This window comes from Nyctibius grandis, chromosome 11 (genome assembly GCF_013368605.1).
Source record: "Nyctibius grandis isolate bNycGra1 chromosome 11, bNycGra1.pri, whole genome shotgun sequence".
NCBI classification, from domain to species: domain Eukaryota; kingdom Metazoa; phylum Chordata; class Aves; order Nyctibiiformes; family Nyctibiidae; genus Nyctibius; species Nyctibius grandis.
Window position 1 is genome coordinate 15,386,749 of NC_090668.1, and position 121,896 is coordinate 15,508,644.

Here is a 121,896-nt window from a genome sequence, read left to right on the forward strand (position 1 = left end):
GACAACTACAAACAACCTCTCTCAAAATTAGATCTATCTTTTATTTCTGGATTTCAATACAAATAAAAATTACACTGTTTTCTATCCCTGTGACTGATATGGGTTTCACATGGGCCCAATGCTCTACAAGACATGACAAAGTGGGAAATATCTGTATCGCTTTAGGAATATTTTGCATAGCTCCGCTTGACTGTTTGAGACAGATAGCTTGCTGTAGGTAAGATCAAAGAGGGGTGTAGGAGGAATCTGACAGGAAAGAAAAACTATGACCTAGATAAGGAGCATCCCAACAAACATTCAAACTATAACAGACAGGCTATTAGTTGTGAAGAAACAACCTGCCTGCAGCCAGCAGTTACATGGCTGCATTTCCAAAGCAAAAGAAAAAGATACAAGATAAATAAACAAACAAACATAACAAAACATTGGTCTGTTAAAGGAAGGGATGAGCAAGGCCAGTAGACTGACACTTTCAGAGGATGCAGCAGTCAACGACCAATCCAACCTCCAAGAACCGGAGTCAGCTGGCATGCAAACACCACAAAGAAAGGTCAAAGATGCGGTAAATGGAGAGAGGCGCTTCCTTTGGTTACTTTTTACTATTAGGTGAAGAAATAAATCAATCTTTTAGGCTTTGCATGGATAAAACATTTCGCTTGCCCTAATGGGAACAACGTCTCTAGCAACAGAAGGCAACACACATAGGCAGATGAGAAAGGTAGTCTTTGATACAATGCAAGAGCATATAAGCACTGCAGACAGCATCAAAACAGAATATTAGCAACTAGGCTTGAGACCCAGAGGCAGTCCAGCCATACAGGGCAGAGCTCAGCCACAGCCAGCTAATGGGAAATCCTGCCCTCATGCACACCAAGGCTAGAGTGTGCATGCCAGTCTAACCAACAGCATGTCCCATGAGCCCGTCAGGAACCAAACCATGGTTGCAGACACCCAGTTGAGTCCTTGTAACTGTCTCCATATGAGCTGTCACAGAAAGGGGAGAGCAACATTAATCTCATTTCTTACCCATTTCCAAGGAGATGCAAGAAGCATACAGGTCTTAACTGCTCTCTTCCCTCCCTGCTTGCCTTCTGCAATGAAAAACACTTTATGCAATGACCACTTCATGCCTCCCTTGGCACAGAAGCAACATGATGACCAACAGGGTCAGTCAAACACATCCTAGAAACCTCTAGAGTACTTCTCAATGCAGTACAGATTGATGCTGCCCAGGACAGTCAAATGTTCAGCAGTTTTATCTGTATGCAAGCTTGCATAATACAAATTCTATAAAACAAAGTGTTCTTTTTCTCCAGAAATACATATATGAAGTTCTGTTGGAATGTGCTTCCTTGTCATGTACCTCCCTTACCATGCTCTTTGCTGCTGGGCCCAGGGCCAGAATAGTTCTGCTTTCCAGATTCCAATCTTGTTTTTCTCTGGATGGATATCAGAGTGAGCAGATTGACAAAGGACAACACAGTGAAACCCTCTTTAGGAGGAATGAAGGTCAAAGTGTTGCATGGCAGCAAGTTTTCTACTCCGCCAGCAGTAGTAGAAACACTATGACATGTTCTGCATAGATAATGATTGCAGTTTATATTCACGTACTCACATTTGCAAACACTGTCCTGGTAATATGATGAACAACACATGCGGCTCCTCTCAATGAACTATGCTTTGAAAGTTGTCTTCTCTGAACAGCTGGAGGAATGCTGGTCTCCCAGTCCTCAGGCAGGCCATAAAACATAAGACTTACTGACAGCCTAAAAAAAGCTCTGTTGCGGTACTACACAACAGAGCCAGCTTCTTACAAGCCATTGCCAGCCCCATATTGCAGGGAGATTTTTATGCTCTCAACTTAATAATGCAATAAAAGGCAAAGGAGAGCTTTAGTTATAAGTATCAAAATATAAAATTCTACCACAGATAGCGTGGGGAAGATAAAGTCTATTCTCACAGACTAGAAGTGACAGCTTTGCATTAGAAAGCGGCAGTAGATACTCAAAAGCTCCAGGAAAACCTGTAGTAAAGGCACCAAAAATCAAAGTGCAGCTGCTCTTTTTACTGTTTAAATCATTATATATTAGCAACATATCTTGTTGTTGGCCAACACTCAGGAATGGCATATGGCCAATAAAAGGTTCAGTGGAGTTTTCCATCTGTCACTGAAATCAGCTATGGCTCCAGCTCATACATAGTAAGTTTAGTGTCATAATTATTTGTGTACTAGACGTAAACCACTCAGTCTAACATAATCATTTGACTACACAATTTGCTAAATATACTGCCCAAGCAAAGCACTACATAACCACATAACTGAAATGCATGAGATGTTATAGTATATAACACTAGCACTAACAGGAGGGAAGCATGCGAACAGAGTAGTGCTGCCTTGCACAGTAGGTTATGCAAATAGAAACACACGAATGTATCCTCTTGATATATAACAAAGACAATAAGAAGTAATCATGCTCTTATTAAAATCAAAGTCAAATGCATGCAAGATAGCAAGTCAGTGAGTGGTCACCACATCTTTTTTTGTACCCCTCCTTGTTCATTACATAAGCATATGGATTTACTTTGCTGTCTTCACTGTCCTGCCAGCACAAGAAGGCTGACAGACTAAGCTTTAAACTATTTTGTTTCACTATAGATTCAGGAAATACCTTAGTAAGAGCATTGTCTGAGACTTTTAAAAAATGCTTTCTACATTTTCCATCAGTTTTTAGCAACTACGGAAACGACGATATTTTTTCTCCCTCCCCCCCGCCCCAGGACTCTGGTGCTATGAATTCTGCACTGATTGGCCTTTAGGGCTGTATTTAGATCTGGATTTTCCAGACACTGGGATTTATATTTCAATCAGCCAAGAGTCACAGTCTGCTTGGCCCCAGATTTGGGTGCAGACACAAGCATATTTCTGTTTTCTAGTTCAGTCAGAAAAATGTGTAACATTCCCAAATGCAGAACTTTAACAAAGGGAGGGGGGAAAAAAGTGTTCTAAACTGTGCTGGAAGTCAAAAGCAAGAACATTTTTGTTTGTGCAAGTTTGCAATAGTGCTTTCTCTTCTCTAAGCCTCACTGCTCTGCCTCTGCTCCAAGAGAACCGCTGAAGTTATCTAGAGCTACTGGATCCGACCTGCGTCTGGCTTTTAATGTTTAGAACCTGGGAGCACAGTAAAGAGGGATGCAGGAATTCACTGGAACTTTTTATAATATTTAATAATCCCTTTGTGGTTTGGTCAGAGCTGGCACAACTTCACAGCAATAAGCTGATTTGCACAGAAATGAGCTCATGGCTCCAGCAGATGACAGCAGTTCACAAGAACAATTTTTTGCTGCAAACAAGGTCCTATCCATAGTGCTCCTCTGCTCATCAGAACGGGGAGGAGAATAAAAATAATTACCTTTTAAAAAAACAACAAAAAACACCTCAAATAATGACAATAACTTAAGTGCTCAACTCAGATGCCTAAACTTTAAGTATCTTGATTAGCAGAGGATCCTTAGAGCACCCAAGACACTCATGTGAGTCTAGCAGACATAGCAGGACCTATTTCAAGGCAGCAGATGGAAAGCAGGTAGGATACCCTCAAGTATCCAAAGGTCAAACACCCACAGTTATGAAACTGGACTGGAGTCTATAACACATTCAATTTTTTGGACAGCAGGTATCCCATTAAGCAGATCCAGTACTCAGTATCTCAAGGACAATTAAACTGAACATTTTTAAAGCCTGATTAAATTTGCATAATTTTCTTTATTGCTTCTGTAAAATTGAAAGAAATATTTAAATCAGAAAGCATACGAAAAAAGCATTTCCAAGCAGGGCTTTTAAAAGCCTTGAGTCTTGCATTGTCAATTGTTTGTCCTGTCTTGAAGGTTAGACATTGTGCAAGATATCTTACCAAGAGCATCAACTCATTAGACAGGTAGGAGATTAAACTAGAAAAAAAGTTCAAGGAAGTCCCTCAGGAGGAGACAGCTTTAAACAGATCCCAGAAGGGAACCAAAGAATACATAGTTCATGCTGTAAGGACAGTGTCCCTCACCTTGAATTAGAAGGGTCTCCAAAACTAGGAACTGTTAAACTGAGTAGAAGAATCAGAGTGGGCACACTCAATGGTCACTTCAAGAGAAAAGGTGGCGGTGAAGGGGAAGGCCACACTCTTTATTTACATAAAGCATACATAAATATACCACTCCTCCCCAGAATCGAAATAAGCATAGTAGGGAATTAAAAAAAAAAAGGCAAAACAAAACAACAAAACAAAAAAGTAGCAGTTTCCACTGCCTGGAAAATGACCAGTTCTGGGACAGCTGAATATTGCCAAATACTCTTCTACACTTCATTCATTAGGAGAATTCAGGTCCGTGTCCCTAAATTCCAAGGGAGCGCATAGGTACACATTCAGCTCTTCTCTAGGAGACACTGCTTCCTCCTTCACACTGACCAGAGGATTGTATTTGATCTCTCAAAGTTTTCACAGGAAAACACAAGAACCCACCTAAAGCTACTCCTTGATTCCAAGTGACATTGCCTTGGCTTCAGTGGGCGTAAACACCAGACAAGCACAATGAGAGGCTCCACACAGTCTTGGCCCAGCCCAGCCCAAGCTCTTCAAACACTAACAAATAAAAGTGTATTTCCAGATAAAGGAAATTATATAGTTGGGGAAAGTGTGGAGATAGTTCTCAAAGCTGAAGCTGTCACCACTGCTTCTCCTCAAACAGATGGGAAAATAGGGTGAAAAAAACCTGTCCATTTAACTACAAATTTCTCAGTGTGGCAAATGAAATTCAGCAGCAACAGACTTGAGAAAGGAAAATACTAGCTTTACATTTATAATGACCTCTGAACCAGCTATTCTCATTCAAGTTGAGAGTGCAGAGAGTCAGGGGTGGACATAATAGATTAGAGACAAAGCATCTGAAAGCATATCCACTGGATTCACCAGTTGTCATCAACAGAGTATCTATTCCATTTCTAGCTGACCTGCTTCCTTATTTCCCCACCATTTTTTAATCCCTGCTGGTGGCTTCCAGCCTGTTATGCTGAATCAGCTATTCATTCAGTTAAGCTCTAGCTGAGAAATCTTTGGCAGTGGATGGGAACATCTAAAAATGATCCAGGAAAAGGTAAGCCAGGAATTGTTTATCAGTAAAACAGTCAGTACTGAAACAGCTTTCTTGGAAAGCAGGAACAGGACAGCAGCTGGAGACCTGGCTGCCATTTCCATCCCCTGCTTGCAAGGAGAATGGTCCATGGAAGAAATTCGTGTAAACTTGCATATACTGTGCACATTGTCTCCAGGGCTGCTGGTTATGTTTATTAGTGACAACTGACCACAATGAAATGATGCTTCTAGTGGCAAGGGAACAGATGCATAAGCTAGAATCTTTTAAAATGGATGAGAAAACCTTAAGAGAGTTCATGATATGTGAGACTATGAGAAACAAGTTTTAGTGACATAAGGATATAATAATTGTTTTATCCTGAGGGGAAAAAGTTTCAGTTCTATCACATCGGTTCCTGTCAGCACAACATGCTTCTTGTGAAAGATACAGTATTATCTTTATATTCTGTGCTAGCAATTAAGACATCAATATGTTTATTTTTTAAGGTCTGAGAAAAACTTAAAAGTTGCCTTAGAATATTAAAAATGTTATGTTCCAACATATACAGCAATGACAGAATTACTATTTGATATGTGAGGTTTTAAATATTCTCCATTTCACAGTGGAGCTTTTTAAAGTTAGCGTTGTGAAGGAATAATCAGTAGTAACTCACCAGCACTTTATGCAAGCCTGGGAGAAGCTAAGTCCTCTGACAAAACACCAGCTGCATTTCTGGTGATGAGATATCTCATGAGGAAGCAGTGGGGGACTGCACCAAAGCTCTCTAAAGAGACACATTCTCAGAGTCTGCAGGAATTTTATGCTTCAGTTGTCTGCACTGCTCAGTTTGAGCAGTAATAGTTCTGTCATCTCCTCAACAGAAGCACAGAATTTATTTTCTTCCTTCATCCTCATGTAAAGCTTACAGTGTTTCCAGAGGAAAGGCAGGATTCTGCACACATGTATAACTTGCATATTAGTCTGGATATAATTTACATGGACTCTACCCAAAGTATAAACTGGGAGAACCAATTTGTCAAGCAGTTCCAGTTGAATTCAGCCAGTTTTCATGAACTCCATGTTCACAGAGCTAGCCATCTAGACCATCTTTTTGGCATGCAGCCATCCAGCTATGTTTTACCGGAAGTTTCTGCTTTTCAATTTGTTGTGGCCCCCCTTTGTTGCAGAAGACACAACAGGCTCACGCTTCACTGTCTAGCCAGGCTGCCACAAAGGCCCCCGCTCCATCTGCTGAGAAAACTGTTCTCCACTCCCCACTTTTCCACTCAGCAAAAGCACAGCCAAAAAGCAACTAATCTGTTTTTTCTCCCTGCTGGCCTCACCCTTAAGGCTGCACAGGAGTAAGGGGATGAAGCGAGAATTTCCAGGAGCGTATCACAACATGCACAAAGTAACAAAAGGTTAGCATCACAGATACTGCACCAAAACCTGAAGGTACTTTAAAATGCAAGGAGTCTCCTCTAGACTGATGCACAGTAACATAACCCAACATACACAAGTAGTATTTTGCAACACACTGCCTTTTAACAATCAATTTCTGAAACAGAGAAACATCCTCAAATCAACAACACCTATTACACTGTAAATAACATTAGTACATGCTGATGTTATCTAGTGAAACAACTTGGTAGCCTCTAAGATAGAATTAAATGTGTCTCTTCTCTAGTATGTCAATAATAATTATTTTTCTAATGCTTGTTCAGTTATAGGAATACATGAAAAGAAGCAATTGCACAGGAGAAAACATGATTTGATGTTGTTTATATACAGACATTTATGTACTGAGAGTTTGCTTTATCTCCTGAGATATCACTGAGGTTACAGAACTTGCAGGCAATAACCATGAGTAATATTATAATCATAAGAATAATAATTTCCATTTTATTTATGTAGAATGTAAAATCCTAAGTACTTGCAAACTCAAGGTCAGCTGAAAGTTGCCAGTGCGGCTAGACTGTTTCAATAGCATCACAATGAAAAACAACAGCAAAACTTTAACAAACCCAGCAGACTCACTGAAACCACAGAGACTGTGACACACAGCCTCCAACACACATCTTGATCTCCAAAACGTTCAAGATAAGTACACGAAAAGGATGGCAGGCAGCGGATGAAGCCAAACCTCAAGACAGCCAGAGTGAGAGCTAAAGTAAAAAAGTCATAGAAAACACAGACTTGAAAGAGCAAGAAAAACAAGCGTGTAAACAGTGTAAGAACAAGCACAAGTGTTTGTTGAAGTGTCTGTGTCAACAGGAAGAGGAAAGAAAACAAGTGGAGGCAAAAGTCATTGAGAGGGACCAGAACTCCTTGATGCACGAAACTGGCAGGAAAAGACAAGCTTCGAAACTGCAGGCAAGGAAGCAGTTTTGTGCTCTTTGGTTCTCCTTTGTCCACAGAAACAAGACCTTGCATAGTTGAGAGGGGGAAAAAAAACAACAAAAAAACCCCAAGCTTTTATCAAATAAATATGTGACTCACTCACTGCCAGTATGAAGTCTCCCGTATGTTTTGCAGTATATTTACCTGCCCCACTGACATAATAGTGTATTAGAAATAGAAGAGATGGTTGTGTATTTGGTCTATACACAAAGTGCTGGAGGGATGGAACAGAACAACCTCAAGGGATCATGGTGCAATGTTACTATTATCCATAGGACTCCCCTCACAAACCTCAACATTTTGCTCCATTCTTTGACCATCCTGCACACAAACACCTGACTTACGTGCTTGAAGCATGCTGGCTCTATTTGCAGAGCATCCACGATTTTCTATCCTTTTCAGACTATGTGAAGCCTTCTGAGTTTCATAGCCTTAAGATGTATCTAAAGGTGCTGGGTACATCAAGATACCAAATAAGAACTATACAAAGAAGCTTCTCTACAGCATTATTACTGGCTAGCAACAGCCCTGCTCTCCTGGTATATATAGGTATATTTATATAGAAACAGTATAGATAGGTGTATCTAGCCTTTGCAGCAAGATTTTCTGATGTGATCAGTCTAGATAGTAAACCACCATCAGACATTCAGTTTTGTGATACCACAAGCACTGACATTTATGATACATTCCAATTATCTTAATGAGGATTTTTAACCAAAGGAAAGCAGTTAACATGGAGGAGCATTCAAATGCTACTGGAGAAGTTCTTACTGACTTAAAACTTAAAAACATTTAATCTGTGACATGTTTCATTTTCAGCTTGAGAGATTCCTTTGATGTCCTGAACAGATGATTAAACCACCCAGTGAACAAGCTGAGACCATGAAAACTACTGCAGAGCTTCACCAAAGAGAGAGTAGATGAAGTGAGAGGTCTTTGGGCCTGGAGATGGGAGGCACAAATTTGTACACTTGAATTACTGGGAAAATAGAAATCCCCAGGCACCAAAATGAACAGACTCAATCTTCCCCAACTAACAATAGCACACTCTCCTTTCAGCAGGCATTCACTTGAGAACAAGCAAGGAAAAAATCCTGCCAAGGAGTTTCTAGCTTTTTTGACCTTGTGGGTAGCCTTAAGTCAAGCTATGCCTTCATCAGGCTACGATCCACGCTATCACAGGGAGTGACTTTACTCCACAGCTTACATGAAAAATATTCCACAACTGCAATCCCTACAGAAGAGAGCAGCCTCAAACAACTCCTCAAACAACACCCTCACCTACCTCCCCTTGACTATGTAACCTGAATGCTTTCATGGTCTGCCTGCCAAAAATAACCTCGGCACTCACTCTTAGTGACTGAAATACAGCTGGAGGCAGCCAGACAGCACAACTGAAAAGCTGGAAGCTTCCTGCATTTAGCTCACAGATGCATTAACACTGAAGTGTAATTATGGACCACCTAAAATCATACACTGTTCACAACTTCACAGCTTAGAGTCAATAAAAACCATTCACCACACATGCAAGGTCAGAAGAGAAAGGCCAAGAGTCCTGGAATAAATTTGACTCACACAGGCTTGTGCTGGCTACCACACACCATTCCTTCACAGATCAGCAGCTTTCCTGGTTGTCACCAGGAATTGCAGTGGAGTTGTATCTTCCAGTGGTCTTCAGCAGTATTCACAGCAAGAGCATTTGGCAGAAATAAAATCCTTCCCCTTGACATCATTCTAAAACCATGAATTAACCTATCGCCCCTTCCTTAAGTCATGAGATTAGCTAGAAAATAATATTGTCATGTGTTTATTTGCCTCCAGCTTTAGATGTTGAGATTCCCATTTTCAAGCTTTCTCTACAACTATTCATTTGAAAGAAAGAGAAAGCAAGCTAGGATTCTTGTGTGGCTAATGTACATCAAACTGATGCTTTAAGAAAAACAGCAGCCATCATGAGAGTTGGCAACACTCAAATCGCTGGTTATGGAGGAAAGAATATTAAACAGCTACCATCAATCTATCTAGATCCAGGAAGTAAGCCATGAAATGCTGACAAAGGGGAATATCTGGTCTGACAATGACAGTGTATTTATCTTTTAAATGAAGAATAATGGAGTTACACTGAAGAGACTCATTTAACTTTGCAACAATAAAGTATCTATCTCACCACCTTGGGGTGATATCTGAGCACCTCGGGGTAAGAGAATTTATTCTACCAGCTCCTTTAGAGACCACCATTTTACACAGATAGTTACTCTAGCCTCCAAAGAAGCTATACGAGCAGCATGAACAAAAGAAAAGGAGTGTGGAAACCGACCTTCTGAACAGTGCTAGCACAGCCTCCCGGCACAGCAATAGGCCAGGTAGTCAGTTCCCTTTTCATCCTCAGCTTCTTTTCTGCCAAATAGCAATAACACTAGATTATCACAAGAATGTTGGGGTTTGGGGGTTTGTTTTGGGTTTTTTCTGAGGATGAAAACGTCTTCACTTATTTTGTTTCCCAGCACATTAGGCCTTATGACTGGGAGCATAAATGGAACATCACAGGAGAAAAGCACAGCTGTACACAGGGTCATGTACTGGGACAGGAGCCATAACATTAGGGTACAGCTAACACCAAGCTGCACTCCTGTCAGCCCTGGGGCTATCCGAGCACACTCATCCAAACCCAGACTGGGCTCATTTTCTATAGACCACTGCCAAAAAAAAAACCAAACCCAACCAACCAACTAAAACCCCCCAAAACCACTAGGAAAGGATCACACAGACACTGAACTTTGAAACAGTAGGTTGCAGCTTGAGCTAGAAGAAAAATTGCAAGTGCATTTATAGTTAAGGAAGCCAGAGAAACTCAGCATTCCTGTACAGGTACATACGATCACCTCTACCTAAACTAGCTGCAGATCCCTTACTAGGATCTCTACCTCCTTTTTCTTCCCCCAGCAAGGCTGGAGCCCAGCCCGCACAAAAAAATTTTGTTGTTTTAAGCTAGTCATGGATTCATCATGCCATCCCCATATCTTTTCTATCTGAGGACTGGATCCTACCATCAAGGACTCACGCTCCCCTTAAGTTCTGATAAACTCACCTGCTTTTTTCCTCACTATCCGTGTCCTGTCTGCTGGCATTAGGAAAAAAAGTGGGAGAGAAAAACCTCAAACAATACTAAACAAATTCAGTGCTTACAGAAAAGCTCCTTCTTGGACTTGTACAGAAGTACTGAAGTCTTACCCTACTCACAAGAAAATGAGTACCTGCTGTGTGGAGACACAACAGCTGGTCCCAGTGTTTTCTCCCACCTCACCCCTAAATAGCACACAGCTGGAGTCTGACCTCTAGACAGCCCAACCTCCTTTTGCTTTAAGGGGCAGCAAAATTAACTCCTTATCCTCAACTGAATGGGGCATTCAGATGTATAGTAGCCAGTTCACACCAAAATAGGGCCACTGGCAAAAGAGCTACAGCTGCTGCAGTTTGATGCTACCTCACCCTTTAAGAGGTTTGTGCTTGGGCAGCCATAGGAGCCTTCCAGCACATCCCCGTGGGTGGCAAAGCATTACTGTTAGCAACCTGACTAGCAAACAGCTGCCCTTCTCTCTCCTTCAGAAGCTTTGAAAACTGTATCTATTATTCTTACTACTAAGGAGAGGAAGGCTTTATCTTAACAGCAGCCAAAAAATGTAGCAGCACGCGTTAAATCTGCACTATTAGTTGTCCCACCTCAGCTTTGCAGAATGCTCTCTTAGACTGAAATAGCCCAGCCCAGACCTCAGCCATGCTGAGGCCAAAACACACTCTGGTTGTCAGTATTTTTGCACTGGGTCAGGCACGCCAATACGTAGCGCGTGGTTCCTCATGCTGGGAGACTATGGGGGTTTTTTTTCTGTTTGTTTCTCTCTCCAGGGACGTGTTTGGCAGGGAGGGAGTGAGCAGAGCAACCTCACTCACAACTTCTCAGCAAACTCAGTGGGCTTCAGCCTCACTAAAATCAAAGCTCTGGCTTTGCTTCAGCTATGCATGGAGAGGAGGTGCCTATGTAAAGGAATTAGAGCTTGAACACAGAGCAAAACCAGAGCATAGCGAAACCTCCAAATCCTGAAATCACATGCCTGAGCTTTCCTAACTACACAGCAAGCACGTTGCTGTAGCAGAGAACTGATTCCCATCAGAATGGCAGGCTCGTAAGTAATTTAAAGTAATAAAAAAAGAGCACACCATCAAAAAATATCTAAATTGAAATGAAGCAGCTGATACGAGAAAACTGTGCTGAGGTTTTTTGAGTAGGCAAATGATAAGCTGTAAGGAAAAGAGGCAGTGGCAAGGATGCCGTTTACCTTGATAACGAATCCCTTTCTGTTGACCTAGGTAAGGAAAGAGCCACCATTTTAGACAGGAAAATTCATACTGTTCTACTTGGGTGGAAAGCGTGATTCAGAAGAAAATCCTTAAATCTTTCAAGACCAGAACGATTTATTTTCTCCTGTAAAGCAGGAGAAGCAGCAGCTGCCATAACTCTGCTGCAGTCTGCTTTTCAGAGAGCATAGAGAAGTCATTTCTGAAAGTTAGTTGTCACCCCTAAAAATCTTGACCATTAAAATCATTCTTGCTCTGGTAAAAAGCACTCTGGGCCACGGAGGGCTCAGAAATAGGCAGCAGCAATTGCTGCAGAATTTGTTCTTGCAGAAAATTTTTCTCTGAGAGCCAGTGTTCATGTTCTAATGGTAGCTATATGATTCTGATTCAATCCAGAAGAAAAATATCCACTTTTTCCCCTTATCTCACCTCCTGTATCCTAGAGAGAGACTGATCACGTATTAGCCAAACACTACGGATGCAGGGAACAAGAAGAGTTTAGAGGGATTAGATGCAACGAAGCAAAACAGTATTTTCCAGTTTGCACTTCATATTCACCGATGTAAGCATCAGCCCTGTACCTAACAAATGATTAGTGATAACACGGGCACCTCAAAATGCCCTGTCTATAAGTGATTCGACGGAAACACAACTCTGAGAAACCAGTGACTGGGGAGAAGCGGGGGGAACGACTTTACAAAGCCATCTTGCTAAAAGACTGCATTTTACTATTTAATCCTCAATTATACACATGACTTCATTGTGAAAAGGTCACCAGACAAAGAAGTTCAGTGAACTGAGGCTGAGAGGGGGGATTGTGTGGTAGGTCTCAGCCTTGCTCTCGCTGAACCGTTCACCTAAACGGCCTGAACATCTCCTGGCCCAGCAAAGGTCGAGCCAGGTGCTCGCACAGCCCCGCACGGGAACGCTGGTACATCAGTGGGAATAAACAGAAATTGTCACAGCAGAAAACAGAGAGGACTAAGATCAAATTCACCTTCTACCTCTCCCAACGCTCGCACAGCGTGTGGGGAGCGCGGTGAGGAGCTTGCACCACAAGCACACTCGTGATGGCCAAAGCCTTGTGTTCTCCCCACAAACACGAAGCGGGAGATGGCGGCAGCCGCAGCGCGTCACCCCACCTGGCTCCTCGGAGACGGGCCAGCCACGGGAGGTGCTGCCCGCGGCCCCCACAAGCCTGAGGGAGGGGAACCCCCCTCCCTCCCGCTGCCCGCCGGAGCTGAGCTCGGCGGCTGGGCTGGCGGGACCCCGGGGACGGGGCCCGCAGAGCTGACGGCCCCCGCGGACACCCCTGAGGGGGAGCAGCAGGGCCCGCCGCGGGAGGGCGACCGGTGCCCACGAGGCGGGGGCGGGGGGGGGACGGCCGCCGCCCCCACGTGACCCTCCCGGCCCTAGCGCCGGCCGCCGCCCGCTCGCGCTCAGAGCCGCGCGGCGACGGCGAGATGCGGGCGGGCGCGCGGCGGCGCGCGGGGCGGGCCGTGCTGCTGCTGCTGCTGCTGTCGCTGGCGGCCCGGCTGCCGCGGGGAGCGCGGGCCCAGCGCCCGGCCGCGCACGCAGGTAGGGATCGGCGGGACTGGGGGGCCGCGGCGGGGCTGCCCGGCTCTGCTCCGCACCTCCCGCCAGCTGTCCTCCCCCCCTCCCCAGGTGTGCACCGTTTGGATGACAGGCTGCAGCTTTGGCGGTGTTGCTGCAGCTGTCCTCGTCCCTAAATGAAAAATAGATCTCTTCGAAAGGAGAAATTCACCGAAGCCATCCTCCAGTTATAGTTCTAATCCTCAGAACTCCTACACTCTGAAAAATGGAAAGGTATTAGGATGTGTAACACCTTTGTGCTCAATTTTCAGAAAACAGGACAGCTTGTGTGCTTCCTTCTTCATCGGAGTTTCCTGAAGGATTTTTTACACCGCGGGAGAGAAAGGATGGAGGAATTGTTATCTATTTCATAATTATACTTTACATGATTTTGGCCGTGTCCATTGTGTGCGATGATTACTTCCTGCCTTCTCTAGAGATCATCAGTGAATGTAAGTGAACATCTTAATCTTTTTCCTGTAAAACTAAGCAGCTTGGTGTAGAACATTCTCTTTAAAAAAGCTTCAAAGTTGAGAGTGCTCGGGAGACAAAACTAAAGAAATTTCAGAGTCTCCGTGCCTAGTTAAGACTTATCAATACAATAATTAATATGATACAATGTATCAGTATTATATTGAAAAAACATACTCTGATCACACTCTGCACAGGCATTCATTTAAAGTTCGCTTTCCTTGTGCCTGGAGGAAAATCTTAAAACTTCTTCAGTATTAACTAAACTGACAATATAACTTTGCGTGAGCAGCATAAGTCCAGGTTACTAGTAAAAGTAAAAAAAAAAAAAAAAGGCGGCGTGGGGGAACCAAACCAAGAAACCAAAACTCTCCCTATATTGAAACATGGGAATTAAGTACCTTGCTGAAGTTTCTGTATTTCTCTCAAAGTAGTGAACAAGTATCAGGATGAGCTACTGTTTACGTACTAAAGGTATGACAGAGGAGGGAAAGGAATACCAGTTACAACAGTTCTATGAAATCTAATCAACCTATAATAATTCCCCTGGCTTCAGCAGATCACTGAATTAAAGCAATGGTCTTGGCTGAGTTCAGCTTTTCATTGCCAAGTATTAAAAAAATTCCCCAGGGAACCTCATCCCTGAACACTGGAAAACATTCTCCAGACCAGAACACTAGCAGAAAATGTAAGCTTAAACATTGCTGTAGAGCTGATAATTTTTTTATTTATGATAAATAAGCATGTCAGAATTTTTCCATAGTTAGCCATACGTCCCTGTTCTTAGTGTGCAGAACTTGATCCACAGAGTGAGTTACATTTCAGCAACAGTAAACTTACCAGAACAAAAATCTCATTTCATTCAAGCAAGACATAGGCTCTTACACTGTCCATACGAAGTGAAAATTTGATTTTAAGATCGCAGCACTGGTTTGAATTCAACTAGTTATTTCTGGTATGTGAAGACACAGTAGCATGGATTTCCCTGGAAGATAGATAGACTTGACATGCATCATGAAGCAATATCACACTAGAGTCCAAGGAATTTCCCCACAATGATTACCCATATGAAACAGAGCTAAAGCCCGCATACATACGTCTGTTTTACATTTTAAGATCATGCCCAACTCTCTTGTATTATCAGTACTTTTCTTGTATTTAATTTCTGTAATAAAGTTAGAAATAAACTAGCCCAATAAATGAGGCTGTTTTCAATATATTATTTTACCAATTCAAATAAATGCATTAACTACATGAAAGTAAGCAAAGTTCATTCTATTAAACTGTAGTAGTTTCTAACATTATATACTAATGCAAGTAATGGGTACACACTACTGAAGTATTTCTTTCTTTTTAAGCAATTCTTTTGCTCTATCCTCAGGCCTTGGCCTCTCTCAGGATGTTGCTGGAGCAACTTTTATGGCTGCTGGAAGCTCTGCTCCAGAGCTTGTCACTGCTTTTCTAGGTAAGAGACATACGTTTTGACTCCTCAATCTAGAATTCTTTTCCTTGCATGCCAAACTGAAACGTACCAGAGAGTCATTTCCCTTGTAGGAGTCTTCGTGACAAAGGGAGATATCGGTGTCAGCACCATCCTTGGATCAGCAGTCTATAATCTTCTTGGTATTTCTGCAGCTTGTGGGCTGTTTTCCAGCGTGGTATGTATCAACCTTGGTAGTTCTGCTCCTAAGAGCCAAATGGTTATCCTTTCTGATTTGCCAACAAAAGCCAAGAGAGACTTACTATGACAACTGTCAACTTTATTATTTAGTAGCAAAACCAGCATGTAATCAGTTTTAAGATAACTTGCTATGAAAGTTTTTAAAAACACTAACTTGTTAAATATCATACTTAAGTCATTCCTAAGAATCTTGAATTTTTACATAATATAGAAACAACATATTGATGCAGCATTTACAGCACTTAGTGAAAGTATTACAGACAAGTTTAAGAAAAGTAAATGAATCTGTGATCTGCAGGTTTCGAGGCTATCCTGTTGGCCGCTGTTTAGAGACTGTCTGGCATATACAATTAGTGTAGCGGCGGTCGTTGCGATGATATCTGACAACAGAATTTACTGGTAAGAGCACAAGTAGTGCTGAATTCACGTTGACTGGAGATTAGCGCGAGACAGTGTTTTGAAAAACAAACAAACAAATAAAACACAAACCCCAAACTTCAAGTAGCCTGAACTGCCATTCACTAACATAAATAAACATCGTGTTGGCTTTAAAAAAAACACAGAAAGTCACAATGCTTGTAAAGAATATTACCTAAATGTTCAAACCCTGCATATTTATAAAGTTTGATCTGCATAGGTTTGTCTGAACAGACTTCACAATTTCTATCATAACTGTTTTGGCAGAACAATTAGTCTTCATAGTTTACTCCTTTTGAGCCCTTCCTTTAATAGCATCACTGTTAAGAAAAACATTTGTCTGCTTTAACTCTCTTCCATCAACAGTGAAACTCCTGTTGCCTCAACAAGTCAGTCAGGTCCAGCACTAAGTCTCTGAAGTTTCTAACTCAAAATAGCACATACTATCCCTCTCTTTAACCATCACATGAAGACTCATTTCACAAACATCAGGAAGATGTTCATCAGTAAGATCCCCTGGAAAACATGCAGCTATACAGTACACAAACAAAATTCTGCAGGGGAGGGGAATTAATCAAACTGCTGAAAGACACAGAGACACTCATGAACTTCCATGAACAGCCATACAACTGCGGATAGATGCTTTTGTGTGTTTTCCTTTTCCTACTCATGCAAATTTTCTCTCTCTCTCTCTCCTTATGCCAACCATTCTAACAAGTTAAAGAGTTGGGGTTCTTTATATTACATGTTTTGTAAAACTCTATTTTTCATTCTAGGTATGAAAGTGCATCCTTACTATTGATATACGGGTGTTACATTCTGGTACTATGTTTTGACATTAAAATCAACCAATACCTCATGAAAAAGTTCAGTCCCTGCTGTACATGTTTTACAAAAGCCATGGAAGAGAATGCTGAGCAGCAGCCGCTGGTTGGATGGAGGGAAGAGAGCGGACCTCTAATTCGTCAACAGTCAAGAACAGATAGCGGAATTTTTCAAGAGCTGGACTACTCTCAACTTTCAACAAGCTTGCAAGGGCTTGATGAAATCTCTGAAGGTATAAGTATTATTACAGTTGTCTCTAGCACTCCGCATGCCTGTCTGCATCAGTTCTAATAAAGAGTAGATTCTGAGATATTATTAAGAGTTTGTTCACAAAAGAACTCCAGTATAATATTTAGGTAAATCGTTATTCTTCCCTGGAATATAACATTGAGCAAAATCAGAGTGATGGTATTTCTATGAAGTTAGTTGCTAGAGGAACGCTAGGATAGTTGCTCATTTGTGTCATTAGAAGAGCAGACTTCCAGCGGTCTTTGCTGTGCACATTAGAAACTTCCCATCAAAACTGCTTGTAAAATGCAGTATCGGCTGAAAAGACACACTGGTACTGTACTAATATGTACTGTTTTCACAGAATCACAGAATCAACCAGGTTGGAAGAGACCTCAGGGATCATCGAGTCCAACCGTTGCCCTGACACCACCCTGTCAACTAGACCATGGCACTAAGTGCCATGTCCAGTCTTTTCTTAAACACATCCAGAGATGGTGACTCCACCACCTCCCTGGGCAGCCCATTCCAATGTCTAATGACCCTTTCTGTAAAGAAATTCTTCCTGATGTCCAACCTGAACCTCCCCTGGCGAAGCTTGAGGCTGTGCCCTCTTGTCCTATCGCTAGTTGCCCGGGAGAAGAGGCCAACTCCCACTTCACTACAACCTCCCTTCAGGTAGTTGTAGACTGCAATAAGGTCACCTCGGAGCCTCCTCTTCTCCAGGCTAAACAACCCCAGCTCCCTCAGCCGTTCCTCGTAGGTCAGACCCTCCAGACCCTTCACCAGCTTGGTCGCCCTCCTCTGGACTCGCTCCAACACCTCAACATCTTTCTTGAAGTGCGGGGCCCAGAACTGAACACAGTACTCAAGATGCGGCCTCACCAGTGCCGAGTAGAGAGGGACAATCACTTCCCTAGACCGGCTGGCTACACTATTCCTAATAGAGGCCAGGATGCCATTGGCCTTCTTGGCCACCTGGGCACACTGCTGGCTCATGTTTAGCCGGCTGTTTTCTTATGACAATGGCAGGTCCATAGCCCAAAATATGCATTATGTCAGAAGTAAAGGAATATCTACAATGTGGCCACAGATCATCAGTTTCCTCTTCACTTAGGCAAAAACCAGCAGTTAGTACTTATTATTGTTAAACATTTTGTGTAAATCTTTATAGAAAAGTTCATTTTTCATCCACCTTAGTTCTCTCCTAGAGACATGGTAATAAAAAACATTTGATTTCAGAGTTATTTCCAGTGTGATGTAGGTACTGGGTAACACTACATCTAGAACTTGAGGAAGTATTTTTTACCTTTTTGTCAGTATTCTCACAAGCAGAGGCCAGTAATAGGACTGTATGCTATGGATTCAAACTTAATGCTACAATTTAAAATAGTTTATTTTTCTTCAACAGATCATCCAAGTGTCTTCACCATGCCTGAAGCAGATATGAAGAGAATTTTGTGGGTGTTATCCCTTCCTATTATTACGCTACTCTATTTGACTATACCAGATTGCAGAAGACAGTTTTGGAGGAACTGGTTCATGGTGACATTTTTAATTTCAGCAGCATGGATTTCTGCAATAACTTACATTCTTGTATGGATGGTAACAATAGCAGGTAGGTAGCTAAAGTGCTGCTGTTATACAGAATTAACCAATTTCATCGATTCTCGAATCGATAAAAAAAACAGTTTTCTCCCTGTGAAGAGTTCTCCTTTCCACAATTAACAGCCAGTTTAGCAACACATTCTGCTGTAAAAAAAAAAAAAAAAACACACAAAAAAACCCACAAAAAAAACCCAAAAACAAAAAAAAAGAAAACAAAACCAACAAAAACTTATGTTTGACTGCTTAGTTTGCCACCTTCTTCCATCTAATGAAAACCACTTCAGAGTTTAGCTGCTTCAGACTGCTTACCATCACATGAATGAGAATTTCTTTACATAGCTACAAAAACCAGCCTATATTTAAAAACAGGTAGTTTCATTAAACTGCTTCATGAAGTGAAACAGTTACACAGCAATAAACTTGTCAAGCTGAAGTCTGACAAACATGGAGTCCACCAAGACTGGAATTAAAGGTTCAGGGTTCTGTAAAAGATCCATTATTTCTATATCTATACTTTTCTTGAACACTATAGTAAGAGATTTGGCATTAAATTAACTGCCAAAAAAACTCCCAGATTTTTGTACTATCTTATTTCAACTATAGTGTCATGTGTTTCATTAAATGTTCTTGGTGTGTGTATGTATACCTCTTACAAATCTGCATCACAAAGTGAAGCAGTAGAAGAATTGCATTTAAGTGACAGAAGGGATATGAACTTCTGTGTAAAGATATTACCTTAAAAGTATCTTAAGGTATTAAAGGTCATCTCATTGCACTGTTTCTCCAGTCAGCTTGAGAAAAATCCAGTTTTTAATTTTAAGAACAAGCAGAAAAATCTCTAAAACAAGAAATAAATGTTACAAAGCTTGCCATTTCTACATTATAGCTCATTAATCTTACTCAAGTATTCTGCTAGTTCAGCATCCTAAACTTGTTTTCAACTTAGTTCATTGCAGAAACAGACCTACACATTTAGCAAACCTTTGAGAAATTACTACTGGATCGCTGGATGTAACATCCACCAGGTTCACTCCTTGGTCAAATAATTTTCCACTTGTATCTAAAGAGCACGGGTTTACTGTCTGAATGCTAGAAGCCTTTGACATGGGATTAAAATGAAAGTTATTGCTGTTCTATAAAAGCAGGTACACTGGAGAGTCCAACAGTGTATTAGTGTTAGTCCACTCTGAAGAGTCATCACAAGCAGTATTGGGGTCTTTGACCCACTACTTCTAGGTCAAGTGTGTTCTACTGACACATTAAAAACACTAAAAAATTACACACGCATTATATTCAAGTCTGGGTTCTTCCATGAAGGGTGATTCAAAGATTCTATCATTGCATAAACAGCCTATCAGAATGTCACAAAGGTATCATAGCTAGGTACTAAATTTTGATGGTCAAGAACAAACCTAACTTAGTACACCTCTGTTGCTAGCGAAGAAAAATTGACTACTTCTAGCAAGATATTGCTACTGATACACAAAATTAACTAAAGGCTAGAAAAATAATACCATTCTCTCTTTATGGTCAGTTGCCAGAAAAAAAAAACTCTACACATTAAATAGAAGAAAAATCTGTCTAATAAAAAGAAAAATTAGATTCACCTGAGTTTAGATTCTATCTTATAAATTTATGAGAGCTAGAAACTACTGTTGGGTACATAAGGCTGGTTCATTCATATTTCACCTTGGTTTGCTTGGCATGAACCATTATTTTCCAGCCTGGATGGTTTATAAAAGCTGATCGTGTTGGTCCCTCATCCTACAAATCTCTTACATTAGGAGTGATGGAAGAATAAATACCAGTACAAATTTTGTAACAGGATCATGTTAGTCCCTCTGTACCAACAAATAGTTTCAAACATAAACTTACTGGGCTGATCTAGAGTAAGCTGGTATGTACTAGGCAAGCATTGCTGACCTAGCTTACATAGTACTGCCTCTTATTTTAAGAAAACTGTGTCCAAATATTGCAAGTAAGAATTCAGATTTCAACAAAAAAATATTAAGATACTTTATAGTAAACAAAAAAGTCTGAGAAAAGCTAATTACTTAATAGTTTGAATATAGGTATCAAATATATACTTCAGCATATTGATCCTTGTGAATGGTACAACTGCGGAAACAGTTTTGAAGATCTGAATCCCTGTATTTTAAGTGAGAAAATTAATATGCTTATAGGACATGGGTGGCTGAAAAAAAAAGAGGGGGAAACAAGCTGCTGTTTTAGTAACAATTTAAAACTTTTCTTAATTTAAACCAGTATTTACCTAAAGAAACTAACACTTCTAAAGGATTACTTGCACTTACAAGTCAGAAAAATTCTGCGTTTTGATTCTTCTGAATCCAACAAAAGAACTTTCTAATTAGAGTGAAATGGTAAAGCCATGTAGTCAGCAGTATTGTAGTAATGATCTTAACGACCCTCCTCCCCATGGAAATTCATGTGCTTTTTTCCTCCCCCTTTAAAGAGGGTGATTGTAAGAGTTATTGCTTCACGAGGCTTTTGAGCACTAATGATGAGATGCTCAAAAACATAGAAGACTATTACATTTTGTAGAACTTGAGGAAAAAAAAAAAGGAGTGAATTGTTACATATTTAAACTTTTACTGTATCTGAAAGAAAAAATTCATAATTGGTATTGTCTTGACCACTGGAGACATTCCACTCAGGTCTTTCTCTGAGAAACTTATTAAGTAAAATGGCTACTATACTACAATTCCTTTTTTATTTGGTTGACAAACAAGGACAGGATATTTCTTTGTTGTTGTTCTTAACTACTTCATGGCTTAGTCACTTAATATTTAGTCAAGTTACCTGACAGATTCCTTTTGAAATCACTGTATGATTACTAATCCTTTCTCCAGCAAAGTAAGTCCAAAGCAATTTATTTGGATGAAACTTAAACTAAGAACATACTTGCATTTTCTACTGTTATTTATCAACTGCAGGTGAAACAATGGGAATTCCAGAGTCAGTAATGGGTCTCACATTGCTAGCAGCAGGAACAAGTGTACCAGATACAGTTGCAAGTGTGCTGGTGGCTCAAAAAGGTAAAGATTTTAGTATTCAGGTTCATTCCAATGGATATGTTTAAAAGGTACTACGAAAAAAAGAATTCTAGTCAACATTTCCAGAAATTCAAGGAGTAACTTCAAAATTTTTCCTCCAGATTCTAGAGCTTAAGTTTACTAATAATAAATAAATAGCTTACCTGAAGCAGCTGTGGCTCATATATTTAAAAACCTCTCAGAGTTTCTCAGAGAAATATTCTAGATTGGTTTGATTTGTTGTTGATCAAGTGTTACAGTTTTACTGCAAAACACAACTGTAGGTCTTGGTATTTTAAACATGACTGCATTTTCTAATAGCCTGTCTAGCTTATTTTAAGTGCAGCTGTGCAGATGCTGGTGATTTAGGGAGAGGGGTCTTTTTATGCTTGTGGTACCCAAAACCATGTTCTATAGAATCATGACTATTGTTCTTTCAACAAAAAGTCTGAAAAGGCTGCTCTGTGAGAAACTGAGGGCTGACAGTCTGTTCCTCCAAAACAGTTTGGCAATTTCATACAATACAATTAAGCAGGCTTGTTTGTATTTCTTCTTTTACAGGAAATGGAGATATGGCTATGTCTAACATTGTAGGATCCAACGTATTCGATATGCTCTGTTTGGGAATACCCTGGTTTATAAAAACTGCCTTCATAAATACATCAGGACCCATAGAAGTGAACAGCAGTGGTTTGACATACACAGCCATTTCTCTTATCTGTGCTGTTGTTTTTATTTTTATGGCAGTTCACCTGAATGGCTGGAAAATAGATAAAAAATTGGGAGCAATTTGTCTTGTACTGTACTCAGTATTTACTATATTATCAATTTTATATGAACTTGGCATCATAGGGAACAATCCTACAAGGGTCTGTGGTAACTAGTTTTAATCAGTTATACTGATGAAAAAAAAAGCAAGAGAGAAAGATCAGTTTCTTCATTACTCAAAATAAAAAAAAAATTCAAAACTCCCATAGGGCTCTAAATCTTATTTACAGAACTAAGCCATGTCATTAAAGTAACTTTAAGTAGAACGAAAACATCACAGCCTAAGTGGAGCCCTTTCTTTTAGAGTCAAGAATTACAGTATGACTACAACGCACATATAAAACCAAAATTCTGAAAAAAAGACATCTAGTTTTTACATTACAATGTTGATACACATTGGGGGAAAAAATAAAAATCAGAAAACACTAAACAAATTCCACTATGCAATCTTGAGATTAACAGAGAAAATGGCTTATTTTATTAAAAACAGTATAACCATTCATTTAAACTGAATGACTAGAGACACTTGGCCTAGTTTTCCAAAGGCGCTGAGCATCCAAAGCTTCCACGGCCTACAGGGACCTGCAGGTGCTCAGTGCCTCTAAAAAAAACAACAACAATCAGGCAAATTGTCTTTAAAAACCAAACATAGTAAGATTCAGTTAACAAGTATCACAGTATATTAAACACTATACTGTTAAAGGCTGGTGGGATTTAAAAGTTCCTTTTTACAGCTTTTGTAAGCATACAATGTTACTGAAAATGACTTACTAGAATAGAGAAGCTAAACAGACATAGGAATGTTCCTGAACACACAGTTTTAAATTATGCATTGCGATCCAAGCGTACATCAATTTCTCTGCCACTGATTTTTATGCCGTTCATTATCCTACAGGCCTTTTCAGCAGATTCTGGTGAGTCAAATCTGACTGTTCCACAGCCCTTTGATTTTCCATTCTCCATTTTTATTTCTGCAAACATTACATGACCTGAATAAATAAGTTAAACAGCAGTTATTTCAAGTCTTCAGTGCACTAACAACTTAAAGAACTCATCAGAAGTGATAAAAAAGTATTTTTATATATAATTTACGGGGACATACAAAATTAGCACTTTCAGACTGATGGTATATTCACTCGTTCAGGGAAGGTGACAGAGGTCAAAATAGCAGTGAAGAATCCAAATTAAGATCCACCGTTTCAATCTTTCCTTCACACTAGCACACCTGTATTGGACCTCAAGTTTGAAACAAAGTGCTCTATAAGGCTAAGGGAAAGTTCTGTGTTTCATTTACTGACACTGACGAAGTGTGACTACTGACAGGCATTAACTGAGCTATAGTTCAATCCAGTCCAGCATGTTCATCACAGCAACATATCAAGCAATCACAACAATCAAGCAATTTTGTAAAGAAGCTGCAGAGCAAAATTAGAGCCTTTAAAACAGTAAAGTTACCAGGTTAAGAGTGGTGGAAAAGTAGCATGCACTATTCAATTGCTGCAGTGTTTTCTTGAGGTTGGACACTCAACTGATGAGGCAACATTTTTATGTAGGTGTCTTGGTACCTCAGAGAACGTTCAATGCCTGGAGCTAATGAGTTTTTGCTTATGTTGTAACACACCACTCCTGAGCCCCCAAATGCCACTAGAAACAAGAAACTTTTCCCTAAAATATATAGCTTTATATTTTTAAATATCACATAATAGAAAACTAGCCTTTCACTGAAAGAAATTGAACATACGGAGACATGGTCTTTGTATTTCCTTACAATACTGGTATGAATACAAGCTGTTCCTTATATTGGTGCTTATAATTCTTAAAAACAATTCAACATAATTATTACATCTGTTAGTTGCCAAGGAGAGAATGAAAAAAAATAATTCTGATCTGAAAGTTGCCCAGGCAGTTAAGACTTTAAAAAAAAAAAAAAAGAGAACCTGTTTCACTGTATCCTCCAGCTACAAAAAAAAAAAAAAAATGCGAACACCTGAAAATTTTTCATAGTTGAACTGTGAGTTCTAATTTATATCAAATCTGCAAAACAGCTGTGTGAAGACTGTCTTAGGTATCAGTAGTATGTTTTAAATTATGTGTCTTTTCTGTCTCTCCAAAATAAGAAAAGCCATCCTGTAATTCAGTTAAAGCTTTCCATTCTGAAATTGTGTTTTCGAAACAAAACATATTTCTACACCCAAGCTTCATTTTTCATTCACTTCTGTGAAAAGACAACTTTTCTGAATTAGATAAAAAGAATTACTGGATATTTGTAGCAATCTTTTATCTTACATAAAAAAGGGCCTTTATTTCTCAACATAAAAGGGAAGCATTACAGCCTGCAAATATGCTAATCAGGATCATCTATTTGCATAAAAAACAATCTGCCACTTTGGCAAAATTACTAACTCTGATTTGATGCAACACCATTTCTGAAAGTAATGCATAACCTGGAGAGGCCCAAGCCCCTGCATGCATTTGTCTCAAAATAAATGCGACATTATATGCTCTGTCTTGGCCAGAGGATACATAATACCTGCTTTAAGAAAGAAAAAGCTCAAAGAGTAATGAAATGGGTTAAAGTTTATAGCAGATAAGCACTCAGAGCCAACATAGCCTATACTGTACCTTGGTCTCATGTGTTATGTCATGCCTAAAAATTATTTATATAACTCAGGAAAGCTGGGGGAAGTAAGAAAGATTAGGCTAGCCAGACTCTTCTTCAGCATAAGGCAACAAGTTGTCTTCCTGTCCTTATCTAATGAACACCGCATAAAACATGAAGTCGATGGAGCTGAGGAGGGACGAGAGTCATGTACATACCACATTGACTGAATTTCTCCTTTAGCTTCTGCCAGGTCAAGTCAAAAGGAAGCTAGAATAAAAAAGCATTATTAATAACAAAATATTACTAAGACAAGAAGAGCATGTAATCAAACACGCACACAAAGTAAGCTCATGGTTTCCATGTGTTCAAATGCTTACATTTCTCACAAATATCTGGTTGCCTTTAGAGCCTAATCTTTCTCTCATGCCACTTCCCATTGGGCCAGGCACAAATCCTCGATCGATATCGATGTTTCTGTCCAGGCCTCCACCCATAGCTGGTCCCATCCGATCAAAACCAGAACTCATCCGATCCATCCCCATTCCCATTCCTCCAGCCATACTGTTCATACCACCCATTCCACCGCCTACACAAAGAAAGAAAAGGAGGATAAAATAAAAATCTCTTTTTAGTAATAAATACACAAGTATTTTGAAAAAAAAGTCTTTTGTGTTAGGAGAAAAATAATAAAACTGTGTAATATAAAATGTAACTTCATGCATGCACAGTGATTTATCTACTAGCATGGCTAATGTTTTAAGGCAAAGTATTAGAAGATACAAAGCATCAACTCTAAAGTAAAAAACTGCATCAAGCTATTAGTCACACCATCTAATGTAGTAAAATGTTGAACACAAGAACTAAGAGGTAAAGGCTGTCCAGTTTAATTAATAAAAATCTGATACCCTGTACCAAAAAGAGAACAAGTAAGTAACTGTTGCAATGTTAAGATACAGATAATTTGACCATGTAACACTATTGTTTATTTTGCTTCCTGCATTCACATTCAGCTTTACTTAATGCAGCTGTACCCATACTTAATGATACCATCTTCTAGAGAAAGCGTATTTTGCAGAGAACGGTTGTTACTGCAAGTACTGTGAAGAGCACAGACTTTCCTATTATACATGCAATGGAATATATTAATGTATATTATATGAAGAACTAAGATCAATGGCATTCAAATATCCTATTATAGTCTTTCTGGATTCATAATTGAAAAGTAATGTAAAGCAAAACTATCAAGATCATTCAGGAGGGACCTTCTCTTTAAGCCTTATGCCTCTCAAGATTGCCACTAGCAAGATTTTAGTTTCTCATCTGCTCTAGCCTGAGGAACTCAGACATTTGCTGTAATACAAACTCAGTATTGGAGCTTTGCACAAAATTAACCTGAGTGACAATCTGAAATTCAAGGCTGATTTTTTATTTCAATGATGAGAGATTACAGAAGTTCAGCTTCATGAAGTTCACACAAATAACTGTGCCTGTCTGTCCTTTTTTCTGGAACACAAGTTTACTTGAATCACTTCTCCCTCCAAACCAGAAGTTAAAACCATTTCAAAACTAAGATTAAGGGAAAGACTGTGTTAGCAAGTTTTCCTCTGAATTTTTACCTCAACAAAAAAGCTTTAAAAACTATTAGACTTGCAGTCACATGCAACAGAATTCTACTTCTTCCAACACTGGCAAGACACTACACTACAACAAAATCCTCTGATACAATTCCATGTACACCATATCATTACATTGCCTATGGCATTTACATTCTAGTGAAACAAGTTAACCTACTTATTCCAGATCTTACTGGGCCCATGCTAGGTGCTCCCATTCCTCCTGCAAAAACACCAATCATTGCACCACCTAAACGGAAAAAAATAATGAAGTGACATACACTGAAACCACCAGTTAGTGACAAAAACAAAGCACACACTGATGAAGTGCACTGATCTCTTGAAGAGAAGCATGCAAGAGTTACCCTTCGTTAGAACTTGCCCAAATTAAAAAAAAAAAAGGAAAGAAAAAAAATTCAACTTTTAGACCAGGTGAACCTTATGCTCTTAGCAGCTTTTCTCTTTCACTTTCCCTTAAGGGAGGGGGGAAAGGGAGAAAAACAAGGAAGAAGGGGAAGAAAACCTGTCTCCCATAATGCATTCATCCAGGTAACAGTGTAGTAACAAAGTACAAGAAGGCTCTACTGTTAAGCACTTCCAGGCCTCGTAAGACAGAAAATTATCTCATCTGAGGGAACCCAAAAGTAACAAAATGAACTCTGTCAACAAGACACCATCCATAAACAAAACAAAGCTGGCTCAGTTACACACGAGGCAAATAAATCCCATTCCAAGCTGCCTGAGCTCAGAAAGCAGGAAGAAAAGAGAGGGCACCAAAATTCACCGTTCCTATCCAATGCTACCTAAGTTGCAGTTAAAACAATTTTCCAGCGTGCATTTGCAAAAGCAGGCTCCTGGAAGTTACAAAGGTGGAACATGGGCTGCTTGTTCAGGATTACCAGAAGCATACAATACCCAAAAGACTTAATACCTCACAAAGTTAACAGTATGAAGCTAAATGCTTTCCTCAAATTGGTATTTTTATATTTTACAGACGGAAAAAAACCCCCACACTTTAACCTCCGTCCTAAGCGATGGCTATAATAAACACTCAAATTACAACCTTATGGTAATGACTGGGGGAGCGGGAACAGAGGAAGATGACCAAATGAAGCCAGGCATCATCTTCTTCTAGTAAAACTCTTCCAATACTATGTTGTAATTTGCAATAGGAAATTTAATAGTTACCATACCCATCCTTCCAAAAGACTCTCCAAAACCACGGTTCAATGCCATGTCACTGCGACCAAACTCTCTGTCCATGTTTCCTCCCATTCCACCACGGAACATTTCTTTAGAGAACAAAGCAAAAAACAGAAATATTATGTTATATATATCTAAACTGATGTTCATACAACACTTGTTTCACAGCTGCTTGTTTAAATCGAAGGGGGTTTAATGCATAAGTCAGAGGCACCTATTAAATACTTAACTCCCAGGTCAGTTCCTATGCCTTCACTCACGCCACTATTTCCTTTGAACTCATCTACATTACCCATCCCTAAATGAAAAGCTTTTAATAAATAAATATTAGCAAACTTAATAGGTGAACAGGAACAGTGTTCACCTACCTCCCATTCGGTTGACTCCAAATCCTCCCATATTAGGCATTCCTTCCACTCCACGAAATCCAGCAAGTCCTGTCAAATAAGGGAAAGTGTTTTCTATACAATATTAAAAAAATACTTAATGCAAAGAACTTCACTGCATGTACCGCCTCCCATTCCATTCATTCCACCAAATCCTGGGCCGTCTATTCCCATACCTTTAAACCAAAAAGACAAACACCATTTAGAAGACAGGTAAGATTCTAATGAATTTTAAAAAATGCGGAGACAGTTAACATCTCAAAAGCCCACTATACAAGGCGTGCTTTATCAAGAGTATGTCGTTCTTCCAAATATGGAAATGACGATTTTAAACTTAAAGCTCTGTAAAACTTAAAAATGAAGAACACAGATTTACCTCCTGGACCCATGCTCCCCATTCCACCACCCATGCTCAACTGTGTTGCACTGATGGGCTGTCCACCTGGTCCAAGCCCCATACCAATGCCACCAAGACCACCTTGAAAACAAAAATAAGTATCACCAGAAGAAAGATTTCTTTCTTCTCTTTCTAAAGAGACCACAGTAAGCAAAAGTACTACTAAACTGTTTCAAGACTCTGTATCAACATGTATTAAGTGCAAGGAGTAGAAAACAAAAGTGTGCACTCACGAGGTAATTGTGAAGTTTTGCTGTCCGCAACACGAAAATCTTCATGAGGAACTGATTTGTCATCCTGATAAAAAACAAGGATGTTATGCTATGATCCCTTCAATGTTTTGGCAGAGACATGTGAGGTAGAAAGAAATGTAAGCAACTCACCATTTTTACATGCATGGGTCTATCGAACAGGAATTGTCCATTGAACATAGCTGAAGAAATGCAAGTCAAGGAATCTAACTACAGGAGACAATTTAACTATTTCAGAAGAATCACTGTTATAACTTACTTTATTTCTGTGCCATTTTTAGGAGTCTTATCTTTCCTTACCTAAACTTCAGAATGCCAATTCAAAGGCTAGAAGAGACTATACGAGCTGTTAGGTATATAAAATTTAGTTTCACACATGTCACATTCCCACACATTTTAAGCTTGTTCAACATTATCAGGAACACCTTTTTAGACTCTAGCAGTAAACTCAGTCACTATTAAAAATGTAATCTGCACAGTATTACACACTAGTCCCTATATACTAGCTACAAGGCAAATAAGCACCATTTGCAAAACTACACTATCAGAAGCCATTAAAGACTAACCTATATTTGAACAATTATTTTTCAAAACCAAGGATACATATTGCTTGAACAGCTTCAATTGCTTGTTCAAAGGTAACTGTTCCCATTCCTCGACTCTTGCCATCTTTATCTTCCTTGATGTCTGCACGCTTTACAGTTCCAGCAATGCTGAATACCTCCTTCAGTTTCTTCCAACCAACTTTAAAGTCAAGCTTACACACAGAAATACATTAGTGATTTCAGTGCACATTTCTGTTCTGCCATTACATTCGGAAGAGATTTTCTGCAAAAATGTCAACTGAAAGCAACAATTTAGACTACATACACGTATTTTACTTTAATTAACATACTATCATTGAGAAATTGATGGGTTCTTGTCAAGAGCAGCTATAACAGCCACAAGTCCCCTTGCAGACATAATAGTCTTGTGCAAATAAAGAACTTATGAAGGAAGCACCTCCAATAAATATAACAGTTTAAGTTAGTCTAAAGTAACTAGCTAGATAAACTGAAGTGTATATTTAATTAAAAAAAAAGAAATGCAATTGTAAATAGCAAAAAAACATGTATAAAATATTTTTGTGAATCAACAGATGACTGTGCAATAATTAAAAGATCATGTCAGCCTCAAGAGTTTAATGTATCTTTCACGTCCAAAATCTGAATACGTAGCCAGCATTTTCAGTTGAATATACTAATTGTGAACTAACATTTCCAACTTCCTCTTTTATTAAAAGTGAATTATGCAGGAATATAAGATGTTTTACAAAGATCAAATATTACAGTTATAAAATACAGTTTTAAACTTACATTAGCAACAAAAATAGTGGACCCAAGCCTGCCTGCCTGCAAGTTACTGATAACCTCAGGAGGAATGTTTGGATTATTGAGAATAGAAGGTGGTAAATTCATTATTCCAGGTGCCACATCCGGTCCATGTCCTCCTGGAAACTGTCCTCCTACACGATGTAATGCCCTACGAGCATGTTCACCTTCAGGATCCTGAAACACGGGCAAAAATAAAGCCAACTTAATCATCAACAAGAGGACTGGCAACAAACAAAAAGGTACTATTTGAAATCTACATAAACCCATCAAAATTATCAACTAATATCCTTGTCCATGTCAGAGGGATCAAGAACTGAATTATCATGGAGACCTAATTCCCTCACCTCTAGAGGTGGGTCCTTTCAGATGAGGGTAGAGGCATATTGGCAAAGCACTTGTTGAGGAAGTGTGCACTGCCACTTCACATGCTGTACCTAGCCTATGGACAAGTAGAAAAGATTTCAATCTAAGTGACTGTCAGTCTAGCACCTTCTTCCAAGAACTGAATTAATTTCATTAGGCTTTTTTTTTTATTTATTAATACCATTATTAAAGTTGTAACAGGACTAAAAGAACTGCATCAGACACTGTCATATACTACAACACTACAATACAAATGTTGACATTAATTTCACTTTCCAGTCAGCACAAGTTCTCTACTTCCAGCCCCATTTTTGCACATACATAGTAGTCTGATACTCAGCTTGTTCTGTGTCATATTTTGAAGCATGTAATCAATGTAAACATAGAATCATTTAGGTTGGAAAAGACCTGATGACACTAAGGTAAGAATATGAAGTTAAAGATACAGTTGTTTTAAAGAAAAACAGTATTAGATTATTCTGACTTTAGGACACACCTTTTGTCAGTTCAGCTGGCACAGTATCAAGACCACCTGCAAGTCAACAGGCACTTTAGCCCATTAAGAAAATTTCATAAAAAATTAAACTGGAAATTACACAGCTAAGATGCCCAAAACACTGTATTGTCATCTCTGTAGTTATAGTGTCTTCACTAGTTCAAATTAAAAACAGCAGCAATAACCATACCTCTTTAATATTCAGGGGTCTTCCACTAAGATCATATTTGTTCATAGTTTCTAATGCTTTCTTAACAAATTCTTCATCTTTGAATTCAACAACACTTAGAGGGAACAAAACATTTAGAGTATTAAAATAAAGTTTAAAATGTTAAAATTAAGAGAATGTTTGGATAGTAGTGTGTTTCTACACACATAGAAAAAGAAACTTACCCACAACCCTACATCCATGATGATTTGTCATCATATGTAAAGAGAAAAAAAAAAAAAAAGTCAGTCAGCGCATATGGTAGAGCATTTAAGATGCCAGTTAAAGATCCCAGCTCACTGTTAAATAACTATTCAAGTTATTTTCAGCTTCAAAATCCATAATACATGCTCTTTACTGGTAATCAAAGCTGAATTTCTCCTACTTTCTCAACATACATACCTTTCAAATGTAAGAGAATACATTATCTTTTATTCTCTTTGAGCCAAACCAGAATTGGAAAAATGCCACACAGATCCATGTAAGGACAACAGGGGAGAGGAGGTGGAGGGAAAACGGTGGAAAGAAAAAAACCCCAAAACATAACCAAAAACCAATCAAGACACTCATCGTGTGATTAAAAGCTGCCCACTGACTACAAAATTCAAATCTACCTACATCAAGTATACCAGTATGATGAACAAGGAGTCTGCATACCTCTTCAGTATTACTAGAATAACTGAGAAATTACTTTGTAAGAAAATAACCTTATTGACTGCACCAGAATCCTTCTAATAAAGCAAAGAGTTGAGGACTGCTTTAAGTAAAGCAAAGCTGACAGCATGTTTTAGTTTTAACAAGCGTTAAAGAAAGTCATTTACAACAATTGATAACAGCCTCAGTTAAGACTCAAACCTGCATTTCTCAGGTTCTCACTGCAGGTTTGGAGCTACTATTGGCCAAACTTTTGACTATTTTTAAGAAGACAAAGGAGCTTTAACAATCTTCACTCTTGGCACCTCATTGCTGGCACTCTGTTCGCTACCAACCATGTCCATCCATTTAGTTTTAAGAAAACAAATACATTAATCCAGTGTTTAGAGTACCAACCCTGCAAAGCTGTCAAATCAAGCACTTTGAACAGTATATTCTTAGCTAACATTTTGTACTCATTGGCCCCAAGAGGAGAATACTACGCTAACAAAATTTAAATAAAATCAGTGGTTTATCGAACATCCTTTATATGAAACAGATTTGTACCAAAACAAAGATGTTGGCTAAAAAGAAGAATTAAGTAAATGCCATTTGTTAATATTCACAGAAGTATTTTGTCCTTTACAGCCAGCTAATTTGAGTTTCATGAAAGTGTCAGACTACTTCTAATACAAAATCCTCAAGGCTATCTTAATGAAACTCAGTGTAAAAATGAAACTTACTTTCCAACAACTGGTACAGGTATTATACAAAAATAAAACTGCTGAGGAACTTTTAAACCTCTAGCAGATTGTTGCCCACGGCACTTACCCTTGATTTTCCTTCAGCATCCTTAAACAGCTCCACGTATGTAACCTCACCAACTACATAAGACATACAAAGGGAAAATACCAAGAGACAATGCATTTAAACACCAGTATCTTTCTTTACTGTGCCCCTGTGCACAACTCTACAGAGAAGCACCTCTTATTCACCAACAATCAAAACCAGACCAACGTACCTCCTGTCAATGGCTATATAATTTAGCTAATTTTCAGAAATATGCAGCAGCCACATTCTCAAAAGCTAAAAACAAACAACTATATTTAACCTAATTCATACTACAGATCATATTTTGGCCAGTATGATATAGTTGGTGAACAAATTCAGATATACACAGTCCCTTAACCTAACAGCAGATCGAGGGAGGTCCTCCTCCCCCTCTACTCTACCCTGGTGAGACCTCACCTGGAGTACTGCGTTCAGTTCTGGGCTCGCCAGTTCAAGAAGGACAGAGATCTACTGGAGAGAGTCCAATGGAGGGCTACGAGGATGATTAAGGGACAGGAACACCTGCCTTATGAGGAAAGGTTGAGAGACCTGGGGCTTTTTAATCTGGAGAAGAGAAGACTGAGAAGGGATCTGATTAATGTGTATAAATATATGAGGGCTGGGTGTCAAGAGGAAAGGGGCAACCTCTTTTCACTTGTGCCCTGCGATAGGACAAGGGGCAATAGATGCAAGCTAGAGCACAGGAAGTTCAACCTCAACATGAGGAAGAACTTCTTTACTGTAAGGGTTACAGAGCACTGGAACAGGCTCCCCAGAGAGGTTGTGGAGTCTCCTTCTCTGGAGACTTTCAAGACCCATCTGGATGCGTTCCTGTGTAACCTGCCCTAGATTGGTCCTGCTCTGGCAGGGGGGCTGGACTCGATGATCTCCAGAGGTCCCTTCCAACCCCTAACATTCTATGATTCATTCTATGATTCTAACAAATGAAACATCAACGTTCACTAGGAAGTGTTACATTTATCATCCTACTCACAACACCTGTTTTAAGGTGACTTTCTACCTGAATGTCTTCAATCATAAGTTTGCCTTCAATAATAACCAAATTTACACATCAAATATTTCACAGCAAGCCACTCACTTTCTAAGGTAGGAAGTTTCAGTAAATAAACCAATCAAATAGTCACGTCACCTTACAACAGATAAACCAGCAGTTACAGAAGGAGGGTATTGGCATTTTTCACAGCCTAAAAGCCAAGTGTGCTTTGCATTACTTTTGAAGAATCAATTTTTTCAAGGAAAACACAGAACTAACTTTTTACAGAATTCATATATTAGCATTATTTTACCCCAAACTTAAAATAAAACGTTTGGGGTAGTAAGATTACTCTATCAGAACTGCAACAATAGCAACAAGCTTTTAATACAAATCTCCAGACAAACAGTCATGGCAGTAGTGACAATGCAGACAAAGTTAATTCCACAGCCAGATTCCACCAAAGAAATACAAAACAACTTTTGAAAGATATCCTTCATTATTCATGTCAACACACTAAATGTGTTGCTTAAATACAATAGCCCTTAAAAAAAAAAAAATCTACAAAGACTACAACTAGATGAAACACAATCTCTTTAAGAAGTCATGACGTCATGCATATACTCTCTACTGTCACACTAGAATGGCAGAAGATTGTAAGCACTGTTTACCCATCCTACCCTGCAATGCAATTGTCTCAGATGAAAGAGGGGGAAGGGAGATAGATGTATCAAGTAAAGGCCAAAAAAAAAAAAAAAAGAATAGTCAAATCAAATCTGTGTGGCTCAAAGGACATATACATTGTATTTAATTTCTACCCCTTTCTGTGTAAAGTGTATTATAAGGAATAAGTTACCTTTCTCTCTCATAAGATCTTTAATAGCTTGCCACTTCATGTCATACGGGATGTTGCTAATAAAAACTCTGTTTCGATTAACAGTCTTCTTATCTCTAGCGCCTGCATTCTTGTCCTTTGAATAGGGGTTGAATCTATTCTTGTTTCCAAGAGAAGGGATTGCCTTCGGTTTTGCAACGTACTTCTCTTTCACAGGTACCTTCTCTTCTTTTACTGTCTGATTATCTCTACATTCAAAAAAAAAACCAAACAAAAAGTATTAGTCTTGTGTTGGATCATTAGACTATAATACCTCCTATATATATAGCTGTATACCTCCGGTGCTATTAGAACTCCCAGAATGTCAAATGCTGCTTTTCAAATTAGGAAAATTAAATTCATGTTACCAGTCTAATTTATTCAGTATTGTAAGTAAAGAAAGCACACCCTGCTACTTCAATTACATTCCATTTCCATTATGTCTGTCAAGATTCAGCAAGAAGGTACTATGAAACTACTACAAATATCAAAAAATGATGACTCAGCTGAAAAACAAGCTGCAGCATCCATGCTTTGGTGCTTCAATAATTTTTCTATCAGCCTTGGCTAAGTTACACGATATTCACCAGAGAAGTGAGAGCTGAAATGGTCTAACTTACGGAACAGCTTGGTATACTTCATTCAATGTAATAACTACATAAAAATAAACTCTGCTAAGTTGTAAATCAAATTACATTTTATTTACCACATAAATAATTTTCATGCACAATTTGTGCCAGACTGCTTTTAAACAGAAATTAAAATTCGATTAAGAACAACAAATGCTCTTTCACTTTCATTGCTTAAAACTAATAGAATTTGAAAACTTGCTAAATGCATAGAAAATAAGTGTATTAATACATGCTCTGCAGCTAAGAGTAATTAAGTCACCAGGTATTATCCACTAGAAATAAAAAAAACAGACTTCTAGCCCTTGGCCTTCCAAAAATTTAGCGCAGCTGTTCTCCTTTTAAAATCTTTTTATTTTTAGATGAAAGTACAGGAAAATTTGCTTCCTCTCTTTTAAAGCAACCCAAATTGCAACTCTGATAAAACTATACACTTTGAACAGAACTAGATGAAATATCCAAACCTCTTTAGCACTCTTGATAGTGTTACTATCACAAGGTGATTTAGCATGCTAACAGAGGAAATTGTGCCCAAATTGTTACTTTAAAAAAGGTGAACTGCTGAACTGAAAGAATCTTCTTAAGTTACATCACTATCTTTACAATTTTCCCCACATTTCAGAAGGGTTAGTTTTTATGTCATTTTGACACTTTGGAAGGTTTCTGGTGTAAAACTAGCCAAAGCAGGCATTTAAATTTTACAACCACAACATATGGCAAGATCACTGCTTTTGATTAATTGAAATGAGTTTGTTCAGCTCTCTGCATAGTTATTAACAAAACAGTGAGTAAGTGGCAGTCTTGCACTCAATAGCACATGCAAGTTGCCTTTCATGAAGCTAAACATATTATCTACTCAAGCTTGGGCACTTTTCAGGGAGAAATAAATTCAAATACACCCATATTCCTCCCATGACTTTTTCCCAAACTCTGAAGTACTCCTATGATATGAACTTCACAGTCTGTGTTTACAAGTGGATTAAAAGAGGATTAACAACTGAGAAATAAGTGGACACTCCTCTGGGTTAAGTATTCATAAAATTTAAAACACTCAAAGTCAACAACAGGTTATCTGCTTCAAGCATCCTCCAGCTTCCCTCTGCATCATCCCTCCTCCACACCATCCTCTGTTGCGGCAATATAATTCTTGTGTGCCTGTATAATGAAGTGAAATGGGAGAACAACGTAGGGAACTGGAGGGAGACGAAGGGAGAGGGGAGGGAAAGAGCAGAGTATCAGGTTTTCCAGTCAGATCAGTTCCTCCAGTCCCATTTGCAAACGCAAAACTTCTGCCAATGAGACCTCTAGTAAAATCTGAGTTCTTCCTTAAGTTTTACGATTAAAGCAATGGATTCTCTTTAGCCTTTTAAACTCTTTCCTGCTTAACGGATTATGAAACAGCCCCTGGGTGCTCAATGTAGTACACAGGAAGAGCCAAGTCTCCAAATATGGAATCCACAGGCTCTACAAGACCTGGCTGTACAACCAGTAGAGAGAACAGAGGATACCAGCCTGGCATGAACTCTCAAATCTGGGAAACAAGAAGATACTTCATGTAGTCTGGGGATCATAGCCAGTCTCCTGAAAACAGAGGATTAATTAAATAAACAATCCTTCTTGCAAAACTCATCTGTCCAAACCAATGCGCCAGTGAACAAGCTGGAGGCAGAGATCCTTTTGTGGATGTAGCTCTTACCCTCCTCCCTGAATATTAAAAATAATTTCAATCAAGTAATACATTCAAAGCAATGTCACGTTAGTCACCTATAGAGCACAGAAGAGACAGTCTCGGAAACTACAAATTGACATTTTCTTGAGGGAAAAGCAATTGTAATTTCTACTCTTTATCTTTTGTATGAACTAATTATTTTATACATTTAATTAATATTTGTCTGTGAAATCACTAGATTTCGAGAGTTGAAAAAGAGATGCCTACATTAATTTCTTTTACAAAAGCATATCCTCATTGATTAAAAAGAGCAATTTTTACCTTTTGAAAAGGCCTCTGAACAACTGTAAAGTTTTGGAAACAAAAGCCAAAGTTTCTATATATAAATACAAAACTAGAAGCCTAAAAAATAAGCACAAGATAAATCAACATGAAAGCCCTAAAAGCTGATTTTTTTAAAACAAACTTCTACTCTGCTGCTCACAAGTGTCCATACAAATAATCAGATCAGCAGACAGAAATGCAGGAAGTCCACAACATGCAATTCTAAAGCACATACATCAGTTTAGCTTTTTTGCGCTGAACAGTTCCACTGCTCAATACAATAAATTTAGTAAGCGTGCAAGTTGAGACCATGATTCCTCTCAAATGTAACCTGAGCGCTAAGCAAACCTGGTTACTAAAATACTTTTTTTAAGTAGTACATTTCACCTGCACACTGACAACTTAATCCTTTGTACAGGTGTTTTGGGGAAGACTGGAAACTATGTGAAAGAATAAGATTCGAAAGTCTGTTACCAACAACTTTGCATTACTTTCAAATGCAAAGTTGTGATTTCTACCATACAAAATGACTGGGATTTTTCATTTGCTTGTGATTAGTTTTGGAGGGAAAAGAAGAAAATTGCTGACAGAAGGAGGGATACAGAGAAATTAAGTCCTTATTTTAACAGCAGCAACACCAAAAGGCAATAAAATGTTATATGCCTCAAAGGTGCAAAAAGGTCACAACCTTCCTGTGAAAATTCAATCATAATTTGTGTAGTTTGGAAGCTGAAGGCCAGGCTCAGGAAAAAAATATAAACTGCTGGTTTATGGTAATGTGAAATTTAGAACTTGTAAACTATTTGAATTTCACAGGGAGTCAAGTAAAGGCATGAAGTATGCCTTTACTCCTCCAGCTTTATATTGAATGTGATCCCATGTGCATTTTCTAAACACAACATTATCAGACCTAGGCTGCTTAGAACATGTCAAAACTTCACAGATCTCAAAAGCTTTGATGTACTGCAACAGTAGGTCTATTATAAATGTATTTTCCTTCCAAGATGTGAATGAGATTAGAAGAGATATTTAAATTCCAATGATATGAGGCCAAAATCTAGGTCATGTAAAGAATGACGACCCTCAAAGCCTGACATCAAGAACAACCAAACCCATAAAAGGTATTCGTGGTATTGAATAACCCTCTAGAGAGCTGGTACTTCTGGCTCCCTTACTCTATGTGCCTCTTATACCTGCTATATAAGGCACAGTTTACATGTTCCGTATATGATAACATTACTATTTACAAGAAAAGTTTGTGCATGTATGTGAGCTTTTCTGTGTGTTTTTAAAAAGCAAATCACTATAGGGCTATCTTACCATTCTCAAGTAAACAAAGATAACACAAAACACACCACCACGGTAAGAAGCGGAAACGTAAACAAAACCAGAAACGATCCAGAACACTTGTAGAACCGGATCCTGTGAGAACTGGCCTGAGCAGAGCCCGTTACAGCAGCCCGGAGGCTCACACCGGCCAAGCGCCTAGAGCGCGGCCTCCCGCCCGCCGCGGCGGCTTCACACCAACACCTGCCGCTCCTCGAGCATACGCCCAGCCCACAGCCAGTTCACCGAGAAACTTCGCCTTCCCCCACAGCCAGGCCACGGCCTCCTCCGTGCGCCCTGCAGGACCTTCCCGGGGCGGGAGACGCCTCCCTTGCTATCCCACCACCGCACACCGGCGGCTCCGCGCTCGGGCCGCGTAGCGCCGCAGCGACTCCGGCCCCCAGCGAGGGAGGAGCCCGACGGGGCGTGGGGGAGGAGGCAGCCGGCCGCCTTCCCCCCGCCGCGGCCTAGGCGGGCCCGCCGCACCCCTGCGCTGCTGCGGCCGCGCTGCCCCCCCCTTCCGCCCGCCCCGGCCCAGTCCCGCACACACATTTTGACGCCATTAGCGCTACCCCCGCCGCTCTCGGCTGCTGCCGCTGCCGTTGTCGCTGTCGCCACCTCCCCATCCTGCGACGGCTGTTGCTGCGGCTGTTGTGGCGGCAGCTGGCTGGCGGCAGCCTCCTCGGCTCCGCGCTGCGGCGCAGCGGCCACAGCCTCCGGCTTGTCGTTCTCCGCCATTTTGTAGCCGGCCCGCGGCCCCGCTACCGCTAGGTTTGAAAAGGGCCCGGAGCGCCTCGGCCTCGCCGCGCCGGGCCGGCCAAGTCTCGCGAGAAAGGGTCTTGCGGCGGGGGGGAGGGGCCGCGCCAGACGGTTTTACGGGTTGCCATGGCGACGCCGCTGGCTGCCGGCCCCGCGACCGCCATGGCCGCTTCCGCCGCAGCAGCCGCAGAGCGCGGCCGCGTCCCGCCGGACCCGCCGCTCGGGTGTGTGACCCAGCGGCCCCCCCGCCCCGAGCGGTGACCAAGCCTCAAGCGCTGCTGCCCACCGCTGCCAGCTCTGCCCGAAGCGCGGGCCCGCTCCCGAGCGTTCTGCCGCTCCCGCCCCAGACAGGCTCTCCCTCTCCCTCAGCCGCGCTACCTGCCCGGTGCAATTCCCCGAGTCTGAAACCAACCAGCTCCCGCGGTGGGCACTGACCCCCGCCCAGAATCACTGCAGGCTAACGGAGCCCCACGGTGAGCGGCTGGCGGGAGCACTGGCACCTCACAAAAGCCGCCTTCATAAAGCTTAAGAATATCTGCACAGCTGTAGGGTGCTAACAGTAAATAAGCTGCTGCACATCTTCAGCTCTTCACCTTTACGTTTCTGCTAACACCGTCTACCCCAGCAAATGGCTGCTTGACCCTTAATTTAATTGAGGAGCATCGCGCCTGTTCTTTGGGGACCATTTGCGTTCCAAAGCAAGTCACCACGGTCACTGCTTTCTCTCTACTTCAGAAAATAGACTGTAACTTATTATTCAAATTTTATGCTAGGAATACTCAATGAATTGAAGTCATGATCTCTTAAAACAAAATTTGCCTTGCATTTTTCCTACATTTATAGTCCCCTTGTTCCTTCAAAAATCAGTGTAGTCACAAGTAAAGTACTCCTCCTGCCTATAAGATGCTGTATGGTCTTTCTCCAAACATTTCAGTACCTCCAGCATTAAGAAGATCCCCACATTCATGAGGAAATGAAGGCTACACAATTCTGTGGACCCAAATCACCCCTTAACCTGTGTTGAGGCAGCTCAGAGACCAAATATCGGGACAACCCTTATACCTAGCCTGCTTAGGGGTTCTGGGACACTCTTCTACTATTGGCCTAAAAGCTATCAGCTTGCACTTAAATTCTCCTCCAACTGCAGATGTCTGATTATTTGTAAACATATAAAGCTACTGGGCAGATTAAGCTGCAAGTTCAAGTATAGTTAGAGCACTGAAAGCTTCTAGATGGGCATTTGTTTCAGTCTTAAATATAAATAACAATTAAATATGAATAGTTGTAATTCTGCAATAAAATTTCAAAATTACATATGTCCATGCCACACATACACTACTAAAAATTTTGCATATTCTATCACTCATCCTGGAAGATGTTAACCTACAGATGAGGTAGAATCTGCAACATATTCTTCTCAGCTTCCCTTGGCTTCTTCAATCCCAATTTATCACTTGTGGGGAAAAATAGGTTTTAAGCAATATTTTTAAAAGAAAAAAAAAAGAATTTCTATCATTTGAACAAAGGTTAATCATTTCACTAACCACAAATATTTCTAAACGTGTCACCAAATGGTATATCAACATCTATAATCTAAGGAAAACCATTCAGTCCTCTGCAGTGAATTTACATCAGTGGCTTCTGGCTGCTGACCCACATGCACTTCTGTTAAGAAAACCATAAATGAAGGTTAAGAAAAGCTGAGCAGTACAGAGACACCACATCTCTATTGGAGTGTGTTTCTGGCAAGAGACAGGTAAGAATCACTGACCTGCACAAATGTGGGTTTTGGAAGTAAACTCCTTATGAGCTGCTAGGACTCTCCTTTGTCCCTCTGTCCTCATGACTGTCATACCAGGTGTTGGTAACACCTGAGATTTTGGAGAAAGCTCAAAGAACATATGTATAATATGAAACACCATAATAACCTAATAACTTACATCCCAGATGAAGGTAGAAAGGCATGTCTAGAAGTCTGTTAAGAGGTGTCATAATTTCTGTTCACACATTAACCATAATTAGATAAATAACTTGGTATTTGCAATAATAATCTTAACTGAAATAGTTAATGTTTACTGGAAATTGCTGTCATTACCTTTTACAGCTCTCACTTCTACATCATGAAAGGAAGTAATTCTCACGTTCAGGTTACTAAACCCTGTTACCAGACCTCTGTTTGATTCTGCTTTGCACAGAGCATCTCAAGTGTTGGAATCCAATACTCCCTAACTCAGTACGATGGCACCCAGCAGCTGACGCTGAATTCCTATGCCCACAGGCCCGTGAATGCTAGCAGCAGGAAGAATTATTGACTTTCTTACACACATTTTGCCTACTTGTTCCAAATAATCTATGGGCTATTTCAACTGCTACCTTCTCAAGTTTGTATGCCTTTTTGGCCCAGCATACACACAGTGTTGCACCAGTAAAATCAGTTGTCACTCAATGTGTTTTGTAAGAAATACTGATAACTGTACAATCCACTCATCTATAAACATAGAGGTGTTTTGTACTAGAGTTGCATAGGGGCATTGCTTATCTTAAAGCCTGAAGGAGTGCTACTAGCTTTGCCCTGTCCCCCTCACACTACAACTCCTATTCATAGTATTCTCTTTACCTCGGTTGCCTGTTTCAGGATTTTTATGGGAGTCTTGCACCCTTTTCTAGAAGTCTCACATATAATCACTCAGTATTTCTGTACTCGGTATTTCTGTCTTCAAAGAAAAATAATAAAAATGGAAGAATAAGAGCTGTTAGGGAGCTGACGGCGTGAATTGTGAATAAAGTGATTCTTTGGTCTACAAAACTGTGTTGAAAAAAGTTCAAGCTTTTCCCTAAGAAGATTTCTGAGTATAAAATGATTTAAATAAAAATTTAAAAATTTACTTGGCACAATAAGTGAAAAATGGAAAACCAGTATCTTTCTATGCTTCTATTTGTGCTGAGAAAGTCTCCTTTGTTACACACTACTGATCCCTCCTGAGAATAATTTAAAATTATCTTTTGATACACAGGCTTCCAACATCTCCTCTGCCTCTGTTTCTGTCCTTACAGGAGACAAGACGTGGTCTCTGAAGAATGTTCGTGTTACAAGGGGATCCTTCATTTAATACAAAACTGTTAAAAGTGTTCTTGATCTGCTGTCCTAACAAATTCCTCTCGTCATCCCCTAATGTAAATAGTGTTTCTCAGTTATGGGTAGGGTGTATGGTATTATGGCTGTATATTCTTGGCAAGCAGAGAGCTGACAGTGCTAATTTACACAGGGAGATGAGGATAATGGAATATTATTAGTGTTCTTGCAGATATATGTAAATATAAGCAACTGTAAAGGAACTACTCTTGGAAGTCTCTTTTACAAGTAGTAGTTAAGAAGTTAAAATAATTACACATGTTCTAAGTCTCAGCATTCTTTTCAATACAGTAACTCTCCAGTAAACTCAAGTCTCAAGTCCTCACTGACAAGTCATTGCTCTCAACTTGCTAATGACCAAATATGTATCGCCATCCTTTTGGAAAGTATAATTTTACTTGGTCTTTGGTTTATCTCAGTATAGTTTTTAATTTTGTTTCCAATTAAGTCATGATGAAAAGCAGTCCATCAACACTTTCATCAGGTGGCACTTGTGAAAAAGTTCCATCTTCCTGAAAGTCAGTTTGTATGGAACTTGAGGGAATGGGACTTCTAAGCCTCATACATTTCAAATCTGTTGACTTTTTTTTTGTAAATGACTGTTTTCAGTCAGTCATTGTTCTCATCTATATGATGCCTGCATGGTGAATGTGTTGCACATATTTTATTCGTGTTTTGTTTGCTATGGCACCTAAACGTGCTTAGCATTTTCTAGACCCTTTCCTTCTCCAGAAAGCCCTGGGTACAGCTGGAGAAGGGTTGCTTTAACAATAGATTTGCTTTGTAAATAATTTTACTTTAGCAGCTCATTTAAAGATTCCTTTTTGCACAGCCACAAGTATTTCCAAACCAGTCTGCCTTGCCTAAGGCTGCACCCAACCTACACTGCTTTACTTCGTGCTAAAAAAAAATTAACCCTACTCTGCAACTGACACCCTCTTTTGCATAGCTGTAATGGACCTGAAGTAAAGCAAATATTATCTCCCCCAAATGACCTCTTTGCAATTAAATGTTATCTTTCCAGTCTGAGAAAAGTGTTGTTGTTTTTTTAACTTTGGAAAACAAAACATTTTACACTTCAAAAGGGCAAACTGTCAAATGCAACAGCATGTCTGCCGGCTGGCATCTTCCAGACTCCCTGCAGCAGAGAGCAGCCATTTCGCATCTAGAGCCCACCTGCACAGACCTTCACACCTGCAGCTGCAGTGCTGATTGCTTCTGCCACTCACTCCCATGTCCTTTCCACACCTTTCCAGTTTGCCTTCTCTGCCTATCTTGTTCTCCTTCCTCCATTTTGAATAAGTCTTCAACAGCACTAACTGGCTCAGACCCTCCCCCAGATAAGAGATTGTACAGATGCCTGCTACAGCAATAAAACTGTGTGTTGAGGCTTTTGTTCAGCACATTGTACGTTTATAACCAGAGAAACTGCAGCGTTCTATGCCCGTGATGTGGGATCAGTCACACAGGAGACTGCTCTACTTGATCTGCAGGGATCTAACCTCCTTTTCCCCCACTGAACACTTAAATCTCCCTAATACTCATAAAAATATTTTTTTTGGTGTTATGCAACCCTTGACCACAGCTTAAGAGCCTAAAACTTAATCACGTATGTTTTACCTCTAAAAGGCTGCATAACACCAGACTTTTGGTAGCACTTTTACTCGTCCTGTATTGAAACAAATCAGATTACCCTCTCTTCCTCCAAATCATTACTCTAGCTGCTGAAGTTACAAAAGAAAAAAACAAGCAACTTGCTTGCATTTTAGTCCTTCCTTCCACAATATGTGTGGTTCCTCATGACAGGCTGAGTGCCCCTAACATAGCCACCACCTCCCCTTTTCACAGTGAGGCAGCAAATACCTACCTCCTGGAGGTCTAAAGAGAACACATCCCGCCTAAGGCCTCAGCAGCCCTTTGCCCTCTCCCTGTTAGCCAGGGGCTTGCCCCAACCCCGAGGTGGAGGAGCTGGGGACACACCTGGGGGACATTTGCCCTCATGGACCAACTCTCCTGTCCCACTCACACCAGGTGGCACTGTTGGTTTTCACAGTATGCATGCGCTCTTCCACCTTCCCCACGACTAACACTGATGTGTGTTGGACTTAAAAGCCATGATTTTCAAACTTCTTCAGATTCTGAATCCCCAAACTTTTCCTATTTGAAGAGTGGGCCTATTCAGATATTTAACATGGGGAGACTGCTTTGTAGAGCTTGTTTTTCTGCCTCATTCCTGGCAGTCACCAGAGGAGTGCACTATGGACCCCCAGGACTGTAGACCACACGTTCAACCCACTGGTGAAGTCAGTACCTAGTAAAAGCATGGCCTTTAGACAAGCACAAAGAGGGATTCAGATCTTTTCAGACTACAGAAAAAACATAGTAGAACAGTGTTGTTTATCCCTTTTAAATCCCTGAATTAAATTACATAATTCCCACTTGCAACTCTGATCAATACATAAATTAATACATAATCCTTCTTTCACTGTGCCCTGCTATTACTGTTTTTATCTCCCCCATATACTATTGCCTTCTGATGATGCATGTTCTCATAAACTTGTTTAGACTTGCTTAAATTTGCTTAGGAACGGAGTTTCAACTTGATCTGTTTCTTCTGTGCATAATATTCTTCATTGAGTCTACCCTCATCAGCCCATTTTAAATTTCTAGCAACTAAAGGGAAATTTTTTGTGTTTGTGAAGGAACACTCAAAGAGCTGTTTAAAGCTAAACTGAAAAGCAAGTTACAATGGAGTTAGTTATCCCTCAAAATTTCCTTGACACTTACTCCACTCATATGATCCTTAAACATCAAAAAGTATTAACCAGCTTACAGCTCTAACAGTTCCTTATTGCCTCTCACTCATTGGCACCCACTTGGCTGTAAGTGTCCTGCCCAACCTTAAATTAGGCCAGTTGAATTTGCAAGGTCAACGTACCAAATTACTAGACGATTATAAAACCTCTATTTCTGTTCAAGGGCTCTCCATTAACCACACACTTAAATAAGGATCGAATCAACAGCAAATATGATTGAAGTCAGATGGAAGTAATAGTTATTGTTCTGTTGAATACAAAGAAGACAGAGCCTGATAAAGAAATGGAAACTGAAGAGTAGTGAACTCTCCATTTGTCCATGTATCCAGAACAGCCACACATACACTGCTATCCCATTTGCTTTACAAAAAATCAGTGTTCCTGAGCAAAAGAAAAACTAGTGACTTTCAAGTGAAAAAGCAACAAAATACAGGAAAAGATTGTCATTCCGTCGCTTTTCCATTTTAAAATACAATATCTTGAACAGAAACAGTGTTACTTGTCTGCTGATAACCCATAGCTAAAGAAGGAGACTCATTCCCTGTTGCTGGCTGCCAGTTTCTTTTCCAGTTTCATTTCCACGAAAAGTGGATCTCCAACACATAAAAACACAAGTAAAGTCTTTAAAATTGAACGTAAGTGTCAGATTCCTAGAAATAACCACATTATTTCAGTAACCTCTGCTACGACATAGTACAAGAGGGGCAAGTATTTAACTGTTAAAAAAAGTCTCTTAACATTCACTCCTACAAGAATAATGAGAGGAAGGGATAATATCATATCTATAGGGAGGAAGATCCCACAAGTAAACCTTTTAGAGGAAAAATGGTAGTGAAAGACCCAGCATCCATGTCCAAAATCTGACAGAAGCAGCAAGACGCACCCACTCAGAGGTTATGTATTTCTGCTGACAATATTGTCCCCCATTCCCAGCCAGAGCAGACATGGTGGTCCTGGCTACACCCAAGACCTACTTACAGTAAGGTTCTCCAAGCATAGCAATGCTCAACAATTATCGGAAAAGCCTGAATTTATGTCACTCTCCCAAAACAGTTGTGCTAGGCTAGGGGGGCACCATGAAATTCTGAGCCTTTGTGTGTTTGCTAATCCCCAAATCCCCACAGCAGTTTCCCTCTAGCGAGAGACCTTCATGGGGCTCCAAGTAAATCAGGGACAGGGCTAAAAAAGAAAACTAGAACTCCTCCGGCACAGAAGAGGCTCCTTATATACATATTCTGAAAGCACAATCTTATACTATTTAAAACAATCTATTTATAAACTTTTCATGGATCTTTAAATATGAGAGGCACTTCAAAAATGAGCTTGACTTGTAATTTCAGCAACAGACATTGTTTACCACATGACTGATGCTGCAACATTAGAAGATCAAACTAATAACGTTAGTGAGAGCATAGTTAACCATTAGTTCTACTAGCAGGAGAAAGCTTTTTTTTGAGACTACCTAGTGCTTAAGAAGCCCACTGCAGACACAGCAGAAGAATCAGGCATTAAAATGGCAGGCCATACAAAAACATTTTCCCAGCTTGTATTAGGAAAAAAAAGGTTTAACCTATCCTAGTGTTACTGCATGTAGCAAGAAACATGTGGAGTTTTAAAATTATTTGCTACAGAAGAAATTCTGCTAATAGCTCTACAGTAGCCTTCAAAAATCTCACCATGCGTGGTACTATGATACAGTCCTGTTCCACTGACCCACGTGCATCCCTGCAGGGGTGTATCCACCAGGGTGGCATACAAATATGGAATCACTATCATTTAAAACAGATTTGCTGTTTATTAGTGCAATATACAGATCCCGCTTTGGGAAAAGAAATCCTCTTTCCTTATCCACCTTAAACACCTGCTGTTGTGGCAAATAGAAGCCTCCCTAATATACAACCAGCATCAGCTAAACACAGCTAATGAGAGGATACAAAGCGTCCACGCCTACAGCTGCTCCCAGCCGTATGTCACCACATCTTCTATGCTTTAACCGTCATCACCGGTAAAGCTACTGGGAGGACCCCAGCCCACACTGCAGGTGCAGCCTCAGAGGCTTTTCGCGCAGCACGCACAGCAACTCAGCATCAGCATGTGAAACCCTGCTCGCTGATGGCACGGTGCCTGTTTTCCGCCGAGCAGAACGGCCCCGCTGCACCCAGTGCGGCTCTACAGGTCCTGCTCCGCACCGGTGGCGGGGCTGCGCTGCTCACCGCCGGCCGGTACCGGGGCCCGCAGACCGTCAGCCGCGCTCCTGCGGGTACCGCAGCCCGGTCCTCCATCGCTGCAGGGACCACCCGGCCTGCGAGGCCCCGCCACCCGGCCTGAGCGGCGGGAGAGCGGAGAGGGGCGCCGCTCCCGCACCGCTCCGCAGCGGCCCGGGGCCGGGCCCTTACCGATGCGCCGCACGTAGTGTTTTGCAGGAAGTTTCCACGCTCCTCAGATTAATCCGTGCAAAGGGGGGCTGGAGAGGAGCACGGCTGAATAGCGATGGAAGGGGGCGGGCGGAGAGGAGGAGGAGGCGGTAGCAGCAGCGGCCGTGTTTAATTTTTTAATTAAGGTGGTTTGAGCATCTCCCGGCGGGGCGGTGCGGCGAGGGGAGCCCGGGCGAGCCGCCCCCGCCGCCCGGGACCCCCCCTCCCGCGTCTCCCGGGGCTGGAGCCGTGCGAGCCGTCGGGGCTCCAGCCTGGGCTTTTGACAGCTGGCGAGCCGGGCCCGGAGCCGCGGAAAGCTCCGCGATCCGCCACCATGGGCAGCGCGGGCGCGGAGGAGAAGGGTTCGTAGCGCGGGGGGCGCGGCGGGCGGGAGGCGCGGCGGGGCTGACCTTGCGGCACCGCCCGGCCCGGCCCGCACCCCCGCGGGCGAGAGGCACCCCTTGGGGGTGGGGGTGGGGCCGGGGGGCAGAGGGGGGGTGAACGCGTAAAGCTGCCCTCCCGGGGAAGCGGGGCCGGTGCTGCAATCCTACAGCAACAACTGCTTTGCAGGTGCGCGGTCTCTCACAGCCTCCATCCCCGGGGAAGCAGGCAACACTTTTCCACGTTCGCAAGTTAAGGATGATGCTAGTGAACGTTTTATTTTCTTGCCTCTCTCTGTTATCCAAATCTAGATATATGAATTCACAGCACAGGAGCTGTTGTCCAATGGAGACTCCAGGCTTGCGTATTTACTACGGATAAAATCTCATTTCTGCAATTCATTCCTTGTCTGGAGGCTGGAAATGTCACTGGCTGCTGCTTCCTTGCAGGGGAATGCTGTTTATGTGAAAAAGTGTTGCCTGCACCCTGAGTTACCGTGCTGCAAAAAGACCATGTTTCTGTGGGGCTTCGCTATCCTTGCAGAACAGTTAGCCTTGCCTTCATTTGCTGGGCATCCATGCCCTGGCCTTCCCACCTTACACCTCCCTGTATGTTGTCTTAGAAACCTTACCCTGAAGACTCTTCTCCCCAGCAGTTTAGAGAATACAGGCATGCAGTGGGCCCGTGAGCATGACAGGTTGGCTGCGTGGTCACTGAGCTGGTTTTGCAGCATTTCTGGCCATGTGTTGTTAACTCAGCTCAGACCCTTTGGAGAATTCCAAATTCGTGCTGATTTCTATTTCATTAGGTCTTCTCCATTGCTAAATCTTTCACGCTACCACCTCCTATGCCCAATTCCTGTAATAGCATTCCTGGAATACAGTTCAGTTTCCTTGACCAGATAGTTAAGTGCAAATGAGATGCTTCTCTAACTCCCAGAGGATGCCAGTTTATGTCCCTAACCACACCAACACCTTTTCAAGTCAGGTTTGCTGTCACTTAAACACAAGCCCGGGACTGAAGCTATTTGAAGTACCTTCAGAATGACCAGATCCATGAACCAGCAGCTGCGCTGCAGACATCCAAGGGGAGAACAGATGGCAACTGATTTAGTCCATTTTGTTACACACTATCGTTTATGAAGTGAGTTTTCAGGCACCTGAGGCTTAATCATGCCAAGAGGATGAATGCTCCCAGCTTGAGCAGACGTTAAAGGTACTCATTTCCAGTACTGAGCCATTACAAAAAAAAAACCAACCTATAGGAGATTCTGTGAGGCAAGGACTGAAACCCAAAATACAAGGAAGATTATTGAGCAAGTCTTATTTAACACTTGCTGGCTACTTTCTTAATCTGCTCAGTATCTCTGAAAGCATGAGGATGAAGGCTAGGTCTGAAAAAAGTGACACCCAAACCACCGAAGAGCTGGGGCTGGGATCTTCGATCCACAGCAAACATTAGCAGAGTTGGGCTGGTGATGCTGCTAGAATGTTAAGAATTTCAACATCTTTCTTCCAGCTGCCTCACAATACTTAGCGCCCATGTTGTTCCCCTTCACCCTGCGCAGTTGCAGCCAGCTCATACCTCCGTTCTCCTTACCTCAGTGGTCTATGTGCTAGGCTATTTTCCTCATTCCTATTTTCTCTAGGACTCGGATTGTTTCTTCTGGCCTCACAAGGTCCTCCAACGGCCTTTTATTTCACAGCAGGATGTTTAGGAGCCTTTCTTTCTGGTAGTGTTTTTATACAGGCAATGAATAAAGGATGAGTAGAGTCTTGACCTATAAAAAAAAGTCAAAAGAGATCAGTTTGAGGCCAGCCCCTACAAAATGACTCTGCAGATTCTAACTGATCTAATGCCTGTCCCCATCACACTGCCCTAAACGTTATCTTCAAGGATTTTTGGATCCAGGCCATGTTAGTTAGTGTTCACAGTGTTCTGACTCACTTGACACATACACTGCAACAAATGAAAGGATATCTGACTAACTGGGAGAGGACATCTAACCTGTATGCAGCACTAAAATGTGAAAACAATAAAAAGGCACTCAGCATCAGTCTTGGTACCACAGTTTTGGGGATACATAATTAGAGCAAAATGTTCTGTGAACTTTAAGGCTTCAATTACAATTCCTGAAATTCAGGACAAGGAAGAGAAGAACACGAAGCTGCATATTAGAGTTTCCCAGAACCAAATCCCCCCCAAGCAAAATGCCCACTGTTTTCTCATGCAGCTGTTTCAGCCAAACTCTTGCCAAATAAGACGAAGATGTCCATTTCTTACCACTCCATGTTTCAGCATCAGTCAAGCTTTGCACTGAGATCTGTCCCATAACATCTCCTGACAAGCACATAATATACAAACAAATCCCTCTAATTCCAGTGTGTAACCTGCAAAATTAGTAAGACTGGAAGTCATATTCTTGGAATATGACTCTCTATAGTGAAGAAATGTCACCTCAAACACATATGTATTTCTCTGGACTCATCTCAAATGCAGGGTTCTCCATGGCCAGCCCATCCCTAAGATTTCTCTCCATGTCTTTCAAGATAGCAATCTGGGTTTTTGTGTCTGGCTTTCCCAGGTAGTGTCTACATACCATTTTTCTGTATAGGCCTTTAATTTAATTTTTATAACTCAGTGTCCTAGGACTTTTGGAAGGTAATTTTTTTCCGTGACTGACTGTTGTTCAAATCAACTGATGTGTCATACTGAACTGTCTATGATTTTTTTTTCCTACATAAGGTCAAACTTAATAGAAAAATTGGAAGTATGCCCAATGAAAATCTGTACAGCAGGTGGACTTTAGCTACAATATGTTTTCAGAAAATAAATATTGATTGCTGTTGACATTACTTTTAATTCCCATAGGCTATATCTGGATCTTTTCTCCAACTTAACAGGAATTAAAACAGTATGACCCAAAGAGCTGAATATCATTCAAATCAAGGAAGGATCTCATACACATCTCTATAGAATAAATAGAATGTTGGTTGTTATGCTCTGGCAAATGTGTAAAGACTGTAACAGGAAACCATATTGTTTAATACCTACTGTATTGAAGGTTATTGCAAAAAGAAAGAGACTTGTGCCTTGCCCTTTTAATCCTTGCTTTAAAATTTTCATTCTTTAGGATAATATTCAAAAATCCCACAAATTCTGAAGTGAGAAAGGAGACACCAAGCAAGATAAAAGTTCTGTCCATTTCTGTCTTCTCAGGAATACCACATCTTATTTTTACTTTTTCTGTTGTTATTAATTGTAGGCTGACTCAGGATATGGCTACTTTTGGCCATGACTGCAGTACAGAGTAGAGATACTGGAGCTCCCTTTAAAGTGGCTAGCAGCGCAGGTACCTGAAGCAGTGTAGCCATGGCAGCGCACAGCTCTGAGTGGCCTAATTACTCTGCCAAAGAAATAAATGGATACTGGGAATTCCCTGGGGCGAAAGACGGTTGAATTGTTAACAAAAAGCATTTTCCCCTGAGGCGCGTTAGTTAAATAGGTGTTAACAAGAGCCAAAAAACCTCAAGCTCCAACCTTAGAATAAAAATGCCTTTGTCCTTTGGCACTTCTGATGTCTCAGTCCTTCCAATTCTCCTGCTGTCTGTAGAGACAAAAGAAAGATAAGATTTCAATATCTCATGGAAAACCTAAAATAAAGCAAAACGATACCCACCCCAGACTGAAATCTATACATAAGATTTCCTTAAAAAGACAAAAAGAAGAGTCTCTCCTGTCTGGAAACACACAGAGCTCTCCTGGTGGCAGTGGTGGGGTGGAGATGCTCGAGCATCCTGCATCCATAGGACACAAATCAGGGTCAGTCCCCTGAGCTCCATGAGGAACATGTTCAGACCTACTGTTTACTATGCCTGTAAAAATGGCAGGATATGTATGTATTTAATGAGGAAGACCAAGGAGAAGAAATAAATGAGAGCAAGGCTTAGGGGAAGGGAATTTACTTCTGTTATCTCTTCACTCACCAATTTTCCCTCATACACAAGAGCAGACATGTAGAGAGGAAGGTGAAGGGGCAATTTTACCAATATGCTCACTTTCTGACAAGCTCAAAATGCACACAGCATTTTTCTGAAAATGGAGCCCAAGACTTCGCTAAAATTGCACACACAATGTTTTATTTTACAAGTTGGATCTATTTATTTAGATTTATAAGCTAAATTACAGGAGCAAAATTCACATTATTTCACTGAAATTCCCTCTCAGGTCAATGTGAGTTTAACTAGTTTAAGGATCGAGGTGTAAAGCCATTTCAGAATATAAACTGTTTTCTCCAGGTGGAGACCTTGGTGAGTATTGCCTAATCAGAATCTGTAGGCTTGTACCCAGTCTGACAAAACACTGTTTGCAACAGGCATGTGCTGAAATTGCTCTGTTTTGAGGAGACAGAAAGCCAGAAAATTGTGAGTTTGCTGTCTCATAACAGAGGCCAGTAAGTGGATGGTATGTAGAGGCTAAAAGTTGCAATTTTAGCCCATTCATTTAAATGTGAAAAAACAACAGGACACTACTGAAATCCAAGCTGGTTTTCATTTCCAAATGTTCATATGCTACAGCTCCAATATACACACTTCCATTTAGACCTAACCAAACTGATTCTACTTTTCTATGCAGGCAAAGAAGCAACCGAGGTGAAAATCCCACAGAGTCACCAAGATGTGATGCCAAATGATGAGCAGTAATTACTGCAGCAACACTTCAGCCAGCATGAGTGTCAATGAAATGTCTGCCTTCCCTCTGACTTTAGAGCAAAAAACTGGCTTTGCCTTTGTGGGGATTTTGTGTGTTTTCTTGGGACTTCTAATTATCAGATGCTTCAAAATCTTGCTAGACCCCTACAGTAGTATGCCTTCTTCTACTTGGGAAGATGAAGTTGAGGGGTTGGATAAAGGAACATTTGAATATGCTCTTGCATGAAAATTCACAGAATAACCTGCCTTAAATTTGATGTTGATTTCATTTTGGAAACCAACTGTTGTTACATTTGTTATACATAACCTGCATTCTAGAGATATGTTGGTGGCATCCATTTTGTTAAATAAATATTTGTTGCAAACTCAAAAGGCACTTTATGTTGCTTTTATTTGAGGAATAGTGGAATGGTAGATAAGAAATGTTTAACAGCAAAGAAATACCACAATAAACAATTCACTAGGAAGTTATCATGGCCAAAAAGTATTTTAAGAATCAGATGATACCTGCCTTTTCAGAGGAGGATCTCTTTTCTCCTGTGTAGAAATGGACAAAAGACAGGCTCATGAATGGCTAATGCTTAAGTGGTAACTCCCTCCCCTCCTCATCTGACACAATTTTCTGAAGCTCAGAGACTGTGCTTGTATACTGAGAATACAAAAGTGGAGGACAACAAACGGTTGTGGCTCAGAGGAGGTGCTTGCAAGCTGTGTGTGTCCACATTGCTAAGATGAGAGGAACAAGAGTTGGTCCACACACTACCAATAATAAGGAACTAACAGGAAACATAAAGATCACATCAATTGTTAACTCACCTCTCACCTTCCCAGAAGAGCAGGTACTGTACTGTTGATTGTTTATAAGGAAAGTGTACGTTGCGTCTCCTGTGTGAAACTTGATGTGTTCCTTTGTGTTCCTTTGCAAACAGTGCGTAGTTCTATTCCTTCCTGCTTATATGAGAGTATTTTTTGATAGGTCTCCCTTCTCCTACTCTACAGCAACAGAAAGTCAAGTAGAATTAGTGGAAGGGAAACAAACATCATTAAGGAAATTTTTGATTCTACAAACATTCAGCAATACAAAATATATTACCTGCTCAGAACTCCAGTCTGAACCAACACCACCACAGTCCCAGTCCACCAATATCTCCTATATTGTTAACAGTTTTAGGTGAAAGAGAAAAAGTAGATGTTAAGTAACCAGTCTTACAGTCTAGCTGAATTGGTCAAGGCATGCCAATTTTTTACTCCACTTGGTTACGGAAGATGATTCAGTTTAAACCGGAACTTAAACAGTCTGGTTAACAGCTCCCAGCAGTAATTACACCAGCTTGGCAAGGCCAAAGAAGAGACAGTCATACTGCATACCCATTTGTACCCAGCCCTCGAAAGGGACGGGGGTCCAGAGCTGACTGGAGATCTCTATACTCTCCAGCCCCTCTTCACAGCTGGTTCTTCTGTTTGTACTCCTACAACTGTGCACAGTGTATGCTCTGGACTGTCAAACTGAAGAATTGGTCATAGGAAATCGTAGCAAGGCAGAAGAACTAACAGTGAAAGCAGAGACTCAAATCTGGGTATTCACGGTCACCCTCATATAGACAGCTGTTTAGCAAGCGTGACAGTACTTGACAGAAATTCAATTCAGTTTTTAAGAAGGTTGGCATCCAAATATTAAGCAATGTCGCTTTTGCTAAACAGCTCTGTTTGCAACGAGGAGCAAAGACAAGGAGATCAGTTACAGCAGTTAGTTTCTTTTGCATGTATTCTGAAAAATACATATTGTCCCTTTTGCCCTACATACTAAGCAGAGGCAGCCAGTGGAAGAGCAGACCTCAAGTGCCATTTGGAACATTAAATACTTGATTGTTCAGGGAAGGACATGAATCTCCTGTCTGAAGAATGTAACAGAGGAACAGCCAACACTAATCTACACTGGTCCATTTGAATTATAAAACATAAACAATTTTGTGACTGTAAGAGCTTTTAAACTGCTTCAGATTCTGCATAAGAAAAAATGTCAGACCCTCAGAGATTCAGTATCTTGCATTTATCCTAGTTAATTTAACCGCAGAATCAAAGGTAGATATCAGTACACTGATTCATGTGATCTGTTATTGCTGGATAGGATCGTCCACTGCAGAGACCTGACACTGCCATTCTTCTTACGTACACCTAATCAGCACAGCTGAGCTCCGTGCTCTCAGGTTAGAGTGCTGAAGGTACTTCAGTTAATCTGGGTTAAATATAGTTCAGCTATCTCTAAACTATACAGCAAACACAGTAAACATACCCAAAGAACCCCAATACTGTCTTACTACTTTGGTTGTTGACCCAATCTATTGATGGAAGCAATTATCAAATTCCCTTATGATTACAAAGCTTCATCATTTCCTGCCCGTCCATCTCTGCACCCCCAAAAGACAAGGGGGTCAGCCTTCCCAGAAAGAATACACAGAACATAATTTTTCAAAGGTTTTCTTTAAATATACAGAGTAAAACTTTGAACTGGGTTAGGAGCAAATGGCTCAAAAATGCATATAGGACAAGGGGACTCACCAATGACTGATCCCACTGACTTCACTGGAATCTCTTCTGCATAAAATGCGCAGAGCAGAAGCCTGAACTCTTGTTATCTCTATTTCTATATATGCAGAACTGAAAAATAGAGAGATCACGCTCTGTGCACAGAATCAGGCATAGCTGGGAGGGAAATAGAGATAACAAAAGTATTTTCAGGCCCCCTTAGAAATTTTGCAATACCATAAACCCAGTGATTGTAATGGATAGGTACATTTGCAGGTTAATAGTTAACAAGCTAGAATGCCTCTCTAAATCACCATCTAGAAATGTTTTGAAAGAGAAGGATTGGATGGTCTATTCAGTATATTAAGCAGGAGAAAAATCTGGCCAATAAGGTAGAGCCTGTAATGCCTCAAAGAGAGGGACACGCTACATGCATGAATAAAGGAGGCAGACTGTTCTTCCCTAAAAACACAGGATCGAATGGTAAGTTAAACTATCCCGAATAAGGTAAACTTGATTATTTATGCACAATGCTAGAATACTAAACACAAAATTAATGGTAAGTAAGAGTCAAGAGACCTCTGGAAATACACTGTGAAAATCAAAGTAGTATTTTCAAGAACAGCAGAAAGGTAAGAAACTTTTCTTTTCCTAGTAAAATAGTAATATTATGGAAATAAGACAGTGAAATTACAGAATCATTTTACTTGGTAGCAAAAGTCTCATTGTCATCGAAGAATCAAGATTTGATTCAGTCATGGAGATGGAAACAAACCTAGTTTCACTGACCTTAATGACAAAAGATTTGTTTTTGCTCCTCCATGCCTGAAGATGAAACACTTCCTTACAACTTTAAAAGGCTGAAGGAAGCAGACTACTATCTATGAACAGAAATGTGTAGTAGTCATAATAATAATATTGATCATCCTACTGAATTATACAGGTCTATACAATCATACTCCCTTATCTCCCTAGAAATATGTTTCAAGACATATGGATTGCCATTGTTTCAGTAGCTCATTTCAGGGCCATCTACGCCATCCTGCAAGTTGCTGCAAAGGTACTTAACCCACTGAAGTATAAGTACCTCTTTTGTTCTTGGGGTTTTTGTTTGCTTGTTTGTTTTTTTTGAGGGGGTCTGTGTGGGAAAGTGGAGGTGGGAAGCAGGTTGTACAGCTATCATATGTTCACCTCTGTATGGGCTGCCACTCAGAGGGACTTAGGCTAGAGGAACGGGCCAACAGGAATCTCATGACATTCAACAAGGACAAATGCAAATCCTGTACCTCAGACAGACTAAACCCCTGCACCACACAGGCTGGGGTGTCACTGGCAGGGAGCAACTCTCCTGGAAGGGACGTGGTGAGCAGCAGGCTACAGAGGAGTCAGCACCATGCCCTGGGAGCAATGAAGGTGAACAGTGTCCTGGGCTGTGTTAACCATACCCAGTAGATCAAGCAAAGTGATCATTCCCCTCTATTCAACACACATCAGACTGCACCTGGAACCCAGCTTCTACCTACCTACCCCCCCCACCTGCCCATGTAAGAAAGATATTGATAAACTTGTGTGTGTCTGATGGAGGGCCACCAAGATGGTCGGGGTAGGAGCATTTGCCCTATGAGGAAACGGGGCTTGTTTAACCAGAAGAAGAAAAGGCATTAGGGAAACCTAAGCAGCCCCCCCCAATACTTACAAGGAGGTTACTGACAATACAGAGCCATGCTCTTTACTGAGGTGCACAGCAGGAGAGTGAAAGATGATGGTCATAGAGTGACACACTCGGAAGGTTCCAACTGGATATACAGAGAAAAAAAAAAACCAACACTATAAGGACAATTAAGTATTAGAATAGGCTGACAAGGCAGGTTGTGGAATTTGTCCTTGGAGGATGTCAAGACCTGACCGGTGAAACCCCTAAGTAACCTGATTTACATTCAATGTTCCCTCTGCTTTGAGTGGGAGGTTGGACTAGATAAGCTCCCAAGGTCCCTTCTAACCTGTGTGATTTTATAACTTGCTACAAATTATTTCAAATCATCTTAAAGGGTGTTTTGAGTGTACAAATGTAAAATTGAGTGTAAAATTCTAGGAACCTTCCAATGCCTAGGACTATTGTTAATATTTCTCAATGACTACTACTTTATCATAGTTATTTATTTCCTCCATTATAATTTAGAAAACCCAATGCTATTTTTGGATCCGTTTCAGTTGTCTATTTATTCCTTCATATTACATTAATTTTATTTACATAAAAAATGAACAATTTGCTATATCTTAATTGCCTGCTCATAAATTGTCACCGTCCTGGAACTACTGAAAAGTTAAAGCCTAGCTTTTGTAGTTCATTTTAGAAGATGTATTTGATTCAAGCTTTTCATGCAAATTTAATTCTAGCCTATAAGAGAAATACACATGGAACATAAATAGTAAATGGACTTCATGGAATCTTGTGTCACATCCCCTGTACTGCCTACACTTTTACAGGCTTCAATTAAACATTGCATTATTAAAAGAAATACTGTATTTGAAAATCAGTTTTAGGTACTTAGAATCTGATACAAAGCCCATTTTTTATAGATGGTGTCACAAATCCTGATTTAGGATCCTGCTGACTATGCCAATTTGTTGTGAATGGGTGATTTAGATCGCTTAAAGAATCACTGTCAAAGATGTTAGCAAAGGTGGTTTTAATATGATGTTGTAAAAGCGTGACTTAAAGTTCGATGGCAAGGTTCACTCTATTACTGTATGGCACAATCATCTGAACAATGATTCAAAACTACCAAGGCACATATCAAAGTTGCTCACTGTGTCACTCTGCTCCTTTGTGGGTTTTCAGAGAACAGATTGAAACTAGAGGAGTTCTTGGCCTGTTTACAGCTTAGGCCTTTACCTCCTTTGGAGCCTGAACCAAACTACTGCTAGTTTGGTTAAGGGGTCAAGTGCATCCATCACCGATGGAAACAAGCCCACAGACTCAGTCTTTGACTCAACTATTTTTTTACTCAACAAGTCACAGGATGAGAGCCTCATGAATATTTGGTGAGGCAGGGGAGAGCTTATGGTAGAAAATGTATCTAACTGTGCAAGTTAATAGAAATGTTTTATTTATATCTTTTTATGGCAGAAACACAACGGACAACATTAGGAAGACTGCTTAGAGATTTCAAGAAAAATTTCTCAGAACTTCATTACTCTATGAGCAAAGATTTCATATGCAACAGCACTAAACCCTTTGCTGTAGCTGCTACTAACTAGCTGCAGCCACAGAAGAGTAAACGGATCAGTGACCTAAGTCTGTAGCATCCCTGAAGATGTCAATGAATAATGCGCCAAATGTATTCTTGGATCCAAATGCAAATCGTTTTCAAGTTAACATAATTAATGAAAGCCATGACAATAGTGAAGCATCCCAAGAGGATGTGGGCTCTGACCCACCACATTATGAAGAAACATCTTTTACTGATGAAGCACATAACAGACTGAGAATCAGTTACCAACCAGGAAAAAGAGAATTATATGACAATTTCCTCCAAAATGGGGAGAAAACAGAAGCTAGTTTACATCCCTATGATACTCACACTAAAATGTATTATCTACAAACTTTCGGCCATAACACAATGGACCCAGTTCCAAAAATTGATTATTATAGAAACACTGGCAGCGTCAGTGGGAATAAGCTCAGCAGACCAAGCTTATTAGAAATTCATGAACAACTGGCAAAGGTAAGTGGAAAGATACAAATTTTCTCTATTCCATTTCCAGGCTGTTAATTCTGTTTATTAATATGAGAAAGTCCTTAAATTCATGGACCTTGCCCAAGTGAGAAAGTACAAGTAATCACTTACCATATTTCCTTTGGTAGATGCACTATGTTTTCTGCCCTGTACTCTCCTCAAAGCAAAGATTTTTATTAAAAGGTGATAGTAATATACTTGATTAGCTGAAAAACATTGCTTAATCTTCTCTAAGAGTACAAAACTACTGAATCTGTTCTGTTTCACTTAAGAGTTAGGACAGCAGATGATGAATATCAATTCATAATTTAACCAAGCTACAAAATTTACACTTACTCTAAACTTGAATTTAACATCAATGCATAACTAAGCTTCACAAATTCCTCTGTTGTCTTTATTAATATACATCTATAAGTATTATAAAAAATGTCATGTGCAATAAATGCAATTTCAAGTAATCAGAAATCCAAAGCACTACCTGTTTATTGCTGTAACAAACCATTCAAACAGCAAGAAAGAATCCAGAACAAGGGTGTTGAGATTGAAAGTGTTTCCTCAGAAGAGGGAAGGAAGACAACAGTTTTCAGGTACTGATTCAGTGAATAAATTTAGGCCTTCATGCTCATTATACCAATGAATTTGGAGAGAAAAGAAAGCATTTATGGAGGAATAATTTGGCTAAATTCCTCCTAATCTATCACATAGAAGAGCTGTTTAGACTTTGCTCATGTAATAGATGGGACTATATCCATGTAAAATACACTTGCAGAGAGAACTACTGAACAGGATACAACTGGCTAACCTGCCCTTGAAAGATTTTCTAGGGCTGTTTCTCCTCTCCCCTTCTGAGCGGACCTACTTTTGGTTAACACAATGTAGGAGTTTACTATTGATACATATGACCAATGGATTTTATGGAAAAAACTTCCCCTCTGTTTTTTTTTTTTTTTTCAAACAGGCACTACAGTAAATGAATAATGAAATACTAAAACATGCCTGTTATCATGATAATCCTCATTTTTGTCACCCTCTACAGCTACTTGTCAGAAGAATATACATTGGTCAGGTATAATCTTTTGGGGTTTGCACATTCAAAACTTCCACAGGAAAGAATTTGAGAAGTTGCTAATATTAAGTCTCAAATACCAGGTTTTCAATAACTTCTGTGTTACTGCCTCAGACAGGTAGATCGGTGAATTTTGCTGTCTATTCACCTATCTAGATCTGTTAAGGCTTGCTTTCCCTATGTGGAAGAATCACCTCCATGCAAAATAAATAGCTTGGAAAGCTGTAATGAGAACTTCCAGAGACAAGAACAAATAGATTAAGCACTTTGAAATAGTTAAACTATTAAAAAGCCTACTACAAAACAGTGAAATAATATGATACTCTACTGACTTTGGTAAAATGAGACTCTTCTCTTTTAAGCAACAATATCAAGTTCTCTGTAAAAAGCAGAGGAGAGATATAGGATACACCTATTTACAGAATTAAAACCAAACCTTTTCTGAAGTTCTTAATTGTGCACTTCTCAGGGCAGGGCTGAAAAGAGAGAGATCAGCTCTATAGTCAAACTCAGACTAAAAATGTCAATATGCAGAAAAAAACCCTATTTTTTTCTGTGTTGGGCAATAGTGAAATGAGAAATCTCCAGAGAAAACATGTTCTTATCACCATTCCACTCAGTTTTACATACTTCTGACGTCTAAATAATTTGGACAAGCATCTGATTTTTGGATGCTGGTCCAGATCTTCTCCAAACTCCAGTTCTCTGGAGATTCTCCTGTCCTAGGGAGGATTAATATAAAGTAACGAAATCAAGCAAAAAAATAGTCATTAGGAAATTAGGACCTGAATCTTTAGGTTCTTATTAGGACAGCTTCCTAGTTTTGCCTTGACTTATTTAAATTAAGGTCTCCACAGACCTGCATAAAATGGATGACATAGAAAGGAGAAACAGGTTACCTGGGTCATCGTTTATTTCCAAAAATGAATGCAAAGTAGATGTGAAAAGGTAAGAATATGAATTTGGTATTCTTACTCATTTGCAGATGTGTAAGCTGCTACTCAAGGGACTAAACACATTTCCATGCCCGGAAGAAACTTCCTCTTGTAGAAAAAAATTTACTTCGGTAGTGGCCAGAAAGGAGAAAAATAGTGTATTGACTTCGAACATAATGCTGAATGAACATGTGATGAACATTAGCATATTAAGGGATTTTCAGTTTTGATAATTACCAGAAAATTCAGGGTTTTTTGCTGTTGCATCTCTCAATGGTTTATTTTAAACAAAATTAGATAAATTTGTTTTGTTTTTTTTAATGCTTTCACTTAGAGAATATTAAAAAGAAGGCAGATTCCATGCCAGAATAAAATGAAGGAAAAATTGCTTCACAGGTTGGGACTGCTAGGGAAAAGAAAAGAGCATCATCTAGCTTTGTCGTTCCCAGACTTTTCCCAGTACCCAGCTTACAGAAGGATAATTTTATGCCTCTCAAAACAGGAAGGTGAATGTCAGAGGTAATGTGATTTTTGTTACACTGGCAACCCGCTGTGCCCTTATGTGAGTAGTGGCCCTGGTCTGGGAGCCACTAACCACAGCACTGGAACAAACGACCCACCATTACCATGGCTGGAGTCTATTCCTGGCTGTCCCATGGACTCACTTTGTGACCTTGGACAAATCACTTCAGTCTACAGAGCTTATTCTGAAGAATAAACAAACACGAGGTCACCAAATAGTAATTAGTAGGGAAGGGAATTAAGATGGTATGAAAAGGCTGAGCTCCTATCAGGAGGCAAAAACAGTATGAGCAGCTGGATGGGGTGCCTATCCACCAGCACCAGCATGCAGCAGGCTCTCTAGCTATCACTAAGGAGGGGATGAAGTGCCGCATTGAGTGTGTACAGGAGTTAGACTAATAGCCCTAGATGCAGTTCTGGAGAAGATGTTTTATTCCTTTTTTCTTTAACACTAAAATCTGGGTTTACCGCACCATACCCCAAGGCAATCCCACCCCCCTCACCCCCAGCTTTTTTGAAACTCAAATTGTTGAAGGCAACTGTCCTGTCAGAGCCCATTGCCAGATTCTGATAAGAAGTGACATATGTTTGACTTCAGATTTCTAAACATCACATAAGCATTCCCACTGTGCTTTGATGCTGGGCTTAACATCAGAATATAAATATTAATATTTAATACACTTTTTTAATATGTAATTTTTCAAATGTCAGAATGTAAGGCAGGCTGAAAGGAGCTTCAAATATCTAGTTCCCACACTGCTGGAGTCAAACGTGTGTCATCTTTTAGCAAGATGTGTCAATTTTTGCACACATTAAGCCACAAAACACCAATTAAATCCCTAAAAAATAGTCTAAGTGCTATTTCACAGCTGATGGCTGGTGATAATTACTTGAGCTTAATATTTACCCTACATAAGAAATCATCTAACCTTTCTTCATCTTGGCTATCCTCCACACTTGTTATGGAGACTTGATGAGCTCATCGTCTTTATCCCCAGGGGATGAAGGCTAAGCTGTTCTGAAATTAGAAAAGGAAAAACGTTTGGGTTTGTTTTAAAAGCAGTTAACTTTTTATTTTGGTAGCTTCTCAAAATGTTCTGTCACTTTTATTCCCCATCCTTAATGCATGAGTAGCACAGGTACAGCTGCTTGGTAAATAACCAATCATTCACTAAAGCACATCAATTTAAAATGCATTTATGGAAGGTTTAAGGCCATAATTTATGATAATGGCATAGAGAGCACAAATTAATTCAAAGTACATAGGAAACAACTTGTTTCAAGTACAAAGACTGAACCGTTTTGGTTTTTTTTGTCTTTGAAATTCTAACCACTGTAGCAAAAAAACTTATTCTGCTAATCTTCTTTAACTCACTTTAATCACTTACTGTATTTTGAGCAAACACATCCGTTATTATTTTAGGGTAAGAATTATCAAAATTATTGAAGTACCTCAGGAGCTCAAAGTCATAGGTTTTCAATAGATCTTGTATTCCCATTTCACTTAGGGCCAAAAGCGCCATAGGCACCAAGTTTAATCTATGTCGAAATGTGTTATCCAGTCACTTATTTCTCATTTGTGAGCACAATCCTGGATTTATTGTGTCAAAGGCATTCTACAACCTTGCATCATAGTGGCTGGAGCCCCCATCCATGAGGGGGGAGTCCCAACATTAGCATAAGCATCATATACAGTTGGTCTTTGTTTTGGTTTTGTTTGTTGGGTTTTTTTGAGTCCATGGACAAAATACAGAAAGAGCCTCGAAGCTTAAGTAAGATGAAAAAACTTAATATGTTTCACAGAATCACAGATGTTTCTCCTCCTTGACCTGTTTAGTTAATCTGGAAATATCTTCATCCCCCTCCAAACCCTAAAAGCATCTTGATTCCTCTCCAGAAGTGACACACACTCCTGACCCTCTGCCAGGCTATGGTACTTCCTGAAGGTCTTTGCAGAGGACCCAGACAATACCTGGCAGTAGTTAATCTAATGCCAACTCCTCACAAAACCAGTCAGAACTTTGTATTAAAAAAAAAAAATAAAAGAAACAAAGCAGCAATGACAACGAGTACAAACCTCAGTACAATGACTAATTCCTATTCAAGCTACAAGAAACATATCATGATGCTAAATTGCCTCAAAGATTCTGGGGCAGAAAAGCTGAAGAGATAAAAATACAGATTTATACCTGTAACAGGATGTGAACAATCTAAAATTCTCGGCTATTTATTCTGGTTACATCACAAATATGGCAATTCCTAATCCTATCTACTATGGTTATACCACAGGTGGCTAAACCACAGAAAGGATTATTCACTTACTGCTTTATTTACTACATTTCGCTGGTATTTCTCTAACTGTTTTCAAGAACATGTTACCCATTTGCTGCTGCAATTATATTTATACTTTATCTAACAGAAAACATCAGAATTCATCACATAACTTTGCATGCAGCACTCAGCTAGGTTTCTTTTCACTAGTGAGCAATTATCCCTGTTTCTACACTTAACATCATTCCTAAATTGTTGCAGCAGCATGTAGAGGCCAACCACAAGACCCTCATTGTTAGATGCTCTACTAACATATCAACACATGTATGCTGAATACAGTTTACAATAAAAACAATTTAGTATCAGATAATAATGTATTTACTCTGATTAAGTGATTCCTTCATCTTTTCTCACTGTTAGTAAGCCCACCTGCTGATGCCTGGTGTGAGCAGAATATTGCACTCTACTCCAGAGACAGTAAAACCTGATCTTCTTTGGAATTCCTTTATTCCATGTCTCTCTTATGCAGCCAGGTGTCCTCTGCTTGGCACAAAAATGTATTTGTTTTCTGTGTGATCCTTCAGAACATAGCCGTGAGCACCGGCTCAGCCGAGAGAGTGGCTAATGGAGAAAGCACCGCTGGAGATGAGACAGCAGTCAGCAAGGAAGAAGAAAACAAAACAGGATTTGTCAAGTTTGGATGGGTGAAGGGTGTGCTGGTGAGAAACTTATCTGCATTTCTAAAAAACTTAAAAGAAAACAAACTTAAAAGACCTTAGTGTTGCAGAACTAATCTTAAAGAAGTAAGAGAGGGAGGCAGACTTGAGGGATATTTGGGGTGCTTTTTAAAAGCCTGCAATGCACATTATCACCCTTCTGGTTGTTAACACTACTTTCAACATTGCACTAATGCAGTATTTTTTGTTTAAAACCTAGGTAAGATGCATGCTTAATATTTGGGGTGTGATGCTTTTTATTCGACTTTCCTGGATTGTAGGTCAAGCAGGAATTGGTATGTATCTTATTTAATATCATTTTCAACAGTGAAAGGGATAAAAAGGATAAACTATACATGATCATGATTAATATATAATCTGAGATGTGCATTTGCATGCTGAACTAAATAATGTTTTCAAATGCTTGCCAGGGTAAAAGATGTTAATCCTCCAAACTATTGGAATTTTCCAGACTCGCAGCCAAATTACTGCTTAGAGGCATAGATCTGTTAACTATGCATATGATCATCACATTTGAATATTTCTAAGCTTTGGTGAAATTTGTATTTAGATCCTGTAACAGATGTAAACTTTGTGACTTGGGCCAATTTCTAATATGTGCATACAGAGTTAACCTTTAAGAGTTCACACTTTGCTTATCTGTGAATCCCAAACCTTGTCATCTACATATTAAAAACAACACTTCTTCACACTTCTCTGCAAAGATGAAAACAGAACTGGAAGGAGGTCTCATCTCATCAGGATTTTGTTGTTTTGTTTGGTTTTTTTTTTAACTATAGCACAGCACTACATACTAGTGTACTATGAAACACTAAGTTTTTAAAACTCTGCTACAGCTTTCATATAATTTAACTAAGTACACTTCATTGTGTGCTGTATCTTTGCTTCTTCATTGTGCAATTTAATTAATCTAAATCCTAGATCCCAGTCCCTGGGAGACTGAGCCCCGAGGCCTCCATCCAGCATGTTGTTGAGTGTTCAGTGAAACCAGCGAGAGAGAAAAGGGCTCACAACACTGCAAGAATCTCCAGCAACTAGAAGCAGCTCAGTAAGGTGCAACATATCAGTAGTTGTTGTGTGGTACAACATCCTTTTGAGAGCTGCTGCTCTGGGGAAGCACAGAAATGTGAACTGCGATGCCAGTGTCACTTTGTGTTACATGATCTAGTCTAGAATAATGGGGCCCTAATCTTTGGCACCCAGATGTCATAAAAAACAGCATGCCACTAAAGGGTGGATGGCAAGTATTCCAGTTTGGATTCTCACAGAATGGAAATACTAAGTAGACACGAGTCCAAACTCTGGACTTGAGGTGTCAGCTCTCCTGGTTTTGGATAAAATTCAGTGCTCAAATTCAGATTGAATATAAATATCATTAACTGCCTTATTAATGGAAGTTAAATGAAACACTGAATAGAAACATCTCAAAAATTTTGCATGGTTGAAGTCTCATTTGCAACAAAATACAGTAACTTCACAGAAGTTTCACTTGAGCAAGACTGAGCTTTTTAAAAAAAGAGAAACAAATGAAATGCCTATTAAGAAAAAAATCCAGCCACAAAAGCCACAAACTTACAGAGACACAAGTGGGGGGAACAACCAATAAAAGTTCCAGAACTAAGCGGAAGAACTTTACCTACTTTTGCAGTGCTCCGTGCGTGGCTCTAGCGCTGTGCCTGACAAAGGGGTGCTTGCTGATTTTATGATGCATACCAAATGAGAGCGTACAGCCCAGGGCACTCATAAGTTTATGCCTTGCCATGAAAATTCTGCATCTTAATATTGCCAAGACTTTGCTCTGGGGTTTCATGCAAAATTAGTTTTTAAGGGCAGTTTAGTAACTTATTGAGATCATCAAGAAGTATTACTTTATTTTGAGGTGTGAGAATAGCCATAGGCAAGAGTAATTCATTTTAGAACAACTTACTTAGCAGCCATATGCCTGCTTTTCAATCTAAACTTTAATCAGATTTTAACATTAATTTGCACCAACATCAGTTACAGCCTTTCTGCTTTCATATTTAATTTTAACATTTTAATTCATTGATAAGCAGACTCTTCTTTCTTATGGTTTATTGCTCTGCTGTTGCTTTTTAAAATTGCATGCCTTATGTAAGGAGGCTAGTTCTACTTCTGAAAATGAGACATCAAATTCCATTTGAATAATTTCTCAATGCATTTTCTGAATGTCTTATAAGCAATGAGCTTTAAGTCCCTAGCCAAGCTGCTTAAGGAGAACAGTGATGGAAGCTCATCATCACCAAGGCTCAGGGATTTCACTGGGTACTGCTACTAACATGTAAATTAAATGAGTCAGTTAAACCACCATCTGGGCACCATTTATATCCCCATCATTAGAGGGCCAAAGAGAGAAAACCCAATTATTTCCATATCCTGTTAGGCTGTCTAGGGCAAAAGCTCTTATAGGGGAAAAAAATAACATTCCAACAAGGTTCTCTGTTTATTATCAGCTGGTAAAAAAGAGACAGTATGGTTCTGACAAGGTTCCAGGTCCAAAACTAGTCTGGTATTTCCACCTAACATCTGGGGACTCTCCAAAGTCGGTATTTGTACCTACACATGGAATAGTTAGCCAAAGGCAGGGAAAACCACCAAATTGATGTTAACTGAAAATCTGGCCCCAGATATTGCAATTATGTTACATTACATTACATTATATTACAATGATGTTTGGTTGAGTCACTTTATTTTATGCACTTTTCTTCTTAAATGTTAAAATATTTTTTTAAATTAACATTAAAGCCTTCCCAAGTAGATATTACTCATCAAATTAGCAAAATATCTGACCCTATTTATCATATATATGTTAACAACATGAATTGTGAAATGCAATAGAAAATCCTGGAAAAATACTCTGTAGGGTGCACATGCACTTACCAAATAATTTTAAAACTACTTTAAGAATAATGTGTCTAATTTATTCAATTTAAGAATTAACAGCTAATTAAAAGTCATATTCAGCCACTTCTCAGGCACACAATTTGCATGGTTTAACAATATCCTTCTATGTAATGGTAGCTGACCAAAAAGAATGACCATTTGGAATTTTTTTATACAGACCTGCATAAAAAATAGGTGCATGACTAGCTATAGTAAAAGTTCAGAAATCAATAGGATAAACAAGATGTATTAGAGGCTCAAATCACTTTAAATATCCTACGCTATGTTATATATAATTTATATCTCACACATTACATTGCTCTATCTTAAAGGATTGTGATAACATGGCTATAATTTAAGCAGCAAAGAACATTCATTCAGGGATTGGATGTCTATAACCATCCAGTATGAACTGAAGTCAGGAATCTGATCTGGAAGCCAGAAGGTAGAAATACAGCAGATAAATCAATATGTTTGTAGTACTTCTAGCTGGATGTCAGTTGTAGGATCCAAGTTTCAATTTGGACGAGCCCTGGTCATTACATGTTGCTATAAGCAATGTATAATCTTCAGTTCCACACTGAAGACCTAGGTACCTTACGGAAACAAGAGAGCTATTGCGTAAGCATTACCAAATTCAGATAAAACTAAGAACTGATTCCATGTTTGGCACCAAACTGTAATTGTTGGGTTTTTTTCATTTTTTTTTTTCCTCTCCTCTCATAGGTAGAAACAGGAACAGAGGAATAAAGTTGAGAGAAAAATGTCATATGATTTCTTCACCTAACTTGAAACAAGTATTCTGGAACTACAGAGCCAAATTCTTCTTGGTAGTGCCAGAAAATATAACAAAAGCAATGGCCACAATTATAGCTTGGGAGGACCCATTTGTACACAAAGAAAAACTTTTTCACTGGGCAGGTAGTCTAGCCCTGGAACATGTAACCCAAAGAAGCTGTGGGATCTTTGTCCATGGAGGTTTCCAAGACCAAGCTAGCCAAAGCCATCACTGATTTAATCCTGTATTGGCAATAGTTCTGCTATGTCTGGAAGGCTGAGCTACAGACCTTCAGAAGTCACTTCCAACCAATGTTTCTATGATTCTAAATCATACTGTGCACCTCCTACTCATATAGTTTCTAGTTTCTAGCACAGTTCACGAAGTTAACAGAAACCTGACAATGTAGCCAAAGACTGGAAACATACTCAGATTTCAGAGTCTTACTCAAACTGAAACCCAGTTCACTTACAACTAATCACCTATCACTGATCTTCAGATGTTTGATTATTTCTGTTCAATTATACAGTTTTGTGATATCAGCTAAAAAAAAAAAAAGACTGTAAGTTCTCTAAGATTAGACATTACAGGTCACCTGTTAAAGTAAATGGCATCTGAAAATCAGTATTTCCATTTTCAAATGTTTGTCTTGTGTTAGAGTAAAACTACTTTTTGCAGGGAAAGAGGGAGATGAGAAGAGAGTGGGGAAGCGCAGCACTTGATAGCTTGGCAAGTAAGGATATAGAAGGCTCGCACTCAGGTCTTGTCTCTCTACCTTATAGACTCTGTCCTAGTGCACTATGAAACTATACAGTCAGTCTTTCTCTGATTCAGTATCTAATTAACTGCTGAAAGACAGCAGCAGTCTTACAAGAGCTCTGGTTAACGTGTCAATCTCTTCACTTAAACAGCCAGGATGTATATTAAAGGCAGATATAAGGATCTGTGTCAGGGGACATTTGTTTGCTCATTTCCTCCAGCCTTTGAAAATCATGAGAACTTCTGGCTAGGGTACTTCTATCAGAAAGAATCACTGCTTGAAGACAGATGAGAATAATTTACTACTGTGACATAGACTCCTTGGAAATGTTCTGCAAACTGCAAGTGGTCAACAAACCATCTTTTCAGTTTATTGCTCTGATTCTGGCCTGAAAATTCCATTTACAGAGAGAATGATTTGTAGGAATCAGGGAACATGAGTAAAATATTTTATCTTCTTATTACTGACAGGTCTTGGAGTAATCATAATTCTTCTCGCCACGATGGTAACCTCCATTACTGGGTTGTCAACTTCTGCAATAGCAACTAATGGGTTTGTCCGTGGAGGTAAAAATCTTAGGGTTACTAATGCTTTCAAGCCCCAAAAGGTCTTTATGTATTATTTTCATATGAGGCAAACCAGAGGGATGAGAAACCAAACGGTACACCTAAAGGAACTGGAAGGTAATTCTAGCCACCTCCAATCACAATTTATGGCATGTTTGAATTGTCACTTTTAATAAACCCCAGATTTCAGTTCAGTCTGTGAAGTACATTTCAGATGTTCCTGCCTACTGCTGAGCCAGGGATGGCTTCTGGCTTTTCATGGAGTTCTTCTGTTACCTTTCAGCAGGTCTTTCTTATTCAGAGCATTCCAGGTTGGACATCCTTGGACAAACTGAGCATGAGGCATCTCTTCCTCTCGTTTTAAAGACTGATGCAGATCCGTGGATACCTTCAATTTAATACCTTCTTAATAAAACTCCTTACATTTCAGCCACTCCTTGGAAGATGAGTAAATAATTTTGCTGGAAAAGTGCATGTCAGGTATTTTATGAAACAAAGTTTTAGTGCATTTCAGAGCCTTAAAGTTATAACTGGTCTGCTCTAACCTCTGTGGAAAATGGCAAGTTCTTACTACATCATTTAAGCAGAACAGGTATTTGAATACACTTTCTTTTTCGGATCTTTCAGGTCTTGGAATCATAGTTATTGGTCTGAGTGTAGTAGTAACAACATTAACAGGTATCTCCATGTCTGCCATTTGCACTAATGGAGTAGTAAGAGGAGGTAAGTGAATATAATCTCATGAAAAATACAAAAATCTGCAGAACTGGATTAGAAAAAAACAGAATTGAGAAGCTGTGTTATAAGCAAAACAATAATAAATATATTTGGAGTGATCTCTCAATGGATCAACAGTAAATTAAAATGTATATAATCTTAAACACTTCCTGACAATAAATATTAAGTGCCAGTGAGATGAGATGAAATAATTAACTGTCAAAGCAATATGCTCCATTTATGGTGATACACAAAAAAGATTAAAGATTCACTGCATCACTATGCAGGAACTTAAACAACATACCACAGAACATGATCTTTCATGCTAACATTCGGATAGATCCAAGTAAGTTAGAACCTGTCTGGAAGTGAGGTTCTCTCTGCTCTGTGTTACTATATTATGTATCATGAAAAATTATTTGAAGGTCCAGTTTTGCATGCTAATATGCTCTAAAAGGATTTCTGCAATAGAAAGGCATACCGAAAAGTCTGAAGGCATAATCAGTACAAAGCACATTGCTTTTTTAATCAGTGTCCTCTATTAATATAGGGCAAATATTGATTATGTTTGTTACACTAAAAGCAGAGATTCCTGCAGTATTATTTATGTGAGAAAAATGAGCAAAACCTGAGCATTTAGTTGTGCTGAAATAACAATAATTTCTGTCTGCAGGTGGAGCATACTATCTTATCTCAAGAAGTCTAGGCCCAGAGTTTGGTGGATCTATAGGACTTATCTTTGCTTTTGCGAATGCGGTGGCAGTTGCTATGTATGTAGTTGGATTTGCCGAAACAGTGGTAGAACTTCTTAAGGTAAATGTAGATATTTCATATGTATGATTAAATTGCTCTGGTTTTATGTTTTGTTTTGTGGGGCATTTTTTTGGTGTTGGTCTGGGGTTTTTTTGTTTGTTTGTTTTATATACTATATTTGTTTATGTGGTGCTACTTTTTAGATGAGGCTTGAGGGACATCTTTAGCAGGGAAGAAGCTGGTCTGTCTAAACATGCCATAGAGTTCTTCTCCAGTATTTCTACCTTATTAAGATATTAAATACATTTCTCAACAAGAATCTCAAAATCAGAAAAGGAACAGACATCTAATTAGACAGCCAAATAACCCCAACTGCAAAGAACCAGCTGGAATATGAAATACGAACACTTGGTCTCACAAATCTCTGAAACTTTGACAGCTCACTGCTTTCTATTTCACCTTGTTACCTGATCCCACCAGTTGGGCAGAGAAAGACTGGTTCTAATAACATTTCTTACTGCTTTCAGGAGAGTGATACACTGATGGTAGATGAGTCCAATGACATCAGAATAATAGGTACCATAACTGTTGTATGTCTTCTCGGCATCTCTGTTGCTGGCATGGAATGGGAAGCAAAGGTAAACCTTTAAAAGAACATAAAAGCAAACAGTATATTAGACTACTGTACAGCATTTGTGTGTGAGGAATGCTAGACAACAGGTGGAATTTCCAAAAGCACTCAAGTTTCAGTTTATGCTTAATCTTTCTAAAAGCAATAGCAGTTTAATCATTACTTTCAATGAAAGCACAATTACTCCATACTCTTCCTTGAACATACATTTAAAAGGGAAGAGGAAGTCTGTGTTCTGTAGACAGCTTGATTATATTGATTTTTATAACTCATGGCATCATTTATAGCCTCAGGTAAGTGCCCCTTTTGCCCTTATTTTTGATACAGCTTGACAGAAAAAAAGGTAGTAAAAAAAAAATATACGGTTTTATCACTGTACTCTCTCAAGCCCTACTCAGCAGAAGAGCTCTATTTGCTATCCATTCCTTAATTGCTAATGATTTCTGCTATTTCTTCACCTGTAAAAAAAAAAAGTTCAAAATGGAAGTTCAAATGGAAATACTTTAGAGGGTGGAATACAGCTATTGAAATCAGGTCCAGAACAGCACCCTTATATTTTTACATTCTGCTGTGATGGAGATTAGAACTACTTGTAAAAAAGATCTGAAAAATAATTAGATATTATAGCCCTTGAAGTGACAACCCACTGCTACTAAACAAACTTTATAATAATATAAAAATATCTTATACTTGATATTAATGCATTACCTGTTTTGTTTTGCTGCTTTTTGTAAAGAAACTAACATAAAATTAAATTATAACTATATATTTCGTAACTCCCTTAGTAAAAACTATCTGCTGTTGTCATTAGCTGATTCAGCTATCTTGATTCCCGGTATTTTTGAAAACTACAGAAATTAGTAATCTGTCATAGAGAACACATACAGATATCTTACTGTATAGCATTCTCCACAGTCAATGCAAATTAAAATAATCAGGAAAATATTTCTGTTTCTATTAATAGGCTCAAGTTATTCTTCTAGTTGTTCTCCTTGTTGCCATTGTAAACTTCTTTATTGGGACAGTCATTCCTACCAGCAATGAAAAGAAGGCAAGAGGCTTTTTTAATTACCAAGGCAAGTAACCTTGCTATCTATCACAAAATAGTAAAGTTGTTTGCATTCTTTTTGGCTTCATACGGAGTTAAGGATTCCACTGAAAAAGGTCACAAGATCAGGATGTTCTGCCCGAGTTTAAGCAAGCTTGCAAACTAAGGTAATTTATTTCATCTTTAATTTTGAGTCTGTCTGCTGCTGAAGGTGACAGTAGAGTTAGTTGCAGCTTGAGTCATTTATGTATCAACAGAACACAGACAAACTTTTACACAGAGCTAAATGTAAGTGCTATAGTGACACTCCTGTCACTTCAATGTGGATCTGTAGCTCTGAGATGCAGACAAGCACATCCTACTGGGGACCAGACTAAGGAAATCAAATTCACTTTACTTATGATATGAGACAGGTTCAAAGCCAGTTGTCCAGACGTGAAAGACTAGCTTATTCACCTCCTTCATTAAGTAAATTTGGAATCAAATCCTGGTGGTCTGTTTCATTTTCACCTATATTTGCAGCAACAATATTTGCAGAAAACTTTGGACCAGACTTCAGAAGTGGAGAAGGATTTTTCTCGGTGTTTGCCATTTTTTTCCCAGCTGCCACGGGTATTCTTGCAGGAGCCAATATCTCAGGAGATCTGGAAGTACGTATTACTTTAACTTCATAATCCTAGCTGTAGGATGCAAAAAGAACAACAAAACAAATTATGAATCAACACTTTATTAAGTTTTAAATCATGTCTTATTTTGGGAAGCAAAACTCACTTTTAAGTACCTCGTTTATTATTTTAAAACATCAGTTCACATTTTCTCTCATAATGCATTATGGCTGTTTACACAAATTACTGCATTTAGATTTGGGTTGCTATATCATTTAAAAGCATGTTTCCATAACCTGTAATAATATATCATTAACAGTCCATTAGCAGCACATAAGAGAAATTACATGTGTATCTCTTGGAGCTCTTCTTTGCAAAATCTCCCAAAACATTATCCCAAAAAGCATACCTGTAAAGCTCATGTTTGTACTCACAAGAATCAGCAGAGACTGGCTTTCTTTGTTCAGGGTCATAGCAAGGGCAGAGCAAACAGAGCGTTTAATGAAAGCAAGTATGTCCAAATCCCATGTCACTACTGCTGCTCAAAGGAAAAGCTGCAGGTTTGCAGCTATACAAAAGAAAGGAGTCCGAAGAGAAAGGGAAAGGAGGTCCAAGGGTGCCCAACTGTCTTGCTGTGGCCATTCTGTCAGGTCCCCACTGTCCTCTTGCAGTATAGCAGTTGTACAAGCTGATTTTTCCAGTATCTAAACATACTGGTAAATTAGAGACAGGAACTTAGTTTTAACTTTGAGTTCCCTCTAGTTTTCATGACTTTGCACCGTGTATTTAATGCAAAGAGTGTTTAAAGCTAAATGCAAAGCAGTAGTAATTCAACGTTCAGCAAAGCATTTGTTAAAAAATCTCTAATAAATGTGGAGCAATACAGTACTTTGTAATATTACAAGAAATTCAGAAATGCACCAGGGGTATCCATTACTCAGGTCTTGCAATCTAATACTGAAAAACAACAACAACAAAACCAAAACAAACAACAACAAAAAACAGCCCCCAAAAAACCTAAAAGAAAAAAAGAAAAAAAAAGTCACCAAAAAGATGTGGCTCACACCTTGATAACGCTAGCATGTCAAATGAAGTTCTTTGGCTTTATCAAATAGACCCATTGCCTTGTATACCTTAAGGATTCAACCAAAGGTCTGTTATTTCTGTATTGGCACAGTAGTCACAAGTTCACCAGATCCTTCCAACCCTAACAGTCAGTTCTGTTTCCCTTCCTCACACTGAGTTGCATGCCTCATCTCCTTTGTTTTCAGAGGACTACTTTTGAAGCCAAGCACAGAGAGAAACATGTAGAAACTGAGCCACTAAGAGCATCTATGAGATTACATTTTTAATTAAAAAAAAAACAAAAATCACTGTACTTCTGTCCAGGCGAGACTGAATCAGCCTCACACAATCTCCACCCTTTTACCAAACAAAACTAATTGTTTTGTCATGTATGGTGCTCTCCATACATGGCAAGCTCCCAAAGCAGCAGCACTTCTTTCATAAGCTATTTGAAAGAGTCTGAGCAGACCAAGGGAAGCAGTTCTCCCATTGGCACTCTGCAGTTGTTTCAGTCTGGCAATAAGTGGATTTCTATAACTAAGTCCTCCAGGCTGCAGATTCCCCACTGAGCATGCTTAGATGCATTAGACAGGTCTAATTAAATTAACCAGCCGCTCCAGAAATCTAAAAGACAAGCTAAGAAGTATTTTAAAACCGTAAAACTGACCAATCAAACTTTCTTTAGAATTTGTTGCAAACACCTACATACATGCTTCTGTAGCCACTACGCACTCAAGTAGTGTCCTAGTCCAAAGCCTACTTACAGAAACAGCTAGTCTTCCTAGTGACTTCAGTGGGGTTTGGAGCAGGCCCTAAAGTGCTAACAGCGTATTAAATATGTGTTTAATTATTGATAAAATTTAAAATTTGTAAAGCTGTAAGAAGCTTTAACCCTAAGATTTAATGTTACAGCATTTAAGATTGCAGCATGAGACTCGACAGAAACAATGACCTAAGACATACACACCAGAACTGTATAAACTAAAGTTACCATGATCTGAGGGCAAAAGGTCTTATGCAGCTGAAGTGACTTTGCAATTATATTTCAGCTCAATAAATCCTCACCTCATTTAAAAATTATTTTACTTATTAACAGTTAAGTCATTCATCCATGTTTCACATGACACACTGAATTTCTATTTTTTTTTTCCATGCAACGAGCATAGTTATAAAGATACAAAAGTCCGTGGCTTAAAATGCATTCCACACATCTTTTGACTTAAAAAACCTCGCTGAACCATCTTAAGAAGACAATTCATAAAAAGTGCTTCCTAGCATAAACAAACACACACTAAACTGTAAGGGTGGCTAGTATTAAAATACCCTTTAAAATTACAATGTATAATGCAGGTCTTTGGACTCTTACTTACAGTTGCATGATTGAAGCCAATATTGTTGTGAGTCAGTCTGTAAGCATTATAACCCAGCCTTATTAAATTATCTAAATTAAAAGTCAAAACAGTGAAAGGAACTAGCCTGTTGTCAAGACACAAATGACAATTACTAGTTGCTAATCACAAAAGTACTGTATTCTGTACAGAGTGACTGCATCTATCTTACTGATTAATGGTCCTGTCTTGTCATCCACAGGAGTTTGATGGTTAGTTCAGTTCATTTACCCATTATATCATTAAACGTTAAAATAAAGCCCATTGCAATGTAAAGAGAGTTTGGAGCTCCCAGAAATGCAGAGCTCAGGACTCTCCTGCTGCTAGAAATGTGACCTCTGCTCCTGCAGAATATCCTTCACTGTGTCAGGATAGGACCACTGCACCACAGGACTGCTTCACTATCTATATGCTGGGACAGGACATATTTGTGCAGGTCTAAGTGATAAAAATCTGCCCTCTAAAGGTATCTTCATATCGCAATGTGGCAGGACTCCCTGGCATGCAAATGCAATCAGTCTGCAGCACACAAACTCACAGTATTTTTTGGGTCACTGTTTTGTTTTAAGGATCCACAAAGTGCGATACCCAAAGGAACAATGCTGGCCATTCTGATTACAACAATTGCTTACATTGGTGTTGCAATATGTGCAGGTAAGCACAGAACCTCTGCTTCATGTCTTAATTTATACAGTTAAAAAAGTTTGAAAGCCTGGTATGCAAATGAATGATTAAACTCACTGCTTTTTCATCCTGTGGATTTATTATGTAGAGAGATAGTTGTTTTGATTTTACTGTATGTAAAAACAGTGGGGGAAAAAGCCGCTATCAGCAGAAACAAAAGTCCCTGTTTGACAGCTGGACTTTTGTATAACTGATATGGTTACTTTTGCACTTGATTCAGTGAAAAAAACCCACTAGCATATAGTATCCATGAGCATAGTAAAGATTAAAGGAACTTCTGATCAATCTGCTAGTCTTTTTGTTCCTCATTCACATTGAAATTTCACATGGCTTCTACTTGCTCTCACTAGTCCTACTGAGCACTCATGAGTAACAGGGTAACACACACATTTTTTATGTTATATGTCAAAGACAGAAATCAATTGCCTGTCTTAAAGAAGACGCACTACATGACTAGGTACTCTACATTATTGGAATGTGAGGTATTCCTTTGAATACTGACACTTGTAAAAGTGGTCACAGGCAGACAATATACTTCTGAGTTAATTTGTCTTTGATCTCTGTCTGGTTCTCTACTCTCAGAAATATGCTAGTCCTCATTAGTCAACTGGCTTATTATTCTAAAAGTAACAGAAGTAAATATTTCCTTACAGACAACATGAGAAACTAAGCCACACTACAGGGAAGTAATCTCTGCCCAACATGAAATATTGCTCTTTGGGATGAGACTAAGACAGCAGTTGTACAAAATGTGTGCAGATTAAGAGTCAAAGTGTGGGAAGAATATTCTTCCAGTCTCACAAGGAAGGAAAATAATAATATATTGTTTTTTCCACAGCCTCCTGTGTTGTACGAGATGCTACTGGTAACATCAATGATACAGTTGTACCTGGAATGAGCTGCAATGGATCATCTGCCTGCAGCCTAGGCTATGATTTTTCCAGATGTGCAAGTCAGCCATGTGATTATGGGCTGATGAATAATTTTCAGGTTTTAATGAGATAATACATATAATCATAAGCAATACATGAATACATAAGTAGAAACATGCAAACCCATTATTTGCTGACAACTAACTGCAACAGGACATCCACTTTTATCTAAAACAATAAAAACCTATAGGAATAATCAAAGGGAAAAGTCCCCTGCATTCCACGTTACCTTCATACTGCCCATCACTAGCCTTCCCAGCACTCTGATAAGGTCTTTACCTCCTCTTTCAACAAGTACCATGCAGCAGTATACGTTGTAACATCTTCAAACTCAAAATATAGATGTAACAGAGACCTCAGGAACTCCTGTTAGATAAGCAAATCATCTCACTGCTCTTTACACATGGATGTGATTTTACCTCAGGGGTGCTGTGGTCACTGTTAAAGGTTTGTGCTACAGTACAAAAAAAACAGAGTTCTCACTTCTTAAAAAAAAGTATCCAAAAATAGCCGAGTGAAAAATGAAGTGAGAAGTAATGGGGTCTTTCTCCTAGGCCAGAGAGAGACTGTCTACCATTTACACCCTTCAAAATAAAGCTTAGAAAAGCATCAAAGTAAAGCAGTTCTTCTGCAGCCTGACAACCACAGCTCCCAGATGTCTGTTCAGGCCCTGTGCTTCATGGCCCACAAGAGGAGCTCACCACCCACCTGCACTTGCTTTTCAACTAGCCATTTGTAGCTTTTAAAGTCACTTGCTTTTTTCCCAGCTGGCTCTGCTAAATGACAGGGCTGGGTAACCACCTTAAAAGGGATATGCTGTCCCTGTCACAGACTACTTTTCCTTCCTTTCTTGATCATTTGCCATCCTCACTCCCACCTCAGTTCAGCTGCCCAGACCCAGGGCAGCCCTTAAAATCAGTGACATCCCTACAGCCATAAACAGAGTTTCACTTCTTGCATTTATCTTTGCCAGACTAATGACAGAAGAAAACACGTCTTCATCTGACAAATCTCCAGGATTAACTGGTTTATTCCCTGGAGTACTTCCTACACACCAAAAAGCATCTGGCAATCACATCTGTCCACTTCATCTTTTAGCTTCGTTATCTGGTGCTTCTCAACAACACTTTTGCTTCAGTGGTCTCAGAGGCCAGTGCAGCCCCTCTGGGAGGGCTGAGGGAGGCCTGACGGTGACCATCGTCACTGTTTGCAGCCCTGCTGTTATGCCAGCACTATCAGGCATTTTCTCTCTTTTTTAGCCATATTAAATAATCAAGAAAAAAAAAACAAACCAAATCAAACAAAGTGCCTCCAACCACATTTTGTACTTTGGTGCTTTTTTCTGCCGTTTCCATTTTCCCTTCTTGCTACAAGCTGACTATTTACCCATCAAGTAGAGACTGTTACTTAAGGCAACCTGTTAGTAAAGGAGGGGAGAAAATCTCACAGAGTACTCGTCTGCCTCAGCAGACAGCTGCATACATGTATAGAAATTGGGCTACGCCTCTGTTGCTTTTTACTACAACAGAAATAATATTTCCCTACTTCACAGTTGGTTTGTAGAATATTGAATTTAGAACCGTGAAAAGCAGAGACACGTAGAAACAGAGTATTTAAATGGGTCTGTGATCAAAAAGTGTATACAAATGCAAGCCTGACTGTTCTTTCCTCCTTTTTTTTCCTAAAGGTGATGAGCATGGTGTCTGGCTTTGGTCCTCTCATCACAGCTGGCATCTTTTCTGCTACTCTGTCATCAGCTCTAGCATCTCTTGTCAGCGCACCCAAAGTTTTCCAGGTAAAATTAAACTATCCATTTCTTTATATTCTGTTTTAAATCAAAGACATAAAATCTAGTTGAACCTTATGTTCCAAATGTGATATATATTTAAACTATAATATGGAGTGCCAGGAATATGCAGGAGCCCTCAGGACCATGAGATTCAGGTGCTGGCAGGTGTGCTCAAACAGGCTGTCCAGAAACTAACTGGGCAGCAGCAGTGTGGACAGAATGGGAACAGAGGGCATGGGACAGAAAGATAACCTGTACAACTTACATCAAGCCAGTGAGTTGTGCTTCAGTTTCCTTCAATTTAGACTCATTTAGCTATTCAGTTAATCTTTTTTTAAAGCACTGAATAAGTATTAAATGCCTATGATCCTATAGTAGGATATTGGCTTATCACAGTATTTGAATGTTTGCGTGCCATAGCAGTAGATGTACTTGAAGTACTAAGATTTAATTTTTGTTTAGCAAAAGCCTAGCAAGCTGACACTCACAGACTGAACTTCTGATGCAAGAAAGCACTGCTTAACAGAATTAAGTTCTGATTTGTCTACCAGGCTCTTTGCAAGGACAACGTCTACAAAGGGCTCCACTTCTTTGCCAAAGGATACGGAAAAAACAACGAGCCCATCAGGGGATACGTTCTCACTTTCGTGATTGCTATGGCATTCATTTTGATTGGTTTGTATACCGTTACACAACTGCTATAAGCTCATGTTCTGAAATAATACAGACTGGTATTTTAATACAATGATTAGCTATGGTTAGAAAAATTTCCAGTCAGGTATGCTCTGACGTAAACCCAAGCACACTGAAAGCCCTAGTAGCAATTCCATTATTCTTAAAGAAGGCAAAAGGAAACCAACAGGGATTCTAGTAACATCTCAATGCCACCATAGCCTCAGTTCCAAAGATGTGGAGTAGGTGCAATTCCTGTTCACTCCGCTGGAAGAGGGCAGTGCTTAGAACTATATCAAATAATGCAAAGTCACCACCTTTGAAAATGGTTTTCCAGTTTATATTGCACATAGCATTGAAGTAATTCTGAGATAATTAGGAAGCCTACTCTGCCAAGCCTTCCCCACAGTCAGCTCCAAGCAAATCCCAGTTTGCCAGTATTGGTGGTAGAAAATTCCAGATACCATATTTAGGAGTGTGGGGATTTTTAAATTAGTTTTTCCAAGATTTGAAGTTCAAACTACGCAACACTAAGTAAATGGGAAGTTTAGCAGAGAGACTTCAGATTGCCATTTTAAAAGCAAAACAGTGTTTTAACTGTAAGTCTTTTGTGAAACACATCTGTCCTCTCAATTATATATTTAAAATTCTGAAATTTACTCCAGATCTACATCATTAAGAGCCAGTCTGTAAAATCAGAGTATCAAGTATAACCTTGTATAGCACATGTTATTAAAATCAGCATCAGCAGACACTACTTAATATGAATGAAGGTATATCGAGGTGGCCTTACATTAGTACCACAGAAAAATACCCAAGCTCTCCCTGGATGACAAATTTAGACAGTGTCCAGATTTAATGCATCCTCAGGAAAAAGCTATCCAACAATCTAGGAAACCAGTGCCTATGTCTGACTTGTGTGTGTGTGTGTCTTGCAGCTGAACTGAATACCATTGCTCCCATCATCTCCAATTTCTTCCTGGCTTCGTATGCTTTGATTAATTTCTCCTGCTTTCATGCCTCATATGCAAAATCTCCAGGTGAGTCTGCGTTCGCCAGTGATTTAAATGTAGGCTTCATAGTCTGATCTCTGCAAGTTTTTGACTGTATGTCAGAGAAAGCTGCAGTACCTGTAAAATATCTAAGCTATGTGATCTGAGGTTTTACTGCTCTCATTGAACATGATGACATTTTATTTATCTCCAAAAGATAAAAATAATGGCTCTAGTCCTTACATTCCCTACAGTTGTACAGGATGAAAAAGACTTTAGTGGATCCCACTGGAGCAGAAAAGCTCCTCCTCAGGGTGTTTTTTTTTCCCCTCACTATCAGACAACATGGGTGGATAAAAACCTATGCCAACTCTAGCCACATAAAGTAAGCAAGGTATAGTGGGGAGCCATTATGCCCTTCTCCTCCCAACCTACAGTGAAATTTACAGTAAAGTTCATAAGAACAGTAACTATGCTAGAAGTGATACTGCCTGGAAGGGAGCATGTAGAACAAGAACAGGTCCACCAAACAGCATCAGCACAGCTCTGCAGGGGCTAGTAGCAGAATTGTAAGGTGAAGCGCAACGAGGTCCCGTTCAGGGGTAACTTCAGAGCCCCTCTCTACATTTGTGCAGCAAAGGAACATACTGGCCTTCAGGCTTGTGCATCGCCACCGCAGAATAATTCTCATCATGTTCATGAATGAAGGTGTGACACCCTAAGGACTAAAGTCAATCAGCTGAGCAACACTGGTTTTGGCACACAGGAAAGACAATTTCCTGCCACTGTGGATCAATTATTCAATTCAAAGAGTGAGGAATAAATTTCTGATTTCCAGTGTGAAGAAACTGCAGTAGTGACATAAATGCCTACATCAACTTCCTTCCTATAGATCTGCACGGTGCCGTTTGTTCAGAGGGCAAAACAGATGAGCATTTCTGCTAATTACCTGCACAGCTGAACAAATGCAGATCTGCTCTACATAGCCTTGGAGCTGAGTAAAAATTACCTCTATAGACTTCATGTGCATGCATCTGACTTTAGTCTGTCACTACTTAACATTTCAGACAAAAATGCAGCCATTTTTCATTTCCTCCAGTTAATTTCTACCAATTCACAGTGATAGATGATAATAATTGCAAGGCTGCAGGACAGCAAATTTCTTCACAGCAGGACCTTCCCATTCCCTCATTACAAGGATGATCCAAGATAGGGTTGCTCAGCCTCTTGTATCTTCTGTGTTTTTTCCCCTCTCCAAAGAGTCTGCTCTGTAGAACACCTGGCAGAGATCTGCAAACCATGGAGGCTCACTGCTTGCCTCATCATTTTAATTGGTAGCAGGGGATGGATTCAGTACTGCAGCTGAAGAACAGCAGGAATAATATCTTTTAAAAGTCAAATGCAAATTATTTTCTTTTTCTGCAGTGAGGCCAGGCAATTTCCAAGTTTAAGACAGGTGCACTTACAGTATTGGGATAAATTCTCCTCTCAGTAAGCATTTAGCTTCCATTAATAAGTTCTCTGTATATGCATCAAAAGGACACAGTAGCCAATTACCTGGGGTTACAGGAAAATCTATTTTCAATTCTGAACCAGTGAGCTTCAACTGGGCAAAAATACATAGAAACAGAACGGCTACTCAAAGCCAGCCTCGACAAAGCAGTAGAAAAAGGTTTGTAGTAAAATGCTTGTAAGACCCAGTACTCTATATGTATAGAAATCTACATCAGACAGCATCTGAAAGCATCTGTTGATACTCATGATGCCTGAGAATTTGCACATATCACTCCCACCCCTTCTGACAGAGCCTGAAAAAAATTGCACATGGATTTGTATATGCAAAATCAGTGGATCACCATTTGATCAATATATTTTATGCTCTTCCAATTTCATCAATTCTCTTTAAACAGGTTGGAGACCTGCATTCAGATATTATAACATGTGGGTGTCACTTTTTGGAGCCCTGTTATGCTGTGGTGTCATGTTTGTCATCAACTGGTGGGCAGCTCTCATCACTTATGCCATTGAGCTCTTTCTATATATTTATGTAACATACAAGAAACCAGGTAAGGCCACAAAACACTATTATTTTGTGTGTATGTTATGCAGCCAGACTGGATTTTACAGGAATTAATTCTGCTTACAGAATTAGACATTATTTTTTCTCCGATACCTTTCTTTAGAGGGAAGTCTGGAACATCCCATTAAATCCCACTTTATATAGTATAGATTAAAATGATAGGCTGGTGAATTTTTGCCTGTTTAACAAGCATTTCAAATATGGTTCAGGGCTTTGTGTAAACATTCCAGCACACTGGTTTATTCCCACCACATCTTCACTATATTTGGGCTTTTACTTGAGTATCACTCAATTTTTTCCCATCCACACACAAAACATTTGAATTTTGCTGTGCTCTTAACTGACTCATCTGAGATCCTCACTCAAAATGTAAACCTGCTGCCCATTATACAACAAAAATGCAAGCTGAATTACTCATGAACTGATCATCCTCCAGCACCTCCCTATAATCCCTCAGTCAATCAAGGAGGATGGGCACACTTTACTGCTAGAAAAAAACCTGCTTAGTGGCTCAGCAAATCACAGGAGCTGTCCTCAGAATACAATACAGCACCAGTTCGAGACTAGGCAGTCTGGTTGTTCATATCCAGGACAAAACTAACCCAGGTCCAAATTTCAGTGCTAACCATCTGAATTACTTCTGCAGTAGAAAAAAATAATACAAATAAAAGAGGCAAGTTTCCCAGCATAAAGATGTGCTTTCATTGCAGCTAGGTTGGGATAGCAATATCTGGTCTGAGCCTGTGTTATTCTTTTCTGTGTATATTGCTGCACGGTTGTGTGTCCTCCCTGTCTGTGCTCTCACACCCACTGGGGTGGTTGGTCTGTGGTTCTCTTCCGGTAAATACCATCAGCAGGAGATGTAGGAGAACACACCTGTCACAAGACAGTTGTCAAAGCATTTGAGGATTTCTACCCTTTCCAAGTTGTCACGGTTTAATTATATTGTCAGTGTCCTTGCTGCAAAGTAGCAGCTTAAAGCTTGGTTAAATTCACTGAAGACACTGTACAAAAGTTATCTATCTCCTGTTCTCTAAGAGAGTGACTTTTGTTCAGCACTTATTTACCAGCAACTGAAGGGTTCAGAAAAGACTAATATTCCTTAGAAGACATCTACACAAACCTCGACTTAGTTGCACTAAGTATTAGTTTTGTATCTTGGTATAACGGGACTTGATCTGCATATTCATGTAGATCTCAAAGTGTGGAAAGCTGTCTCCATCTACCAAACAGCTGCACAATAAAGCTAAAAGATATATATGCCAACATTGGTTATGGAGAACAATTTTTGACCTATATAGCAGAACAGAGCTAATTGGAGCTAGCAATGTTCCTTCCTAATGGTTTCATCTGAACTTCCTGAAATTGCACAGCAAATACATGACTCAGGGCTGTCCATTTTATACATGGGAGAAGGATATAAATTTAATGCAACAGAGAATAAAACAGTTTTTAAGCAGAGGAAGAACATTCCCTACAATTTTTATATAAAGAATGAGACTGTCTATTTGTATGTTTGTTTTTGCATCACACAAGCAAAACCTATTCTATTATGAAGCACAAAGAATGATAGCTCTCTATCTACGAAGCATGAGAGAATATACCCTGCTTTGGCTCATAGATAATATGATTGCTGACCTTTGCAATAGAATATATGGAAAAGCCCATGGTTTAATATGCATTATTTATCTTTATTATATGCAGAAGTAAATTGGGGCTCTTCTACACAGGCTCTTTACTTTATTAATGCCTTAGACAGCGCTCTGGCATTAACTACAGTGGAAGACCACGTGAAAAACTTCAGGTAAGATTTCCAGTGAACAGCAGAATGGCTTATTCTGAATAAGTACATCACCCAATTAAATAAGTCTTTTTTCCTCCTAACAGACCCCAGTGCATAGCATTAACAGGAGCTCCTATGATCAGGCCTGCTCTGCTAGACATCACACATACTTTTACAAAGAACAACGGGCTCTGCATCTGTTGTGAAGTGTACACGGTAAGGTCAACTCATATAAATCTGAAAATTCAGCACCGGTGGGTGCTGCAGATCTCCAATTACATGTTCCACTCTCACTTGGCACACAATGTTCCCATTGGTGCTGACAGGTGTCTGTGCAGACCATGAGAGAGATTCGCACTGAAAATGAATTTTGTCATAAGTCTTGACAAGAAACCTATTCGCTGATACAGAGCCTGCTGGTAAACACCTCATTGAGATGCATTTCAGAGTTCATAGTAGATGGACCAAAAAATGGTTTGGAAAAAATAAAGCATTACAAAGGAAGATTTTATTTTTTTAAAGGGATGCAGCAAGGCTTAAAAAAAAACAAAACAAAACAAAACAAAAAAAAACCAACAAAACTTGAAGAATTGTAGAGCAAGAGTCAAATTACCTAGGCTCTGTTTTCAGCTTTGCCACTGATTTGCAGTGCTGGGGTTTGGCAAGTAATTCAGCTCTCTTTGCAGTGGTTTCTCCAAAACTGTAACAATGCTAATTTTGAGGATAAACATGTTCTTCTGAGATCTAAAGAGAGGAGCAAAGTATATTTCTAGTTATAAATACACAGGAAATGATCTAGTTTAAAGGATGAAGATCTAGTCTCTCATTAGCACAGAACAAAAACAGATTGGTTTGTAGTGTAGAGGAGAAAATGTATTTTAAATATTACAACGGCCTTTTAATTTTGAGAGGAAAAAACCAGCTCATAGCACCAAATGGGGCTGCAGAATCTAACTAGAGCCAGTCCAGGCAAGATAATATATTCCTCTACAGGAGTGTAGGAATAATTCACTTGATGCTGCCACATGGCAGAAAGGGAGTACAGAAGATCTACGCGTGACTCTTCTCAAATCAAATTAATCTATAACGAGTGAATGGTCCCAGTTCTTCTCTGCTGTAATTATTGTTCATTTTCCCACTGCACTCAGTAGCGTAGAATCGATCCCAACAAGATCCTGAGACCATGCAGCTTCCTAAAGTTAGGCATGTTTCTTTAATATTAGTACTTTCTATGGAGAACTGAGATTTTATTCCTGTCTATACAAAAAAACTAAGCCTATTTTGCTAGTGTAAGCATTTTCATTTAATTTAATTTGGTTGGCAAAAAAGTGTGACACAATGAACCTTTGTGATTTGCAAAACTGTGGTAAAAAGTGGATGATACAATTCCTAGGGACCATGTCGAAGAGCAGCCTACAATATATGTATCATAACAAATACAGCAAGACTATTTAGCCATAAATGTAACACCCAGCATATTTTGCCTCAAAAGCTGACATCCTGCTAGCTATGCATAAAGTTTTGAGACACCATGCCAGACAGAACATCTTCCATTCCTTTTTCCCCAAAGGGCAGCAAGAAACTTTCCAGGAACATGGTAATAGATAGTTCAGAGATAGGCAAAATAAATATGGCAACCTAACACAAAGATGATTTAAAAGTTTTTTGTCTCTGAGGTTGTGGCTGCATGTTTGCTTGAACAGTCTGAGCTTCTAGTACAAAGGGCTATTCTGCTTTTACTGCCTGCCTTCATGTAAAATATTTTTGCAAGGTTAGCCTTCAGTCTGCAAATTCACTGGACGCTTTTTACAATTGCACAAACATTAACATTGATACAAAGGGAAGGACACAGATAGGCTGTCATCCGATAGAAGGGCGGGACTGTCCCCTTGGCCAGCAGAAACATATTGTGCAAGCCAGCTGTGAAACTATCTTCAGGTACTCTCCTTAGAGAGACTGGGAGGAAGGATAAGACTTTTTTTTTCTCCTCTCCTTACCCACAAGCAAACTGCAACCTTATTGCTCTTCACACTACTCTTCCAACAGTGCAGACTTGATGTCTTCCCTGGGCCTAATCTTTTGGGAACCCACTGCCAGCCCATTCTCTGCTGTCAAGTCAGTGTATCATGTCTTGTGACTTGGATATGCACATGGATTTTTGTCTCTTTAGATTACCAGATGACCACTGGAAGAACCTGGTGACAAAGGCTTTTGCATCTTTAATTGTATGGCAACAACCTTTTTCTCTTACTATTAGTAGATAGGAGCTTAACCATGTATATCTAGATCTGCTGAGACTTGTTTACGCAGTCAAGTCAGGGAGGGACTTCATTCACTCAGAGATGCTTCATCATATCTTAGATATTTTTCTAAGATGTTACAATCCATAGTAGTCCTTCTTTCTGTCAGAATCATTATATTTAAGTAGCATTAACAGCCTCAGCCCTCTCGAACAGAATGTGAATTATGTTAGCAGCACAGTTCTTTTCAAAGGGCTACATCTCTGTGGACCCTTTTTGGAAATGTATTCTTCTGACTCTCTCCACTCGCTCCCACAGCGGACTAGGTAACTACTTCAAAATCACTGTGTGATGTATAATACAAAGCCTTTTTAATAATACTTCATTGTATCATGCAGGGACCACGCAAGCTGTGTGTTAAGGAGATGAACAGTGGCATGGCAAAAAAGCAGGCCTGGCTCACAAAGAACAAGAGAAAAGCCTTTTATGCAGCAGTGGCAGCTGACAGCTTCAGAGATGGAGTCAAAAGTCTACTTCAGGTAAGCTTTTTGTTTACAGAACACCTAGAGTGTTACATCAAAGCATCCCTTTATGTAAAGCATTACTGTTTACTTGTTAAGAAGTCCTATGTATATATTGATAACGTTATAAACAGAAAGGGCATTCTGGGGGTACATGTATATTATATTACAGGTTATTTCATAAAGAGATCTAGTTCTGGGCTATGGAATTATGAGACAAGGCAGACTGAGTCTCTCCTAAATGAACAAGACACTATTATAAAAAAAGAAAGGCATCTACAGGGCAACATATGAATGTCTGTGCAGCCAACACTTGATACACTTCAAATCAATTCTATTGTTTGGTATTATGCAGCATATTAAATATCTAAGAATGTTTTTGCATTCATTGAAAACTGAAAATGTGTAATATACATTTTCTGCAAACAGAGAGAAGGCCATCTAAATAAAACAGTCTGCAATATTTTTCTATTACTCTAAGAATACAGCAGATCATTTCCAACAGTTCATTTAAAATGGCCTTAATGAAGGCTCAGAGGCACTGTTTTCGTATTTCCCATCTTCCTCTCTCTCTCACATATAAGAATATTTAAACATACAGGTACTGAGGCAAAATGTAGAGAAAATTCCCATCCTTTGCACAAAATACACTGCTGAAAAGACATCAATGCAAACTGAGATAGCAGGGAATCAACTAAAATACTGCGGGTAACAGTCACCCACTGGTAGCCTATCAGTGCTCTTTGTACACTTGCTGAATGGACAGTACAATTGAGCAAGATGAAGTATTATTAATAAAGATCCCTTTGTTCTATCAAAGCCTCGCAAGGACATTTCATCTTGGGTTTATACATCGTCTCAGTAGGAGATCCTTCTGATGTTTTTGAGAATTGTTACAGTCTGATGATCTCTTCCTTTCCATTACTACTTAAACACTATTGCCAAAGTCAACTACTGGACCACAAATAATTCCCTTCCAGCAAACAGAAGGATAACCATATCATCATTATTGTAACCTAAGGACATCTGCATTGCTTTGCCAACCAATTATTCATTTCAATGTAAATAGTGCAGATGTATCAGTGCTACTCAAAAAAACCCACCAAGGCTCCAGCAGTTTTTATCTATTTTCTTTTTGCTAGTTGTAAAAATTGGCAAGTGTAACAACTTGACAAGCTGTTGTATTTGTGGGTCTCCTCCTGAAGGTTCCCAATACATTGAGTCTTTAGATTTCTATAAAAATTAGGTTAGCTGAATCTAGATCTGACAACCCTTACTTGTTCAGATTTTAGCATCCAGGCCCAATTTTGGAGGCAATCCAATATCTTGACACACCATTTGTTCTTCCTGTTTGTAAACTGTAATTTTATCTATAAAGTATGCTCATCTACTTTTGCATAATCTTTTGGAAAGAATACAGCAAACGGAACAGCAACAGTTTTCTAAGTTCAAGGCAAAAATATTCTTAAGAGGATATGCCTTCTCTGCATATCTGAGGTGTTTTAGGAGACTTCAGACCCACTTCAACTATTGAATATTCCAAATCTGATAAAAGCTTTATGCTATTATGTTACAATGAGCATACAAACAGTACTTGAACTCTCTCTTGATTACAAGTTATTGAACCATTTTAATGAGAGCATGTCAGAAGAAATGCAAATGAATGCTAATTTAGCAAAACTACATTTCTGTCATCTAATATCATTTATAGTCGGAATGATTTAGAGCTAATCTTTCTGCTTTCTGCATGGGTATGAGCATGAAGAACATTCATGAAATGCAATCCAGTTGTAAGTGCCTCCAGAACATTACTTCAGTTATCTTTTGCCATTACTTTTCATTTACAGTAAAAGCATGTGTGTGTACCTTCTCAAGCACTGTTTTAATATTGTTAGGCCTCAGGCTTGGGCAGAATGAAACCAAATACCTTGGTGATTGGATTTAAGAAGGACTGGAGAAATGCCACTGCCATGCAAGTTGAAAACTATGTGGGCGTTATACAGTAAGTCACAGTTCAGCATCTCCTTTTTTACTCCTCTTAGACTAGATTAATATACCATTTCCACACAGAACTTGACACGCAGAAACAATGTAAGAAAATACCTACAAATCTGGGTTCACACATGCTAGCTCTATAACAGAAGTTTCTGCCCATTAAAAAGGCTCCTTGGCTTCACACACCTAGCAAGATCTGCTTAGCAAACATCTGGCGCTGTTAGAGCTGATGTGGCTTGACCACACTACATAAAGAAGCTGCACTGCTGCCAGCTGTGCTTTTGCAGAATTGTATTTTCCCATTTTTAGTGGGCAGGAGCTCAGAGAAAAACCACCCTAATGTACATACTTAGAGAATAAGAAAACATCATGGAATTCTTCTTTTAAGTCTAGGAGACAGAGGAAGAGCCTTGCTTCAAATCTCATGTGTGCCTAAGGCTCAGCAGCTCTGTGGGTTGGGATTTAGCTAGGCAACAGTCATTGAGAAAAAGGCTTCTCATAGATTCTTGCTCAAAATTCACCTGTAAAGCTGAAGCAAGTTAAAGAACAACAAAACCCACCCCAGCTTTGTTATTTCCTCAGAGAGGGGAGAAAAAAATTACTCAATGACAACCTAGTTCTTAAAAAGTGTTATCAGAAAGACCCATTTCAAGAATAGCCTGTCTGTTCCAATGCCCAATGATACTCTTTTTTTAAATGAGGGAAGAAAGTTGATAGTACTTTACTTAATCTTGGGAAATTCTTTCTGCAATTTTACATAGAGCAGCCTAGTACATGGCAGTAACACCTCCCTGTGAGCACTAACACTTTTACTGATCTGCTCAAAGTAGCTTCCCTCATTGACATGCATGATGTGAAAGGCTATTTATTTTTCTTTTTCTTTCTTTTCAGTGATGCCTTTGATTTTGAGCTTGGCATGATTATTGTTAGAATTAGCCAAGGATTTGATATCTCTCAGGTCCTCCAGGTTCAAGGTATGTAGTGACTCAACAGATGAATATCTATGCTAGTCACATGCTCAGCACAAGAAGGAATCTGACCGATACTCTTAGAGTCACCATTTGGTTTCTAGAATAGTCCTACACCTGTAACTTCTACGGTTCTTCCTTGCTTCTGCAGTTTCAATCCTGCCCGAAATCCTTGCTAAAGCACTGGCAGTGACAGAAGGAGGCCAAGCCTCACACATTAAGGGGCTCTGCACACCAGAGAACTCAATTCCCAAAGCACTTCCAGCACAGGCACAGACTAAAGCAGTAAAATCATGCTGTGCCACAGCAACCAGTCGTTCTGCAGCATCTTTCCTTCCTGCTCTGGGCACCTCTTCCTCCCTGAGATCTCTGGGACTGGCAGGAATCAGGAAGCTGCACTTCTGGTATTACCTCTGTGGAATGCTGGGGCCCAGAAAGTTCCCACTCATGCAAAAATCTGGAAACCACATGAAACATCAGTTCTCTTTTTCACCTTTTTTGTTCATTCTTCCTTAGGTTAGTGGTTCATATCTCAGGGCAAAAGGGAAAACCTTCCACCATACCACAACCATTCAGGGAGACATGCCATCTGAGTGGAAAAGGTAGACGGAGACAGAGCATGCAGGCAGCTGCACCTAAACGAAGGGCTTCCAAAAGCCACATACAATGGTGGCCTTCCTTACTCCTTTTACTCTTTAGGACACAGAGGTCTCACTGGTTCCTCAGGTACCCTGGGGAGGGAATGACTCCATATAGAAACCCCATCAGAACAATTCTCTAGGTTTTCAGTACAGTAATTTACCTACTTCTCATAAGTTTGTCTGCTTGAGCAGACAGATAGAGCCTAAATCTGAACATCCCTTGTCCTCCCCACCAGATAAATGTTTTGCGTTATAAATGAATTAGATAAAAATCTATAGACAAGGAACATAGGCAGGCATAAAAAGAATGGCAAGTCTTTGCTGCCGCCTGCTGTAAATCTGCCTCCAGCTTCCCCCCAGTTTCCCAGAGACACACAGACTGCACTCAGAACTGCTGGGGAGAACACCCAGTACCTTAGCTAATTAAAACCAAAACTAACTCCCCATTAAAGAGGATGGATTCTAGGATGAGGCAACCCGCAAAAGCAAATCGCCTCTCAGAATTAAAAGGCGCCAGAGGATCCTGTAAGAAACAAGGGTATATGAATGCCAAGACTGGCAGCTTGATGTGCATGGAGAGCTACAGGGCAAAACTATGGTGACTAAAGAAAAAATTCCAAACGAATTGTGCTTTTTTTACCCTCCCCTTTATTGATACCTGAAAGAGATCTGCCTGTCTCTTTGCTTGATGTAAATCAGAAACTGACAGCTCAGAACATCAGTCACTAGAACACCAGTGAAATTACAGCAAATACCAACTTTGCATTCTCACAAACTAGCAAATGTTCTCTAAGTGTTAAGACACATGAAATCAGGAAGAATTAGGAACGCAGGGGGGAAAAAAAAAAGGAAAACCCTCAAATATGCAGAAATGCTTTGAAGCAGATACAAAGTCTCTGCAGTGGGGAAAAAAAAGATCATTGTATTCTATTATACTTGCTACAGCACTCTGTTTAATAAAGACACTGAAATTTTAATTTTGAGTAACCATTAAGTTAGTGAGTATCATCATGTCGAATAGTCAGAAGCACATGGCTGTCATGGATCCTACAGTAAAAGAAGTTATATTCTTTTCTGTTGGCAACTGAGAGTGCCGACAGAGCTAATAAGGTCTAGCTAGTGAGGGTTTGGGTTTTTTTTTTAAACACAATGTCTTAAATGTCACAATGTCTCACTCTTAGCTCATGTATTACACAAATAGAAGTTTTCATTATGAAAAAAGCTTTCTGCAGGCAAATGCCTGGATCATATTAATTAGTGCTTCACCATAATATATTCCACAGTTACACATGATCCCTTTTTCTCAGCAAAAGTCTAATATTGCTAAGATGAAATTGTTCTTTTATATTACTGAATTTGTCAGCTAAATCTTACATCATTGCAGCAAATACTGAAAAAAAAAAATATTAAAAATATTTCAGCGTAGAAACTGATTGCATATTCAGGATCCTTACATATTTCTGAGCATCTCAAAGTCCAAAGCCATGTGACCTTGTTCTTAGAATAGGGACCCAAGGGCTAGAACTCAATACCTCAGCTTTTGCACTTTAGGAAAATAGCTTTCCTAATGTGTTTTCAAATTCTTGGGGAAAGAAACCAACCAAACAAGTCCACAAATATAACTCAATAAATAGTATCTCATGTAACTATAAAATATAGTCATACTGAATTTGATCTGGAAGAGGAAATCTGAGAGCAGCTGAGTAGCACTTCAGTACACACCACTGCTGTAGGCCTGGGCACCCTAAGTTAGGGCTTGCAGAGAGGAATTCAGCTTCCTCCTCCCTACTGGTTTGCAAGGAAAAAGCATTTTAAAAGTTTTTCCTCCCAACAGCTTTAGATTGTATACAAAGTATCACAACAGCAGTTACATCACCACCATTATTTCGGTAAGTGATTTGATTTAAAATAGAAAGTGATGTGTTACCAGTTTCCTTACTTTTCCCAATATACAGAGGAATTAGAGAAGCTGGAGCAGGAGAGATTGGCACTGGAAGCTACCATTAAAGAAAATGATTTTGAAGAAGGAAAAAGTGGCATCTCGGGATTCTTCAGAAAAGCCAGAACACTCAATATCTCAAAACATGAAACAAAAAAGGGTAAGTTTCAAAATTACAACCTCTCCCCCACCCTTCAATGCATCACATTTTCACCCATATGCAAACTAGACTTTGACTCCAAGGTGAAAACTCCTGAGCCACCCAGAAGTCCCTGGACCAGGACGCACCCTGTACAAACCAGTTTTGGTGGCCAAAATGCATGAATTAAGGTGGTAAAAGTACTGAAAATACATATACATCATGCTGGCAAATAACTAATTAACACATAACTTAAATGTATAGATGATGAAATCAAAATTACATTTCAGACATAGTAAAATGATACAGAAATACAGACAGAATTAAATGTCTCATTTCACAATTGCAAGGCTGTAATGATAATGACCCACCTGAAGCCATGCTTGTACACAGACAAGTATTTTCAGAATTTTCATCTGCGGAGACTATTACATCTGGCAGTGCATGCAACTCCCACAGGTATCAAGATGATCTACAGATTGAAAACATAAAATGTCATTATTCTTTACTTGGCAGACTTCAGTTCATTTTGCAGACTTCAGTAGAACCCATTTTTATAACAAATACCACAAGAATGTGCACCCCTGTTTCAACTACCCTTTTCGATGTAGTTCAGAAAGGCATAAAGGAAATACATATTACACACTTTGGCTCTATATATGAGATAAATGATGTTCATAAATATCCCTGCCTCTCCATTTTGCTTATACATTCATCCTCTCGAGAGTTGTTGCATCTTCCAGCATAGATGCTAGAACTGTAGAGGAACACCAATAGCTGCTTTAGAACTATCCCGTCCACACTCTAGAAATACAGGAAAATCAAACAAAGCATTTTCAGAACCTAGCAGATCAAAGTAAAACCTCTAAAGAAGCCTGTCTGCTCCATTTAAAATACTGCTCTGACATCATCTCTTTGAAATCATTGGAAGAAAAGCAGTAATAAAGCCACAGGCTTCAAAAGATGGAATGAGAGGAGATATTGTTAGGACATAGGCAAGACTGTACCTTTTAAAGCCAGACAAGCAAACAGCAAGAATCAGTTTATTTTCAAATAACAACGACCCTCTCAAGCACAGGGAAGTTGCCATATATGCTTCTGCTTTCTGCCTTCCAGTCTTAGCTTCACCTGTGCTCTCGGTTGTACCCCATTAGCTCTCTTTGTCCACCATTACTGTGCATTTCAGGGAGCTCTGTGTTTTACAGCAAACAGCTGAGCTTGTCAATGATGCAAAATGATGCCATTTACTTTTAAAATCTATCAGATATTTCCCAGTAGCTTTTTAAGGCCCCAGTGAATTTTAGGTTAACTAAAAAGATCCAGAGAACAAATAATCAGATAACCCTTTTCAAGATATTATAATCTAGTGACGAAGTACTACACGAGCTTTGGTTTCTGTGCGTATTGGTATATTAAAAGTCTATAGCATCTGCACTGTAAATTTTTTCAGATTTAAAATATAGAAATTATGTCAGAAACAGTTCATTTTCCTGAAGCTTTCTCTCCACTTGGCTCCCTAAAGCTACCTGTTGCCTCACTTGTCAGAAATCTTTCCACATTTTTTCTTTCTCATTACAGAGAGCACCATTAACACAATACAGTCAATGCATGTGGGTGAATTCAATCAGAAGCTGCTAGAAGCCAGCACTCAATTTAAAAAGAAGCAAGGAAAAGGTACAATAGACATTTGGTGGCTGTTCGATGATGGAGGTAAGGAATTCGAGTAAGAACCGCAGTGAGAGAGATTTCTGTGTTACTAAATATGAAAACAGACTTGGGAACTTGCACAAAACTGTTTTCTTTTAAGATTATGTAGTCAATTTTCTGTCTGGCTTAAATGTTTTAAGATTAATTTACGTCCAACGCTGCCAAAGGGAAGGATAGAATTTTTACCACACAATTCACTAATTTGATCTTCCTGCAATTTTCTTTGTTCTTCCAGGTCTAACAATCCTAATTCCTTACATTCTAACTATCAGGAAGAAGTGGAAAAATTGCAAATTAAGAATCTTCACTGGAGGAAAAGTCAATAGGATTGAAGAAGAAAAACTAGTGTAAATATAACTATATTTGTTTCACTATTTAAAGAGTTTAAATTGATGCTGCATATAATGCATATACAGCAGGAAGCTGGGAACGTCTCAGCACAACTGGTTAGTTGTAGTGTGGGCAGCATGAAAGAAAATTATGTACTTGATAGAAAGGTGTTGAGCTTATGGCAGCCATCAAGGCTCAATGTAAATGGTGATTACCAAAGGAAACTCACATCCAGCAATTTTTCCCATTAACAGCTCATACTCCCTTCTCTAAGATGAGCGGTCTGTGCTGTGTAATGAGAATATAATTAGTTTTATGGGATTTACATGAGATTGTCCAGTTAACAGTAAGTGAAATTGCACATGAAGCTTCTCATATGCAAATACCATAGACAGATAGCTCATAGAAATGTGATTAACCGTGGTAAAATCTAAAGAAGTTAAAGAGCAAGTTAATCAACCTTAAGACCAAGTTGATTTGACTTAGCTTTCAAAAAAAAAAAAGTCTAGATTTCATAATCATCATTTACCTTCAAGCAAATAAAAGGTACTAATATAAACTTATTTTCATCATCACTGTATATAGGACCTTTCCTTCCAAAGCACTTTACACACTAGAGGCACAGCCATTTCATCACTGGTGGAAGCAGAACAATTTGGGATGGAAGTCAGTAACTGCTTAACAAAGAGCAGCAGCACCATGTAGCGAGTTAAAAACAATGCCCCCAACCAAAACTCCAGTGGAAAACAAGTGAGATGGATGCAAGGACGGGAGTTAGAATTTAGCCAGCATCACTAGGATTATGACACAGTGCCTCGGAAAGACAGTTGCCACAGGGATACTCCCTTAGGCTTTTGTTTTCACATAAAGCAAACTTTACTCCGCTGTGATTCTGTCAGTTGTAAGCATTATCTTAAAGTGAACATACTTCTGTAGAAGAGATTCACAAGTGTTTGTACGAACTATTCTTATCATTGGGTAAAAAAAGCCTTATAGCTGCTCCAGGACCTGCAGGAAAGTGTTCTCTGCCCCCTGTCCAGAGTCTTCACATAGGCAGTTCTGGCCCCTGTATACACTGCTTGTCCTACAAAAGCCAGAGTGAACAGCATGGTCAGTACAGTTAACAATGACCTAATTTGTCTCCAAGAAAACAATATGTGTATGTATTTCTACCTAAACATTAGCTTTACTCAACAGCACATTCTACCCACCACACACAGAAGCCTTCAAGGACTGGACTTTTGCTAACATGTAATACCCCAAATATTAAAACCTTTCCACAGAAGTTAAGACTTTGCTCTTTTTGGTGTTCAAAACAAGGATTGCCCCAAGGGACATCAAGATTTATATAAGCAGTATGTTCTTATATAAAAAAAGAACAAGTAAATTCTCAGGTCATAAGCAAATATGTATTTCTATCATGGTTTGCTCCTAGGAACTTTCTGACCTTTTCAAATTCCAAAGTTTTTATATATATATATATAAAAAAAAAGGAGAATAAAAGAGGGGGGAAAAAAATACAAGTTCCCAACCATGCTTCAACCAAAGGCAAAACTGACCTAACTAAACCCTTCTAAACTCAGCACAAACATGCACAAAGCTGTAAACTATTCCTCCTGTCAATTGGGGCAGAAAAGCAAAGTATTTTCTTTTATGAAAATATGTAAAGACAACATGTGACTAAATCAATATAAATTCATAAATGAAAAAGATTCTTTAAGTATTGCACATCAACCTTCCAGACCAAATTTTCACCAACACATACACCACCAGTGTTGTACATACTCCATGCATAGAATTCTGATAATAACAGAATAACAGAAGCCTTCTCTCAGTATTGGAGAATCCTGTCCTACTGCATTTTGAATATTTTTCCTTTATAATTCAAGCCTTTGCAAATACTTAAAGTACTGTTTTTTCCCAAAATGTAAACACCCTTCCCTCTGTCTGCTATTCATTTCAATTTTTTGTGATTTTCATTGATCATACGTAAATGAATTATACTAGAGCAATCACATCAATCCAGTTGTGTAATTGGAAACTGAAACACTAAAGCATTTAAAGTAATTTGTCATATAGTTAAAGATAACGAGACAACTGTGTTTGATATCTTAACTCATTTATGATTGCTCTTTGATGCAAGGCACTCAGAAATACAGTGATAAAATGTTCTCTTTTGTTTTCAGGATGGCTTCACTTCTAAGCAAATTCAGAATAAAATTCGCTGATATTAATATCATTTGTGATATCAATATAAAGCCCAACAAAGAGAGGTAAGAAACATTAACAAAATCCATTATTTAGCAGCTGGCCTTTAGCAGAAGCTTGTTTCTTTTATGTTGAGCATTAAAAAACACCAAAACACACCACAAAGAATAACACTGTCACTTTATTGCAATCACTTTCCAAGTACCTAGAGGAGGAGAAAGAAAAGAACCTTTTAACAATCACAAATCAAAGGGTCAAAACTACAGGCAGCTTTTTTCTTTATGTTGTAATGATAAGACTCAATTTTAAGTATGGTGTCTAATTAGTCTTTATTATGAGCCACTAAATTTAACAGGCATTTTATGATGGCTTTTCATATCTATTTAGGTTGCAACAGACTTCCCTTCATCATATTATTCAGTCAGTCGCTGTTCACTTGTAAACTCATCATCTCTGCCAACTCAGCCTTCTGGGTTTTACCATGAATTCACAAACTTAACATTTTTCTGGCCAAACATAAGCACACTTCTCCTTTCTCATTAGGACAATATTATAACACTCCCTTATCACTCAAATAAAATGAAGGTTCAATGTTTTTAAAAATTAACTTATCTACAGAATTAATGCTCTTAGGCAGAGGTTAGGAAGCTGGTGAAACAGTGCTCAGCAAGATCCACCTCCAGCTGTATTAGCTAAAAAAAAAAACCAAACAGCTTCAAGTCCTTGCTTTCTAAAAACACATCTCCAAATCACCTTCTGCTTTATGTAGACAAAAGTATATAGCAGGTTGCTCAGGGAGTAACTGAATCCTAACTCAGTTCACAATATTGCTCTTGGTCTTAAAGATCCTCTGAAAATGTTCTCACCTTGCTATGCTCTCTTCCATCCCATCCCTTACTCCCCTCTTGATAGGTCCATAGCTATTTCATAGTCAAAGGGCTCCTCCTCTCTACCCAGAGCCTTTCCTATGAGTTCAAGCGCAATCTGAGGTTAGTCTCTTAATCATTCTGTGTCCCGTTTCTCCACACACACATAACTTTGCAAAAACAACATTAGATTCACCAGTGTTTCTACAGTGCATTGGAGATTTTGACTTAGGGAATGCAATTAAAGAATATAAAGATTTTATTACCAGATACTTCAAGTCACTTATGAGCACCCTCTTGATCTCTCAGTTAATTTTTTTTACTCAAAGAACTGTGCACAATAATTTTCCTTTTTCCAGTACTATGCAGTGATTTTGCATAAGTAAAAGCTATCAAAAAGATTTGTATCTGGCATTAACATAAAAACCAAACACATCTGCTGCATCAGCACTATCTGAACAGAACAAGTCAATATTGTGCCAGACGCTTGCTAGACCACTGTATCTCTCTCCCAGCTGGCACCCCATTTATTTCACTAATAATAGGAGGAGTATCACTATTTTACACACTGAAACAGACACTAAGGATGTTGACCAACTCTCTAGCAACTTAGCAACAGCAACATTAAATGCTGCATGCCACAGGCTTTAACTCATCTCTTAACTTCCTGGCCATATAGCAAAGTCCAGCCTGTGCCTAGCCTCCCGTTTCACTTCACAGTCAGGCCTGTCAGCATAAAGGGCTCACTTACATTAATATAAAAGAAACTCCCTGAGGTCTCTGTGGGATGACAGAAACTTTCAACAAAGGGGCAAGCAGGGAAGTACAGAAGGATGATAAGCTTCTCCAGATGATGACAGTCAAAAGCCTCAAGAAATAAATTGAAATTCAGAGAGAAAATCTGTGGAAAAGTTGGGAAATGAACACAAATCTGAGCGCCCATATAGCAAAAAACCTGCAGCATTTCCTTCAGCCCCTTGCCAGAGGAGATTTTTTCTCCTTTTCATTAAAACTGTTAACAGTAAAACTGCATCAGTCAGGTGATAGCTCTAGCTAATGCTAAAACAATAATAAAAGCTCAGAATTTATGAGGAGACCCATATCCATTGTTAACATTAGTAACCAATATACTGCAGTTTGGAGTTACTGTAGAACTCATTTCAGTATTTTTGCTACAATCAGGAAAATGCAGAAAATTCTCTGTGACTATAATAGGCCAAATGTAGTGCTTAATTATCCTCAAATAACCTTTTAATTATCCTCAGTTAACCCTAACATATTGAAGTTGCACAAATATAACTTGGGGCACAATGTAGCAAAGAATAGTTAAAGATTTTGCATGTTTTTCAGCTACAATTATCGTCAGTGGGACCTGCCATACACAGTGTCTGTGAAATAAGTTAAGTGAGTTCATACCCTGCAGCAAGGCCTCCTTTGTAATTTCTGTTTCAGCTGGAAATTCTTTGAAGAGATGATTGAACCATATCGCCTCCATGAAAGCTGCAAAGATATAACAACTGCTGAGAAATTAAAGCGAGAGACCCCATGGAAAATTACAGATGCAGAGCTGGAAGCATTCAAGGAGAAGGTAAAGCCTTGCCTACCTTTCTACATCTGTACCTTTTCTTACACTCCAGATGTTTGAAGCGATTAGTAAGAAAATGTGAAATACCAGATACAGAATTAGAAACATGACATGTACAAACCTGTATTTGATATTTACAAACTGGATTTATATTGTAAACACTGCAGAGGTGTGTTATGATTGCATTATTCAGCACTCTGTAAGACCTTGGCACATTTACACAGTATTTTCCAGGCTGATGAGAAGCTCTGCCCACAACAGAGCCAGCCAGATGAAAACCACCTCTGAACCAGAAGCCACACAGCACCACACTGAGCCTGAGCTATAAGATCTGCCGAGAGGTTTATTAAATGACTCCACTGTTTTAGAGCTTGAACCTTTTTAAAGAGCGCATTTCCAAACATTCACCACGTTGGGAATTTTAGAACTGAATCCAGAGCCTGCAACTGGCTCTAGGAATTTTTCAAAAGGCAAGATTTAACGCAGATTCTTACCGCAATGGCAGAGTGAAGACTAAACCTGCCTACAACTCAGGAGCTCTGCCGCAGCTCAGAGGCACTCTAAGGCTGATCCACTGGGTGCATTAGAGCCCGGGCTGCTCTTTAATTTTGTTGGAACATAGCTTTTTAGCAATGAACTGCCAGGCTTCACCAGGCCAGTGCCGAAAGGATACTGCAAAATCTTCCACCCTTAAGAGACAAGTTCTCCTGTAACTCACAGAGAATTAATCTAGCAATTTTATTTATGGTTCCTGTTGGATTAACCTGAGTGCACTGAGAATTTAGTTATCTCCACTTTATGGTACTGGTAACTTTCTCAGCAGAGCAAGGATTGTGAGTTTGAGCTCAGTGCTGCTAGAGGTCACAGCCTGACATATTAACATAAGCTGAAATCAATGGTGATTTAAGATAACACACTATACTACCGACCGCAGCAGCTGGGAAAGCAGGCTGACTGCTCACTGTATTACCCTTTCCATAGATTTGACAACCAGCAAAAAGTCACGGTAGTCAGCTGTGGGCAGAAAACTTTTGAAGTACTCTCAGTATAAATCATAAAAACTTGGGAGTCAGAGCCCTTAAAACATCTCAGAATAAAAGACAACAGGAATATAATCCCAGATATACACACTTGTGCACAGAACCAGTGAAGATATAACAGGCAAAAAATACATGATTAAGCTTGGTCTTATCTAGGTCACTAACTAAGGAACCAGGAAAAAACCCCATACGTTGAAAGCAGTCAGCAATATGAAAATGCCAAATCTCTTCATAAAATAAGAACAGCAACAAAAAGTTTAGCTTACACACCTGCAAAGACATGCCCCTTATCTTCAGAAATAAGGCAGTTTTGTGAGTTTTACGGAGGACATTAGAACACATTTAAAATTCAAGAGAGAAAAAGCTGGCAGCACAGATAAAGGGTTATGTTGTAGGATGACTCTCATGAGATAACAACTGGCTAAATTATGAGGATTCTTACCTATATAATATGCATAAAAGAACAGTGAAATTTCTGTAGAGAAGGAAAATTTAAGGTCTGAATGGAGAAAAAACAGCTTTTTACCTTCTCCGGGGAAAGAGAGAATAATTTATAAGACCAGTTAAGATACACCCATCTCCCACACTGCAATCTCCCTCTACACAGACCTGTCCCAGTCTCCTGTTCCCTATGACTTGTGTTAAGTTATAAAAACTTTGAGGGCCTGAGCCTGACCATAAGCAATCTCGGCTGAATCTCAACATAACAGCCATTTATGTAATTTGTAAAAGTCCATACAAATACACAATACATAAAGCAGCTAAGTTTTACTCCAGACTCCTGGTCTTTTAAGAGGTGAATTTCCGGCAAGGTGCTCATTTACACACTGACACTCAGCCCTACCAGCATGGCAGCTGGACACTTAACAAAACAGATGAATAAATATATTAACTGCCATCAAACAATAGCACAAAAGACTCCCTGCACAGTTCCTATACTCCATAGCCAAAGAAATACTTAAAAACTATGTCTGAGCCAGCTCTGGTACTGTCAGCACAAAAATAATCCCCATCCCCAGGAAATCTTACACAGTGATGAACAACTCTGGCCTCCATGTAACTATACTAATCAAGAAGCATGTCTTAGCCTCATATTTTGCCATCTCTGTCACTCTGGACCACAGAGCAGACCTGTCTTTCAATGCTGTGAAAGCAATAGCAAAAAAATGTTGCAGGCAATGGCTAGTGTAGAAGTCCATAAGGCACCAGAACTGATGATCACTGACCTAATGGATTTTTTTCTTTTTCCTGTTTTGTTTTAATCAGAGTTACCGCCAAGTCCGTCTCAATGAACTCTTACAAGAGCATTCGAGGGCAGCTAACCTCATTGTCCTGTGAGTTGCAAGATTTTAGTTCTAACTTAGAGAATAGTCTAATATGTGAAGGGATTCTGGACTAGAGCAACAGAAACATTTGTGTTAATTCATTGAGGGCAAAAATAATATTTTAAGTTCCTTTTGAAGGACCTGCATCTGGACTGATGGTTCTCCGGGACTATACTGAATATGAATCTTTCCTAGTGGTTCTTCATAGCTTAAAACAAAGCTCTACTTGTGAAAATGTGTCCAAAATGTAATCTTCACATCCAAATCTACATGTTGAGTGTTCCACCTGCTTACTCACCTGCAGAAACTACATTTTGCTTTCTTTTCCCCCAACTATTAACAACTCGAAGTTAGAGAAAGGATTCTTTTGATTTGCACATAATAAATGGAGCTGTTAGCCAAGGTCTGCTTGGAACCATGTAAAACTGAATAAGGATGATGCAACTGCAGAAAGAAAAAGAGGCCACCAATAAAATTACAAAAAAAAAAAAAAAGCAGCCGCCATTTTCAGAATCAATTTCTAGTTATAGCCACATTTTTTTATACACAGCTTCAACAGATTAGTTAGTATTTGTGATGCGCAGATAAACCTCTTTAGCTCTATTACTTCAGCCTCCAAAAAGGGGGTGATCAGGTAGTGTTTACCATAAATTGACCCATACTTTAAAACTCCCATCTCACAGTAATTACAGATCAGGAAAGAAGCTGATGGGCTGCAAAACTGTGCGTGTAGTGTATTTTTATCCTTTTAAAAAAATCACATTACATGTGGGTTTTATGACCCTGAAAATGCTTCTTTACCAGTTTAAGGTTACAATCACAAGCAGTCCGTGCCCAGTACAACTAGCCATGTTAATGGCACTAAACAGGTGAGCAAGCGTTTGCAAGATTAAGGCCTAATGGTAGCTTGTGCTAAGATTAAAACAATCGTATAATCTAATTATGAACATTCAGAGTTGTATATGAACAGTTAACGTTTTCTACTTAATATTTAGTGAGATGCATGTTATCAGGGCTGCCCCTGTCTTCACAATGTTAATTTTATTTTTCTCTCTGTCTAAACAGGAGTCTCCCAGTGGCAAGAAAAGGAGTAGTATCTGATTACCTGTATATGGCGTGGCTAGAAATTCTATCCAAGAACCTTCCTCCAACCTTAATGGTCAGGGGCAACCACAAAAATGTACTCACTTTCTATTCTTAGAAAAACATCAGTGCCTAGAATATTCCTTGCTTGATTTCAACACCTACATTTTTAATGGCAGTGATTTATTAAAGACATACTTATCTAATACAGATCTAAAACTTAACTAATTGACAGAAAATTTTTGAGAAATCCAAAGCAACACAGTGAAGAATTAGACAAAAAAATGTAAATGGTCCCTGCTGGTGTTACACTCCAGTACAGGCAAAAGAAGGAAAATCTATATATATCTATCTCACATGAGACAGCAAATATTCTGAACATACAAAGAAGAAATTCCACTAATTTTGTCAAGTATTAAAATGCTTTTGGTATTTATCCTGCGAATCCAAAATTAACTGCTACAATACAAAAAGCATTAAATCTACAAATAAATACTTCTTTCAAATTGTACTGTCATAGTTGCCAATAGACACACAGGAGGATTACAAATAAATGCACCAACTTGGGAGAGAGAAAAAAAACCTGTATGGTATCCATCAGGTCAAAGTCATAAACTGATACAATGCAAGTAGAATGCCTGTGATGCTGTTTAACTATAATATTGCCAAATTTAAGACCTATGCCTACAGTAGATGCTTTTACCTAAATTGTTCTGCTAATTTATAATTCAAATGCTTCTAATTAACTGACAAACAAAAAAGTTACATATATAAAAATATGGCTTGTATATGACAAGACTTGATAATGAATTTTCAAGCTCTGATATGGAATGGAATATATGATTGCAAATAATTAAATGTGGTAAGTAAATTTCACAGAGAAATCAGTGAAATACTAAATATTCTGACAATTTTTGCTATAAATATTAGGGTTAATACAATCTGACATTATACTTTGGGGTAATATGTACAGTGATTTACATGATTAGAAAACAACAAAAACTCCATTAGCTGAGTTGAATGCCTTATTTTTTGATTTATATAACATATTTCTCTTAATTTTAGACTCTCTAAATAATATTCATTATACACTAAGTTAAAATAAAGGAAATCCATTAAGTTGTGTAATTTTTCTATTTTCTGTTCTGCAACGTTATAGTATTTTATAATTTCAGCTGTCAATAAAAGCAGCTTCTCTTTTTAATGGGGAAAGCTATATCCTATGTGTAAGCATTATTTAACTTAAAGACCATTCAGGAATGCAGCTAATTTAATTACTGTAGTTCTGCAACTCCTTTGCAGAGATCAACTGAAATCTAAGCCCAGGAAAGCCAAGGGACCCTGACTTTCACTAACTGTTTATTTTAAAGTGGGCCTCAGCTTCCATCTTTGCTTGAATTATTAGAATTTAATTTGTGGAGGATCTAGCGCTCCATCTCCAAAAATGACAAATATTTGATATTCATCTTTTTCCAAGTTCAACAGCAGCAATTCAGCAGAACATGGTAATGCAGCCCAATAATCCATGTTTTATTTTCTCCATCTATTAAAGGCAGGATATGAAATACTGATATTTTCTCATAATGTTCTTCCTTCACTCCTTCTTACACATTTACAACCAGGTTGAAGGATCATTTTGCAGGTTAACTGCATGACACAGATATAAGAGTTTCCTAGATATACTAGGCTTCCTGCACAGCTCTGAGCAAACCAGACTTCACATTCTGCACTTGCAAAACAGGGAGATTCTTCTCATCCTTCGCAGAGACGTTAGCAATGGTACAGGAGCTTGTTACATACTGTCAGGTCCTTCCACCTTTATAGAATGGCAATGGCCACCATCCTCTCCACCTCACTTCAGACACCAAACAGGTATAATCTGCATGTGGTACCCAGACAGTCAACACAGAGAAAAAGAGCTTTTAGGGAGGCTCTGCTTAGGCCTTCTGTAAGTGTGTTTCTTATCACAATCTACAGAAGGACCTGGGGGAATTACACACCTGCATAAAGTCCTTCAGTTATGCACAAGAGTGGCAATGGTTTCCTAAATATTCCCAAGAACTGTAATTCTCAATCTACAGGGAACATTGACCCAAACTGATTTGGGGGACGGAAGCAGATCCAAATAGAGAAGGAGCACAATATGAACCAGCAATGGCACTTTCAATACTATTCACACTTCTGTCTCACAAACACATCACTGCAGGCTTTGCAACAATAAATCCCAAGAGGTATGTTTCTAAATGAACAGCCATCAAAAACTAAGTACTAACACACATCACTGTAAAACTCCTTGCTTAGACTGCAGTGATTTTTAGAAGATGTATCCACACAACATTACCAGATTTATAACAAGCAGCACAAACTTTAGATGCAACAGTACTTAACTACCTGAAAGTAAAGTGTTATTTCCACAAATTCACAAGTAATTTCCACACAGCAGTTTCCTAGGAGCTTCTATTTCTTGTTCCTCACCATGATTTCTGAAGTGTGTACATGACCAATTTGGAGAGCATACTAATTATGGACTCTTAAATTGCAACTTTGGTTGCAAAATTTTGTTAGTCCACCTACCTCCTTTCCCACAGTGTAACAGACACTTCCTCTTTTATACACATTATGCATATAACAGCTGCTGAATTTTAATCACCACGTTAACAACTGAATTCTAATTACACGGTTGACATCTCTAGAAAAAACACGGCTCTAAAGCTGTCTAGCACATTTTGAGCATATATCACACTACCAACTCTGCAGGTTTATATAATCTAGGGTTGATTTGATTAGCCAGGACAAAAGCAAGCATAGATAAGGTGACCAGGGACATTAAAGTGTGAAAATACCGTTGCTATGAAGCAAGAACAAAGAATATTTTGAGTCATCTTTAAAAGTCTAGGCATCCTGCACAACTAAGCTTGTGCCTAAGGGCCTGTTAAAATGATCCACTACTGCTCCTCTCATCAGTGAATCTTACCTTTCCCTCCTAATGTTAGTGGAGCTCAAGCAGGTATCAAAGGTAGCATTTCATCATAATTCAAAGAATTCGTTCTCTTTAAGCATTTTTACAACCACTGGCAAGTTGCCCATCTTGATCACATACCCCCAGGGCATGGTGTTCTGTAATGGTAATAGGTGTCCCCACCTAGTGCTCCAGAACAGCAGTTTTTCAACATGCCTTTCACTAGATTTTTCAGTCCCCAACAGATATTAGTTTTGTTTTGTTTTTGTTTTGTTTGTTAATTTTATTTTTAAATCAGCAACTCAATAGTGCAAGTCAAAAAGGCATCACATTCTGATGAATGAGCTGCAGCTGCTCAAGCCACATTGTGCAAAGAGGATGCTGCTATCATACTTCACACCCAAAGGAGTTCTCCACTTAATCATCAGAATCACAAAGTACAAGGCTCCAGCCACTTGCATAGTAAATTTCACCTGTCTTAAACCTCTGCAATGCTCATTACATCTTTGAAAAGTCCTACCAAAAGCCCTCCTGGCCAGGCAAAATGAGACAAGCTGCCCTTCATTCTCAGAAATGAGAATTTCTCAGATGTTCCTCATCTTTCTTTCTTTTTTCTACAATTCCACATGGTATTTCAAGATCTTCTTTAAGGCAAAAAGCTGTTTCAGCAACTGGTTAATAGCCTACAAGTAACAGACATGGCAACAGGTAACATGAATTAGCACTGAAGATGTAGAGACAGTGAAAACAGTTTTTAGCTATTATTGACTCATTTAACTCCCCACACCTGTTTGCCACCTCCCCTCTAGCAGAGGTCCCTGACTTACCAGCAAAGCTAGGAGAACAGAATTTGAGTAACCCTCAGCTGCTTCGGCTTGAAGTTCAGTGGTCTCCCTCAAGCTGCTGCCTCAGGCCACTTGACTGTCATTGGACTTCAATGAGGCGATCAAGGATCACTCCAAGATCCTGCACTCTCTCTCTCTCTTCCCCCTGCTACCTGACTGTAACTTTTGTCAGAGGGGCAATAAACCCTTAAAGTGCTGCAGCTGTTTGCCAAATGAGTGACTCAGCCTTCAAGTTACAGGTGAGGAAAATCAAAGGTTTGTAACAGTGTGGTTCAGCATATATCAGACCACCATTTAAACATCTATTCATTCTGGTACCTGGTTGGCACAGCCCCTTAGCAGATGTGTAGCCTGTTGAGACTCCTCCCTCAGCACTGCTGAAGGAACACCTTGCACTGGCCTTGACTCTGCTAAGAAAAATGGAAAATGTAGCTGTGCCAGTGCAACAACAAACAAATATAGCAAATTTTAGCTCACATCCTCCACAAATAAAAAGAGCAATAACCCACAGTCACGCCATTGCTGGAATTTCATCAGAGGAAATTCTGTTTCAAACAAAATAAAGCACTAAGGTTGTTCTGGAACAGAGTAAAAAGCAATGGCAAAATTCCACCGTCCCCCACACTGTACAGCAAAACACATGATCAAAAATAGAGCTTAATTATAAATAAATACCCTAACAGTAGCCTTTTAAATTACAAACCTTAATCACTGTGAGAGCGACAGCTGTTCTAAGTGAGACTGGGGTGGGGAATCTCTCTTTTAAAGCCACAATTCTCTTCTAATAAAGATGCTCATTCTAACACCAAAACTTCAGTGGGGAGAATTTTACGGGTTATTATCCCTGCAAGAAGCTCTATGTTTCTTTCTGTGTACAACAAAGCAGCCTCCACCTCCTACTCTCAACCTAGGTAAGGCAGATAATTTCAATTTATCTCACTATTGTTTTTCAAAATCAGGAGGAAATGCCCAATGGACAGCAGCACTAATCAGCAATCAAGAATGGAGGAATGTTGACTAAGTGACTAGCTGCAGAGCAAACAGCACATTCCCAGGACCAAGACAAACTTGCCCAGACTTTAAGCATAGAATTTTTTTCATTGTAAAGATATGGGGAAAAAAGTGTCACCCAGTTGAGACCTTTCTCCTTGATAATACATTTGGATGAGTCCTCCTATCTACTATTTATGGACTTCCTGGCTGCCTTAGACGCAGTGTTGAACCCAGCCTGCCTCACTGAGCCAGGCCATTCAAAAAATTAGTCCTTTTCTAGACTATAGTGCAGGATGCTTTTTCACATAGGTCTGTGATACATACATATTCTCAAACAGTGCATGCTATTAAGACTGAAAGTGCTGAACAGCAATAAAAGAAACCCCAAATTGGGACATTCTTCAAAATATTTTTCACAATTGGACTGCAATGTGTAGCAATGGTTTCACTGCCATCTGGCTGCATTTAAGAAGTGTAACATAGCAAGGAGACAATCACACACACTGCGATCTTAAGTCACAAAGAACCATTGTTTGACAAAATTTAGACTAGCAAACAGACCTCCAACAGTCTGCAGCTATTTTGCACAGAGAAAAATACATCCATCAGAGTGGTCAAGCACCTGTTTTGCAACTATGAATCCAACGGATACTCTTGTCAGTGCACAGCATGGAGAGCTGTGAGGGAATTTAGGGAAGTCTTTCATAGACGGGATGGCAAGAGGGCAGTGAATATCAAAATCAAAGATAGTGAAATCATGAAAGTGCTCTGCTCTGAGACAGAAGAACAAGACAGGCAGAGCATTGATAGGTTTTCCTATCTACGCCTCGAGAAGGAGGGGAAGCAGTTTTCATAAGGCAAACGCTTCTGTCACTGCCTGACAATTTCCGAAGGATACTGGTTATCTGCCGCAGGACGCCAGGCAGCACTCCCGGTACGCCACCCGCACTACCGGCCACGCTTGCTGTGCGACTTGGTAACGGAGCGGGGCGACTCCCCGGAGGGAGCTGTCACAGCCCAAGTGCCCGCTGCGAGGCGCCTCCGCGCTCCCGCTCGGTCCCCCAGCGCGGCCCGGTGACAGGGCCTGCGCTCTCCGCCGCGGGTCCTGGCTCCGCCCGCCCGTGCTGCCGCAATCGCGTCCCCCGGCAACGCTGAGCGCCCGCGAGGTCCGGCCGCCGCCCCGCGGCACAGCCACCACCCCGCGGCACAGCCACCACCGTGTCCCGCGGAGGCCCGCGGCGCCGGGTCGCTGGCGGAGAGGCTGCGCCGCGCCGCATAGCAGGTAGACCCTGGGTAGGGGGAGAAGGGGGCGCCGCCGCCCTCCGCCTGCGCCCCACGACCCTGTTACCGCCGGACAGCGGCAGGGAGCGCCGGGCGGCCTCGCGGCGGCACGCTCGCCACACGGCGACGGCGTTATGCTGGCCCGGCGCCTCAGGCGGCTCCTGCACCCCCGCAGGCGCAGTAAGGGGGCGGTGGGAGCATCGGGGGGAGCATACAGTGCCCAGCCGCACTGCGGCCCTGCTCGGCCGCGGACCCCATCCCTCAGGGGCCACCCAGCCGCGACCAGGAGGGGCTACGGGGCGCCGCGACCGGCGAGTCCCGCCCGACGTCCTGGGGCGGGAACCAGCGCCGTGAGGGGCCCCTCAGGGAGGGCCCGGGGAGTATGGGCGCTGAGGAGGAGCCGGGCGAGGCCATTCTCACCGGCGAGGGGTGGCGAGGGTACACCGCGCAGAGAGCGGCCGGGGATGGAGTGATTCCCCCCTCTGTGTCAGCCTTCAGTGGGCCGTGCCGGTTTTCGCGGGCTTTTCCCTCTTCCCCTCACAGCGGGTCTCTCTCGCCTCCCCGTCCCCGCTCAGCGATGCCCTCCTCCGCGGCCGGCCTGCAGCCGTCCCCCAGCAAGAGGCAGAACCGCTCGGTAGCCGGGGAGCCCACCGCACGGCTCCGCTTTACTAAGCTGTCCGAAAACGCCTCCGCCCCTTCCAGGGGCTCTGCTCGGGCTGCGGGCTACGATCTATACAGGTGAGGGTACCCCACCCAGGGGAGGAGCTCACGTCCCGTCTCGTTTCCTCTCCGGCAGAGGCTCCGCCACCCCGCTCGGCGAGCCCCTTGGCTCGGTGCTCCGGCGGCTGGGAGGCAGGTCCTCTTCCTGAGCAGAGCCCCCCGGAGAGGCTCGCCGGCCCTGCAGAAGAGGAGGCCAGAGCTGGCCTGTTCGTTAGCTCCCTTGCTCCTCCATCCCTCTCCCTTCGTTTCCGGAGGTCTGTGGTCCAGTCGTGCTGCAGCATCGATTTCATCAGGTAGCGATGCAGCCGTTGGCTAAAAGTCAGGCCTGGACACATGAGCCTGAGTTGCTGTTGGCGCCAGCGTTGACTGGGTGCCTTCCTATTGAAAGAAAAAAAAATGGTAGTGCATGTGGGCCCTTCCCTGCCGGTGCTTATGCTTTTCTGCTTTCCTCTTGGCTGTTAGGTGCTGCCTGCCAAAGGAAGTTGTGGCAGTTTGATAATGCTTCTAGCCGGGAACCATGCGGGTTGCTGTACAGACTTAGGTTTTGGTTTGCTTGAACCAAAGCAAAGGTTTTCACTATGTTCAGGAATATCTGCAGCTAGGCTTGTGGTTGTTTGCATGGTGCTTCTGTGATCAAATACAGTCACTAGTTATAACTGAACTCCACTGTGACCTCCTCTGCCTTGTCTTTTTTAGTATTAAAATAAGCAGCCTGTCTTTTTCTTCCTTTGCCTGACTTCCTTCCTGAAGCTTTGCTTCATCACACTTGACACTTTTTTCCTTTGTATTCCTTTTGTCTTACCAGGTTTTTGTTCTTGTTACAGCGGTGCACTGTACACTTTGAAAAACTCAGTTTCATAAAAAAATCTTTCAGTGCTTCCCAGTGTTTAAAAATCAGTTCTTCATCAAGGCCAAGATATGCTTGCCTTAAACAAGTAGAACAGTCTCACTGTGGTATTGTCACCACTGCCTTTCATCAAGGCTCCAGTTGGGTGGCTTCGTAAAGTTATTAAAATATCTCTAGTTTGCAGTTCCCAAGAGAATCACCTGAATTGTGAACTTCTGACCTGCTCAGAAAAAAACAACATTGTTGCCTAAAATTTAACTTAATAGGTTATTATTTTTGATTACAACTAGTTCATCTGCTGTAGAAGGCTTAATCAGAAGAGTGTATTATCCTTAAAGTTTCTGGTTTTGCACAAAAATTGCACAACCCCATTCACCTAATGGTTAATTTAAAGTTAAACTTGTATTTTTTTATCTTACCAGTTAAAAAAACATTTTAAACTAGCAGTCTTAAGACTATGCTGTTCAAATGGCACTACTGAAATCTTAAGATAGCACCATCAAAATGGGAATATCTTGTTGTTTAGGACCTGCATTAGATATTGCAGATCTGGAAATATTTCTTGTATAAATTCCATGGTATAAATTCCCAGCAGGAGTAATTTTGGGTAATTTTGTACCGTAAGTTACCGAGAAGAAAATTTTCAACATATTCTATATAAACTAGTGTTTGTTTCTTTAATGTAGTGCCTATGACTGCGTGATACCACCCATGGAAAAGGCTGTAGTGAAAACAGACATTCAAATTGCACTTCCTTCTGGATGCTATGGCAGAGTAGGTAAGTAAACAGGCTATAAAAAGGCTGCAGAGTCATTGTAGAACAGGTTTGACGCCATCTTCACATTTAGATTCTGCCTAAAGCTTTCAGAATTAGTCTACACAAAAAAAAGGTGTAATGTGGCCGTGTGATTTATTAAGCCTTGTAATAGATGTTTCTTGTCAAATACATTTAGGTTTGGTGTATGTCAAGTGACAAAAAGATAATTAGCAAAAATTTTCATAAGCTACTTACAACTTTATAGGCTATGCAACAGATAGATAGATAATTATTTCTCTGCAGTTTCAGAATTCAAATCGCAGACCACTAGGTAATAAAGACATAAAGAAAATACACCCCAGATGTTTAAAAATTAACCCTGAAGTAAGAGTACTAGTGTAGTAGAATTTGACTACTTTTTGTGACAGAATACTTGAGAGAATCTGTACAAGATATTTTGTTATGTTTTGTGCATTCTTTTTCTGAATTATGTATAAATTCTTAAAGTAAAAAAAGCGATAGCCACTCCAGTGGAAAAGCATGATCAGAGTTTGCCGTGTCCTTTCATCTAAAGGGAGAATGCATGTGCATTTCTCTTATCCCAGACAAAGAAAATTTTGAAGAGAGTAACATTTTAGCACATCAAAGTAGGCTTAGGTAAGTAAAAAAAACACTTGCACATCATTTAATTTATCTGTGCATGCTATTTCTTAGGAAATTGTTTGCCAGATATTGTTTTCAATCGTAACTGGAATGGATTGACCTCATAGTCTTTTGAGATTATTCCAAACCAGTGGTAGCTGCCAAAAATAAACCAAGATTAGACAGTCATCATCTGCTCCAGCCGCCTTCCTTGGAGAAACCTACTTTGCAATTGGTGGTCTAAATAAAGATATGCTTATGTCACTTAAAGATTGCAATTTTATTGTAGCCTGTAGCAGCTGTTATTTTGTTTAATATATACATTAACACTTACAGTAGTTCCTGTAAAATCATGTTTATTTTAGAAAGACTGGAAACAGTTCTTGCTGCCACAACTCTGTGCAAACACATTATCATCTAACCTATAAATATTGTGTAAGAGTTTTAAAAGAAATAAATTATTATACTTACAAAAAAATTATTGTTTTCTAGCACCACGTTCTGGTTTAGCTGCAAAGCACTTCATAGATGTTGGTGGTAAGATTTTTGTTCTTTTTACTAAGCCTTTGTAAATCTTGATTGCAGAAGTGCCTTAATTTCACATTGTAATATGTGTAAATAAATAATGCTAGCTTCACTGGTAGTCTGGCAAAAGGAGATAACTGGGTAATACCTCAGATAGCCAGTGCATCATAATTATTTAAAAACCTGCTGAATTATAAAAATATTACTAATTTTTTAAAAATAATAACCATATTGTACTTTTGTAGGCAATGCCTGGCATAAAGTTATTTTTTGGTTTAGGCTTTAAAGATGACTTTTTACATTCTGCTTTATCCATTTTCACTAAACATCTTTGTGTGGTTCTTTTCAGTCTAGTGTAAGATCTGAATGAATTAAATCAATAATGATATGCTTTTACGCAGAGAATATATAGTAATGGTATTCAAAAGGAATGATAGAAAGCACTGGAATACACCATTACTGTGGGTAGAATTGATTAGTAAGTTGAAAAGAGCTTTAGTTTACTCTTACTGATGAAAATGTAACGAATTATGTAAAGCAAATGAAATTTAAACTTGTAACTTTGTAGATTAATTAAAAATTGAAAGTCTTTTGAAACAGAAATAAAACTAAAATCCCACTATCTACAAGTCATCACTGGGGTTTTTTTGTTTGTTTAGTACTAGCAACAGATTTATTTTGAACAACAAGGTGGGTTTTTTAAATATTTTGAGCTTTTCTTTTATCTTAATTAGAAATTCACAGATATCTCTTCAAAAACAATTATTAGAGACATAGCTATAATCAGAAGCCTCCATCAAGCCTCACTGTCCTTTTGCCATATCCCTATAAGTGCAACATGAAGTAAATTATATTGAAAGTTTAATTCCAGTTTTGCAGCAGGGCTGATCAGAGCACACGCAGATTCTCTAAGTATTGTATTATACAATGGCATCTACATTGCACACAAGTTCTCACCGTTGAGATTGTTGTGGAGTTATTCTGAGCACAGCAGTAACCACAGCAATTTAACTAGCACTAAATGTGTATTTTGTTGTTCTAATTGTACAAGAATACAGTTCTAAGTAAAATGTTTTCTGCCTCCTAAAACCCTAAGCAATTGTTTTTTCCGGTGATAGATTATAGTAAAAGAACCAAAACCTACATTTCTGATGTAATGACATAAAGAAGATGCATCTAATGGGTATCTTCAAAAGTGCTGGGTGGCAGAGAGAGCACATTTTCTGCAAGCACATTATAATTTGAGTCATAATGGAAGGTGACAAGAAAATTGTGCTGAAAAGTTGAGGCCTTTTCCTCTTCGCTAGGTTCTTGGGGTTTTTTGTTGATTTGTTGTTTGGTTGTTGTTGGTTCCCCCCCCAGTGTTAAACAAGAGAGACTAACTACAACAGTGGTACTCAGCCTTTACTTGCTTATAGGCTTCGCTCTAGAGGTGAAGAAGGGTGACTCTAGGCATCTTTCTCTTTCTGATGCCAAGCCAATGAAAAAAGCAAAGCAATTTCCAGTATAATTTAGAGCTGCTGCAGAACTACTTTATTCTGTCTGCTTTATGGTTTATCAAAGTCTGGCTGTGCCTGTGATACAGTTCTGATATCAGAGGTTAAAGGGGAGCATCTGTGCTGGCTTTGTGTCATTCAGGCTTTGTCTTAAATAAGAATTGATTCTTGCATGTCTGTAACACTAAGTTTTTTTAAGTGTTGCTGGATGACATACAAAAGAGCACTAAGTGGGAATCAAAGATTCTGTACACCCCTATGACTCTCTGTAGTATACATGGTCTACTATAGCGTGGTTCTTTAAAGCGACAATTCTAAAACAAATTTTTTGTTTATATGAAAAAATACATATGCTCTGTAACAGTCTTTTCAATCTGGAAGTTAACCTAGGAAATACCAGAAGGCAACCAGAAGTGCTTAGCAGGATGACCTATGTTCAGATTTTAAAAAAAGCTGTCAGTTGACAAACCATGAGTAAAAACTATTACTGCAAGTTAGTAGAGAACTTATTAAAAAAAAGCCTCCACCACCACACCAAAAAAAAACAACAACAAATAAACCAAAACAATTGTTACATAATTTTAACTTGTTCTGCAGAAGTATTTTTTGTCATAATGAGGGCATATCCATTTAAGTAAAAATACATTGTCAGAAGTCCTAAGGGTCAGGGAGAAAAATTGGGATCATGCAAGAATATGTTCACATCTGCTAGGTGTGGATGCTTTCCCAACGAGTGACATTCCAAGCTTCTGACAGAGCAAGACAGAATGTCAGACTGCCAATGCCAATGCATGATTTTTTCCAAAAGTGACTTAGATGATTTCCACCCAATACACATAATTCAGAAAAGTGCCTTAGTCCTCAGCACTGTATATAATTATTGCAACTTGCTGTTCCAGAATAACAGAATGCCAAGGATGTTAATGTGTTTTGCCAGCATGCCCAGTTACATAGAGTGAGTTTGTAACCCCATGCAGAAGGAAAACTGATCGGGTCTTCCTGGATCATATTTTCCTATATCTTCCAAAGATCATACATTCTTTGATGCAAATAGGGTAGTTTGAACTCAAAATCCACATGGTGGTTAAACTCAGTAACACTATATCAGTGGAGGTATAATACATTTAAAGAGAAAGTGATTAGTAGGGAATTAATTTCATGAAATCTTTACCCAGCTGTGCCTTTAATGGAATTTGAAATTATCATGGCTTTGACAGTGTTTCAGTCACTCAGCACAGCATTAGACTAATTGTTTTGGCACAGAACATATTTTTAAATGTTATTATCTTAATACATAACTTCAACTCTAATTGCAACTTCTGTTTGTATCGGGTATGCTTTTAAGGAAGAAGCCTACTCTTCCTCTCTGCTTTGTCTGGAAAGCTTTCATCCTCAAAAGTGTGCAGGAAGTGCAATTCTTGCCTGCTAGAAAATACATCCGATACAATCCGTAGAACCATTACAAGGTGTTTACTTTATAGCTAAGCTTAGAAAATTATGGTGTTTTAGTGAGAGGTTTTTTTCCGCCCTCTAGTGAATAATACGAGTGACTTAAGTTTTCAGTGTTGCTGACTTCAGTTCAGCCACAGAAATATTCATCAATCTTTTCCATCTTTAGTTATCAGACAGTTTTCAGATCCTAAGGAGCCAGTCTGTAGCAGTAGTCAAATAGGTGGTCAAAAGAATTCAGTATGTGTTCATAGGCAGGTGACAGCCTTTTCAACAAATGCTTGTAAAATAAATTCCAATGTCTATACTTAAAGCTGAGATTGTGCTAATGCCATTGTTTAAAGGTCAGGGAAGCCATCTGACTAGATTAATTGTAAATCAGTATAGGTCCATTATAACACTCCTTTTCAGAAAAAAAAGGTTTCAGGTTTAAACAGGGCTAGAAGTACTAATGTGCCATTAAGCTCCAGTTACTCCAATACAAGCCAAGTTTTAGATACATTTTTTTTTTTCTCCCCCTCTCCCACAAAATAGCAGCAACATCTGGTAGATCAAAAAGCTTCATTAGTGGTTAAGCACTAACCAGTACATCAAGTACAATTTTTGTCATTATGAAACTTGCTTTCTGTCAGAGACATGAAGGCAGAAAAGTTAATTTAGAATGACTTTAAGTAGCCCCAGTTGTTCTGTTCTATACATTTTCTTCAGATAATTCCAGCAAAAATGTGACATGCAAGTGTTTCTTGCATGTATAAATCTAACCATACTACTTTTAAATTGGTACATTTTATACATATAAAAGCATAATCTCCATTTAAATAGAATTAGTAATCTGTAGTAATCAGTTTTGAGTATGCTGTTATATCAGAGCAGAAATAAAACTAGCCCTCGTTATGTTAAAGTAGCAAATTCCATTATCAATCTCTAATGCGTAGCAATATCTATCCCAGCATATGGTCTAGAAAAATGTCTTAGCTGTATAGAAACACTTGAGAATGGTTTGTCAAATTAAGAATTTATCTAAAGAGCTAATGATCTTTTAATATGCATTTATGAGCATATGTACATAATTTTATGTGCCAGATATGAATTCTGGCTTTCAGCTCTCCAGCTCATTGACTCATGTGAACAAATACACCAAAGTAATGGGCAACTGATTGCACAACTTGAGTGATGCTTAGAATTAATTGTGCTGCCATTACAAGTTTGTTGAATCTCTTTTTGTAATGCATCTACATAGCATGGACTCAGTGTCCACTATTGTATAAAACAAAGCACATTTTTTGTGTAACACTCTTTAGCTAGCACTGTTTAGTCACCCCTGGTTTAGCAATTACGTAAGGGCTCTAGATTATCTGATATTTAAAAAGGCGAAAGGAATAGCACTTTGCTAGAAGGCGGCAAAATTTTCATGTTACTGTTTTATAGTTCAGCCTTTTTTGCTCATACACTTCACACGTGTGCATAGGATTTGATTTTTAATATTTTAAGTATTGAATTGCAACATTGAACTGTGGTAGAAATTGTGCAAGAAAGCTCTGTGATCACCAATATAAGTGATGTACTGTGGTTCTCAGTTTAACTGATGCGTAGTTGAATTTCTGAAAGCTGGTGTAACCTAAACCAAATAAGCAGTACAAGACCTGTGCATGTAGCTTCAGTACATCAAGGTCTCTGAATCAACTGAACTGAATGCTACATTCAAGATTTTTTTAAATTATTTTTTTGATTCTGGAAAATGTTCATGCACAGCAACCCCTATGGTTTGTTCACTGTTACTTTTGACAGTGCTCTGTAATTAGGGTCCCTTTAAGCAATTGCATGCAGTTAAATACCAGTGAGTTAACGAGAACTGCATGTTTTTCTGAATTTTCAGAACTCAGGGGATACTCCCAGTGTTACTAGCACCTTAATTAGGACGCTGCTCAGAAATGTGATTGGATTAACCCGTAACATTACAAGGGAAAGAGAGCTGTATAAATACATTTTTCACACACTATAACTAGCGCAGAGATTGTACACTAACTATGGACCATATATACTGCAACATTTTCACTCAGCTGAAGAAACTAAGCCCTCAGTTTTCTATTCTTAAGTGTGTATGTTGTGGTTCAACATTGAAACTTCAAGGTATAGTCATACTACAATTTCCTCTGGTGTTTATAATCTCTAAAGGTAGTACTTTGTATGAGTCTGAGAACATCTTGGAATGACGTGTAATCTTAGTATTTGAAATTTCTGCAAGTAGACTTCAAAATACATACTTTGGTCCACAAGGAAGCCCAAACTCCAGTTTTTCTACTGGAAATATGCTTCCTGTATCTGAGAGAAAAATCCCAAAGAAGCAGAATATGATTATTTCAATGTGTATATATAAGAGCAAGCTTGTTTTACAGTATTTAGATTTGAATGTAGCTGAATGACAATCAATTCCTTAAAGCTTTAGTTCTGTTACCCTGCCTGAGATCCAGGATTTGGATCTGTGCAAATCCGTAGCTCTCAAATAAAAATGTTAGAGTTAAGAACAGATTTCTGCTTGACACTCAAAGAGCTGGAGTTAGCAGAACAAATGGAGCCTGAATTTGGTACAGCTGTCTTGATTTCAGATAGGGTATTACAACTAAAATTAGTAGTACAGTGGTAAAACACTTCTTGATGTGTGATGGTGTTTTTCAGTTCTTTCTGCAAGATTGATTAGCATTTTTAGACACTTCAGTATTTTTCTATATATTGTTTAATTGTGCATGAGTAATATAAAGGATATCAATATGAGATACTGCAATCATCTACTAATCTAAACCTTATCTAATCTACTTATCTAATATACTGACAACATTTATTAAGTGGATATCCCTCTTAATTCTTTCTTATGACAGCTGGTGTTATTGATGAGGATTACAGGGGAAATGTGGGTGTGGTACTCTTCAACTTTGGCAAGGAGACTTTTGAAGGTAAGTGTTAAGCTTGGCAGAGCCTGTTTTCAGCCATCTGACTGGAAATGAGAAACTAATTTTTCTTTAAAAGTCTATGAAGAGTTAGAATTAGCTGAGAATATTTTTCTTCTTACAGTTAACAAAACCGTGAAAACTTAACAATGACCTATCAAGGAAACATGAAAAGATTCCACTCCTAGCAAATTAGGTAGCATGCAAAAAAACCCCAAAACCACACCACCACAAAACCGAAACAAACAAAAAACCCTACTTAGCTAAGCTTTAGATTGATGAGCTGTACTGAAGTACAACTTTGTATTGTTTCTTTGTTACCCCCCCTCCCAAAAAAAAAAAAAAAAAAATTAGCTGAGCAGTATTTGAGATAAAAACGTCTCCAGGATCCTGGGAAACATGACTACTAAAGATACAATTTTCCCTTAAATCATGCTCACTGTCTGCAAACTCCCAATTTTAAGCCTCAGGGCCCAGTTACAGTATTGCCAGTGTTTTTGCAGCCTTTTCTGCAACTTCACAGCACAAGCTTCTTGGGGAAGTTCTGTGAACCAGATTGGGTGCTAATCAGAAATTTTGTTTTCCTTTTATCAGTTCAGGTTCCTGGGTCTAGTTCTCAAAAGGAGCTACATTATACATACAGCTGTCTCTCCATCTCTGCAGTATTTATGCATAATGACACTTAAGCTGCCACAATATGGCAGCAGGAATGAGGCGAGATGCCTTGAGCTGGCACTGCTGCTGAAACTTCACCTTAAAAGGACTAAGCACAAGTTTATCTTCGCCTGTATTTTTCTGGGACTATTAAAATCTGCTTAACTAAGTTTCAAATAAGTGTTTACACTTCAGTACATTCTGATAACTCTTGAAGGGGGATTGTCTAAACTTTATATTGATTGTTCACTTTTTTTTGAAGGAACTAATAATATTTTAACTTCATTGCAGTTAAGAAAGGGGATAGGATTGCCCAGCTCATCTGTGAACGCATTTACTATCCTGAGCTAGAAGAAGTTCAAGTAAGTTGCCCAAGAAAATATTTCCGCTATTTTCAATAATTAATAGTTTAAGATAGTTGTATATAAGCTGAAATTCATGGTATACATAAATACTTTGCTTTAAAACTACTTTCAGTGTTAAAACTGCATGGTAGCATTGCTATCTGAATAAAAATCACGATGCTTTGCATGCATTTATGTGGATTTTTTTTTGTAGTTTTCAGAGTTAACAGGTACTTGAGAAACACTTCAGTATGTACTAGAAACAGTTGTCTCACAATGTGAGATTTGTTTAAACTTGTACAAAAGATATTCTAAAATGTCTCTTAAATTTTTTGGTTTAGTTTCTCAGTTATAGCTATTGTTACAGTAAATGTACCTTCCTCTATGATAGACTATATCTGTTGTATAGAAACAAAAGGCAAGTTAAGACACTAAACCAACTTATAATTGATGTCTTTCAGGCTCTAGATGATACAGAACGTGGCGAAGGTGGCTTTGGTTCTACTGGAAAGAACTGAAAATTGCTTGAATATGCTTTTTTTTTGTTATGCTGTTTCTAAATTTTCATTTGAATTAGAAGTGGGATTTTGGAGTACATAAACAAATTTTCAAGTTTTATTCAGACTCCTCTCTATCTGTCCTCCTGTCTATTTTTTACAGTGGGTTCATCTGCATTATGGGGAGACGTGCATGACAGACTTGATTGATTAGTTGATGGATCATTTTTTCTTTTTAGATGTTCGGTCCTCAGTAATAAGAACTCATTGTTTATGTGCTGATTACAGTCTAATAAATTAAAAAATAACTTAATGATTTGATTTTATTTTACTCATCTAAACTAAAATGGCTGATGGTTCCCTTGACAGTTTGTGTTAATCTTCTGAAAGCTATCTTCCACGTAGCTCAGTATTTCATTCTGACAGCTTATTTCATACAGAATTAATGATAATACAGATGTCAATATGACTTCCCACTCTGACCCATAAATCAGAATAAGGCAAAGATATTCAATATTGCATCTTTTACAACCTGTCAAAATACTTGTGTTTCTGTTCGAAGCTAACGTTCTGGCTTTGATCCTTAGCTGATCCTCAAACAGCCGGTTTCTCAGCTCTCTATTAAAGAGCAGGCAATACAGTATTTGAGCTAAATAACACAACTCATCTGGAAATAACTTCTGTACAGTAAACAAATGCTATGAAGTATGCTGTTGAAATATTTGTCGACAAATTCATTAATAAGTTACTGTATAGAAGAAAGATTCTGAATTATTGGAGCAGTGCACAAACTGATTTTTTCAGTTCTACTTTGACCAGTTAACATAGAACTCTTTTGGAATCTGTCCCGAACCTGATTGTTTCTTTTAAGTGCATGAATCTCTTAAATGACTCAAAAGCTTTCAGGTGAAAACATGCACGCAAGAGAAGGGACAAAAAGGAAAGAACCTTGAGTATTTTGCCACTTCACAGAAAAGAATTAGAAAAGAGTGTGAGGCACTCATTCTTTTTTTTCCTGCAGCTGTCTGTATTCTCTTTTTAGATTTTTCTTAGCTGAAAGGTCACAGGTATGAAATACTGTGCTTTAAGTAGTGTTTCAGCAGTGGAAGGGTAGGCCCTTTTGTAGACTAAGATGTTCACAGCATTCTTCTCCTTGGTAGTCTCAAATCATAATAATCCTGTTGGTATTAGTTTCATGTCATTGTGTAGGACTAACCATTTCCAGTGAAGCAGGCTCAAGGTGCAGTGCACATTTTATACATTTTACCCCTCCTTCCCCAGGGAGATGGAAAATAAAGTGTAATATGACAGCATTCAGATTCCTTCAACCATAGGATAGTCATTGCATTGACTTGGCAGTGCTGAAACAAGAAGTACGTTCATCTTTTACTAGGGTGCAAGTCTTTTCCTCCATGTGCATTATATGCTTATCAATCAGTCTTTTTTTTACCCCTACACCCTTATCACAACACTGTACTTCTATCTGTATACCCAGACCTTCATAAGCAG

The 121,896-nt window shown here is 39.4% G+C and overlaps 5 protein-coding genes across 8 annotated transcripts; 4 read left to right on the plus strand and 1 right to left on the minus strand.

Annotated features, from left to right (window-relative positions):
- Positions 1–13,337: 13,337 nt before the first annotated feature.
- SLC24A5 (solute carrier family 24 member 5) lies at positions 13,338–22,725 on the plus strand. The gene is made up of 9 exons (XM_068410130.1): positions 13,338–13,452; positions 13,740–13,919; positions 15,320–15,403; positions 15,493–15,596; positions 15,918–16,018; positions 16,813–17,093; positions 18,501–18,707; positions 21,652–21,753; positions 22,312–22,725. The coding sequence occupies exons 1-9, from the start codon at positions 13,338–13,340 to the stop codon at positions 22,632–22,634; spliced, it is 1,497 nt and encodes a 498-aa protein (XP_068266231.1). The 3' UTR covers positions 22,635–22,725.
- A 242-nt stretch (positions 22,726–22,967) lies between these two features.
- On the minus strand, positions 22,968–39,494 carry MYEF2 (myelin expression factor 2). Its single transcript, XM_068410131.1, has 16 exons — positions 39,241–39,494; positions 34,725–34,951; positions 32,875–32,927; positions 31,596–31,603; positions 31,393–31,486; positions 30,326–30,517; positions 29,574–29,727; positions 29,103–29,152; positions 28,953–29,016; positions 28,699–28,800; positions 28,305–28,373; positions 27,927–28,025; positions 26,912–26,983; positions 25,498–25,706; positions 25,336–25,387; positions 22,968–23,507 (listed from the first exon to the last, which is right to left on the minus strand). Exons 1-16 carry the CDS (start codon positions 39,426–39,428, stop codon positions 23,344–23,346), a joined length of 1,797 nt encoding a protein of 598 aa, XP_068266232.1. The 5' UTR covers positions 39,429–39,494; the 3' UTR covers positions 22,968–23,343.
- A 13,388-nt stretch (positions 39,495–52,882) lies between these two features.
- On the plus strand, positions 52,883–53,131 carry CTXN2 (cortexin 2). The gene has a single exon (XM_068410802.1). The coding sequence runs from the start codon at positions 52,883–52,885 to the stop codon at positions 53,129–53,131; it is 249 nt and encodes an 82-aa protein (XP_068266903.1).
- A 5,617-nt stretch (positions 53,132–58,748) lies between these two features.
- On the plus strand, positions 58,749–103,551 carry SLC12A1 (solute carrier family 12 member 1). 2 transcript variants are annotated; one of them, XM_068409887.1, is made up of 26 exons: positions 58,749–59,159; positions 64,550–64,684; positions 64,902–64,977; positions 69,612–69,707; positions 71,098–71,237; positions 71,705–71,815; positions 72,773–72,884; positions 73,379–73,506; positions 76,484–76,568; positions 77,437–77,588; positions 79,218–79,325; positions 79,871–79,994; positions 80,930–81,031; positions 82,894–83,049; positions 84,768–84,867; positions 84,951–85,062; positions 87,485–87,625; positions 89,503–89,609; positions 90,494–90,576; positions 93,167–93,310; positions 94,868–94,999; positions 95,232–95,343; positions 97,513–97,599; positions 99,853–99,988; positions 102,292–102,359; positions 103,416–103,551. In XM_068409887.1, exons 1-26 carry the CDS (start codon positions 58,749–58,751, stop codon positions 103,549–103,551), a joined length of 3,294 nt encoding a protein of 1,097 aa, XP_068265988.1. The 2 variants fall into 2 exon arrangements, with proteins under 2 accessions (XP_068265988.1, XP_068265989.1); XM_068409888.1 differs by lacking the exon at positions 69,612–69,707 and adding an exon at positions 70,335–70,430.
- Positions 103,552–109,365: 5,814 nt separating this feature from the next.
- DUT (deoxyuridine triphosphatase) lies at positions 109,366–120,700 on the plus strand. 3 transcript variants are annotated; one of them, XM_068410543.1, is made up of 7 exons: positions 109,366–109,512; positions 110,055–110,249; positions 111,765–111,856; positions 112,970–113,014; positions 118,824–118,898; positions 119,838–119,908; positions 120,352–120,700. In XM_068410543.1, exons 2-7 carry the CDS (start codon positions 110,089–110,091, stop codon positions 120,406–120,408), a joined length of 501 nt encoding a protein of 166 aa, XP_068266644.1. In that variant the 5' UTR covers positions 109,366–109,512; positions 110,055–110,088; the 3' UTR covers positions 120,409–120,700. The 3 variants fall into 3 exon arrangements, with proteins under 3 accessions (XP_068266644.1, XP_068266642.1, XP_068266641.1); XM_068410541.1 differs by having other exon boundaries at positions 109,432–109,512; positions 110,087–110,249; XM_068410540.1 differs by lacking the exons at positions 109,366–109,512; positions 110,055–110,249 and adding exons at positions 109,620–109,691; positions 110,308–110,524.
- Positions 120,701–121,896: the final 1,196 nt, after the last annotated feature.

Excerpts from the sequence above, each read along its gene's own strand:
- SLC24A5 (XM_068410130.1), top strand. The coding sequence starts at position 13,338 with ATGCGGGCGGGCGCGCGGCGGCGCGCGGGGCGGGCCGTGCTGCTGCTG. Across the intron at positions 13,920-15,319 it reads TCTAGAGATCATCAGTGAAT|GCCTTGGCCTCTCTCAGGAT; the intron begins GTAAGTGAACAT and ends CTCTATCCTCAG. Across the intron at positions 18,708-21,651 it reads ATGGATGGTAACAATAGCAG|GTGAAACAATGGGAATTCCA; the intron begins GTAGGTAGCTAA and ends TATCAACTGCAG.
- MYEF2 (XM_068410131.1), bottom strand. The coding sequence starts at position 39,428 with ATGGCGGAGAACGACAAGCCGGAGGCTGTGGCCGCTGCGCCGCAGCGC. Across the intron at positions 28,026-28,304 it reads TGGAGTCAACCGAATGGGAG|AAATGTTCCGTGGTGGAATG; the intron begins GTAGGTGAACAC and ends TGTTCTCTAAAG. Across the intron at positions 25,707-26,911 it reads CCCAGTAAGATCTGGAATAA|GCGGTGGAATGGGTGGTATG; the intron begins GTAGGTTAACTT and ends TTCTTTGTGTAG.
- CTXN2 (XM_068410802.1), top strand. The coding sequence starts at position 52,883 with ATGATGAGCAGTAATTACTGCAGCAACACTTCAGCCAGCATGAGTGTC.
- SLC12A1 (XM_068409887.1), top strand. The coding sequence starts at position 58,749 with ATGTCAATGAATAATGCGCCAAATGTATTCTTGGATCCAAATGCAAAT. Across the intron at positions 72,885-73,378 it reads AGGCTTTTTTAATTACCAAG|CAACAATATTTGCAGAAAAC; the intron begins GCAAGTAACCTT and ends CTATATTTGCAG. Across the intron at positions 90,577-93,166 it reads TCAGGTCCTCCAGGTTCAAG|AGGAATTAGAGAAGCTGGAG; the intron begins GTATGTAGTGAC and ends CCCAATATACAG.
- DUT (XM_068410540.1), top strand. The coding sequence starts at position 109,646 with ATGCTGGCCCGGCGCCTCAGGCGGCTCCTGCACCCCCGCAGGCGCA. Across the intron at positions 111,857-112,969 it reads TGGATGCTATGGCAGAGTAG|CACCACGTTCTGGTTTAGCT; the intron begins GTAAGTAAACAG and ends ATTGTTTTCTAG. Across the intron at positions 119,909-120,351 it reads CTGAGCTAGAAGAAGTTCAA|GCTCTAGATGATACAGAACG; the intron begins GTAAGTTGCCCA and ends GATGTCTTTCAG.